Source organism: Saimiri boliviensis, chromosome 17 (assembly GCF_048565385.1).
Source record: "Saimiri boliviensis isolate mSaiBol1 chromosome 17, mSaiBol1.pri, whole genome shotgun sequence".
NCBI lineage: Eukaryota > Metazoa > Chordata > Mammalia > Primates > Cebidae > Saimiri > Saimiri boliviensis.
The window spans coordinates 41303636-41442595 of NC_133465.1; the positions used below are offsets into that span (position 1 = coordinate 41303636).

At 53.7% G+C, this 138960-nt stretch overlaps 4 protein-coding genes and 1 pseudogene across 9 annotated transcripts; 3 read left to right on the top strand and 2 right to left on the bottom strand.

Annotated features, from left to right (window-relative positions):
* The first annotated feature begins 2220 nt into the window (after positions 1 to 2220).
* On the top strand, positions 2221 to 20814 carry SAMD14 (sterile alpha motif domain containing 14). Of its 4 annotated transcripts, none has more exons than XM_010341886.3 (11): positions 2438 to 2944; positions 6782 to 6836; positions 14167 to 14333; positions 14795 to 15083; positions 16071 to 16158; positions 16257 to 16331; positions 16438 to 16597; positions 17720 to 17803; positions 17856 to 17975; positions 18079 to 18234; positions 19089 to 20814. In XM_010341886.3, exons 2-11 carry the CDS (start codon positions 6794 to 6796, stop codon positions 19242 to 19244), a joined length of 1338 nt encoding a protein of 445 aa, XP_010340188.1. In that variant the 5' UTR covers positions 2438 to 2944; positions 6782 to 6793; the 3' UTR covers positions 19245 to 20814. The 4 variants fall into 4 exon arrangements, 3 of the variants coding, with proteins under 3 accessions (XP_010340184.1, XP_010340188.1, XP_074244729.1); XR_005581387.2 differs by lacking the exon at positions 17720 to 17803 and having other exon boundaries at positions 2443 to 2944; positions 19089 to 20268; positions 20369 to 20814; XM_010341882.3 differs by lacking the exon at positions 17720 to 17803 and having other exon boundaries at positions 2221 to 2944.
* Positions 20815 to 21057: 243 nt separating this feature from the next.
* On the bottom strand, positions 21058 to 37868 carry PDK2 (pyruvate dehydrogenase kinase 2). Of its 2 annotated transcripts, none has more exons than XM_074388629.1 (11): positions 37750 to 37868; positions 35126 to 35267; positions 27245 to 27316; positions 26617 to 26801; positions 25588 to 25677; positions 25318 to 25395; positions 23827 to 23903; positions 23643 to 23741; positions 23342 to 23449; positions 22651 to 22764; positions 21058 to 22118 (listed from the first exon to the last, which is right to left on the bottom strand). In XM_074388629.1, the coding sequence occupies exons 2-11, from the start codon at positions 35191 to 35193 to the stop codon at positions 21978 to 21980; spliced, it is 1032 nt and encodes a 343-aa protein (XP_074244730.1). In that variant the 5' UTR covers positions 35194 to 35267; positions 37750 to 37868; the 3' UTR covers positions 21058 to 21977. The 2 variants fall into 2 exon arrangements, with proteins under 2 accessions (XP_074244730.1, XP_039332522.1); XM_039476588.2 differs by lacking the exon at positions 37750 to 37868 and adding an exon at positions 37078 to 37355.
* A 4210-nt stretch (positions 37869 to 42078) lies between these two features.
* ITGA3 (integrin subunit alpha 3) lies at positions 42079 to 78640 on the bottom strand. Of its 2 annotated transcripts, XM_010341881.3 has the most exons (26): positions 77549 to 78636; positions 68681 to 68808; positions 68286 to 68365; positions 64205 to 64454; positions 61321 to 61407; positions 60740 to 60947; positions 60089 to 60285; positions 58379 to 58467; positions 58099 to 58235; positions 57846 to 57932; positions 56851 to 56918; positions 56642 to 56778; positions 55915 to 56064; positions 55713 to 55810; positions 55299 to 55446; positions 54969 to 55037; positions 54313 to 54392; positions 54154 to 54231; positions 53210 to 53312; positions 52894 to 53076; positions 52582 to 52704; positions 51787 to 51900; positions 50827 to 50925; positions 45026 to 45151; positions 44530 to 44670; positions 43709 to 43797 (listed from the first exon to the last, which is right to left on the bottom strand). In XM_010341881.3, the coding sequence occupies exons 1-25, from the start codon at positions 77752 to 77754 to the stop codon at positions 44560 to 44562; spliced, it is 3156 nt and encodes a 1051-aa protein (XP_010340183.3). In that variant the 5' UTR covers positions 77755 to 78636; the 3' UTR covers positions 43709 to 43797; positions 44530 to 44559. The 2 variants fall into 2 exon arrangements, with proteins under 2 accessions (XP_074244731.1, XP_010340183.3); XM_074388630.1 differs by lacking the exon at positions 44530 to 44670 and having other exon boundaries at positions 42079 to 43797; positions 77549 to 78640.
* An 18419-nt stretch (positions 78641 to 97059) lies between these two features.
* On the top strand, positions 97060 to 98043 carry LOC101050563 (PDZ and LIM domain protein 1 pseudogene; annotated as a pseudogene).
* Positions 98044 to 127940: 29897 nt separating this feature from the next.
* On the top strand, positions 127941 to 133521 carry DLX3 (distal-less homeobox 3). The gene is made up of 3 exons (XM_003931261.2): positions 127941 to 128531; positions 129593 to 129783; positions 131660 to 133521. The coding sequence occupies exons 1-3, from the start codon at positions 128207 to 128209 to the stop codon at positions 132005 to 132007; spliced, it is 864 nt and encodes a 287-aa protein (XP_003931310.1). The 5' UTR covers positions 127941 to 128206; the 3' UTR covers positions 132008 to 133521.
* Positions 133522 to 138960: the final 5439 nt, after the last annotated feature.

Here is a 138960-nt window from a genome sequence, read left to right on the forward strand (position 1 = left end):
TTGCTCAGGAAACCTAGCCAAGAAGTGAAGTGGTGTGCCCTTCATGGGTGGGGAGGCAGGCATGAAGGTTGTGAAGGTTTCTGCTGGGCTGGTTGGGGCTAAGCATCCAGGGCGGGGACCCTCTGTCCCGTACCACCCCCTGTCTGTCTTGTGCATCAGGTGAGGAGCCTGTACATTGTATGTTCCAAACAGTGAGCCAAGTAGCCCCTCATGTTTAAGCCCAAGTATGTTGTGTGGCTGAAGGTCTTGTGCGTGGTTTTGCTGTGAGTTTCTCAGGCCTGAGCTGTGACTTGCCTGTGATAACACAGTATGTCCATGTCTGGGACTATGTCAAGTGGCTGTGAGTGGGCCTGTCACCTTAAACCCCCCATCGCCCCAGCCACTTGCCCAATTTTGGAAGCTTGCTTGAGGAAGTTTGCTAACACTTGCCAATAAGGGGTATTTTCCCAACTCCCAGAAGCTTAGGCCTCACTAGGAACAGCAGAACAGGGGCTCTTCCTTGGTCCTAGGTTCTAGCAAACACACCCATCGTCTTCCACCCCCTTGGGGTATACAGGGGCTATATAATCAATCCCCCCAACTCCAGCCCACCACCAAGATCTCACCAGATGCCTACAAAGCACATCGCCTTTAAGACCCCCAGATGCAGCCCCCACAGGTATCACCAGAGATACCACCCCTTCCCCAGATTTCCACAATCTAGCCTCATGGCTGCCAGAAGATTCCAAAGACATCCAGAGACCCCCCCCTAAACTCCCATAGATCCCCTAGGATACCCTCAGACCCTGAAGGCTATTAATTTAATCCTCACTCATAGTCACAAGATTGTCCTGGTTCAACAGGACACTTCCCGGAGGCCTCACCTGTGGGCTATCAGGAAACTCTGTCCAATAGACTGCACACCTCTCCCCTGACTCTAGAACCCTAATCCAGTTTCACCGATTGCTTTTTTTTTTTTTTTCTTTGAGATGGAGTCTCACTTTGTTGCCCAGGCTGGAGTGCAGTGGCACAATCTCAGCTTGCTACAACCTCCACCTCCCGGGTTCAAGTGATTTTTGTGCCTCAGCTTCTGGAGTAGCTGGGACTACAGGCACGCGCCACCACACCTGGCTACTTTCTTGTATTTTTAGTAGAGATGGGGTTTCACCATGTTGGCCAGGCTGGTCTCGAACTCCTGACCTCAAGTGATCCGCTCGCCTTGGCCTCCTAAAGTGCTGGGATTACAGGCCTGAGCCACCGCAGCTGGCCTTTCATCACTTGCTCTTAAGCAAAGCACTTTCCTTCTTCTAAGTCTCTTGTTTTCTCTGAGGCAGTGGGTAATGGAAACACCCACCTTGTGGGTTTATTGTGAGGGTGACAAGAGATGATCTGAGTGCCTGGCACCTGCCAAGCTGTGCTGTGCGGTAGCTGGTTGTGGATCCCCACTACACTGCCTCCCCTGGCTAGCCTGCCACTGCCTCCAGATCACTGGGTCCAAGTCTGATCTCATCCTTCCCCACCCCCACCTGCTCCAGGGCTCTCTGCCTCAAGCCAAGGTCCACAGCCATCCTAGACCCCTCTTCCCTCACCTCCTAGTCCACTAGGTCCCCAAATCCTGTCAGTTTCTTCAGGCCTGCATCTTGAAGCTTCTCAGCTTAATCTGTAACCTTTATGCCCACTGCCAGGGGTCCTCAACAGCCTACCGAGAGTCTCCCTGCCTTCAGGCTGCCTTCTGCAACCCTGTCGTCTCCAGAGGAGCCAAGGGTGCTTCTTAAATTCATACCCGAGACCCTCCCTCCTCTGTTAAGTGTGCGTGTGTGGCTGGCAGAATAAAGTGCAAGCCCCCTGCACCTCCCCAACCTCATCTCATCTTCCCCTCTTGCCCTCCCACCCCCAACACCCCCTGGCACTTCCCTACCCTGGCCAGCAGTTATAGCTGACACGTCACCTCCTCTGGGAATCCGCGCCCCCCCACCACACCACCGCCCAACCAGCCGCCGCCGCCGGGACCCAGGCCCGGCCAAGGATGCGCTCTCCCTTCCCTTTGTGAGCCGGGCCCACAGCACTCGGGCTGGTGAGGGCCTCCCCACTCATCTGCGCCCCCGAATGCCCCGCTGGCCTTGAGCGGGGCTGGGGGACGGGGGGTTCTGTTCACCGCTGTCCCCTCCAGCCTCGGCGCCCCGGCGGACGTTTGTTGAATGAATGAGCGAATCCGGAGCCCTGACAGACCCTGCAGAGCGGGCGGAAGCCCAGTGGGTCCCGCGGCAGGGCCGCCCCGCAGCTGGTCCCACCCGCGCAGACTCCGGTGCGCCGCGTCTCCCGCGGGCAGAGAAGTAGAGGCAACTCCGCTCCCCGGGCCGGGCCGTCTCCTCCCCGCCGCCCTCCCCCGCCTCCGCCCCCTCGCTCCCTCCCGCTCTTTGTCTCCTGGGCGCCCGGCTTCCCCGCCACGCGCCCCCCGCGACGCCTCTTTCCCGGGGACCCCGCGGACCCCGGCCAACGCCACGCGGCGCGAATCGGCCCTGCCAGGCGGGTCTCCGCGTCCGGCCAGGCCTGGCGGGCGGCGGGGGCGGGGAGGGAGGTGGCGCTCGCTCTTCGCTCTCCCCTCTCTCTCTCTCACACACACACATACACACACACGCGCGCGCACACGCACACGCACGCACACACATAAGGAGCATCCTCCCGTCAGGTCTCCTGGTCCAGCCCCGCCCGCGCCTCCTGCTTCCAGAGAACCTGCTGCCTCTTCCCACCTCCCCCGCCCTCCATCCCCTCCGGCTGCGGGACCCTCCCCGCCGACCCCACCCCCACCCCAACCCCCGGGATGGAGTGGCTCGAGCCAGCCCGGAGCCCCCCGCGGCCGGGGTGACGGTCCCCCCCGCCCCTCTCCTGCCCGGCCCCCGCCTCGAGCACCATGGGCCTGAGGGGTTCCCGGGGCGCCAGACGCTGAAGATGACCGATGCCGGAGGTGAGGGGCCGGGCGCCCTGGGGTGGACCGGGAGCCGGGGCTGGGGCCACTCGGGCCTGCGGTGGGACCCCGATGGGACCTCGAGCAGGGTTGGACGGGGCCAAGCGACAAGGGCCTTTCTTCCCCTATCCCTAGGGGGACCGTACGGGGCTGGGGTGCCGGGCTGTCAGGGGAGGGGGCGGAGATAGGATTTACGGCCCTAATCCCCTCCCTCCCGCCCGAGGCCCGGAGAAATTAATAAAAAGCTGGCGTGGGGGGAGGGGAAGAGGGCTTAACTCTTTCTTGCCCGGCGGGGCGTTGTGCTGAAGGATCGGAGAGAAACTAGCTCCCGGGCTCTGCCTGGGGAGAGGGCTCTGAGAGTGGAGTAGGTGTCCTGTCCCCAACCTCACCCCATCTCCAGCAGTGCTTTGAGGGGGTGTCCGACTCCTGAGGACTACCCCAAGCCTGGGGTCGGCGGACGGCAGCCATGTGGGAAGGGGACCACCTCTCCGGCTCCACAGCTGTCCCCCACCGCCCGTCTCCTTTCCCATCCACCTCTTCCCGGCCTTTCCCAGGTGGACTTCTCTCTGTCGCTTTCCCCTCCTCAGGGACCCTTTTCTCTCGCCCGCGCGCAAGGCTTCTCCCTTCTCTTCCCACCCTCGGCCGTCACTCAGGGCGGCGGGAGCCCTTGTCCCCTATGCCGCTTCTCCTGGCCCCACTCTCGGTCTGTTGTCTTTCTTCTCAGCAGCCCATGGACTCTCCGCCCGTCTGTGTGTCTGTCTCGGCTCCTACTCCCCACTTCCTTCCGCTCCCGTTCCCTCCCCGGGAATTGTGCGCCCTTTCTTTCTTTCTTTCTCCTTCCCTTGGGTCCCAAGAGGCTGTGAGCTCACCTGCCTCCCAGTCTCCCAGAGAAGGGTCAAAGGTCATTGGTGCTCCTTCTCCGGGATTGGCAGCCTTTCGGGGAAGGGTGTCCAGAGGAACTGGTTCACTTCCACCCTTGTGCAGTTACCTGGCTGAATGTGTGTGTGTGTGAGTGTGCGGTGTGTGTGGGAGTGGGAGTGGGGGCGGGGTTTGGTGTCTAATTTTTCAAGGCTTAGTTTTGGAAGGAGAGGGTTGGGTGGGAGGGGTCTGGTGACCCTCCGGAGACAGTGCAGGGAGGGTCCCGTATACACCCCAGGAAGTTGCTGAAGTGAAGAAGGAGCAGTTTGTGCTGAATCAGGATGGCCTGAGAGTGGCTGTGAGCAGGAAACTCCAGAACGGCCCAGAGGCTGCCTGGAGGAGGAGCACTGCAGCCACCGGAGGATCTCCACCCTGGACTGGGCTCTTGAATAAAGAACACAGGATCTTCATTCCCAGAGGCAGAGAAGAGGCAACACTACTGCCCTCAGAGAGCCTCCTTTCTGATGGGAGAGGCAGTTCCTGTTTTCGGAGAGTCCCTAGTTTGACAGAAGAATACATGGACCCTTTCTTCTCTGAGTTCTCATCTCATTAGGTGTGGGGAGATGAGACCTATTTAAGGAATCAGAGAAGTATGAAGAATTCCCCATTTCCCAGTGGTTGGAGAAAGATGGATTTAGAAATTATGCAGACAAATGAGAGGAGGGCGGGCTACCTAGGACAGCTTCCTGCAGGAGGTGGCAGCTGGGTCCTAGCCAGATAAGGCTTTGTGGTTGAATGAGGAAACGTGGTTTATTCTTAGGGTCAGCCTCCCTTCCCATCTGGCCTGTCAGGACAGGAAGAAACACATTTTAGATCTTTGCTGGTAGCCCCTGGAGCTCAAGAATGGCAGGAGGGTTCTTGGAGGAGCTACTTCCCTGACGGCCCTTTCCCACACCCCATTTTCTGCTTTCAGCCCCAGGCATTCATGGATTCTAGAGGTGGTTTTGCTGCTTCTCCCAGTCCTGGTCAGTGTGGAGCAGCTTCCCTCCCTCTACACTTATCCCTTCCCCCACCCCAAAACTGAAGATCATCACCTAGGAAAGTGCAGGAGCCCCGGCTCAAGGTGGAGTTCTGCCTCTTATTATTTTCTTGTCTATTTATTTATTTGGTTACTTTTATTTATTTATTTTTTTGAGATGGAGTTTCACTCTTGTCACCCAGACTACAATGCAATGGCACGATCTCAGCTCACTGCAACCTCTACCTCCCAGGTTCAAGTGATTCTCCTGCCTCAGCCTCCTCAGTAGCTGGGATTACAGGCCTGCATCACCACACCCAGCTATTTTTTTGTATTTTTAGTAGAAACTGGGTTTCACCATGTTGGCCAGGCTGGTCTCGAACTCCTGACCTCAGTTGATCTGCCCGCCTCAGCCTCCCAAAGTGCTAGGATTACAGGCGTGAGCCACCACGCCCGGGTACTTTCTTATTTCTGAGACGAGGATCTCACTATGTTGTGCAGGCTTGTCTAGAACTCCTGGGCTCAAGAGATCCTCCCAGCTCTGCCTCCCGAGTAGCTAGAATGGTAAGCATTTGCCTGGCTTTAGTTCTGCCTCTCATCTCCTGTTTCTTCGTTTTCACATCTGTAAAGTGGGGATATGAAAATTCCCAAGCCCAGCCAGAGTGAAGGTAGATGATGTCTATGTAATAACAGAAGAGAAGAGTTGGAAAAGACTCCAGCAGGCATGTGGCTCAGCCTTCCTGTATACGACACGTGTATGATCTAGCCCAGTGCCTTGCTGTTCTCCTGTGGACCTGAGTGTTAGAAGTAATTGGAGGTCATGTCTCAGCCATGCAGCCTCCCATTTCCCTAAGCCATCAATGGCCCCTGAGCTTCCTCACTCTCCCCTCATCCAGTATCCCCTGGCCAAGTGGTCTCCCCAGGGCTACTGGAATCCTAGAGCTGCTTGAAAGCCTATTCAAATGGTTTCAGCTGCATGTATCTTTCCCTGTCTGCCCTCCCTTCTTGCTTCCCACCAAAAAACCTTGAACCAAAACAAAAAAGCCCTACCCATTCACACTTCTTCCGAGAACATACTTGATGCATCATAGAGGTTTGGCGGTCCACTGTGTGCTGTGTGTACTCCTTATACCCTCCTACATCTGTGAGTCTGTCAAGAACTGTGAGAACTGTGTCTGGAACAGTGGCCCTGCTGATGGTGCCAGCTTCCTGAACAGCTCATGTTCAGAACGGCAGGTGGTGAGGGCACCAGTGATGGGGGTATGGGGATGCAGGATTGGAAAAGAGATGGAAATTGATGGAGGCAAAGATGGGTGGATGGACAGATGGCAGCAGATGTTGGGTGGATGGGGGCAGATGTTGGATAATGGATGGGTAGATAGATGGGTGAGTGAACAGATGATGAGTAGGCAGGTAGATGGATGGATGAGTGCATAGGTAGGTAGATGGATGGGAGAGCCTGGTCCTGGTCCTGATTTTGCCATTAACTTGCTATGTGATCTTGGGCCAGTCACTCCCCCTTCTGTATTTTCATTTGTAAGGTGAGAGGATTGGATTTAATAATCTCCATGACTTCTCCCAGATTTGATTGCACAGTTGATGATAATTGAAAGTGTTTAGGGGTTGTTAATGATGTAAAGCCCCAAAACAGCGAAGGGGAGAAGTTCAGTGACCCCTGCGAAGCCACACAGCCAATCAGTGGACCAGGACCACAGGGCTCAGCCTGTGTCTGCGCCTTGGATTTGTGTCTGCCCCCACCCTCCTACTGTGCCTCCTGCCCCTGCGCCCACAATCTGGGTTATGATTCCAGTGGCTTCTGGGCCAGAAGAAGTGTTCTAAGGTAAGGGGAAGGGCCAGCAAGCCTGGGGCAGGTAGCCTTCGGCATCTCCCCTGCCTCAGCTAGTTTTGATTTCTTACTCAGGCTCTCTGTTTCTCTCTCTCTACCCTCTTGTCCTCTCCAGCTGTCTTGAGTCATGGCTTCTTCAAAGCTCCGAGAACCCGCGGATGAGGTTTTTGGTAAGTTCTGTATGGTTCCATCTCTAGTCAATAGACACAGCCATAGAGTACTTCCTTCCTGGCCCACTAGGCATTGAAGGGGATAAGGGGGTTCTTGGCGGCGTGTGTGTGTGTGTTTTGTGGCCTGACCCTTTGTCACCACTGTCTTAGTGGGCGCACCAGTGATAACAATAAAGGTCCTCATTTATTAAGTGCTTATGCCAGATACTAGGTTAAGCACCCCCATCTCCCATGCACTGTATTAGTTAACCCTTACAATAATGCTTAGAAGTCAGTCCAGTTTACAGACCAGGAGTGTAGGGTACAGAGGGCTGAAGTGACTTTCTTTCTTTCTTTCTTTTTTTTTTTTAAAGATGGGTTTTCACCATGATGGCCAGGCTGCTCTTGAACTCCTGACCTCAGGTGATCCACCCACCTCAGCCTCCCAAAGTGCTAGGATTACAGGTGTGAGCCACCGCGCCCGGCGTGACTTGCTTTCAAGATCACATAGCAAGTTAGTGGCAGGGTTGGGACTAGAACCCCAGACTGCCTGACTTCCTGCTCTTAGTCACGATCCTGTACACCTACCTGTCCATTCCAGCCCAGATGACACACATGACCTCCTGTCCATTCCAGCCCAGATGACACACATTACCTCCAAGTCACATAAATCAGCGCAAGGGACCTCACCCTGCCTGGCTGTGTGCTGAAATCAAATGCCTCACACACATAGCCTCCGTACCGCCAGGCTGGCCCCCTCACGCTGGCCTGCACGCCCACGTCCTCAGTACACACTGGGGTGCATGCCCACGCCACGGTACCATCATTTACCCCCTGCAGTCTTCTGTTGTGTGGATTGGAGAAAGAGACCACCCCAGCTGGGCAGCGTTCCCAGCATGCACTGGGGCGGAAAGCCGGTTTCCCAGCGGGATTCCGGTGAAGGAGTCAGGAGCAGTCGGTGAGCAAAGGAACTTGGAGGAATGAGGGAGAGGGGGAGAGCTGCCTGCACCTTGAGGGGCTCCTATGCCAGAGGGCCCCCCGTTTCTCCTCTCCCGCCTGCCTTCTCCCCATCTCTCCCTTCTTCGGTCTCTGGCTTCGGCTTCCCGTCCCAGTCTCCTCCGCTCCCCAGCCTTGAACTGCCCCCGGGCCACAGTCTCTGAGTCTGTCTCCACACAGGCCTGACGGGGGCGAGGAGCCCTCCCTTCCCTGGGTTTTCTGCCCCTGCTCCCCCACCTCCCTACCCTGGCCTCCCCACCCGACTCCTGCCTGTTTTCCTCACTGCAGAGGTAGCTGGGTCCTCCCAGCTTCCTGTTGTGAAAGGCCATTAAATATTTATGAATTCCCACTGCCCAGGGCTGGGAGGAGGAGGAAGAGGGGAGAGACGGGGGAGGAGCTAGGGAAGGAGGGCAGGAGCAGAGAAGAAGGGAAGAGATAGAAGAGGCTGGAGGAGGAGCTTCGCAGAGCAGAGGACCCAGGACAGGCTGGCCGCACCTTGCTTGAAAACCACCAAGCCCCTTAGGCGTCTCCTTGCTCCCCAGCCCCTCCAAGGTAAGATGGCCATGGTGCCGACGTGGCCCAGAGTCCGGAGCAAGGAGCCCTTCTCCTTGTTTTGAGTTGGTTGGGCACCAGCTAGGTGCCTGAGCACTGGCCTGGGAGCCACTCTCCGTAACTCCCTCTGTACCCTCAGCCAAACGTGTCCTCCTGTCATCTGTGAGCCTGTTTTCCCATCCATACAATGAGGTTGGACTCAAAATTCCTTCCCATCTCTGCTTCAGAAAGGATGTAGCATGCTTAATGCTTACCAGTGGAGCTAGACTGCCTGTCTGTAACCCTGGCCAGCTTCTCACCAGCTTTATGCTGTGGGGCAAATGAAGGCTGCCCTGGGGATTCTTGGAGTCCCTTCCTCATAGGGCTGTGGGGAGGCTCAAATGAGCTAGTAATTGTGAAGCACTTAGAACCGTGCCTAGCACAGCAAGAGCTCAGTAAGGATTAGCTCTTACTTTTCTGTGGTTCGACCTTCAATCCTCGCTGCTTCCAGGCAGTGCCTGGAGATGCTATGCGAGGGGGCTGGGAACAGAGGGCACCCTCCCTCAACTCAGCCCCAGGGGCTGGAAACACCCGCACGTTGCCCCCTTTGTCCACCCTCCCCCTTCAACCAGTCCCTTCCTGTCCCCTCGAAGCTCGTGCTGGTCCCTTGCTGCTCCCTAGGCACTCCAAGTCCAAGGTTGTGCCAGCCCCTCTCCTTAGAAAACTTTCTTGTTCTTTCTACGGATCTCCGCTCTTTATGGCTTCCCGGACCTCAGCCTGACTGCTACATTTAAAGTAGTAGCCTCCCAGTATCCCCCATCTTTTCATCCATTTGACAAACATACATTTATTTATTTATTTATTTATTTATTTTATTTTATTTTATTTTATTTTTTTTGAGATGGAGTTTCGCTCTTGTTACCCAGGCTGGAGTGCAATGGCGCGATCTCGGCTCACCGCAACCTCCGCCTCCTGGGTTCAGGCAATTCTCCTGCCTCAGCCTCCTGAGTAGCTGGGATTACAGGCACGCGCCACCATGCCCAGCTATTTTTTGTATTTTTAGTAGAGACGGGGTTTCACCATGTTGACCAGGATGGTCTCGATCTCTTGACCTCGTGATCCACTCGCCTCGGCCTCCCAAAGTGCTAGGATTACAGGCTTGAGCCACCGCGCCCGGCTATTTATTTATTTTTGAGATGGAGTTTTGCTCTTCTTGCCCAGGCTGGAGTGCAATGGCACAATCTTGGCTCATCACAACCTCCACCTCCTGGGTTCTAACGATTCTCCTGCCTCAGCCTCCCGAATAGCTGGGATGACAGGCATGCACCACCGTACCCAGCTAGTTTTGTATTTTTAGTAGAAGCAGGGTTTCACCATGTTAGTCAGGCTGGTCTCGAACTCCTGACCTCAGCTGATTCACCTGCCTCAGCCTCCCAAAGTGCTGGGATTACAGGCATGAGTCACCATGCCCAGCCTCGACAAATATTTATAGAGCTCCTAATATGTATCAGGCTCTGTTCTTGGCCCTGGGGAGATAGCAATGAACCAGCCAGACAAAAATCACTGCCTTCATGGAGCTCGAATTCTCATGCAGAGGCAAGCAGGGGGACAGATGATCAAAGCACACATAAATAAACAGTGAACAGACTAGATGGTGGGGAGTGCTGGGCAGAGGATTGAAATGTGGGCATGATGGGATGTGACTTGTGCGTGCAGGTGACCTTCATCAGCACCCGAGTGTGTCTGGAGTCTGTCTCCGCCAAAGCATGCACTGCTCCATGGAAGGGTGACTTTGCTTCAGCACTCCCTGAGCACCTGCTCCCTGCCAGGTGCCGCACCAGGCTCTCATGATATACAGTGGATGGGGAAGGGCTTCACCCTCTGCAGCATGCAGGCCAGCAGGAAGAGACAATCATTGGTGACCATATCCGGACTGTATCGTGACCATATGGTAATGGGGTGCGGCTGCCAGAGGGTGATGTGTCAGAGTTGATTAGCCAGACAGAGAAGGGCTGGAGAGAGATGGAGCACAGGGATGGAGGTGGGAAGTGAGGTGGAGGCAGATACACATACAGGTATCAGTATAAGCAATTCATTCGATCCCACAGACACCATCACCAGTGACAGCCTGTTGAGCTCGTACTAAGTCGTAGCATTATGGTGAAGCACTGTCTTTGGATTATTTTATTTAATGCTCACAACCCCTCTATAAGGAAGATAGTGCTAGTGTATCCCATTTTACACATAGGAAAGCTGATACCAAAAAGGAAGTAACTTGCCCAGAGTCACTTAGCCAGCAAGTGATAGAACTGGCTTCAGCCTGGGCCATCGGACTCCAGGGTCAGTGCTCTTAGCCATAGTCATGTAAGAGGAGGACTCTGTGGGAAACATAGAAATGGTGGGCTGGACCCCTCAGGCCTTGAATAGAGGGCTGAGTAGCATGAACTTTATATTGTTAGCTTTAGGACTCTTTCTGCAAGAGTTTCCAAAGCAGGACAGTATGGGACATGGTCAGAAACGTGCTTCAGGCGGAGCACGGTGGCTCACATCTGTAATCCCAGCACTTTGGGAAGCTGAGGTGGGCAGATCACTTGAGGTCAGGAGTTCAAGACCAGCCTGGCCAATGTGGCAAAACCCCACCTCTACTAAAAAAAACCACAAAAATTAACCAGGTATGGTGGTGGTGCACACCTGTAGTCCCAGCTATTCAGGAGGCTGAGGGAGGAGAATCACTTGAGGCTGGGAGGTGGAGGCTGCAGTGAGCTAAGATCATGCCACTCACTCCAGCCTGGGTGACAGCATGATCTGTGAAAGAAAGAGAGAGAGAGAAAAGAAAGAGAAAAAAAAATGTGCATCAGAAAGTTTCTTCTAGCCACATGGAAGGCATGAAGCGGAGCCTCCCACGAGGCAGGGAGCAAAGGATGGATGGTTGGGTGTTTTGGGGTGGCAAGGGGTGGGAAGAGGGGACAGCTCCCCTCCACTCAGATGAAGGTCTGAGCTAAGGCAGTTTGGTCCAGAGGGAGAGGAGAGCCCAGCTTCTGTGGGTGTGAGGAGGCCAATCAACAGAACTTTGTTGTTTCATTAAAAGAGTGTGCTAAGCACCTACTGTGTGCCAGGCACTGTTGTCTGCCTGTGGTAGAGCAGTGAACAAAACAGAAACCTGTCTTCATGGAGCTGACATTCTAATGGGTGGAGAGAGACAATAAATGATATAAGCAAAATATATAGCACCCCAGAGAATGAGAAATGTTATAGGAAAAAAATAGGAGTGGGGTTTTAGGGGGAGGCTATTATAAAAAAATTGGATGGTCAGGGAAGGTCTCAGTGAGAGAAAGCATTTAAGCAAAGACTTGAAGGAAGTGAGGGAGAGAAGCATGCAGAAATCTACAGAAAGAGCCTTGCAGGAAAAGGGCAGAGGCAGAGCAAAGGCTGTGCAGTGCAGGCTGGCTTGTGTGAGGATGAGCCAGGTGGCCAGGGTGGCCGGAGTGGAGGGACAGCAGTGCCCAGGGAGACAAGGGAGCACAGGCTGACTCTGGAAGGCCACTGGGAGAACTTTGGCTCTTAATCTGCGTGAGATGGAAGTCACTGGAGGGTTCTGAGCAAGGGAGTGATACAAACTGACATGTTTGATCAGGATCACTCTGGCTGCTGTGTTGAAAATAGACCGTAGATGGGAAAGGGAGGTGGAAGGAAGACCAGCTAGGAGGCTTTTTGTAATCATCCAGGCCAAGAGATGATGGCAGCTTAGACCAGAGAGGCAGTGAGCAGTTCTCCCTGTCACTCCCCTCCTCGCCCTCCGTCCTTGCCCTCCCATCCTTTCCCCTCCTTCTCTTTCCTCTCCTCTCCCTTCCTCTGCACTTCTCCCTTTCTCTCCATATGTACGCGTGTATAGGAGTATATGTATACACTGGAACACACAATAATTTACTGTGGAAAACCTCAAACAGATTCAAAATTAGAACAGTGCAGTGTACTCTATCATGCACTCAGGAACTCATCACGCAGCCTCAGCGGTGACCCAGTCACGGCCAGTCGAGTTTTCTGCCTAGCCCCATCCATGCCCTACCTCTCTTGCCCTGGATTATATGGAACCTAGTCCACAACATCATATCCCTTCACCGTAAATATTTCAGTATGTCTAGCTAGCTTTTGAAAGTAGAGCTAACGGGATTGTGAAGGAATCTGTTTGAGGATGGTAGGGGAAGCAGTCAAGAATGACTCCAGGGGTTCAGCTGAGCAACTGGAAGGATGGAGCTGCTGTTCAGCGGGACTGGGAGGAGGAGCTCCGGGTGGGAGAAATGAGGAGGTTGCAGCGCGTGTAGGTTGAAGACCCCTGGTGGACATTCAAAGTGGAAGTGTCACTAGACAGTTGGACACATGAATTACCAGCTGGGTCTGGGGCTGAGAGAGAAGGGTGGCTTAGGGCTGTCTGACTTGGGTGGACAAGGGGGCTTTTCACGGAGTCAAGGAAGAGTGGAGAAGTTGGTTTGAAGCTACATGATAGGTTCATTTTGATGAGTTGAGCTCGAGATGCCTTGGGGCCTTTGACGTGGTAACTTCCCTGGCAGGTGCCTGAGTGCCCACGCTTGGAATTCAGGGGAGGGGGTCAGGCTGGAAATAGAAATAAGTGGTAGTTAAGCCAGGAGAGTAACTGGGGTGGCTTAGGGGTTGTCTGAAGACGGGAAAAGAGGAGCAGGCAAGGCAGGGTGGGCATGAGTGATGGAACAGGGTCCCTGAGATCATGCTGGGTGGAGTGGGGAAGAAAGGTCTTGACCCATCTCGAAGCCTGGGAAGACCCTTTCTGTTTGGAGACCCCAGTGCCAAGCTCAGAACTGGTACAGCATGAGGGCTTCATCCTGAGGTGCAGCACATGAAACGTGGTGCTATGGGCAATAAGGATTTTTGTGCTTGATGCATTGGGTTTCCCTACTCTTCCTCCGTGTCCTCATGCTAGACCTAGGCCGGGCCACAGACCCAGGACAGGAGAGAGGTTTCAGAGGTCTATGGGGCATTCCTTCCTGTCACTGCCACTGGATTCTGGGGTGGAGGGGGCCTTTGCTCCACTCCAACTGCACGCCCTCTAGATGCTCAGCAGTGCTACCTCTGAGTGAGACCCTGTGTGTGGCACAGCCAGCCAGTGTCCCCAGTATGACCAGTCTCTAGAGCCAGACTAGCCAGGCCCAAATCCCAGACCACTGCTAGCTGGTGGCTTTAGTCAAGTGACTTAACCTCTTTGAGTTTTAGTTTGCTCAGCTGTAAAGTGTGCATAGGAAGTGTCCTAACCCCACTAGGTTGCTTGGCTTGAGAGATGATGTGTGTACATTACCTGGTACGTAGTAAGTGCTTCTTGAATGGTAGTCATTATTTCCATCGTCTCTCCAGCCTCATCCCCAACTCTTCTCTCCACAAAGCTACTCTCCAAGTGTCCCGGGAGGTACCACCCTTGCTTCCCTACTTGCTAGCATTGCATATACCTGTTTTGCCCACCTCATCACTTACAAACTCCTACCCAGACCTTAAAACCCAGCTTTGGTGTTTCCTCCTCTGATGTATCCAGACAGGGCTGCCCAGTCCTCTGTGTCTGTGTGAGGGTTCATCACACAGTGCTGTATTTAAGTGCTGGCATGTCTGCTTCGCCCGCACACCCGCCCACTCCCACCTGAGACAGGGAGACACCCTGTTTTTCATCTGTCTGTACTCCCAGCACTTGGGAACACTGGTTGAATGCCTGGGGTGTGAGGGCAGGTAGCCCCTTGAGGTGGGCCTCTGGGCTTGCGGTCACCTCTCATGTGTCTGGTCTCTGCCCTCTTCCCCTGGTTCGCAGACCTGGACTTGGCTGTGCCAGAGACCGCCAGACTGGACAGCAGTTTACACAAGGCCCGGGCCCAGCTGTTGGCCAAGGGCCGGAGACACCGGCCATCCCGCTCCAGGCTTCGGGACAGTGCCAGCTCCGCGGAGGATGGTGAAGGCTCCGATGGGCCTGGAGGCAAGGTTGGGGCAAGTTAGGAAAATACACCTACACTCTCGCGCCCCTCCCTCTCCACCGGCCCCTGGATAATCTCTCCAAAGTCCTGTTCCAGGGAAACCACAGCCCCAGACTTCTGACCTAGTCATGTTAAATGTTAGCTGCAGTTCGCCTCTGGCTCATTTAATCCTTTGTAAAGAAGATTATTAGCCCCATCCTACAGCTGAGGAAACTGAGGCCCTGAGAGGTCCTGTAGTAAAGTCACAGTAAGTGGAGGAGGGGGAATTCAGCCCCAGCCGTGTGACTCAGAGTTCCTGTTTCCCACCTCTCACTGTCCAGCCACCCCGCTGCCTAAGGCTTGAGGAAACCCTCCCTCTAGGCCCCGGAAGGACCCTCCAGGGCCCTCAGTTTCTGGGGTGAAAGTCTCCCAGCTCCTCCGGGAAGGGTGAAGGAGGGTTCTCGGGTGAGCGGCTGCTGTCTCCTACAGGTGACCGACGGCTGCGGGAGCCCCCTGCACCGGCTGCGCTCGCCTTTGCACGCAGGCCCGGGGTCCCCGGCGGGGGGCTCCTTCTGCCTGGATCCTCCCGGGCTGCGGCGCAGCCTGGACGAGGACGAGCCGCCGCCCTCGCCGCTCACGCGCTACCGGCCCCTGCACAACACTGCCTCGCACGAGGGCCTGGCCGCCGCCTCCTGCTCGCCGCCGCGCTCCGCGCCCTCCTCCGACAGCTCCCCCAGCTTCGTGCGCCGCCACCCGCGCGCAGAGCCGCACAGCGAAGGTGAGTTGCGGCCGGCGCCACACCCCCTGCTGGTCGCTCCCGGGCACAGCGGCCCTCCCGGTCCCAGCGCGCAATGAAGCCAGGTAGAGCAGCTGGGCAGGGTGGCTGGGGGAGGTGGAGAGTAAACCTCGCGGCTCAGTGGTTCTTTACCCAGCGCCCACTAAGTGCCAGACCCTGTGGGCTCTGAGACATCCAGGTGAGCAAACATCTGCAGTCTTTATCATCATAGTTTAGGGGAGAAACCGTCAAATCAGGCCTGGCTCTGCAGCTCACGCCTGTAATCCCAGCACTTTGGGAGGCCGAAGTGGGAGGATCGCTTGAGCCCAGGAGTTGGAGACCAGCCTGGGCAACAGGGCAAGCACCTTGTCTCCAGAAAAAAATTAAAAATCGACCCCGCGTGGTGTGCACCTGTAGAACCAGCTACACCAGAGGCTAAGGTGGGAGGATAGCTTGAACCCGGAGTTCCGAGCTCCAGTGAGCTATGATCACTCCTTGCCTCAGAAACAAAACAAAACCCCAATCAAATCATCCTTTAATTGAATGTGTAGTTACAGACTGTAATAAGTGCTATCTGGGAAGTGTGTAGCCACATGGTGGGAGGGCATACACCAGGATGCCTGGCCTGGCTGGGAACATCCTGGAAATGACATTTGAGCCAAGATTGGAAGGCTGGCTAGAAGTTGGCTAGGATCAAATTGAGTAAATAGTAGTGGCCCCTACCTATTTGGAACATTTTATAGTTTGTAAAAGACTGTAGTAAGCATCCCATTAGGTCCAGTTAAGTAGGCAGATGTTATTATCCTGTATTTAAAATGGAGGAAGCCCAGAGAGGTAAAGTGTCCTGTCCTAGAACACCCTCTAGTGAAGGGCACCAGAGCCATGCTGCCTGATTCTAAGTCAAGAGAATTTCCACCACCCCACACCGGCAGCGGAAGGAGGCAGGCAGGCCACCAAACAGGCAATTTCCTTCCTTCTCTCCCTGGATAGATGACAGCCGTGATGCCAGTCCTCCTGAGCCTGCCAGCCCCACCATCGGCCTGGATAAGAAGACTCGGCGAAAGTTCCTGGACCTGGGGTGAGTGGAGGCGGGGCTAGATCGCAGGGCTTGCAGCTGCTGTGTTAAGGGGTGGCACAGTGGGCAGCCCTGCCCCACTCCTCACTGCCTCCCCACAGGGTCACCCTGCGCCGAGCATCCACGGGCAAGAGTCGGAAGGAGAAAGGTAGCAACCGCCTGTCCATGGGCAGCAGGTGAGAGGTGCCCATGGTGGCCCACCCACGGCTCCCACCCCTGGCTCCCCATGTACCCCAGTCCTCCCCTCTGTACCCACACCCATGCTGGACACTCTCTCTGCAGGGAATCAGTGGAGGGCTCCAGCAGGTCAGGGGGCTCCCCGTTCCTGCCTTTTTCGTGGTTCACAGACAGTGGCAAGGGGTCAGCATCCTCGGGTAGCACCACCTCCCCCGCCTGCTCCCCTAAACACGAGGGCTTCAGCCCTAAGAAGTCAGCTTCCCAGGTAAGTCCATGCCTTTCTTGTCCCCAAACTGACCCCCCGTCTCAGGTGACATGAGGGCGTACTTCACCCTGGCTCAGGCTGGGATTCAGACATTCCTGGAATCGATTTGTCCATCCATGGAGCCACGCGGTGATCCATTACTTCATGCGTTCTCTGAATTCATTCATTCACTCATCCACTCCTTCATATTCTGAGTAGTTCATTCCTTGATGCAGTCACTGCTTCACGCATTCAACAAATCACTGAACACATGAGTCCCTACTGTTCACCCAGCCGGAGACTTCCTTCATCCCTGCTAACTCTTCTGCCTGGCTCAGCTCTAAGCCCACTCCTGTGTTAGGAGCTGGGCCACCCGCTTGGTAGGGTGAGGCTTGGGGGATATAGAGATGAACAGGACCCCAGCCTAGTGCTCTGAAAGCTTACAACCCTGTGTGACGTGAGAACAAGTAAGAGAAGCAATGATGAGCATCTGTGTATGTTCAGAGAGCCCTCTGCAGTTTACAAAGCCCCAAACACATTCTGCTTTACTCTCACAGAGGCTCAGTGAAGTAGGGAGGAAAGGCACACTCATCAACATTGCACAGATGAGCAAAGGACAGCCCAGAGAAGGGGCTTGTCCACAGACTGGCACAGATTTAGGTGCCAAGCTCTATGACCTCCAGCCTAGTGCTTGTTCTATGGTTCTGTTTCTTACATGCAGCTGGGCAGAGGAGAAAATCAGAAGCTGGGAATTCGGGAAAGAAAGAATCCCTTCGGACCTGGAACTTCCTTCTTTCCTCCCTCCCTCCCTTCCCTCCCTTATGCTGGGCACTGGGGACACCATAGTGAACAAGATACACCCCAGGGCCTCCTAAAGCTCACAGTCCAATGAGGATAAAGACCTCTAATCAAGCACTTATTAGCTGGGGTGCTAGAGGCCAGGCAGGAGACACATAGCAGAGATGTCTGACCCAACCTGGGGGAATCCTGGTGGGCTACCTGTAGGAAGTGACACCTTGCCTGAGACCTCCTCCATTCTTACTAACCTGGCTGGTTCGAGCCCCATGTCCTCCAGATGGCTGCCTGCCCTCCCAGAGGCTTCAGCTTCTGATGTCTGACACAGTTACCGTGTCCTGTGTGTAGGCCCAGCTCCTGGCTCATGCACACAGGGCACTGAGCAACTCCTGGTGCCTAGTCCAGGACTTCAGCTCCACCCAGATAGGTATGGTGGGTTGGGGGTGAACTCTGTCCTCAGTGGCATGCACCTGCTTCTGTCTAGGAATCAACCCTGAGTGATGACTCCACGCCCCCCAGCAGCAGCCCCAAGATCCCGAGTGGGCCCCGGCAGGAGGCCAAATGTTCTTACCCCTACCACACGCTGTCTCAGTCTTCGGATGAGGTGAGCAAGACTGGCAGGGTGCCCATGGAGTCCTGACCTCTGACTCTGCAAAGTGCTCAGGTCACAGGCCAAGCCTTCCCCTCACTCCTTGGTCTCTGCCCAGTTCCTGGATGAGCCCCTCCCCCCCGTCCACCATTGGACCAGCCAGCAGGTGGGCCAGTGGCTGCAGAGCCTCAACCTGGAGCAGTATGCCACCGAGTTTGCCGCCCGGCAGGTAGACGGGCCGCAGCTACTGCAGCTGGACGGAAGCAAACTGAAGGTGGGTCGGAGCGGAAGGGCCATGACCCAGCCCAGTTAGTTACTTGAGGTGATGTTCAAGGATTGGAAGCCCCTCCTTCTGACCTTTGACCCTCAGCCCAGCCTCCTGGGCTGACCTTTTCACTCCATCTGTGGGCACTACCCTGACCTCTGACCTCTAGGCAAGGTCCTTGGTCTAACCTTTGTGTTGTAGTTTGACTTGAAACTCAAGCCCATGACTTGAGTGTGACCTTCAAACTCCAGCCCTGGTCTCCAGGCTGATCTTGCCCTTTGATGCACATGAGTTTCCTAGTATCACGGGAAGCCATGCGTCTCCCCCCAGTCAGCTTGGCCTGATTGTGTCTCTGAGGCTAGTGCTAGTGGTAGGCAGGGGGAGGAAGCGGGAAGGGGGTGGGTGGCCTCTGACCTCTATGCTGGTTCCTGGCCTGTCTCCTGCTCTCTGTTGAGCTGCTTGGGGCAGGGATAGTGAGAAAAGCCCCCAGGAAGTCTCTGGAAGTGAGGAAGGTCTTTGGCCACTGACTAGCTGTGTGACCTTGGGCAAGTGACTTTCCATCTCTGGGCCTCAGGAGGTTGAGCAAGGCCAGGCCAAGGCTGAAATCCTGAGTAGAGGAATGGTGGGGGGAAGGGCAAAGCACCTGATACCCTCAACCCTTCTCTCTCCCAACCACACTCATCCCAAATTCTTGCTCTGGGGGTTCCGATCCATGGGCAGGTCACGGTGTGGGAGGAGGAGGCTCCACTTCAGGGAGGATTCGGAGCTCCACAGAGTGTACCTGGGGCAAAAGGAGCCTGGGTGTGGGGCCAGGACCCGGATGGTTCCGGGACCCTCTCCCTCAACCCGGACTCCTCCCCCAGAGCCTGGGGCTCAGCAACTCCCATGACCGGGCGCTGGTGAAGCGGAAGTTGAAGGAGCTGGCAGCGGCTGCTGAGAAGGAGCGCAAGGCCCAGGAGAAGGCTGCGCGGCAGCGGGAGAAGCTCCGGCGCAGAGAGCAGGAGGCCAAAAAGAGCTAGGGGAACGCGCACAGGCGCTGGTGCCCGGCAGGGGCAGCCGCTGGCTCGGCGGGCACAGGCCTTAGCAGGGAGGCTGGGCCTGGGCGCCGCGCTTGGGCTAGCCTGGTCCCACGCTCTCTGGGGGGACACACCCTCTCTCACCCTGTCACTTGGTCTGGACCCAGAGCCCCCAGAAAGGGAGACCCCAGGGAGGGGGCTAGTAATGAATCCCATTTTGAGGACTTGTTTGGCACAGAGTTCCTGGGGGAGGAGCAGATGAAGGGGAGAGGGCAGAGAGGCCAGGGTTGAGGCAAGTCTGGGAGCCTGCATCAGGCTGTCCCACTGCCCTCAGGCCGTCGTGGGGCAGGGGTGGAGGGGAGCTAGGAGGCCAGCCTGCCTGCCTGCCAGAGGCCCTGAGACGATGGCTGGGCCCCAGGGCCCAGAGCTAGGCTGGGCGTTTCGGCAAGAGCAGGAGTGGGGCTGCTCCTCTCCACTCTCCCAGGCAGCTGTGTGGTGGGAGAGCTCTGTCCTGCTCCCCAGAGAGGCCAGTGGGCGCTGCAGCGAGTCGCACTCAGGGTAGATCCTCAGCCAAACTCCAACAGGAGAGCAGAGAAAGCGGCCTGGGATCAGTGCAGTCTTTGCCAGGACTCGAGAAGGGAGGATGCACACCCCCTTCTTCCTCTCCCCTCCTCTGTCCTGTAGGTTCCAGGGGGTGAGATGATATCGACACAGGTCTGCCTCTTGGGGGCCACTCAAGACCTGGTCTTTGACCCAGCCAGGACCCCCTTTGCTTCCTGCTGCTTCCTCAGAGGGCACCTGCGCCCTCTTTGGGAGCTGAGCAAACAGGAGCTGATGGGGACAGAGGATACCACTCCCACCAGCCAAGGCCTAGGAGCTGCCAACCTGGTCAACCCTCACCCCAGCCAGGCAGAGAGGCAAAACCTGGGTGTCCCCAGCAGCTGCCAGATCGGAAAGGTTCATCAGCCCTCCCCTATCTGCCCCCGGCATTGTCGGGGAATCAGTGGGCTCAGAACCAGCAGGCGGTGTAAGCTCTGCTTCACTGGGCCACACCGAGGGCTGGGGCCAGCTCCCTGGATGGGGGTGGAGTTTACCAGCAGCCTGGTAACAGCATGTGTCCTTTTTAGGAAATGTCCTTGGAGGAAGTGTCCATGTGTGGCACTGGTCAGCAGCTAGCCCTGCTTCCAGGACACTGGTCAGAGTTACCAATGGGGCCGGGGGGCTCCTGGTTAGAACCCCCTCCAGCTCCTCCCATCTGCCCGGAGCGGCAGATGGCACCAGTGCATGCTGGCTCCCTCATTCCTGCCAGGGGCTGAGGCTGACAGCCAGCACCCTGTACCTGGGACTCAGCCCTTATCCCCGCTCTGCAATCTGTGCTGGGAGAGGGGCTTCAGAGGGAAATAGATACGAGGACACTGGCACCATCTGGGCCTGGTGGCGGGGCCATGGGAGGTTGGGAGGCACCCACGTCCTTAAAGCCATCAGTAGCTATAGTGGGTGCCCACCTGCATGTGAAGGGGAGGCAGTTCTCAATTTATTTCAATAAATACTTATGATGTGCCAGTGACCAGAATTTCTATCTGCTCCAGTTGTTGGGTTGGCCTGACTGTGCTAGGCCCTCAGTGTGGTGAGACAACAGGTCTGTCACCACGTGCTGGACCATCCGGCGTTCTGAACGGACGGCTTGCCCAGTGTTTTACTCACAGTCCTAAGCTGGGCCAGACATCCCGAGTGCGTCGTGTGGTGGTCACAGGGCACTGCAGTGCGTGTGTGCGCGTGTGTGGGGCCCTCTCCCCCAGGGATGCAGCAAGGCCAGTCTCAGTCAGTTTCCTCTTTACTGGGAGTGTGGGTGTCACTGCCACAGCCACTGGGAGGGACACAACACACAGCTTTAACCCCCGTGTGCTAAGGGGAAGGGTGGGGGCATTCAGGGTTATAAAACTAGCTATATACACAGCGGTCCTAGGGAGAAAGCCACGCTGAGCACAGTGTCTGGGCACAGTGGAGGCTGGGGCTCAGGCAGGACGGACTGGGCTTATGGAGGGTGGGTGGGCAGGAGCATGTGAAGACATGCTGGGAGGGCTCGGGAGGTGGCACATTGCCAAGGCCGCTGCAGGGCCTCGAGCGCCTTCTGGGTGGCCACCTCTGGGTCTAACAAGGTTCCTCCACCTTAGGGGTGGACTCTGTTAGAACCACCCCTCCCCCACCAACCTTGACCTTAAAGCCCCAAGTGGAGGGAGAGGCTGCAGGACAAGCCTCATTCCCCACTCACGGGTACAACCCCTTTCCCCACTCAGTCCCCAGGTCTGGAGGGCACCCTGCCTCTTCCTAACACTTCAACAGGCCAAGGCCATGGTGCCTTTGTGGGCTGGGGGAGTAAGGCCAACAGGGCATCCCCTTGGAAGGCCTGGGCTGCAGAGGGTGTGGACCCCTGGCAGAAAAATGACAGCCCTGACCTCAGAGAGGACGACTGCCATGGGAAAATGTCTCTGGGATACCCCATCAGGGTGGAGACATCCCCAACCCTCAGCCATCACCCACAGAGATGGGAAGGCCACCGAGGGGTCTCCATGGAGATGGACTGGCACTTAGGGACCATCACAGATCTCACCACAGTGACTTCCATAGAGACAGAGCCTGGTCATCAGGGAGAACCCACCCCCTGCTACCCCAGGAAGATGGGGAGGGGCACCGCGGTGGCTGGTCCGTCCTCTCAGGTGCAGATGCACGCGGCCCTTAGCTGACGCGGTACGTGGATGTGTTCTTGGGCTCGGTGCTGGGCACACACCAGTCACCGGCTTCCTGGATGGTCTGGTAGTGGCGCCAGGCTGACTTGTTGTAGACGGGCAGGCGCTCCACTGAGTCCGTGGACAGGGCCTGGGGAGTGCCAGGGTCAGCCCCTTCCCCAGCAGACCACCCTCCCCCCACCCAACTCAGCAGCAGCCCAGTTGCCAGACCTGGGGGCCTGGAAAGATGAACGAAAGGTGGTCCCTCCTGTGTCCCACCCCCGCCCATTCCAGAAAGCAGCTCCCTCGAAGGGAGGGAGAGGGAGGGAGAAGGGGAGGAGGCTAGGCTGCGTGACCCTGAGCAAGTCACCGACTCTGGGCCTCAGTCTTCTCCTCTGAGCTGAATGACAAGACCTAGGGTGTCCCCTTCCTTCTGGGTCTAACAAGTTGAGGGTCCCCAGCACAGGGGTCTTAATCATGGACCACAGACTCCCCTAGAGCTGTGTGTGTCTGAGGGCTGAGGGTTCTTCAGGTTGAGGGACTGTAGCTTTGCTTGGATTCCCAGGGTCTGCGGCTGGGGAAGGACTGGAAGGGTGGTAAGGAAAGCTCACAGCCGGCCAAGCCCGCCCAGTTCCCATCAGCCAACCTGTTCTCCAGCTGGGCTCTGCAGGCCGGACCCTCACCTTGAGATAGATGACAGCGTCGGTCCCAAAGCCTTCCATGGAGAAGAGCTGCAGGTCTCCCTGGAAATACTTGGCGTAGAGGCGGGAAATGGGGAGCCCGTAGCCAAAGCCAGCCTGCAGCGGGGCAGGAAGGCAGAGAGGATGAGGAGGCTGGCAGGGGCCTCCTGGAGCTGCAGGGACTGATGCAGGGAGGGAAGGGTGTGGAGCTGGGGTCACACAGTGGGTGGGCGGGGGGAGTCCCAGAGCTGGAGAAGGGAGGGGACATGCAGGAGGGACACTGAGGTAAGAAATGGGTGTGGGATGAATGAGGGAATCTTGAATGTAGGAAGGAGGCTTGGGCAGGGAGAGGAGTTCTACTCCGGGACCAGGACATTGGCACAGGTCCCATGGCTGCTTCAGAGTCTCAGGTTCTCTAGCAGGGGGTGCTGGCAAGTTGGACAACACCAAGAGAAAGGTAGAAATTGGGGGTTAGGGCTACAGGGGAGAGGGAAGAGTGGGGAAAGGCGACAGAGACATCCGACAGGTAAGATGTGTGCAGACAGGAAATGCGGGAGGCGCGGGCCCCAGACTCAAGACCGGTGACTGTCACAAACGGCCACACAGGGGCTGAGTGAGCCTGGGGATAAGGAAGTGAGTGAGAAGGAGAGAGGCCTCTCAAGAGGTGGGAGGGGTTGGGGTACAGCCATCTCACCAATGGGGTCCCCCCGGTGCCAGGCTGGGGGGTGGGTGCTGTGGAGTACATATAGCTGAAGAGTCGCTCGATCTTCCTCAAGGGAACACCCCCACCTCGATCACTCATCTGGGAGAGACGGCGCATGTCAGAGATTCTCTACAGCTCAGTTTCCCCACCCCACCCAATACCTCTGACCCTCTCATGGTTTTCCCTGCCCCCAGGATCTGCCCACCATGTAGGAGAGAAGGAGAGCCTGTCTCTTGGCAGGAGGGAAGCCCCCACTACTGCTCCCTGGTCCCCAAGGTCAAGGGTCACATACCTTGATGGACAGATCTTCCTCACCCAAGGCCACCATGACCTTGATGGGTGGGAGAACGAGGCTGGACTCGTGGCTTTCCACAGTCGCCCGCATAGCATTCTGGGGAGGGGCAGAGGTCAGAGATGCATGGGAGGAGCCAGCCATACCTGCGCTCCCCGCAAAGCACGGCTCCCAGCCTCCTCACCTTGAAGAGCTCAAAGAGCATGTGGTAGAGGTGGGAGGGGACGTAGACCATGTGAATCGGCTGTTTGGAGTTGGCTGCTGCAGGGAAAGTCAAGACCGAGGTCACCACTCAACCACCTTACCCAAAGGAGGCACTCTCTTCCCCGGAGTTCTAACTGGGTACATGGCTGTCCAGCGAGACTAAATCCCCAGGCCTCCCTTGAGCTGGGGTAGCTGGTGACTCATAGAAGTGATGTGCTTAACTTTTTTTTTTTTTTGAGATGGAGTTTCACTCTTGTTGCCCAGGCTGGAGTGCAATGGTGTGATCTCAGCTCACTGCAACCTCCGCCTCCTGGGTTCAAGCTATTCTCCTGCCTCAGCCTTCGGAGTAGCTGGGATTGCAGGCACCTGCCACCATGCCCAGCTAATTTTGGGCCCTGCTTTCCATACCCTTGTTCTCTTCCTTCAGGCTAGAACTGAGACGGGGGTAGAGAGCCAGCCCTGACCGCCCCAGCCAGAGGCTGGCAAGAGGGAAACCTCCCTCTTTTTTTTTTGTTCTTTGAGATGGAGTCTCGCTCTGTCACCCAGGCTGGAGTGCAGTGGCATGATCTTGGCTCACTGTGACCTCCGCCTCCCAGGTTCAAGCGATTCTTCTGCCTCAGCCTCCCAGGTAGCTGGGATGACAGGCACGTACCACCATGCCCTGCTAATTTTCCATTTTTATTAGAGAGAGGGTTTCACCGAGTTGGCCAGGCTCGTCTTGAACTCCTGACCTCGTGATCCACCGACCTCGTGATCCACCCACCTCGGCCTCCAAAAGTGCTGGGATTACAGGCATGAGCCACCGTGCCCAGCCAGAAACCTCCCTCTTAAGTAAGCCACTGGTATTGGGGTTCTAGGAAAGCAGCCAAGCTGATCTGCCCCTCCCCATCCCTGTTGAGTTACCCCATTTTATTTCCTTCCTGTCACTGTCATGATCTGACATGGTCTTATTTATTTACTTGTTAATTGGCTAAAGGCTCCATTCCCCAATCTCCCTTAAGCTCCATGAGAACGGGGACCCTTACCGTCTTGTTTACTGTTTCATTCATTCAATCAATTTCACTCTGTCACCCAGGCTGGAGTGCAGTGGTATGATCTCATGCAGCCTCAGCTTCCTGGGTTCAAGTGATTCTCCTGTCTCAGCCTCTCAAGTAGCTGGGATTATACACACATGCCATCATACCCAGCTAATTTTTGTATTTTTAGTAGAGACAGGGTTTCAACACGTTTCCCAGGCTGGTCTCGAACTCCTGACCTCAAGTGATTGGCCTGCCTTGGCCTCCCAAAGTGCTGAAATTACAGGTGTGAGCCACTGCGCCCAGACCAAATATTTACCAAATGAATTAATAATACAATCAATACTCTGCTTCTCCTCTGTCTAGAAAATGGTCATCTCCTGACTCCCCATCTCACCTTGCCCTGCCGTGTCCCCAGTCCCCAGACAGACACACACACAGCCCAGGTCACTCACCATTGATCTCCTCGATCTCCAGGTCAGGTGAGGCCATGTAATACTTGTCACACAGGAGCTTAGCCATGTCATAGGCATCTGAGAGAAGATGCGGCCATTCAGGGCATGAGTGGCCCACCCAGCAGGCAGTCCTCTTGATAATGACACTGGGCACCACTAGCATTAAACCCATGGCACCCCTCACTGAGGAACAAGTCACCCTCTGGCCAGGTAGACTTGGAGGGGTCCCTGGGGCTCCTCTGCGGGCCAGGCACCATGGGAATGGCTCACCTTTGATTACCTCAGAGACGTTGCAGTTGGGGTCGATGCTGCCGATGTGTTTGGGGTGGGCTGGGTTGGTGCTGCCGTCAAAGATGAGGGCTGCAAGCGGGAAGGGAGGGTGTATTGGCTGGGCGGCAGCCTGCCCCAGCGCTCCCTCTTCCCTGGGGCTCTCCTCCTCTCTCTACTTCCACCTGGGATGCCTCTGTAGGCTCCAGTCCTAAAGCTGCCTCACTCCCCTGCTTCTCTCTTTCCTGGGCCCTGACCCCTCCACCCCGGCTCCGGCCGTTTTTAAACCTTTGCGCTGGACTCGTGCAAGCCTGAAACATACGTCTTTTCAGAGGCCTCTCCCCACATCACATCTCCACATGAGATTTATGCTTTTCTTTGACTATAACATTATAAGATAACTCTTACCACCTTGCTTTCAAAATTATTTGAGCATGAGGAACTTGTTTAATTTATGACTGGCTACGACTTCTCAACAATCATAGTGAATCTTCCTGGAATAAGAAACTCTAAACGACAAATTGTTTTTGAACATAATGAGAGTGTTCATGAAAACGAAATTAAACATTTTTTAAAAGATGTGACATAACTTTACATTTTGCAAACATTAAAAACAAAAATGTTTTTGAAATAGAAATGAATGGGAAAGAAACATTTTATTTTTCCATTTTGGAGCCAGCAACTCCAAAGTTACTGGAGTAACTATTCAAAGACTCCTTTTGTGGGGTTCTGAATAGCGGCCTAGGTCCCCTCAACAGCCCCGCCCTGGAGCCCAGCACTATGCACCCCCACAACCCCCTGCACCCACCACACCCCCACCGCAGCCCCCGCACCGACCTGCACCTGCTGCACCCCCCTGCAGCCCCCGTACCCCCTGCACCCCCGCACCCCCACCACAGTCCCCTGCAGCCCCCATACCCCCCGTACCCCCCCTGCAGCCCTGCACCCCCCTGCAGCCCCTGCACCCCCCGCCCCCCCTGCACCCCCCGCGCCCCCCCTGCAGCCCCTGCACCCCCTGCAACTGGCACCCACTGTGCTGGTTGATGAGCATGCGGATGGAGATGCGGCTGAGGTAGAAGCGGTCCAGGAAGTACTGGATGTTCTGGTTGGAGACGGGGTCATCGCCATAAGTGTCCTTGTACTCAAGCACACCTTGTGCCATGGTGGGTACCACGTCATTGTGCCGGTTCCGGATGGTGACCAGGGCGTCCGTGAACCTGTAAGGCAGGGCAGGTGTTCACATGGGGACACCCCCAGACTCTCCTCCGCTTCCGATGCCCCTCTTCATGGTGTCCTCACCCTCCCTACCTTTCCCAATCCCATGGACTATCGATGCCCTCCCTGCTCCTCCCAAAGCCCACTCTGTGATCTCCCAACTGCCTGCCTGGCAGGCTTCCCACTTGAAAGCCCAGAGTTCTCATCCTCCCTAGGGCAGGGCCTGGGTCTTGCCCACTGGGCTCAGGGAACAGTGAGAATAAAGCCCATGTCTCTCCCATCAAACTCGGGGCTCCCGGAAGCAGTCTGTCTCCCCCCTCAGACTGGATGTTCCTGAAGGCGGGGGTCTTGTCTTCCATCCTGCTGTACTTCTAACCCAGGGGCTGCAACCCCAGATGCCCCGGCGGACACCTGCCTTCCTGCCCCACCCACGGCCCCCACTCACTGATTCAGGGTGCGATGGTCCTCGGGGTCCTTGTCCAGGAACTCCATGATGTCCAGGAGGCTCTGGACATACCTGTGTCGGGGGCGGGAGGGACACAGCCTCAGCTCAGGCGGCCAGACCCTCCCCACCCACTTCGGCTGGGCCTCGATCTTGTCCTGCTCCTACGTGGGCCCCACACAGCTGCCGACAAGCTGCCTCACTATTTTTCTCCATCCGTTTCATTTGTATGTAAGTCTCCCTGACAACCCAGTCAGTTATGCAAGAAAAACTCAAATTGCTGGTCCCCCGTTTAGCACCTTTGCTTTGCCTAGAATAGTCCTCTTGGAAGGGGCTTGGAGATGCTGCCATCCAAGAGGCCTCACGGATCAGGAGATGGGGGCTGAAATGGGGGTGGGGAGACTGGACCTAGCGCCCGCAGTGGGAGAAGGCAGGGAGGTGTATGAACCTTTCTGAGCCCCATCGTGGAAACAGCTGATGTTTCTTCCCCAAGGGTGCTGTTGCATCCAGTAGGGCACAATTGCCAGAGGGGCCAGCACAGGGCCTCCCAGAGCGACCCCGACGGAGGGGCCAGCACAGGGCCTCCCAGAGCGACCCCGGTGGAGGGGCCAGCACAGGGCCTCCCAGAATGACCCCGACAGAGGGGACAGGGTCTCCCAGAGTGACTCCCAAGCCGGGGTGCTCTGGGCTAGGCACCTGCATAGGCAATTATATTCTAAAATGGCAGGTGGGAAGGACCCAAAGTGAGGTGGGCGTGCCTGGCTCTGTCCCCAGGTGGGGCTGGGGCCCATGGAGGGTCCATAGATGCTCACCACACTCCAAAAGGCCAGGTAGGAGTGGGTGCCGCCCCGCCGCCCTCCCATCCATAGGCCCGGTGGGGAGGCCGGTTTTCCCTGGACTACAAGAAGAGCTTGATGCTCTAATAAGAGCATCAAGAAGCCCTGAACTTGGCTGGGCATGATGGTTCATGCCTGTAATCCTAGCACTTTGGGAGGCCAAGGTGGGTGGATCACCTGAGGTCAAGAGTTCAAGACCAACATGATGGAACCCTGTCTCTAACAAAAATGCAAAAATTAGCCAGGTGTGATGGTGCACACCTGTAATCCCAGCTACTCCAGAGGCTGAGGCAGGAGAATCGCTTGAACTCCAGAGGCAAAGGTTGCAGTAAGCTGAGATCGCTCTACTGCACTCCAGCCTAGGTGACAGAGCCAGACTGTCTCAAAAAAAAAAAAAAAAAGCAACAGCAGCCCTGAACTCAGGGACAGAAGCAGGCCACCTTCTGCAAAGGAGTCAGGCCCACCTGTGGTGGCAGATGGTACCAAGCTAGAGCCACTGTGCCCTATGCCCTGGGGAGGCACGACCTGTTTCCCGGCTAACATGCCCAGTCTGTGGCTTGTTCCTCTGGGGAAGGCAGGAAAAGCCGAGCCTCTCTCTGGCAGAAACACTTATAACCAGGAAGCAGTGGGGCCTGCCGAGAGCCTGGCAGTGCTAAGGGCCCTGGGGGGCCAACAGTGTTTCTAGAAAAAGCCCCACCACACGAGGACTCATTCCCGTGTCCACGGTGCTCTGATCTTCGCTGTAACCTGTAACAGGTACGACAGGCAGGAATCAGCCCCACGCACAGCCCCCCCAGGGAGGCGGGAACAGCTCCACAGCTGGGAAGTGGGATGATGAAGCCCCCCGAGTCTCCGGCGCTCCTGCCACTCCAGGGTGTTGATTCTGCTGGACTCTCACCTCCACGCTTCACAGTGCCCTCTGCCAGGAATGCCCTTCCCCTTACACCGAGTGAAGCTGCTCTTCCCTCTTTTGCCTGATAGAGCTCTGGATCCAGATCTGGCTCTTCAAGCACTTGGAGCGGTGTGGCCCTGGGCAAGTCGCGGAACCTCTCTGTGCCCGAGTTTGCTCATTGGGAAAATGGGGATTGTTATACTTACCTATTACTGCTCTGTGGCAAGAGTCCATGTGATGATCAGCGCAGTGCCTAGCACGTAGTGAGCACTCTCTAAATGCTTGCTCTTATTATGGCCGGTGGCTCAAACATCATCAACAGCTGAGTGCATCCTCTGAGCCCTCGCCCACTGCTTGTAGGCTCTGAACCACAGCATGTTTGTGCCCCCTATGCCCCGGGGAACTGCCCCCTGACACAGGAATGGGGCTTCTGCTCAGGCCCAGAGCTCCCCACCACCCTCCCTACCCAGGGCTCTGCACAGAGCCAGAGAGGAGGGTCTGTGGTTGCCGACTGGGCTGGGGGCCCAGACAGCAGAAAAGATCAACCTTCCTCTCAGATCCCAGCACTCTCCCTGCCACCCCAGCAGACAACAGGGTGGCACTCCTGAGACCTCACCTGTCTCCCTGGAGAATAATGTATTGACCACTAACGCTCACCTGTGCCAACTCCCGCACAGCGTCTCTCATCTGCCAACAGCCTTGACGAGCATAAGTTACCTCTCTCTTTTTGCAGACAATGAGATCGGCACTGAGAGGACAGGTGATACGCCCCAGGCCGCAGAGTCAGCAGCGGGCGAGAATTCAAACCCAGCTCTCTCAGACTCCAAGTCTATAGCACGTGGAAACCCGCCGACACTGGCCCTGACGGTGATGCTGCTGCTGCTGATGGTGACAGTGGCATTTACTGGGTACCAATGGCCAGGGCTCCACCCTGTGCCTCCCTCCTGCCTCACTTTCACCTCCACAAGAACTCTAGGGGTGGGCGCTACTGCTAGACCCCTTTTACAGATGAGGATATTAATACGCAGAGCTGAGATTCTCTCTCCCAGGCCTGTGTGGCTCCGAATCCCTTGCTCCCTAAATGGACCCAGGATAGACCTTCATGCTCATCCAATTCTTAGAGGAGAGAGAGCCCGTAAGCAGGCAGGGCTAGGGGCAGGTGGGGAGAGGAAGGGAAGGAGACCCGCTGCAGAGTAGGGCCTGGGACCCCTTCCCAAGACCCAGAGGGCACGTGCGGATGGAGTGGGTGGGAGCTGGGTTGCTCAGCCACTTCCTGACTGTGCTGGGGGGTGGGGTGGGGGGTGGGCAGGGTCAAAGTCCCAGTCTCAAGTAGGGAGAGTGCCCCAGCGGCTGGCACCACCCCTTTTGCGGCTGCTCAACAACCCTAGAGGGCAGAAATGGGGCCTGGTCACGTGGCCACTGAAGTGGAGCAAAGGGTACCGGCATGGAGTGACTGCGGGCAGCGCCTGCCAGCCTTCCTCACAGGGCTAGGGTTCCTCCAGGGCAGGGGGCCCAGGGTACACTTGGAATGGAGGGGAGAGGATGAGGATTTTTCCAGAGGGCCCTGGCCTTGCCCTGAAGCCCCTCAGGGGCCTGGGGCACCAAATATCACCCTTAGGTCAGTTGTTGGTCCTAAAAAGAGAGGTTGGGGCTGAGTGGCACTGCCTCTGGGCTGCCCACCCCTTGCAGGCCAGAGAGAGAACTGGGCTTAGAAGGGAGGCTAAAAGCAGTGGAGCAACGGCAGGGGCAGGCAGGCACCGAGGGGTGGGACAGGCACTGCCCCACTCCTCCCTGTGAACTGGGGGAGGCTGGCGTCTCTGGGCGTGCTGACCTCTGCAGTAATCAAGGCCCCAGGACTCCCTTGATGAGATCTGGAGCTTCCAAGCCCAGCCCAAGGTAACGTGGAAGTCTACCCAAACCCTGCTTTCCCGGGTTGCGGAGCCAGTCCAGAGCCCAGGCTTGGGAGGGAGGAAGTGGGGAGGCAGGCAGAAGTGAGGGGGCTTGCTCAGAGTGTGGGGCTGAGAATGGGCGGAGGGGGTGGGAGGAGAGGGTGAGTGAGTGTGGGGGCCGAGCGGGGTGCCGAGCCAGTGGGGGCTGTGTGTGTAAGTGTGCATGTGGCATGTGCAGGCCTGTGGGTGTGTGTGCGCCACGCTCTGGTATCCACAGCTGCTGGGGTGCAGGGTGTGAGCAAAGCGAAGGCTGGGGAGGAGGGGTGCTTGCTACAACTCGGGGAGAGGTGACGGTGTCCTGCACCTGGAGTCTCTGAGCCAGGCAGGCTTGGGCTCTGCTGCTGATTGTACCCTAAAGGGGCCACCGAGTCCCTCAGGTCTCCATCTGCAAATGGGGTTCACAGGAGTAAGCACCTTGTGGCCTGGGTGTACAGAAAAGGAGAGGCTCCCTCGAGCACAAGGAGCGGCTGACTCATTCCGATTCCGTGAGCTCGGTTGGCCATAGCAGGTCCTGGGCACCCAAGCCACACCCTCTGTGGTTGTTATTCTTCTCAAGGGCAAGGACTGGCTCCACAGGTTGGGGGTGAGGATTCCTCACAGGCAGGGCTTGGGGTCCGCATACCTTGCTGGCAGGCAAGGGAGGTTTGTGGGAAAGTGCGGCCATTCGCCTCCCACCTGCAGCCCCCACAAAGCCCCTGTTAGTGACACTGTGACTCACTGTCATCTGATTCTACTCTGAGGCTCCTGCTTAACCCTGTGTTTTTGAGAGGAGCTGGGGTTGTCCCTTTCTGTCTACAACAACACCGGCTGTCCACAATTTTGTAAAGTGAGTTCTGCTCTCCCACAGACTTGCACCGTGAACTTAAATCGCTGACTCCACATGGCTACCCAGGGTGCAGGCTCCCTCTTTTCCCTTCAGGAATCCAGTCTCCAAAGCCAGCAGCTGGGTTGCAGTCCCAACTCCACCACCTACTTCCTGAGTGATCTCAGACAGGTTTCTTTACCTCTCTGAACCTCAATTTTTCATCTGGAAAATGGGGGTGATAGCAAGGACTACCTCATAAGGTTGTAAAGATTGAATGAGTTAATATGCATAGACATTCAGGACAGCTTCTGGGACACAGCAAGCCTTTAGGGGTGTTTGCTTTTATCACCATCATGATTTATTACTACCTTGCCTAAGAAACCACACCACAGTGACATAATCTGTGGGCTGGAGGTGCTGCTGGCCGGCAGCTTGGGAACATGGCCTGGGGACATGGCTCGTGTTGGTAGGGTTCTGCATGCCTTTCACATCTAGCACTGGCCTTTGACCCTTACAAACACAATGGGTCCCCGTTTTACAGATGAGGAAGCTGAGGTTCAGAGATGCAATGTGGCTTGCCCAGGATCAAGCTTCAAAGTCACGCATGCTGAGGCCAAACTGGAGGCTGTCCCTCCCAGGCCAATCTCCACCAAAACAGGGTCCTCAATCGCAAGTCTGCCCAGGTGAAATAATGCATCAGGTTTATTTATAACCAGGCAGTCTCAGCTTGCCCACGGTGACTCTGCCTACAACCTCTCCCCGGCTGAGTAGAAACTCCATTTCTATGACCACCTATGAACCATGGCTGCTAGTAACTGCTTCTGCCCAGGGCTCTTGTGTTTTCCACAAAGGAGGGTTTGCTCCTTACTCATCAGACTCAGGCTAAAAGCCCTCTTGCCAAGCTCCCTGGTAACATCTCTCCCTCCTCTCATGCACCTGGATCCTGCCCACCTCCACCACCTCCATCATTCCAGCTGGCAGACTATTTCTGCTGGAGAAAGAGATCTCCACTTTCTCACAGGCGGCCACCTCAACCCTGTTGGGAAGTCCTTCTTGTCCTCACACTTCAGTTTCTCTTGCTGCGGCCAATGCCCATTCCCTCTGGAAACATTTTTGGCAGGTCGTCTCTTCAGGGTGTTGGGGCGCTTTAGCAATCCCATGGCCTGCTCTCCTCTAACCTGAATGTTTCATTGAGGAAATGATCTCTCTTGTCTAACTTCATTCCCTCCCACTGGTACTTGACATTAGTTGCAAGCTTTGTGGAAGAAGAAGTCAGGCCAACCCCTTATCTGTGTCACTGATTTTCAGGAAGGGACTCTGCAGGGGCCCCTGTGGGAGTCATGGGAAGCTCAGCAGCCCTGTGCCCTCCTCCTGCATCCCTCAGCTCTCCCAGGAACACGGTGTCCAGGGAGGGGTCTGAGAAGTCCTGTCCTGGAGTCAGGGAGCAGGTGGAGAGGCAGCCGGGTCAGGCGACCGGAAAGGGCCGGAGGAGGGCCAGGGGGAACAGATGGCACCTTCTGTCCCTTCCCACCACTCCACACCACCCGCGGTGGGAAGTGTTAGTTGGCTCAGAGGTCCTGGACCTCTGAGAGGCTGGGCACAGGAAGGGGTGACCTGATTGGGCTACATGAATATCGGGCTCTGTGACTCACGCCTCACCCCTTTTCACAGCCCACACTCACAGCGCAGTCTCCAGAAAGTAAGTTCTCGGCCACCCTAGTCAGGCCCCTTCCTGTCTCCACACGTTTGGCCAAGTATTCCTTTAGCCTTGAATGCACTTCCCTTCCTTCGAGTTCTGAGCTTGCCTTGGCACCCTGTAAGGTCCAGTGACAAGTCACCTCCTCTGCATGCCCACGGCAACGGCCCGCAACTGGTCATTCCACCAGCATTCACTGTGCACCCAGCACACCCCTGGCCCTGTGTGTACAACACTGCCCCTCACCATCTCATTTAATTAGAATACGCCCCATATACACAGTTCTGTGCAAAGGAAGCAGTGTTGGAAAGGCACCAACACATCTGATGAAACCTGAACTGGATTCGGTTAGGGGGTGTGGCCAGTGGTTGGCATTTTATTCTATCTACTATTTTGCGTTTTCCAAGTGTCAAGTGAACCTATTATACTTCCACAGTGAGGGAAGGAAAATACCCAATGTTCTTTTAAAATAATGTTTGGGGCCAGGCACGGTGGCTCACGCCTGTAATCCCAGCACTTTGGGAGGCTGAGGCGGGCAGATCACCAGGTCAAGGGATTGAGACGATCCTGGCCAACATGGTGAAACCCCATCTCTACTAAAATACAAAAATTAGCTGGGCGTGGTGGCGTGCACCTGTAGTCCCAGCTACCCAGGCTGAGGCAGGAGAATCATTTTAACCCAGGAGGTGGAGGTTGCCGTGAGCCGAGATTGTGCCATTGCACTCCAGCCTGGCGACAGAATGACACTCCATCTCGAAAAAAAAAAAAAAGTTTGGATTCTTAATTTAAATAAAACAATTCTTGGGCAGCTCCCCGCTTCTAGCACTATGCTGTGCTCAGTTCACCCTGCCTAGGCGAGCCCTTCAAGATTACACGCTCCCTGAGGGCAGGTGCTGTGATTTCCCATGGCTTTGGGCCCAGAGTACATATGGGCACCTGCTTCTGAATCTACAAGGAAACCTCAGCCATATCACACTGCAAGTCCAGAAGAACTAGCAGAAGATTTCCACACAGGTGCGACCAAAGTCAGTGAGGATTAGCCATTTACATGCCCAGTGACAGGGGACACCCTTGTTTATTTTTCATGTGACTGGCCTTTGGCTAATATTATCCGGTTACTTAACTTGAGTTCTTGAGTGAACTCTGATGAGCCTTTCCCTCTGTTCCTGCTGCAATTCACAATAAACTTTTGGTCTTTGCCCCGCCAAAGCTCTTCGGGAAGGTACTGTGCCATCCTGTGTGTATCTGAGTATTTTCCAACATCCAAAACAGTCTGTCTCACAGCTTGGGTTATATAATTTATTTGAAAACTTGCTTCTTGTTTCTGTTTCCCAAAAAGTTATCCCAAATAAATGTTCCTTAGCAGCTGCTGGAGTTCCAGGACTGGGCTGGTGGCTAGTGCTGACATCAGCCTGAGTTGGGGTTTTGGCTGTGAAAAACATGCTTTTTTCCCGGGTGGATCCTGGGTTTCCAGAGACAGGAGGGTGGTAAGAAGAGGGCTAGACACAGAGGGACTTGACCTCAGTCCCTGCTGTGGCCTCGGATTCCCATGGGACCCTAGGCAACTCCAAGCCTCTTGGAGCTTCGGTGTCTCCTGCCTGTCCCCACCCCACCCTCAAGGCTGCTAGAAGCTTGGAGATTCCATCCCCGAGCCCAGGGACACTGGCGATGGAGAGGGAGGTGCAGGGACTGAGCAGGGGTCTCACCAGCTCTGCACCAGCTGCACGGAGGGTGTGCTGAGCACCCGGTCGGGAAGCAGGTTGATCTCTTTCATGATGTTAGCCAGGCGCACAGGCAACTCCTGCCTGAGGAAGGTGAAGGAGGTTTTCTCACAGGCATTGCTGGATCCTGGCAGGAGAAAGAGGGGTGAGCCACAGAGCCACAAGCCACGAAAGCCAAAGGATGTCTCGGCCAGGTCAGCTACACCCTTCATTACTAGGGGTTCAGAGAGGAAGTGACCTGCCCACAGGCACACAACAAGGCTCCCCATCCCTGCAGGGCTCAAACACCTATACCCCGTGCTTGACACTGCAAGGAACAGCATGTTCTCCTGACCCCCAGCTGAACTCTGCTTGCCTTAACCACGGTGGACAGGGCCACTCCTGGGCCCATTAGGAGCTGCCTCTGGCCTCGGTCACCTCACTTCTCTGTCTTCTTCTCCCTCACTTTGGGGGCTGATCCCAGGGGGCAAAGGAGCCTGGGAAACCTATCCCTACCTAGAGCTGGGTTCTGGCTGAGGGAGTTATGGCGAGCCCACCACGGCAGGGTCCCAACATTGTCTCTGGCCAACCCACCTTACCCAGCCTGGTCTGAATGCCCATCTGTGAGGCAAATGGGGCCTGAGAACAGGAGTCCAAATGCCTCGGCCCTTGTCTGGCATCCAGATGGAGAGGGTGGGGGACAGAATAAGGCCTTGGCCCAGGGTCAGGGGACCAGGGTTCCAGTCCATCCAGGCTCTGCTTCTGACTCTGTCACCCAGGGCACGTCATCCTTTTGAAGGTCTCCGTTTCCCCCATGGTACTACAAATTGACCAAACTCTACTGTGAGTCCCCCACAGCTGTGACGTTTCTGTCATTAGGGTGCAGTTTGTGGGGACAGCTGTTGGGGGCTAGGAGTGGGCCCAAGAGGCTTTCCTACATGGGGCAGGCTCAAGACTCAGGGCAGGGGCGCAGGCAGACAAATCCTGAGGAACAGGCGCCTTATGTCTCACCTGCACCTCCCTGCTCTCGTTGACGCAGCTGCAACCCAAGCCAGACACTATCAACTCAACTCTTTCGAGACTTCCCCCCCCCCACCCCCAGTCCCCAGCTGGCACCATGGAAATACCGCGTAGACACACTGGGCCCACACATTGCCCATTTCAGCCGCCAGGTTGGCACAGCCTCCCTCTTGCCCCAGGGCCACCCCCAGAATGCTGGTGGTGGGCGACCCTGACCTAGCAGCCCTGGGGCAGCCAAGGGAGGTACAGGTGGCTTGAATCCACGTCACGGTGCGTGGGGCCCCTGTCCGAATGGGGACACACTGCCAGGCCGGAACAGATTTGATCTTCAAGTGTCCTTGCCCACTGGGGCGGCTGGGGTCCAGCTCCTTCCGTGGGTGGATGTCTACCAATCAGGGCGCTCTCTCTCACTGGCATCTTCTTCTGAAAGAGCCCCCTTCCCCAACTGCCCCTGGCTTTCTCTCACCCTCTGCCCAGAGGTGCCTGACCCTTCATGCCCAGTTCAGGTCTCTTTACAGATGGCTGCCTCCTCACTCCCAACGGCAGACCCCCGGTTTCCTCTGGTGGGAGGAGGGGCCCCTACCCCTCCAGTCATCAAGGACAACTCCCATTAACCCTTCCGCGTCTGGATACCACCCTACTCCCTTCCTGCAGTAACATCACAGCTTTACTGCCCCTTACTCTTCAAGACCCCTCATGAAGCCCCGGAAGAAACCTCGGGATCCTCCTTGAGAGTGCCCCCCATTCCCATCAACAGCCCAGTCAAGAGGTCTCGGCCAGTCCCTGCTTCCCCGTTAACTCTTTCCCGCTTGTACCCTTCCAAACAACCCTTCTCTGTCACTCGAGGCCTCCCTTCTCCTGCGACCCCCTCGCCCCCGACTGCCCCTCCCAGCGCCCCGCGGGCCTCCGCTGCCCGCCGCCTCCCGCCCACTCCGTACCGAAGTCCAGAAACTGCTTCATGGACAGCGGGGACGGGGAGAACTTGCTGAAGTGCTCGATGTACTTGGGCGCCCCTGCCAGGGACGCATTCTTCAGCAGCGCCCAGACCCAGCGCATGGCTGCGGCGGCCGCGGCACGGGCTCGGGTTGTGGTCCCCCAGCGGGCTGCGTCTGCGTTCCGTTCGGCCCAGCCCGGCCCAGCTGCGCGGTTCGGCCACCTCCTCCCTGCCCTTGTCCTGGCGGGCTCTCCGAGGCCCAGCCAATCGGCTCGTCGCGGCGCCTCGACGTCGCCAATGGCCACTCACAAACAACTCCGGGAGAGCCAATAGCCTTCCGTCCCGACACGTGGCTTCCCTCCGGGTCCGCCCCCTTAACCCACCCTTTGCCGGGAGGGCCTGTTGTTTTGGGGAGGCCGCGCCGAGATCCCACCTCCCCTGGGTTCACTCCTCCCTTTCCTCCCCGGGGCCTAGCCCGGATCAACCCCTTCCTTCCCAGAGCCCCGACAGCCCTTTCGCTTCCTCTTCCACGCCTGCCTTTCCGTCGCTTCCCCCTCGCAGCTCCTTCATCTGCCGGTTCCTCTTAACCCTTCCTTTCCGGAATTGTGTAGGTAGCTTTCAAGCGATTCATTTCCTGCAACCCAGAGGTAGCTGTTTCACCTGTCAGGATCTTTACCTGTCCTGCCTTAACGGGTCTTGTGGATTCCCAGTCCGGATGACAGTGACCCAGACTGCGAATATTTGCAAAATTCGGAACCAAGCCTATACGAATCCGTCCCATATATGTGCAGCCCACCCGCTTCCACAAAGATCCAAGAGGCTCAGGAAAAGGCGGAGTTTGCTTTTCCAATGGAAAAACATCCAGAGTAAAACCGTCACGACTAGCGGCGGTGGAGGCAGCAGCTATACAACGTGCCTGTTAACACTTTTATTATATAGCTCATCTGACTGAACATAAAGCCTTGGATACCTAGCGCGACCACCTGAGAAAGCCACCTCCTTCGCACTGGGCTTCCTTAGAGCAAGGTCCCAGGAGGTGAAGTGTCCTGGGGGGCCCGGAGCCCGTGCTTCCCCGGCAGCCCCGCTTCTCTTGGAGAAAACGCGACGCGCCCTCTTGTGGCCAAACGTGGTATCTCCCATCGTGGGCTTGGGGCCCGACTCGCCACTTCGTTGCTTTCTTTACTCGGTGACGTTAGCCTAATATGTGTTAGGCTTTATGCTGGGAACAGGGAACACAGACAGGATCAAGACATGACCTCTTTCCTCCACGATTTCATTTCTAAGTTTCAGAGAGAGCTACATAAGGAAATAGTTAGCTAAAACTGAACGTGATTGCCAAACAGCCCTCACAGAGCAAGGCCTCGCAAATGGAAGGGCTTCTTCGCTGCTTGAGTAATAAGCTATATGCCAGGCACTGTTTGCAGACATTTTATCATTTAGTTCCCTGTTTTTACTATTCTTAGCCTCATTTTATAGATAAGAAAACCGACTCAGGGATCATTTTCAACTGCAAATCTGACCTTATTACTTCCTTGCTTACAGCCTTCTGATGGCTTTTTTTTTTTTTTTTTTTTTTTTTTTGAGATGGAGTCTCACTGCTGCCCAGGCCGGAGTGCAGTGACACAATCTTGGCTCACTGCAACCTCCTCCTCCCAGGTTCAAGCAATTCTCCTGTCTCAGCCTCCCACATAGTTGGGATTACAGGCTTGTACTACACCTGGCTAATTTTTGTATTTTTGGTAGAGATGGGTTTCACCATGTTGGCCAGGCTGGTCCTGAACTCCTGACTTCAAGTGATCCACCTGCCTCAGCCTCCCAAAGTGCTGGGATTACAGGCGTGAGCCACCGCGCCCGGCCATCAATGGTTTCTCTACTTTTTCCTGGAGCCTTTCCAGTTGTCACACAGTCTACTCTGGCTTAATTCTCCAGACTCTACATCCGCACGCAGCTCCCAGCCATACCTGTCTGCTGCCTGGAACCAGCCTCTAATCTCTAAGCTACTGCAAATGCATCTCTTCTGTCTGGATCATTCTTTCTGCCCATTCTTCAGGTCTCAGCTGCTTGTCATCCCTTCCTCCTGGAAGCCTTCCCTGATCCTACCAAGCTTGGTTCTCGGCTCCCTTCGAGGGCTCCTTAAATATCCTGATCTTAGCAAATATTCGCAGTCTGGGTCACTGTCATCCAGACTGGGAACCCACAAGACCCTTTAAGGGAGGACAGAGAAAGATCAGGACATGTGAAAACAGGTACCTTTGGGAGGAAAGGGATTGGCTGAAAGCTACCTGGACAAATCCAGGAAGGAGGGATTCAAAGGAGCTGATAGTTAGCTCTTATCGATCGAGTGATAATTGTTTGCCAACTGATCTGTTTTCCTGCTAGACTTTAAGCTCCATGAAGGCAGGGCAGGGATTGTATCTGTCTTATTCACTGCTCTATTTTCAGCATCAGGCAGTGCTCAGCACGTGGTAGGAAGGACAGGGTAAAAAAGAAGACAGGGCAAGTTGGGGAGCATGCCAGGGAGATATTACAGAGAACCTCCAAATAGCAACTGGGCTGGCAATTAGGACGTGAATGATGATGCTGGTGAGTGCAGTTTTCAAGTGCACAGAAGAATATATAGCATATTAAGTACAAAAAGCCTGATCCTCACTTTCAGAGGCTGAGGTGGGAGGATTGCTTGAGCCCAGGAGTTTGAGACCAGCCTGGGCAGCAATAGCAAGATCTTGTCTCTACAAAAAATATAAAATTAGCCAAGCATGGTAGCATGTACCTATAGTCCCAGCTACTTGGGAGGCTGAAGTAGGAGGACTGCTTGAGCCCAGGAGGTCAAGGCTCCAGTGAGCCAAAGCCATGATTGTGCCATGGCACTCCAATCTGGGTGACAGAGTAAGACCCTTTCTCGAAAAAAAAGAAATGTCTAGCTCTGTGGCTAGCAATAAATGGTAGCTATTGCTGTTATTGTCAAAATTGAAGTAACCTGGAAAAGGCCATGGCCTCTAAGGCTAGGTGTAGGGGAGGGAAAGATTTCCCACGACCTTCACCTTAGGCTGGACTTCCATAATGTGGGCTCTGTGCTTGGAGAAGAATTCCTTCTGCAGAGCCTGCGGCAGGCTGCTAACAGCAGTGATGTGATGCGGTACATCATAGTCAAGTTTGGTTAGGTGATGCTGAGATTAACCCCCCAATTCCCAAATCTCCCGCTATACGTACGATGTGGTTAGTGGGGGACTCTCCAAGGAACTCAAGAAGCTTGGCGTTGCCAAGGGTTCTTTTGCGGTGGGTATGCTCATCTCTGCCAATTGTTTCTCTCATGATATGTAGCTTACACTAATTCTGAAAATGACTTATCCTCTTGTGTGTGTGTGTGTGTGTGTGTTCAGCAGTGGCTCACGGGAGACTTGGCGGTGGCGGGGGGGGGGTGTCTATGAAACTGGCCAGAGGGATGTGTCAGCGCCCCTGCCTTAAGCAGGAAGTAGCTGAAAGGACAAGACTGGGCTGAGCTTTGACAGCTCACATGTGCAATTTCCAAAGAAGTGGATCCCAGATTCTAGAAAACAATGTGTGGTCTCCACTCACCGGGTTCTGAGAGCTTGGCAGCTCCGGGTAGGGGTTAGGGTTTTCCTGGGGAAAGCGGGCATTCTATTGTAAGTTACCCTGGGAAGGGGCAAATCCCAGCACAGAAAATGAGGAGGGGGAAAGGGGCATGCATTGGGCCCAGAACCCCGTTGTGAGCTGAGCCCCAGTGGAGGGAAGTGGGGCAGACAGCTGCTGTCACAACGAGGCTGGGAGGCACCCAGGCAGCGGGTGGGTCTCCCAGAACAGCCTGGGTCTGTGAGCTTTCAGCACACCAGACCGGCTTCCACGTCTGGGCTTCTCTGGGTAGCAATTTCCAGCTTTCAGCGAAGTCTCGCCAAAGTTCACCGCCGTGAGGAAAATCAAGAGAAGGACCCAGGCCACACTCCAGGTCACAGAGGTCACAGGGGGAACAGCCTTGCTCTCTTCCCCAGGCCTGTGTGGAGGGGATGAACCGAGGGCAGAGGAGGAAGCTGCTCTGGGAGCCCAGGACAAGGCAGGAAGCAAAGCTCGGGCTTGATCCGCGCGCTGTGGCCACGTAAGCCAGGCACTCAAACACTCCCAGGCAGCTTCCGAAAGACTGGAGCGCTCAGCTTCTTGAGGCTGGACACTGTGATATTTGAGTCTCTGCAGCCTCGGATCAGTAGTTTACCTTCTGATCTCTTTATGGCCTCTGCTGGGGGTTGTGGGGAAACCAGCAGGCTCTTATCTGAATTCAGCCCAACCGAGGGAGGGGGCTCTCCTCTCTCCACCCTTGCATCCAGCCTCCCTCCACAGCCGGCCAGGACGGCCTGTTCCTACAGCTAAGAAGCCTCTGTCTCTTCCCGACCCTGCACGCCTGCACCTCTGCCTGCCTGTCCCTCCCCAGGGTCAGTGCACTGTCCTCCAGGAAGGCATTCTGGATTTCATGCAGGCCCCCCTGGGCCCAATCCTCATCTTCTGTTCTGGACCTCTATGTCTGACTCTTAGATGGGAGGATTCCTGGGAGCAGTCACCTTCATCAATCTCTTTTTTTTTTTCTTTGAGACAGTCTCACTCTGTTGCCCAGGCTGGAGTGCAGTGGTGCAATCTCGGCTCACTGCAACCTCTGCCTCTCGGGTTCAAACAATTCTCCTGCTTCAGCCTCCCAAGTAGCTGCGATTACAGGCACGCACCACTGCACCCAGCTAATTTTTGTATTTTTAGTAGAGATGGGGTTTCTCCACATTGGCCAGGCTTGTCCTTACCTCAGGTGATCTGCCTGCCTCAGCCTCCCAAAGTACTGGGATTAAAGGTGCGAGCCCCTGCACCTGGTTGCCTCAATCAGTCTTTACCCTCAAACCTACAAGCCCTAGCCCTGGCTTCATCTACCGAGGTGCTGGCTGGATGATGTATCATTCATTGACCCGGGGTCGGTCAGGGCTGGCGGGGGGGCTGGGTGGAGGCAGAGGCATGCAAACTGGGAACTGTTTATTGGTCGCCGTGAGAAGCCAATATACAAAGAAGGCACGAGGCGGGGAGGGCATCCCCTGCTACAGTACCATGGAAGGGGCTGGGGCTGGGGAGCGGGCTGCCAACAGGCAGGGGTCAGGAGAGGTTTTCTGGAACTAGCCTCAGCTTCTGGAATGGGCGTTAGGACACGGCCCATGGGGGAGGGAGCAGAGCCAGGCTAGCTCTGAAAGCCAAGGACAGCTAAGTCCACCTCTAGGCCCCCAGCGCATGGTCAGTGGGGGCAGCATGGGGTCTGGCTGGCTGGGCACAGCAGGGCTCCCTGCCCGTTCTACATTCAAGTGTCACTCCCTCCGTGGTCTTGTAGGGTCTCTCTGGGTCCTTCTGAGGCTGGCTGATAGTGGTGAGTCAGAAGTGGCATCTCCTCTGTCGCCTTCCAACATCTGTTAGCCCAGAATCCGTCCCCTCGTCTCCGTGGAGGCTCCCACCATGCTCCCCAGGGTGTGAGGTCCAGGCTGCCTCGCAGTTTGCCTGTCTTTGTTCCTTCCGGCTGTATTCCCTGCGAGTTCAGTCTGTGGCCGAGGAGACAGGCTTCACAGAGATGCAGGAAAGAAAGCTGTTCTGGAAACCTTTTTCTAGTTCCTTGCTCTTAGGTCTGAGCATGCCAAGTCCTGCAAATGCCCCCATGGGCAACCTTAGGCAGGACCCCCAGCTCTCTGGCCTGGGTGTTTGGGGAGCCACCAACTGGGGATCCAGGGGGCTCTTCCCTGTCAGTAGTTTTGACAGCAAAGTCAATCTGGTGACTGGGTCTCAAGATGGATCCAGTGTGAAAGGGGGAGGTGTCACCATGCTGGGGGGCCTTTTCCTCCTGGCTCTGGCTGAGGCCCTGTGGCTTGGTTTTGGCTCGGTTTTGGTGCAGGCAGAGGCTGGGACACGGTGAGCCCACGCACCATCAGTGATGCACCAGCATGGTCCATGTGCAGTGGGGCCCCACGTGCGTCTAGGGCACAGGACCGCAGCGTGCTTGGCGTTGTGAGGTCCATAGTGCTGGCCCCCCTTTGGGGAGATGCTCGTGGCCAGACGGCATGTGCCTGCGCTGATGACCTGGATGTGCCTGAGCCTGCTGGTGCCAGCCTAAGGCAGCGGCGGCCCCTATGGACTGTCAGAGGCATAACTTAGGATAAATAGGAAGAAAGCAGACACTGGGGCCAGGCACAGTGGCTCACACCTGTAATCCCAGCACTTTGGGAGGCCGAGGCAGGCGGATCACAAGGTCAGGAGTTCGAGACCAGCCTGGTCTAAATGGTGAAACCTTGTCTCTACTCAAGATACAAAAAAATTAGCCGGGCGTGGTGGCGAGCACCTGTAATCCCAGCTACTTGGGAGGCTGAGGCAGGAGAATCGCTTGAACCCGGGAGGCAGAGATTGAAGTGAGCTGAGATGGTGCCATTGCACTCCCGCCTGGGTGACAGGGTGAGACTGTCTCAAAAAAAAAAAAAAAAAAAAAAAAAAAAAAAAAAAAAGATTCTGGCGTGGGAGGGGCTGGGATCTGGGATCAGGGAAGACATCAGTAGTAAAGGTCCCGAGTCTGCCAGCTGGTCACCCAGTGCTTCTTAGTGGGCGGGGTGCTCCCTGGAGGCGGGTAGCGCTCCTCCTCACGGATCCGCACCGCGTAGTACTTGGGCATGATCTGGTAATAGCGGGTCCGCTTAAAGAAGTCACACTGGAGTTGGAGGGAGAAGAGAAAGGACATCAGCATCCGGAGTTGGAGGCCGCCGGGCGGCAGTGCCTGGCCTCTCCCTCTCCCCCACAGAGATCCTCAAAGCCAGAACTCTTCACTGAAACACATCCCATCTCCCTGCACTGAGAGATGGAGGATGAGTTTCCCCACCCCAGGCCCAAGAAGAAGGAGGAGCTGAGGAAGGCAGAGAGGAGAGGAAGAGGCAGATGGAGACCGAGGGCAGCTGCAGAGACAGTGGGCAGGATAGCCAGGGCAGGGCAGTCCACCCTGACCAGCACGTTGGGAGTGGGTCCATCGCTATCCTGGAAGGGCTGCTCAGGAGGAAACGTGCTAGTTCCCAGGAGGAGGGGCTCTACTGCTCCCCTCCTTCTCTAGGGCTGGAAATGGAGTGAAGAATTCTTCTGGACATGCTTGTGGTTTACAGAGATGGGGCCTGGCCTTGCCCTTGACCTTGTTCCAATCCCCAGAAAGCAAAGTCATCATGGAGAGGGTTTTATGGCTCCCTCATGGGGTCCCAAGTCACCGAGGGGCTCGGGGAGGCTGATGAAAGCCAGACCAGAGGGCTGCATGGGAGTCAGAGTGGCTTGATCTTTGAGGTGGTGGTGTGGACAGAATGAGGCCAGAGCAGCCCCATAAAGGAAGAGGAGCAGATAGGACAGAGTCAGAGGCCTGGCCAGCTGTGGGGCTCGGGGAAGGGGGCCCGGAGGCCGTTACCCGGGTGGGCCGGGGGCAGGGGCTGCCCCCTCAGTAGTCGTCGGTCAGCCTCTCTGTCTCTGACGGTTGGCTCTTCATCTCCGCTTTCTGCCTCTTAGCTTCATACAGGGCGCGAGTGCGGGCTCGCTTGAAGAAGCCGCACTGAGGAGGGGAGGAGGTGGGGACGGGACATCAGGGGGGCGCTGGGCTGTCCTCACCAGCACGCGTGGATCAGGGCTGAGGGCTGGGGAGCCTGGGGGCTGGGGCTCAGTCCCAGCTTGGTGATGTGGTCAGATGCCAGAGCTCCTGGGTCTCCCTTTCCAGCTTGCAGCTCCCCCCACTAACCCAGGCCTCGGGGTGAGCCTGAAAGCTGGGGGAGAAGGTGGAGAGGAAAGGGAGGAGGGGCTGCGGTGCAATGGAAGGGAAGACCAGGATGGGGCGGCCTGGGCTGGAGGAAGGGCTGGTGAGTGTGCTGGTAGAGGTCCGGGAGTGGGAGTCGGGGGGCTGGGCTCCTAACCTTCCACAGCAGGAGGATAATCAGCCCCAGCAGCAGCAGCCCCGCACCCACGGCCACCAGCACCAGCCACAGCTCGATCTCAGCCGGCAGCTCCTCCACCAGCTCCGAGTCAATGTCCACAGAGAACTGGAGTGGCGAGAGGTGGACTCAGCCCTGTGTCTGCCGGCTTAGGCCCTTCCTCACCCTTCCTATCGCCAGCTGGGCCAGGGCACCTGCCGTTTGTCCTACTGCCAGTAGGGGGCAGCCTGGGGCCGGAAAAAGCCCCTGTCGGCCCCACCGAGAGCAGGTCCAGGGGTCCTTCCTGCTTCTCCCAGGCAAAGACCTGGCTCCAGAGGAGCAGCCTCAGATCGGGGAGGTGGCCTGGAATCTGGGTCTGTGACCGACACATCTGGGGCTGGGTACCAGCTCCATCCCTGACGAGCTGTGTGACCATGGACAAGTAATTGCACCCCTCTGAATCTCATGCTTTCTGCTTTCTGATGGGGGGTGATCATAATGCCTACCGCACAGAATAGCAGAACGGCCAAAAGCAGGGGTTCTGGAGCCAGACTACCTGGGTTCCAACCCAGCTTTGCTATTCACTAGCTGTGTGGCCTTGGCAAGTTACTTAACCTCTCTGTTGTTCATCTGTAAAATGGGAATAATACCTATCTCATAGGTTGCTGGGGAGAATTAAGTGTGTTTAATATAAGAAAACTGCTTAGAGCAACACCTACCACACAGCAAGCACTCCATAAATATTCACAAAAAAACCACAAGGAATTCATAGCATATAGTCCCTCCCCGCCCCCCTCCCCCCTTTTTTTTTTGAGATGGAGTCTCGGTCTGTCACCCAGGTTGGAGTGCAATAGCATGATCTCAGTTCACTACAACCTCCGCCTCCTGGGCTCAAGTGATTATCCTGCCTCAGCCTCCCGAGTAGCTAGGATTACGGGCATGTACCACCATGCCCAGCTAATTTTCTATTTTTTAGTAGACTGGGTTCTCCATGCTGGCCAGGCTGGTCTCGAACTCCCAACCTCAGCCTCCTGAAGTGCTAGGATTACAGGCTTGAGCCACCGTGCCTGGCCAATAATCTCATTCTTTTTCTTCCCCTACAATGGAGATAAATATGGATGTGTGTGTGTGTATATGAGTTTTGTTTTTTGGGTTCTTTTTTTGAAACAGAGTTTTGCTCTGTCACTTAGGCTGGAGCGCAGTGGCGAGATCTCAGCTTACCGCAACCACTGCCTCCTAGGTTCAAGCAATTCTCCTGCTGCAGCCTTCTAAGTAGCTAGAATTACAGGGATGCACCACTATGCCCGGCTAATTTTTGTATTTTTAGTAGAGATGGGGTTTCACCATATTGGCCAGGCTGGTCTTGAACTGCTGACCTCATGATCCATCTGTCTTGGTCTTCCAAAGTGCTGGGATTACAGGTGTGAGCCACTGTGCCCAGCCATGTTTTTTCTGACCATACATGATTTTCACTTCTTTTAAAATTATTTTGATGATTTTTTAAAAAATACAGATGACATAAAGAAAACTAAACATTCCAAGTAATATATTATATATATCTGTGTGTGTGTGTATATATATATATATATATATATATATGTATACATACATACATACACATACGTATATTTTCGAGATGGAGTTCCATTCTGTTGCCCAGGCTGGAGTGCAGTGGCACAATTTCGGCTCACTGCAACCTCCACCTCCTGGGCTCAAGCAATTCTCCTGCCTCAGCCTCCTGAGTAGCTAAGATTACAGGTGCTCAGAACCACATCTGGCTAATTTTTGTATTTTTACTAGAGACAGGGGTTTCAGCATGTTGACCAGGTTGGTCTTGAACTCCCAACCTCAAGTCATCTACCCACCCTGGCCTTCCAAAGTGCTAGGATTACAGTCGTGAGCCACCGTGCCCAGCTGTTTCCTAGTAATTTTAATCTCTAGAAATTACTATCTCTGTAATCTCTGGTAAATCTCTTTCCATATTTTAAAATATGGAATATTAATATGGTCTATGTAAATGGGATCATGTCACATACACTCTTCAGCAACCCGTTTCTTTTCAAGACAGGGTCTCACTGTGTTGCTCAGCCTCGAGTGCAGTGACACAAACATGTCACTGGAGACTCCACCTCCTGGGCTCAAGCGATTCTCCTGCCTCAGCCTCCAGTATAGCTGAGACCATGTACCACCACATCCAGATAATTTCTTGATTTTTTTTTTTTTTTTTGTAAAGATGGGTCTCACTTTTTGCCCAGGATAGCCTCAAACTCCTAAGCTCAATCAATCCTCCTACCTCGGCCTCCCAAAGTATTAGGATTATAGGCACGAGCCACCATGCCCAGCCAGCAACCTTTCCATGTCAATTGTTAAAGATCAACTTAATTTCTCCTGAGGACTGCACAGTCATCGAAGGAAATGTACCATAATTTATTGACCCAATCTCCTACTGAAAGGCTTTTAGATTGTTTCTAATTTTCTGCCATTATAAATAATTCTTGAAATCCCCATACATTTATCTTTGTATACTTGTCCTATTAGCTCCTTACAATATATTCTCATGTGCTAGATCTAAGGAAATGGGCACTCTAAATTTTAATACATATTGAAAACTTCATCTCCTAAAAGAATCTACCAATTTATCATCCAAATCAATAGCATTTCCCTCCGCCTCATCAGCGTTAGACAGCATTATAAATTTTTTTTTTTTTTTTTTGAGACATAGTTTTACTCTATAGCCCAGACTGGAGTGCAGTGGCATAATCTAAGCTTACTACAATACCCATCTCCTAGGTTCAAGCAATTCTCCTGCCTCAGTCTCCTCAGTAGCTAGGATTACAGGCATTTACCACCACGTCCAGCTAATTTCTGTGTGTTTTGTTTTTTGTTTTTTTTTTTGAGACGGAGTTTTGCTCTTGTTACCCAGGCTGGAGTGCAATGGCGCGATCTCGGCTCACCGCAACCTCCGCCTCCTGGGTTCAGGCAATTCTCCTGCCTCAGCCTCCTGAGTAGCTGGGATTACAGGCACGCGCCACCATGCCCGGCTAATTTTTTGTGTTTTTAGTAGAGACGGGGTTTCACCATGTTGACCAGGATGGTCTCGATCTCTTGACCTCGTGATCCACCCGCCTCGGCCTCCCAAAGTGCTGGGATTACAGGCTTGAGCCACCGCGCCCAGCCAATTTCTGTGTTTTTATTAGAATGATGTTTTGCTATGTTGCCCAGGCTAGTCTCAGACTGACCTCAGAAGATCCGCCCGCCTTGGCCTCCCAAAGTGCTGGGATAACAGATGTGAGCCACTGCACCTGGCCAGCATTATTTTTTTTTTAATAGTGCTGGCAAGAAAAATCTTGTTGCTATGATTTCTATTTTTTTATGAGCAAGATAAACATTTGTATTTCACCCTATGTACACTGCCTATTAATATCCTTTATATATTAAAAAATACATATCAGCTGGGCGCGGTGGCTCAAGACTGTAATGCCAGCACTTCGGTAGGCCGAGGCGTGTGGATCACGAGATCAAGAGATCGAGACCATCCTGGTCAACATGGTGAAACCCTGTCTGTACTAAAAATACAAAGAATTAGCTGGGCATGGTGGCTCGTGCCTGTAATCCCAGCTACTCAGGAGGCTGAGGCAGGAGAATTGCCTGAACCCAGGAGGCGGAGGTTGCAGTGAGCCGAGATCGTGCCATTGCACTCCAGCCTGGGTAACAAGAGCGAAACTCTGTCTCAAAAATAAATAAATAAATACATAATAATACATATTGATATTTTGTCACATACGCTGTCAACATTTTTAAAAAGCAGTATATCATTTACCCTTTTAGTTTTTGTTTTTGTTTTGTAACAAAGTCTCACTCTGTCACCCAGGCTGGAGTACAGTGGCACAATCACGGCTCACTGCAGCCTCAGCCTCCTGAGCTCAAGCGATTCTTCTGCCTTAGCATGCTAAGTAGCTGGGACTACAGGTGTGCACTACCACACCCGGCTAATTTTTGTATTTATCTGTAGACATAAGGCTGGGCTCAAGCAATCTGCCTGTCTCAGTCTCCAAAGTTCTGGGATTACAAGCGGGAACCACCAGGCTCAGCTCCTTTCAGTTTCTTTACTCTTTTGCTGTGTACAGATTTAAATGTTCACAGTCTAATTTATCACATTTTTTCTTTGTGACTTCTGGCTTTATAACTCACTCTTCCCATACTTAAAGATTACTGTTAAAATCCTATATTATATTCTGGCATGTTCATTTTAATTGCTACATTTAAATATTTAATCTAGCTCTATTCTTGTTTACGGTGTGAGGCAGAGGTTTGTCTTTATTTTCCAAATGTGTTCTCCTAACACTACTTAATAATCTACCTTTCTCCACGGATTAAAAAGGTCATCTGTTTCATAAAGTTCCATTTTGTTCCACTGATCTTTCTGGCCCTTCTTCCCCCTCTTCTACACTACATTAATTTATCTTAGGAAATGTACAATAACGTATATAACCAACCCTGCATTCGGCTCCCTATACGTATCTCCCACGGATCTTCACTTACATCCTTTTCACCATGAATTATTAGCAATTTTATCATATGTATTCTTCTAGATGCAACTCAGAATCAAGTTTGGGAACTTCTTTTTCAAGCTTCCTGAATTCTACTGAGACTGGCCTAATGTGGGTGCGAAGATCTGACAACTTGATAATATTGACTTTTTTCTAACCATTACTCAAGATTTTTTGTTGCACATTTCTTGTTATATTTATTCCTAGCGGCTCTATCACTTTTCTGACGAATTTGCATGGGATCTTTGCAACTATATGATTGGTTATCGCTAGCATGTAAGAAATCGAGGGGGTTGGGTACTTTGATCTTGTTTTGACCTCTTGGACTTCCTGAATTCTCTTTTTGGGTCTAGTCAGTTTTTGGGCCAGGTGTGGTAGCTAATACCTGTAGTCTCAGTGCTTTGGGAGGCTGAGGTGGGAGGGCTACTTGAGACCAGGAGTTTAAGACCAGCCTGAGCAACACAGTGAGACGTCATCTCTACTAAAAATAAAAAATTAGCTGGGCATCGTGGCACATGGCTGTAGTCTCAGCTACTCAGGAGGCTGAGGTGGGAGGCTTTCTTGAGCCCAGGAGCTCCAGGCTGCAGTGACCTATGATCACACCACTGCATTCCAGCTGGGGCAACAGAGTGACACCCTGTCTCTGAAGCAAAATAAAATAAAAATAATAGCTTTTCCATGGCTTCTTTTTTCTGTTAAGTAGACGAGGACATCGTCTGCCAATACTGAACAGGTTCTCATAGCTGACCCTCTGTTCTGCCTTGTTATCCTGCCTTTCTCTCTATATATATATTGCCTGTGGCCAGAAGCTCATGTGTCCATGGTGGATGTGACAATGGTGAGATAATCAGGAGGCCCATGTTCCAGCCCCTGACAAGCTGTGCCACTTTGGGAGGCCACTCACATCTCTCTAGGCCTCAGTTTCTCAGCCATAAAATAGAGAGGTGATCCCAGCCCTACTCTTCATGAAGACACTGTGCAGATCACAGAAGCGAATACAGTGCTTCTCAGCCCTGGTTGCACATTAGCAGCACTTGGGGGACTTTAAACACAGCAATACCGGAATCCACTCCCAGGGACTTGGGTTTAATTGCTCTGGGTGCGGTCCCGACACCAGAACTCCTCCCGATGACTCCTATCGTGCTGCCAAGATTGAGAACCACAGGGCTGAAGTGTGTCAATGTGCTCTTAAAAGACGCCTGGCTCTCCCAAGCTCTAGCTGGAGACTGCTGTCCTCGTGAACATGTCACTCACCCACGTGGTCTTGTTCTCCATGTTGATGGTGGGGACGCTGGTTCGGAGGAACAGGGTAGCCCCGCCATTTACCCGTACTCTGTCAAAGTCTCTGTAATCCTGGATGGGGAGGGGGTGGGTCAAGACGAACATTTGACACTCCTCTGAGCCTCCCTCCGACCCTAAGCACCTCTACCCCATCACCCACCCACCATGCAGCATCCTTAAACAGCACCCCAAAGGATCTGTCAGCCAGGCCTCCCCTCCGCATACAAATGCACATCATTCATTCATTTGTTCATTCATTTGTGCGTCAGGTCCTGTGCTGGATGCTGGGGACAGCCGAGACAATGAAGGTCATGGTCTAGGTCAGGCCCGTGGGCTGAATCTGGCCCAGCACCTGCTTTTGTGAATGAAGTGTTTTTGGCACACAGCCACACCCATTCATTTGTATGGCTGTTTTTGCGCTGCAATGGCAGAACTGAGTAGTGGCAACAGAAACTCTATGGCCTGCAAAGCTGAAGATTTCTAATCCAGTCACGCGGAGAAAAAGTTTGGTCTAGACAGCATGAGAAAGTTGGCACGTGAGTCATTGCAACCCAGAGTCGAGTGTGATAAAGGCACATGTGGCTTCTGAGAAAGTTAGGTGGGTGTCCTTTGGAAGAGAGGTCGTTTTCAGCTGGAAGAGCCAGAAAAGACCTCACTGATGGAAAGCATCTGACAGAGACCTTGAAAGCCAAGTAGGAGTTTACATGCAGAGACGGCAGAGGGGACACGGGCATTCCAGGGTGAAGGAATAGCCTGGGGAAAGGCACAGAGGTGGGAAGTAATGGATGCATAATGGACACAAGAGCGGTCATTTTGGCTGGAGACCAACACGGACACATCCATGCAGCCCTGCTCTCACACACAGCCCTGCTATGACCCTGGTCCTCCCCACCGGGATGGGGGGGGGGGAGACCTTGAGACCCAGGCACTGACCTCGATGAAGGTGCTGTTCCACACTCGTGCCTTCACGGTCACGTTGGTGACAATGGGGGCATCAGGGATGGGGCACTCCAGCCACACACAGCGGGCACGGCCAGTGGCACAGGTCTGAGGAGGGCAGGGAACGCAAGGCGTGACACGGTCTGGGCCTCCAGATTCCTCATGCTGTGCTCCTTACCTGCCACCCTCCCAGGCTTTGTCTCACCCCTGGGTGACCCAAAGGGGCCTGACATCCTTTCACTCACGCACACGTCCCCCACCTCACAGTTATGATTTTCAGACACAGTCTTTGAGCAAAGTTCATATAATGCCAGGCAGATGGATAACATGGAATCTGGCCCCTGCACATGTAAACAGGACCCAACCTCCTGCACCCACTTCCCTGCCGGCTTCCTGCCCCTGGGACCCCACTCCCCACTCTCTACCCAGCTGGGCTTCAACCTCCTTGCCAGGCCAGCTCTCCTCTCCCCACCCGCAGCAGGTGCGCACACCACCCACAACACCCTGCCCCACACTGCCTCCTGCCGCCAAGGCTCTGAGCAGCTCTATCGTCCCCAGCTTTAGCCAGGGTCTCCTCCTCTGGTCCCTTGTCTTCGACGCTCCCCCGTCAGAGTGAAGCACCCTCCGAGGGCAGGAGGTGAGGCTCCCTACTGTGTGTGGAGGCTCCCAAGGGCAGAGGTCTCATCACCTCATCACACTGAGGTCTCCCTTGCTTTGTGTGCCCCTGGTGCCCAGGCACCCTGTGATGGGGTGGGTGCAGTCCCTTCCAACCCCACCCTGGCCACTCACCAGCACAGTCTCAGACTTGGCTTTTTTGGCAGCAGCCAGAGTGACAGGTGGGGGGCCCTGGCCTCCCCCTGGATCCAGCTGTCGCCGCCTGCGCTGTGGAGATGACGGCCTGTCCCCAGAGTCCTGGAGAGGAAAGAGGAGATTTGCTGGCAGGGCAGAGGAAGAATTGGGAGAAGGGTTGCCAGAGGGGAAAGGTGGGGAGAGACAGGTTGCCAGAGGGGTATGAGGGGAGGGAGGGGAAAGACACTGGCCCCTTCTGCCCTGCAGCATGCAAATGAGATGCAAATGAAATATTCCTGATGGTGTCCTTACAGAAAGGGTGAGGTTGAGAGGGTTGACAAGGTCTCCAGGTGGTTGGCAGGGCCAGGACCCATTGCCATGGATGGTGATCTCCGTGGGGTACAGCAGCCACTTGCCATTGCTGACTTCGTAGGGCCACTCCAGACCCAGGACCAGGGTCCCCAGGCCCACCAGCCCCTCCCCCATTGGGCCCACCTGTGGGCACAAGATGTGTCATGGTCATTCTCCCCTGGAAAACCACCTCCATCTTACCAACCCCCAACCCTCCCACCTTCAGACCTCGGAAAAAAAAAAAAACCACAGCCCAGGACCCCAGAGAGCCCCTTACCTGGAATTCATACTTGAGGGGGCTTCCCACATCCTCCACAGTTTTCATGCCAGACTCGCCCATCACTGTCCCCCCAAAGAAGCTTTGTAGCCGGTGATTTACCCTAAGGGTAAGAAGGATGCTGGAGTCATGGGGGACAGGAGACCAGGGCCCTGGCAGAAGGGGTGGGCATGAAAACTGGTTAACTATGGCCCCTCTGACATCAGGCACCTCAGTAGAAACCCCAGCTCTGCCATTTACCAGCTGTATGGACTCAAGCAAGCTATTTATCCTCCCTAAGCCTCGGTCTCCTCATCTGTAAAACGGACTTAATTATGGCTGTTGTGCCACAGGGCTGCTGTGAGAAGTCATTGAGACGATGTATATAAAACCCTTAACACGGCCGGGCGCGGTGGCTCAAGCTTGTAATCCCAGCACTTTGGGAGGCCGAGGCGGGTGGATCACGAGGTCGAGAGATGGAGACCATCCTGGTCAACATGGTGAAACCCCGTCTCTACTAAAAATACAAAAAATTAGCTGGGCATGGTGGCACGTGCCTGTAATCCCAGCTACTCAGGAGGCTGAGGCAGGAGAATTGCCTGAACCCAGGAGGCGGAGGTTGCGGTGAGCCGAGATCGCGCCATTGCACTCCAGCCTGGGTAACCAGAGCGAAACTCCGTCTCAAAAAAAATAACACAATGAGCTCTTATAAAATGGGAGGGAAAACACCTTGGCCCCCAGGTTGCTGATTCCTCCACTTCTGCCTGCTTAGAGGGGGAATAATCATAGTAACAATAATAATAGTGACTGGTGTTGTTAAGGAAGGGATGACCCAGGGGAGGTAGAGGCCTGAGGACACTGGGCCAAGAGAGGTGTCAGAGGAGCTTGGAAGGTACCTTGGGGATAGGGAACCCCTAGCTCAGGCACAGAGGCTGGGGTGGGGGGGTGTGGAGAGTGGTACCCACATGCTGAGCGAGGTCTGGAGTGTATAGTCCACCAGCAGAGTCAGGGTCATGGGCTGCAGGTTGTCCTGGTGACTTGACCTTGGAAGGAAATGCAGGGGGTAGGAAGGTGATCCAGGACACCTCAGCCCTGACCCAGACTGGCTTCTCGAGGTCACTCACGTGGAGAGCTGCAGCTGCACCTGAAGGTCCCTTGTGTGCAGGGTCACCCCAGTGACCTCAAAGGCGATGAGCAGCTCCATCTGCCAAAAGAGTCGGGGAGGCAGAGAGTGGCATTTGGGGCCCGGTGGGGTGACATCATGGGGAAGGAGGGCTCCTGCACACTATTCTAGTTGGCTTTCTGGCCTTCTCCTCCTCCTCCTGTTCTGGGTGAGGGGTCTCCACTTCCCTATCTCACCTCTGTCTCCCTTTTCCCTTTTCCTCCGTGGGGGTCACAGCTCTGCTACTTTTGAGCTACACAGCCTTGAGCAGGTCACTGAAACTTTCTAAGTGTGTGTTTCCTCTTCTGTAAAAGAGCATCTACCTCCACAGAAGGCTGTGAGGATGATACCACAGAAGCACCGTGCTGAGCTCGGGCTGGCGCACAGTTGATGCTTGGTAAAACTGGTTTCCTCCCGCTCATCTGCTCTAGCTTTGTGCACAGCTCCCTAGCAGCCCCATTTGTCTCAGTTTCTGGGCCTCTTCTCACCCTCTAGTGGGTCTCCCCTCCCTCACTGTGGCTCTCCACTTAGAGGGGGCCCGGCAAGCAGGCAGGTAGAAGGACAAGGAGCTCATCACAGGGGACCCAGGAGGGCTAGGAGGATGTGGCCAGTGCTCACCCTCTGGTTGCGTTTGAAGGGGTTCCCCAGCTCACAAAAGATGGTCTCATTATCTTGGCAGGCCCCAGGCTGAGGAAAGAAGGAGAATAATTCGGTCAGGGTCGGGTCAAAGTAGGGCTTGTTCTCCCTCCTCTGTGGTGCAGGGTCAGAAGCCCTAGAGCTTGAGAACCGGGTTCTCCAAGCAGCAAAGACGCTAAGGCCCCCAAGGAGGCCCAGACCAGAGGAGGGGGGCACGTGGCAGATGACAACACCTGTACAGGACATGCATACGGGGATGCAAAGCGGCGGTGGAACCCTGCTTGGGCTCTGAGCCGGCCAGCGGGCACTCACGGGGCGCACTGAGGACAGCAGCAGGGCGGGAGGCACCACCAGGGTGAGCAGCGCCTCGTGGGCATCCTCCCCGATGCGATCCGAGGTCCGGGGGTTCGTCACGTTGATGCTCAGGAGCAGTTTCCGGACGTCTCTGCTATACTGGAGCCTGAGAGCAGGAGCCCAGGACTCAGCCAAAAGCCCCGTCCCCGGGGCCCTCCAGGATCAACTAGGCCCCGCCCCTGGGGTCTCCTAGGTGAGAGAAGCCCCTTCTCAGGACAGCCAGACCCCGCCCTCTAGTCTTACCTGAAAAGAAAGCCCCTTTTCTGACCACCCGATCTGTCCCGCTAAAGCTCCCGCCCCTCGGGTTTGCCTTGGCATGAGGCTCCGCCCCCACCATGCCAGTCAAGGAAGCCCCGCCCCACCCTTGGCTACCTGCTCAGCTTCCGCAGCTGCTCCGACACGAAGGCTGCCCGCATCTGCAAGTTACTCTCACACTTGTTGTCAGGCCCACACTCCTTCTGGAACTGGATCTGGGGGTAGCCGGAGGTGTGAGGGTCACACCTCACCCAGTGCCCAATTGCTCCACCGCCCTCCTGGTCCCTGGTCTTCCAGTCCAGGCCCCGGCCCCACCCACCTCAGTGTGGTTCTCCAGAGACTGTGCCTCGTTGAGGATGGGGTAGGCGTCCAGGGACCGCAGCCCCAGTCGAGGGCGATCGGGCATCCGCAAAGGTAAAGAGTAGTTCATGGAGATGATGATGGGCCGGAGTTTGTCACGGAGGTTGTCCTGGGGAGAGAGGGCGAGCTGAGCCCAGCCCTGCACTGCTCCCTGCCCCAGCTGAATCCTCACACCACCCTGAACTCCAGAGAAGAGCTGGGGCCCCCTCCACCCTGAAAACCTGACAGGCTGAACTCCCTCTAGTCTGATCGCCATATTGCAACTTCTACCCTCCTGACCCTTCAAGAGGAAAGACAGGGCTTCTCCTCCTCAAAGGCCCCTTCACCTCCTCATCCACGGGGCCCCCTGGCTGAGCTCCTTCTACCCTGATGTCCCAGAGAGGGACTGAGCTTACCCCCACTCAGGGACCCCTTTTCCCAGAGATGGGCTGAGCCATGAGCTCCCATACCCCTCACTTTTCTTGGAGGTAATAAGCCCTTTGGCGCTATCCCCATCCCAAGGGTCTCCATCTTTCCTCATGTGTGGGCGCTGTGCACTGTACCCCTAAAGACCGATAGCCTTCCAAACCGACGTCCCCAACGTGTCTCTGGGGAGACCCCTGTCCCTCACCCTTGATCTAGGGGGACACTGGTCACCTCCTCCAGGAGCCCAGGAGCCCTCATCCTGCCCCTTGTTCCTCCCTCACCATCAGGAGCAGCTCCAGCTTCTGGCAGCGCATCTCGGGCATGGAGAAGAAGCCATGGAAGACAGCGGACTCACTGCCGGCAAAACGGAGCCGGGGTGGGCGGCGGTCCCTGTCGGCCTCCAGAGTGTAGGCCAGGGCTACAGGTAGACAGGGTGGTCAGCAAGGGGCCAGGGAAGCGTGCCCCTTTCACCCTGCACCCCAGCACTCACTGATGTTTCGCCTGTAGTTGGGGTTCCCAGCACTCTGGTTGTAGGCGAAGCATAGCTCCACTTGCACACTGTTGGAGGGATGTACAGGAGGGCCGGGTCACAGGGGGACACACACACCCAGGCCCTAGCTCTCGCCTCTGTACTGGGCAAAAGGAAACTGAGGCCCTTCTGGAGAGAGGCAGGGACAAAACTGGGGAGTCCCCAAAGTGGGTCTGTGGTGCCCCTGGCCCCCTTCCCTTCCACTCCCCTTAGAGCCAAAGAAAATAGGATTAGAGGTCACCAGTGGGGAAACTGAGGCCCAGGGCCCAGAAGGACTTGTCTGAAGTCCGCAGTCCATTGGTGGCCCAGCCCAGTCCTGAACCCAGGCAGCAATCCCCAGTCCAGATCCTGCATCACTCACCCCGTTTCCCTGCTCTGTCTGCCTTTGCCTTCTGATCCAAAATCCTCATTCACATAGACCTTGAAGTTATCACCATCAGTACTGTCACTTTCTTAGCAACTGACATGGTTTGAGCACTTAGGGTATACAGAGTGCTGTGCTAAGGACTTTTTGTATATTATCTCATTTAATTATCACAGCCCTGTGAATTGGTTATTACCAATTCTGTTTTACAAGCAAGAAATCTGAGCCTCAGAGGGATTAATAATTTGCCCGAGGAGACTCTCCTCCATATCCATCCACTTAAATGCGTCCCTTTTCCCCTTCCTCTGGGACTTCAGTCCCCAGAGCCTATCCCTGCACTGGCATAGCTGGGATTTGAACCAGGCAGTCCAGAGCTCCCACTTTCAATCACTATACTCTACTGACCCCCAATTCATCCATCACCTCTTGCAAGGAATTTTGCTTTTTAATGAGGTTGGGTAGAGAGGTCAAATGCTGGCCCCAAGAATCAAATTTCTAAAGGTGGGATGACAGGAGGCCAGGGGAGGGGTTTGGGAGCTGGGGCCCCTCCTGGCCTACTGGAATGAGGAGTAGGTGGGCAGAGCAATCTCACCAGGAGGTGGGTGTGCAAACCGCAGGGTCCAGCACAGCTGGCCTGGCCACTAAGGTCTTGTAGACGATGTTGATGACGGGCCGAGCCCTGCAGAGACAACAGAGCCAGACAGGTATCAGTGCCTCCTGCCTGCTCAGGCCAGAGCTGGGGCCCAGGCTTCCAAGGAGCTGAAGCAAACATGGACAGAGATGAGACTCTGTGCAGACAGACATGAAGAAGAGAACGACCCCTGTTCACTGGCCTCCTGGCTCACCGCAGCAGCACAATGCGGTCTGACAGGCTTCCCACTAGAAGGTCTGGGTAGAAGTTCTCGTCCACATCCATCTGCCCACTGAGGGAGTAGCCGAAGGTGGCCAAGCCAGGCAGTCCCAGCTTCTCTCCGTGGATTACCTGGGGGCAGGGGAAAGTGGTGGGGACGGGGACAGGCTCTGGGGAGCAGGGCCCAAGGGGCTACAGGGAAGGGGTAGGTGAAGGAAAGCAAGGAAGGCCCATCTCGGCTGGTGGGGGCAGCAGACCCATCTCTGTCTCTGTACCTGCTGGGGCTGTCTCAGGAGCCCCTGGGAGCTACTGTGGTAGATGTACACTTTGCCCAAGCCTTCAAACGGGGCTCCCACGGCAATATCTGCAGAAGACAGGCAGGACAAGGTCACCCAGGTACTCTGGGCCCCACATCTCCCTAACTCTGTGCTCCAGGCCATAGAGCCCAGCACAGAATTGATCTTACCCTGATGGGCAGCACTCAGAGCATCAGGGACAGGGTAGAGCTCTGCAGCTCAGGATGAAGACTGGGATGGAGCCCAGCTTCCTCCTATCAGGAGTGGGAAAGTAGCTTCAGGAGATGGAGGTGACTTGGTGTCTCTACCAGGTACTTGTCAAACATTTAGAGTGTGTGTGTGTGTGTAGACAGTGTGTCGCTCTGTCACCCGGGCTGGAGTGCAGTGGCATGGTCACAGCTCACTGCAGCCTCAACCTCCTGGATTCAAGCGATCCTCCCACCTCAGCCTCCCAAGTAGCTGGGACAGCATACACCACCATGCCCAGCTATTTATTTCATTTAATTTTCAGAGACAGCTGTGGGGTGGGTACTACTGTCCCCCACTTTATAGACGAGGAGTGTTCCAAAAACCGAGAGTTTCACAACTAATAAGTGTAGAGAAGAGAAAACAAGCCCAGGTCTGTCTCACTCCGGGGGCTGGGACTTGAACTACAGTGGACTTTACTGAAAGCGGCAAGGCTTTTAAAATCCTAATCATGATCTCCACAAATCATCTCCACAAAGAAACCCCAAGTATTTGGTTATCTTCTAAAGCTGAACTCTTTCCAGTTTGCAGCTTTTGATCGGATGAGGCCTAAGGAATTAGCAAGCCAAGCTTGTTAGTAAGGCCTGTAAAGGAAGCGGAAGCAGGTCCCAGGCAGAAACCGAATACTTCCACAGTGCACGGTTGGCCTCTGTTGACTGAACTTTCTGGCACCTATTTTGGCTCTTCGGAGGCTCCTTTGCCTTCCTCTTGGTTCTCAGCTATGTCCTGGGAAACTCAGGTTGTCAGAGAAGTGACTTTCAGATAAGCCAGGTGCCCCTATGGCACTGACTCCAGCCCTGGGTCTGCCCCTGTCCCTGATACCCCAGGTCTGATTGGTCCCCAAGTCCTGCAGAATACTTATGAGGACCCTATGTCCAGGGCTCCCACCTGATACTACATTCTTGATCTTAACTCCCCTCGCCTTGCTCCACCCTTGCACTCGCTCATCCCATACTTCTTCCAGAATCATCCTTCAAGGTACAAAGTTATTTCATCACTTCCCTGCTCTAAAACTTTCTCTGGATGCCCCCACCACCCCACCACCACCATTACCCAAATAAAAATCCCTAAGATAGTCCACCTGGCTTTCAGAGCATCCACCCCCACCCACTCCCTCTCCAGCCTCCTCTCTGGTGGAAACACTCCACACCCGCTAGATTTGGGCACACCAGGCTAGTTTCCATGCCGGTGTTGTGCCTCATCAGTGCTCTACTGCGCACTCTCAGCCCAGCCTTGGCTGCACAGCAGCATGCAAGCTCCTCCAGGAGGCCCACCGAGCTTGCCTCTGCTGCTCCCTCTGCACATCTGCACATCCTATCTCTAGTACTGCTGCGAGCTCCCCAGGTGTGGCCCCATCTTGCCTCATTTGCGGGCCCTGTCAAGCCTGGTATGCAGCTGGCACTCAGTCAGTAGGGGGACTGGGGGAGGGGTGCTGGCTCATACCCTGAAATCCATCCTGGTTGATGTCACCAATGCTGGCCACGGAGAAGCCGAAGGCAGAGCCACTGGGGCCATGAAGAAGGAGGGAGGGGTGAGCAGGGAAGGAGGTTCCTGCCTGGTTCATGAAGACATAGATGGCACCCCCTACCTCCTCTTTCCTCTCAAAGTAGTGGGGGGCGCCCACCAGAAGGTCCTGCCACCTGCACAGGAGAGAAAAAGAGGGAAATGGGAATGTGAGGTCGGCCTCCAATACGCAGCATAGTTCTTGTTTGACAGGCGTGACTGTGCCAGGGCACAGCGCTCTGCAAATGGCTCTTCTGGCCATAGGTCATGGGTGGGAAGGACATGGAAATGCCAACAAGACCCACCAAATAGGAGACATATGTCATGGAGAAGCCACGCAGGCACAGATCACACCCAAACAATCCACACCCCTGGAACCATACAAACGACAAGCAGAAACAAGCAAATGCTTGGGTCACACAAACACCATATGCAAACGCCCAGACTCCCATACAGCCTGATGGCAAACCCCTGCAAACAACATGCAAACAGACATACAAAGGCAAATCTTCCACTCCCCGGACCTGGCTTAGGTAACCCTTCCCCACCCGTCGCTCTCCCTGGCCCCAGAGGATGTCCCTGGATTCTTACCCATCATTGTTCAGGTCTGCTAGGGCAATGGCGCTGCCAAAATAGGCGCCCACCTGTGAGCCCTCCAGCACCTGCCTCCTCCGCAGGTCTCCGCCAGCTTCCCGGCTCAGCAAGAAGACTGCGCCCATATGTCGGTGCCGTGGGGCACCTGTCACAATGGTGATGTCTGTGGGGTGCAGGATGGCGCTGCCTACCTGCACCGTGTACCCTGGGATAGAGGGAAGATATTGAACCAAGGTCCCAGTCAGTTTTGTCCCTTTCTACGCTGGACCATCTCCCTATCCCTTCCACTGACCCCACCATGATGTTACATCCCACTCTTCTAAGTAGGGCAAGTAGGTAGACTCCAGGTGGCCAGTAGCCACGCCCCATCCCAGCCTGGTTCCTGCCTGGACACTGGACTGTGGGCACCCTGACGGCAAGAACTTCGAATCGAGAGCTTGGAACAGGTGCTGGTTAATCCGTGTGTGCTACTTTAACTAAATGCCATTAGTCACAACTGCACTCTGGCCTCACCTTTCCAGCAGGGACTAAGCCCCCATCCCCTTTATCACCTGATGGGCTACCACTACTGTACTCACCAATATAGAGGTTTCCTTGGTCCTCTGGGTCCTTGTAACTATACTCAGACAAGTCCCAGTCCTTACGCTGAATCATGTAGCTGTTTCCTTCATGGGGATTCAGGGAGGGAGAGTAGGGGAGTATAAGTCACCACTGCTTTCATCTGCCATGTCCAGCCCACTCCACCCCCAAATAAAGATAATAATAGCCCCTTATATTTGTGAGCACTTTGCCATTTGTAAATCACATCTTCTTTAACAATTCTTGTTTTTTCTTTTTCTTTTTTTTGAGACGGAGTTTCGCTCTTGTTACCCAGGCTGGAGTGCAATGGCATGATCTCGGCTCACCGCAACCTCCGCCTCCTGGGTCCAGGCAATTCTCCTGCCTCAGCCTCCTGAGTAGCTGGGATTACAGGCACGTGCCACCTTGCCCAGCTAATTTTTTTGTATTTTTAGTAGAGACGGGGTTTCACCATGTTGACCAGGATGGTCTTGATCTCTTGACCTCGTGATCCACCCGCCTCCGCCTCCCAAAGTGCTGGGATTACAGGCTTGAGCCACCACACCCGGCCCTTTTTTCTTTTTCTTGAAATGGAGTTTCGCTCTTGTCACCCAGGCTGGAGTGCAATCGTGCCATCTTGGCTCACTGCAACCTCCACCCACTGGATTCAAGCGACTCTTCTGCCTCAGCCTCCCAAGTAGCTGGGATTACAAGCATTTGCCACCACACCTGGCTAATTTTTGTATTTTTAGTAGAGACAGGGTTTCACCATGTGGGTCAGGCTGGTCTTGAACTCCTGGCCTCAAGTGATCCATCTGCCTCGGCCTCCCAAAGTGCTGAGATTACAGGCATGAGCCACTGCACCCAGCCTATTTTAACAATTCTTTAAGGTAGAATTATGACACTCACTTTGCAGATGAGAAAAGTGAGGCTCGGGAGGGAAGCTGACTTGCCCATAGTCCCATGAGCGGATGTAGAGCCATGGCTAGAACCTAATCACCCAGGCTCCTGGATGTTAAACGCTAGATGGCTTTCCCCACTCTCTAGACACTGAGCTCAGACTCCACATCATTATCTCCTTCTGGTCCTGACCCCAAACTCGGGCTGCCTAGCTGGCCCTTGCACCCAGGTCTGCTGCCAGAGGGTATCTGTGACCCTGCCAAGGTACCACATGACCAGGGGGTGGGAGGCAGGACCAGAAGAGGGGGTGGAGGCCTCAGCCTTCGGTGAGCCCAGAGCTGTAACTATGCCTGGGGCTACAAGTTGGTCAAGAGGAGGAGATTCAAGACTCCTCTGCCTGCTGATTCTGTAACATAAAGGTTCAGTAAGGGAAGAGGGGTCACTATTGCTACAGCCTGTGTGATGAAGGGAGGCAAAGACATGGAGGGAGTGTAAGCTGACAGACACCCCCGGTGAGACCATGTGTAGTGTGGTCTTTTACAAGAAAATACTCTGCAGCCCCTACAATGATGGTCCTATATATATCAACATGAAAAAGTGCCCATGACTTTTGACAAGTGAATGAGAGAAAGTCGCGATATTTATTTACTGTTTTGAGACAAGGTCTTGCTCTGCTGCCCAGGCTGGAGGACAGAGCACAATCACAGCTTACTGCAGCCTCAACCTCCTGGGCCCAGGCAATCCTCCCACCTTAGCCACCTGAGTAGCTGGGACCACAGGTGTGTGCCACCATGCCTGGCTAATTTTTAAATTGTTTGTAGAGACGGGGTCTCCCTACATTGCCTGGGCTGGTCTTGAACTCCTGGGCTCAAGTGATCCTCCCACTTCAGTTTCTCAAAATGTTGGGATTACAGGTGTGAGCCTCTGCACCTGGTGATACCTACATGTTCTAAAATAAATCTAGAAGGACCCATATAACACTGAGGAACAGAAAGATGGGTGGGGGAAGAACACTTTTCCATTTTATTTTACCAAGTCCTGCTGTACTATCCAGTGGTTGTACCACGAACATGTTTTATTTTTTAAATTAGTCTGTAAATGGTTAAACTGAAGTCAGGTGGACCTGTATTCTAGTCCAGGTTTCATAAGTTTATTGGCCTTGGGCAACAAACTTCTCTTAGTTTTTGTTTTTGTAAAATGGATATAATATTACTTGCCTGGTAAGAGTATTTTAAGAATGATCGAAGCCAGGCGTGGTGGCTCACGCCCATGATCCCAGCACTTTGGGAGGCCTAGGAGGGTGGATTGCTTAAGCCCAGGAGTTCGAGACTAGCCTGAGCAACTTGGTGAAACCCCATCTCTACAAAAAATATAGAAAGTAGTTGGGCATAGTGGCACACGCCTGTAGTCCTAGCTACTCAAGAAGCTGAGGTGGGAGGATCACCTGAGCCTGGGGAGGTCGAGGCTGCAGTGAGCCATGAGTACGTCACCGCACTGCAGCCTGGGTGACATAGTGAGACCCTATGTTGAAAAAAGAGAAAAAGGCCAGGTACGGTGGCTCATGCCTGTAATCCCAGCACTTTGGGAGGCCAAGGCAGGTGGATCATGAGGTCAGGAGTTCAAGACCAGCCTGGCCAATATAGTGAAACCCCATCTCTACTAAAAATACAAAATTTAGCCAGGTGTGGTGGTGAGCACCTGTAGTCCCAGATACTCGGGAGGCTGAGGTTGCAGTGAGCCGAGATAGTGCCACGGCACTCCAGCCTGGGTAACAGAGTGAGACTCTGTTTCAAAAAGGAAGAAAGAAAGATTGACTGACATAATATGTGTAAGGCCCCTGGCCCATAGTCAGTGCTTTAAAACAGTAGGAGTCATGGTGATTGTTGATACTGGCATGAGGTCCTGTCTCTAGTGTGGATGGCCGAGGCCGGCTGTCCCGGTGGCTAACTGGGGGTGAGTAGTCTTTACTCTTCCTTCCTTCCCACATAGCCCCATGGTCCCTACCTTTCCAGTTGTAGGCACCAGGGGCACCGAAGTACACGGTGTTCTGGGTGAAGCCGCCACTGGTGCCCAGCTGGCACATGCCCGTCTCCAGGTAGTCAGTGTTGCTGTTGCACATCTCGTTGTGGTAGGTCTGCCAGTCATCACTGGGGTCCAACTGTAGGTCATTGCCTCGCACAAAGCACTTGCCCACCATGCGCCGCTGGTCTTCTGACCCCGACCACAGCACCTGCGTGTAGCGGTGGGCACAGACCTGGGGACCCCCCCAACACATGCAGCCTTAGTCAGGCCTGGGGACCCACGTCAGCTGTCTCTTTTACCCTGGAAGCCTCTGGCTTTGCCAAACGAGAGTCAAAGGAGATCTCCTGGCTCCTCCTCCTTCTCCCAGTGATACTTAAACCTGCCCTTCCTTTCCAGAATTCAGATATCTGCTCTGAGGGTCAGGGACACTTTTTGGAAAGCTGTAAAGTGTGGATTTGAGAGTGGCTTCAAGATCTCAGCAAAGGGAAAGCAGGGCAGGATGAGAGACTGTGGGGTTCAGGCTCTTGGTCTAGAAGGAGTTAGTAATAGAGAGATTAAGAAACTTGCTTCTCTGCCATCTCCAGATGACCCATCCTCTTAATGAAAGGACCATTATTAAAATGATAATTACAATGATAGTAATAATAATAGCAGCAGCTAACACTTCCTGAGTGCTTCCTACATGTCAGGCACAATTCTTTTTTTTTTTTTGAGACGGAGTTTCGCTCTTGTTACCCAGGCTGGAGTGCAATGGCGCGATCTCGGCTCACCGCAACCTCCGCCTCCTGGGCTCAGGCAATTCTCCTGCCTCAGCCTCCTGAGTAGCTGGGATTACAGGCACGTGCCACCATGCCCAGCTAATTTTTTGCACTTTTAGTAGAGACGGGGTTTCACCATGTTGACCAGGATGGTCTCGATCTCTCGACCTCGTGATCCACCCGCCTCGGCCTCCCAAAGTGCTGGGATTACAGGCTTGAGTCACCGCGCCTGGCCGTCAGGCACAATTCTAAGCTCCTCCCATGTTAAGTGTTAAGCCTGCTAGTGACCCTATGGCATAGGAATGATTATTTTTCCCACTTTAGATAAACTGAGGCACAGAGAGCTCAGTTACCTGCCTAAGATCTCATATCTAGAGAGAGGCAGAGAATATTCAAACCAAGGCTGTCTGCTTCCAAAATCTGAGCTCTTTAGCACGTGCTGGGCTGCCTCACAGTGGGGAGAATCTATGACAGCTTCTTCAGTGCCCTTTAGGTGCTCAGTATATATTTATTGCAGAAATTGATGGACCACACAGAATAGGGTGAATTTTTTTCTTTAGACGAAGTCTTGCTCTGTCACCCAGGTAGAGTGCAGTGGCACCATCTTGGCTCACTACAACTTCTGCCTCCTGAGTTCAAGCAATTCTCCTGTCTCAGCCTCCTGAGTAGCTGGGACTACTATCCAGGCACGTGCCACCAGGCCCAGCTAATTTTTGTATTTTTAGTAGAGATGGGGTTTCACCATGCTGGCCAGGCTGGTCTCGAACTCCTGACCTCGTGATCTGCCGGCCTCGGCTTTCCAAAGTGCTGGGATTATAGGCGTGAGCCACCACTTCTGGCTAGGGTGATTTAAAATAGCCTGGAGGCAGGGAAACCAGAAGTAGACCCTGGTTCTTGTTTACTTACTCTCTGTGGCCCCTTCTAGCTGTGAGCTCCAGCAGCGTGGCGCCGAGCCTGTCGTAATCACTGCTAAGCTTCTAGGAACAGCACAGTGTTTGGTACACAGGAGGGGCTCACTAAATATTTGTTGAATGGATGATGAGGAAATAACTGCTAAAGGATCCAGGGTGTAGAATCACTTTAAATGGGCTCCTAGACCACAGCCATCCGTAACAGGGGTCTCAAAAAGGCATTTCAGTGACTGAAGCCAACCTGGAGCTTAAAACAGTGTCCAAAGGTGACAGAAACCACAGCAGTGATGGCTTCTGGGCGGCAAATGATGAGGAGTTACAAGGGTGCCTTCCGGAGTGATTTTAAGATATAGCTTTAGTTACACAGGTATATACATTTGTAAAAATTCACTGAAGTTTAAAACCTGTACATTTCACTGTATATAAATAATACATCAATTTTTTTTTCTTTTTTTGAGACAGGGTCTCACTCTGTCACCCAGGTTGGAGTGCAGTGGCATGACCTTGGTTCACGGCAACCTCTCTCTCCGGGGTTCAAGCAATCCTCCCACCTCAGCCTCCCAGGTAGTTGGGATTACAGGTGCACACCACCATGCTGGGCTAATTTTTGTATTTTTTGTAGAGACAGAATTTTGCCATGTTGCCCAGGTTGGTCTCAAACTCCTGGACTCAAGTGATCCTCCTGCCTCAGTCTCCCAAAGTGTTGGGATTATAGGAGTGAGCCACTGAGCCTGGCCACGTCAATTTTTAAAATGAGAAAAAAGCTAGACATAGTGGCCCTTGCCTATAATCCCAGCTACTTGGGAGGCTGAGGCAGAAGGATCACTTGAGCCCAGGAGTTCAAGCTACTGTACTCCAGCCTAGGTGACAGAGCTAGAGACCTCATAGAAAGAACAAAAGAAAAGAGAGAGAGAGAGAGAGAGAGAGAGAGAGAGAGAGAGAGAGAGAGAGATGGGGTCAGGTATGGTGGCTCACACCTGAAACCCTAGTACTTTGGGAGGCCAAGGCAGGAGGATCACCTGAGCCCAGGAGTTTGCGACCAGCCTGAGCAACACAGTCGGACCCTGTCTCTATAAAAACTTTTAAAATTAGCTTTGGGGACTAAGGCTGGAGGCTGCTTGAGTCTGGGAAGTCAAGGCTGCTGAGATGGCACCACTACACTCCAGCCTGGTTGACAGCGGGAGTCTTCTTTTCTTTTTCTTTTTTTTTCTTTTGAGATGGAGTCTTGCTCTGTTGCCCAGGCTGGAGCATAGTGGCATGATCTCAGCTCACTGAAACCTCGAACTCCCGGGTTCAAGCGATTCTCCTGCCTCGGCCTCCTGAGTAACTGGAACAACAGGCATGTGCCACTGCTCCCAGGTAATTTTTTATGTTTTTAGTTAAAGATGGGGTTTCACCATATTGGCCAGACTGGTCTCAAACTCCTGACCTCATGATCTACCCGCCTCGGACACCCAAAATGCTGGGATTACAGGTGTGACCCTTGGTGCCTGGCTGGGAGTCTTCCATTTTGAAAGAAAAAATAAAGAAAAGAAAAAGAAAAGGAGGCTGGGCGCGGTGGCTCACGCCTGTAATCCCAGCACTCTAGGAGGCCGAGGTGGGTGGATCACGAGGTCAGGAGTTAAAGACCAGCCTGGCCAACATGGTGAAACCCTGTCTCTACTAAAAATACAAAAATTAGCTAGGCGTGGTGGTGTGTGCCTGTAGTCCCAGCTGCTCGGGAGGGAGGCTAAGGCAGGAGAATCGCTTGAATTGTGACCAGAGGCGGAGGTTGCAGTGAGCCGAGATCGCGCCACTGCACTCCAGCCTGGGCTACAGAGCAAGGCTCCGTCTTAAAGAAACAAACAAATGAAAGAAAAGAGAGAGGAAAAAAAATGGGGGGAAAATGTCTACCTAGGACTCAGAAATTGAGAACTCAGGGGCTGGCACTATAGAATGTGGACAGGAAGTGACACATTTGATTAGCCCCCAGACCAGAGCTGGGTGAGCTGGGGTCAGCAGGGGTGGGCCTCTTCCGGCAGTCGGCCTCCCAGGAAGGAGTGCCAGCCAGCGCCAAGCCGCCCGGGGCCCTCTCTGCCCTTTCTCCTCCTCGCAGTTCCCTCGGCTCCCTCGACTTGTTCCCACGAAGGCTGAGCACCCAGCATGGGTATGGGGAGGAAGCGGATGAGTCAGAGGACTCAGACCGTGCTTGGCTTTGGCAGAGCACAGGATACTCACCCCCTCCCCAGGATTGCAGGGAGCGAGGGACACACATCCGCAGGAAGGGACACACGTGCTGGCCCCAGCACACACGCACCAAGGACCCCTCTGCTGCCCTCTGCTTTCCTCCAGCTCTGGGAGATGAAGGGGAGAGCCAGGGAGGGGTGGAGGCGCCGATGCTGAGCACCCACTTACCAGGACTCTGCCTGCAGGACCCTGGCTGGCCACAGTCACTCCAAGCCACATGTCCTCAATAATGTGATGGCCGGGGTCACCTGTGGGCACAGGAGGGATCATGAACCAGAGCGCCTCACCCAGACTTCAGTGCCCAAAGCCTCCAGAGGCCAGGGATGGGTCCCTCTTGAGCCCTCCACCCACAGGGCCGCCCTCCCCACTCCCCTTCTCCGTTATTCTGAGCTCCACCGGTCCCATTCAGCCCCACTCCCCTCTAGGACACCCTCTTCCCAGCTGGACAAGCAGCGACTAGAAACTGTGTGAGCAAACCTTCTATCGCCTCCAGGCCATTCTCCCTGCACTACCCCTCTGCCAGACCTCTGACCCAGCACCCCTCCCCAGCCCCTTCACCTCACTTTTCACTGTGATGTCCATCCGCTTACAGTCGTCCTTGTGGGCAGTGAGTGGGCACAGGTACACTGCACCAGTCCGGTTGGTGTAGCCATCGGGCACAGCGAGCTCCCGGGGGGCACCAGCCAGGAGCCTGGGGATAGGGAGGGAGGTGGGTCCGGGTTCAGACTCCCCAAGCCCCACTTCAAACCATTTGCTATTTATTCGACATACAGGTTGGAGGTCAGGAGACCCCCCAGCTCCTGCCTTCCAGAAGCGCTCAGCATAGGGGACAGCAGGCAAGGACACCAGAAGGAAGCGCCCTCGGAGTGAGAAGCAGGCAGACAGCAGCCCAGGCTCAGGGCTGAGGGGCCGTCATGGAGGCCAGCAGAAGAGGTGACCTAATCTGAGTCTGAGGACGATGACCAGGGTTCCCCAGAAGGGAAGGAAGAGCACTTGGGCAAAGGCACGCATGTGCAGGGCCAGGAAGCAAGAGCCAGTGGGTGATTCAGAGACCTGTGAGACCCTCGGCATAGCTGGAGTCCAGGAGCCTCCAGGGAGGAACACAAAGGCAGGCTGGGAAGGGCCTTAGGAGAACCACATGATCAGGTCTGGGTTTTGGAAGGAATGCTTTGGCCTTTGAGATGAAGGCAGACCAGAAGAGAGCAACATGAGGAATCCGGGTGGACAGTTCCAATTCTGGGGGGTCAGCAGGGAGAACTCAGGGGGTTGGGTTGTCAGAACCCTGGGTTCTTCCTCCTGAAGCCATTTGGGGACTCAGATCTTGGATACCTGGGCCCCTAAGTGACCTGGCTGATATCCAACATTCTTCCCCGGTGACCTTAAGACAGACACACAGCAAGGGGGTGGGATGAGCACCTGGCACTATGGACAATGTGGCCCCAGAGCAGAGTTCCCGGAGGGTGGTCAGCAGGTGGGGTGGAGAAGAACTCCTGCCTTGCCCCCAGCCTGCCCAGAATCCATCTTTGGGGATACCGACAGCAAGTTCCTACAAGGATGCTTAGGACCCTGGCAGCCTGTCCCACAGCATAGGGGTGGCTGGAGCAGAGAGAGGCAGGGACTGGCCCTGAAATAGCATCTCAGAGGACAGGCCTTGGACCATCAGAAACTCTGGGGATCTTTATTCAATAGGTAGATTCCCCTGCCCACACCATACCATCTGGTGGAATCTGGGCACCCCAGTTTGAGAACGTTTTACCTGACTTTCTTCTCCCCCCATCACCTCCCTGCAGCTGCTAAATGTTCTTCCAGGAGCCCCTCCTCAATCCTGACGGCCCCAGCCTTCTCAGGTGGCAGGCACCTCCCAGGTGCCTCACCATTTTGCCCCAGCAACTCTATCGATCCACAGCTCCCAGCTGAGAACCTGGGCTCTGGGCCTCCTGCCAGCCTGGAAGTGCCAAGCAACAGCCACGCCTGTAGCTCCTGCCTGGAACCTGTGAGTGTGGGCTGCAGGGAGGGGGTAGGGCAGGGCCTGGGCATGCTGGGGCCTGGGACATCTCCACCCACTGGAAGTCAGGAATGTACTGCCTGCGGGTGCTGGGAAGTGGGGGGGGGGGAACTTGCCTGTACCTCAAGACTACAGCTCAGACCTCACCCTGGGGAGTGTTCCTGGGAGAAGGGGTGACGCTTCCTGGCCAGGGAGGCTGGCAGGGGGCCAGGCTGGCAGCCAGGCTTGGAGAGTCACTTCTGTCTGGGCTGGGAAGGCCTCGATGAGTCCGCTGCCTGACCACCCATGGACATCCGCTCTCTGGCGTGCCTGACAGATGAGAGAAGGAAGCCGCAGCCTGTGGGAAGGGAGCGTCTCAGCCTGAGAGCCCAGGGACCTGGGTCTAGGGTTTGTTCTGCCTGAAGGGACAATTTCCTTTCCTTCTCTGAGCCCTGAGTGCCTCATCTGTAGAATGGGGACAGCCCTTCTCCTGCTGACCTCCAGGATTGCTGGAGGAATAAATAGGTCTATTCTGCAAAAGGGTATTCTGATATGAAGCCATGGCTAATGAGAGCACTGTGGTGCTGATTTGTTGTGACATCAGGACTGGCCTTAGCATGATGCCAGCACTTCCTCCAGGGACCCAGGAATTTTTTTTTTTTTTTTTTTTTTTTGAGACAGGGTCTTGCTCTGTCACCCAGGCTGGAGTGCAGTGGCATGATCTCAGCTCACTGCAACCTCCGTCTCCCGGGTTCAAGTGATTCTCCTGACTCAGTCTCCCAAGTAGCTGAGATTACAGGTGTGCACCACCACATCCAGTTAATTTTTGTAATTTTAGTAGAGATGGGGTTTTGCCATGTTGGCCAGGCTAGTCTCAAACTCCTGACCTTAGGTGATCCACCTGCCTTGGCCTCCCAAAATACTGGGATTGCAAGCATGAGCCACTGTGCCCAGCTGGACCCAGGAATTTCTGCCTTGGCATGTTAGGGAACCTGGAGCAGAGAGAAAAGAAGAGACTCCTTTGGTGGTTTAGAGAGAGCAGGGGAAAGACATAGGAAGACTTCCACGGCTTGAGGATACCAGGTGATCACTGGGGTGGGGGTGGGAGTAGTGGCTGCTAGAGTCACTCTGTTGTAGGGGCTCAGATCTGGCTGGAGGTGGAGGTGGGGGATTTTCTACAGTGACATTGAAGGGGTCCGGGCCTCAGTAGGTGGCAGGCCTTGGGCATGCCTGTAACGGAAGTGTTGCCCCCTTATTGCTGCTGCTGCCCTGCCCACATTCTCATACAAGAGGTGGCTAAGCAGAAGGGTCTCCATGCCCTTCCAGCCCTTCAACTCAGCCAGGAAGGGGCAAAGGGACCCCCCTCCTCTGAAATTCCTGAGGTACTGAGCAGGCAGAGCTGGGTACACATGTCAACTAGATTGAAATACTTTCCCTTACCACCTGTACCCTCTTGCCCATTGCCTGGAACCAGCCTTATGCCTACTGATAGAGGGTGGAGGAGGGCCAGTGCCCTAATCTCAGCCCTACATCCCAGGCCCCTCCCTCCCTCCTCAGAGATTCCAGAGGGAGCCCCCCCTTAACCCCCCCAGAGTATTTTTAGCTTCCACTTGGCCCACTCAGAGGCCCTTTAAGGCCCTCTGGCTCCCAGCCCAGGATCCAATGGGTCTACAGCCAGAGGCCTGCGCATGGAGGGGGAAGGTGCGTGTGCAGAGGGTGGTTCCAGCTTCCTCCAGCCACACACAGCCAGGTATGTGCAATGGGGGTTGTAGAATCCAGAAAGTGGGAGGGACCTTACTGGTATGCAAATGAAATGTAAATTATTATGCAAAGGAGCACTTCGGCTAGCCACCTGTTTCCGGGTCTGGTCCAGATCAACAAATCTAAAAGCAGACCCCTTCCAGAGCAGTACAGAGCCCATCCTCTCAGCTGCAGCCAGGAGGGAGACTAAGTGGAGGGATGCCTAGATGGAGGTCTTAGAGCAAGGGAGACAGGAGATGGGACTGCCCCTCTCCTGCAGTCAGGCTGGACTGGGGGGAGCAGAGAGCCCCAGCCCCCCGGACGGAGTGGGATGACTACTCAAGGGCTTTCCACAGCTGCGTCCTCACCTTCCCATTGGCTCCAGGCAAACAGCCCTTTTGGCCTCTGCAGAATCCCTTGAGCTCCAAGTTCCGGAAAAGCCCTTCCTCGCCCCTGCCCTATCCCTCCCCTTGGGGTAGTGCAAAGCTAATGGAACAGCCAAGGAGAAAGCAGGAGAATCAAAGAAGGGCAGGGCACAGCACCCAGGAGAATTCAGGGTACCAGTTTGGCTCACCCCAAAGAGGAGAAGGCCCGAGGGTCACTGGGGTGGGGTCATGCTCAGAGAAGCAGCCTGGAAAATTCACCTTCCCAGATTCCCTCACCTTGGGGAGGCGCTTGGTGGCTCCATGGGAGGGTTTCAGAGGGAGCCAGAGGATCAGGCATCAGGCCAACATGGCAGGGCCTCACTCCTTGGGTACCTAGCCTCCTGTGTTCCCCTCCCACCCCAGGCCAGGGGGCAGGTGGGGAGGGCGCCCACTCTACCTCTGAGCCCCAGAGTAGGGGTGGGGGCAGCTCTGGGATGCCTGGATCCCAGTTCTGTGCCAGCCTTGCTGCCCGAATTAGCCATCTCCCCAGGGGCTACTCCTATGGCAGCTGAAACTGCAGCCCTCCCTGTCCTTCCCTATTCTTCCTTTGCTGCCCACCCAGCCCCCTCTCCCCACTGGTGACTCAGCCCTAGAACGAGGGCAACAAGCTAGAGGGAGAGAGAATGAGAAGGGACAGGAAAAAGAAGCTTGGCAAAGCCTCAGATAAAAAAGAACAAGGCTGCTTCGCTCAGTTCTTCTCCCTTTCCTTGGCTCTTCAGTATTTTTCCTATATTTGACCCCCAAGGGCATTCTCCATGTCATCTAACCTCAATCCCTCTTGCTGCAAAGGGGATCCTCTTCCTCCTTTGTTTAGTTCTGACCAAGCCCCCTCTGCTGCTTCTTTTTCTACAAATCAGGCTCCTCCAGCCCCACCGCCGCCCAGTTGAAAGCCTCTTGGCCTAGACTGGTCACTGGGGAGAGCCAGAGGAAAAAGATACTTCATGTACAGGCCTCCTGCCTCCAGCCACAGCTGCTGTGCCCATTTCTGCTGGCACGAGCCTTGGAGGCTGCCAGGCACCCGCCCTGCCCAGGGGAACATGCTGTTAGTAGAGGGCATAGCAGGTGAGCCTGGTTCCTGCCTACCTCAGGCATGACCTCATTCCTAGGAGCTACCCCGCCCTGGGCTTCCCAGATACCCTCATTTCCAAGCAAAAGTGAAAGACAGAGAAGGACTGGAGGCATCCCCCATGGCCCACAGGGTCAGGCCAGACCAGGATCCCTGGATTCCCAGGAAGGAAGGTCAGTGCAGGTACTGGGGCGGGGAGGGTGTCAGTAACACCTCCCAGAGGACAGTCCCTCTCCGTCCAAGGGACCCCTTGTGCATCTTGCCAAGAAACCCAGAGCACCTTGGCCCTCTGCCTGCTCCTTGACCCTCATTTCCACAGACTAGGAGATTGGGCCTTGGGTTGGAGTTAGCCCCCTATGTTGTGGGCCACAAACCCCAGTCCAGAGAACTTCACTTTCCAGTGAAGGTGATGGGGGAGCAAAGAGGATCCCACCTCTGGGTTTCTAACCATTACTGAGACCTTCTTGGAGAACATGAAAGCTGAGCTCTCCCCTCCTCCCACCCTCAGGTCAGTGAAGAAATAGCACAATTTTGGATACACTTTCTTTCTCTCTCTCTCTCTCTCTCTCTCTCTGTCTCTCTCTCTCTCTGTGTGTGTCTCTCTCTCTCTCCGTCTGTCTCTCTGTCTGTCTCTCTCTCTCTCTCTCTCTTTCTTTCTGACAGAGTCTTGCTCTGTCGCCCAGGCTGGAGTGCAATGGAGCACTCTCAGCCCACTGCAACCTCCGCCTCCTGGGTTCAAGCAATTCTGCTTCAGCCTCCCAAGTAGCTGGGATTACAGGCGCCTAGCACCACACCCACCTAATTTTTGTATTTTTAGTAGCGATGGGGTTTCACCCTGTTGGTCAGGCTGGTCTCGAACTCCTAACCTCGTGATCCGCCCAGCTCAGCCTTCCAAAGTGCTGGGATTACAAATGTGAGCCACCACACCCAGCAGATTTTGGGTACACTTTCAGGGAGTCCCTGCATCTCCTGAAAACCTTCTATAAACCCCAGTTTAAGAACCTGTCCAGGACCATGAACCATCCTGCTTTTCCAAAGAGACTTTCAGGCTAACAGAAAATAAGGCTGCAGCTTGTCTGACTAGTTAGTTCCTCCGAGCTGTGCACTCAGGCAGCTGTTTGCATCTGGCTACACAGCTGGCTGCAGCTAAGCCCAGCTGGCTCTCCCAAAGGGCCGAGGGGTCGAATTCAGTGAGATGAAGAAAAGGGCAAAGATACAGAACCACCCTTAGGAAAGACTGAGGATACTCAAGGGAGAGAACTCCTGCCCCTCAGAGGTTCATTAGCTTTAGAACCTTCTGGGCTCTTGGCAGGCTGAATGCCAGCTCTAGTTTCCCAGATAGAAAAGTAGAACCCCCGGCCGGGCGCGGTGGCTCAAGCCTGTAATCCCAGCACTTTGGGAGGCCGAGGCGGGTGGATCACGAGGTCAAGAGATCGAGACCATCCTGGTCAACATGGTGAAACCCCGTCTCTACTAAAAATACTAAAAATTAGCTGGGCATGGTGGCGTGTGCCTGTAATCCCAGCTACTCAAGAGGCTGAGGCAGGAGTATTGCTTGAACCTGGGAGGTGGAGGTTGTAGTGAGCCGAGATCTCACCATGGCACTCCAGCCTGGGGAACTAGAGCTTAACTCCACCTCAAAAAAAAAAAAAAAAAGAAAAGTAGAACCCCTTTGCTCAGCCACCTTGGGCAGGGCCCATGGAAAATGAGGCTACATCTAGGTTCTAGCCTCAAAACGAGAGCCTTCAGGTGCTCCTTGGAGAAAGGCACGTGTGCAGAGCATTTTACAAACTTTATCTCCTTACAGCCTCACTAACGTCCCAGAAGGAGGCATGCTGTTCCCCTCCCTCCAACATGTAAGGAAATTCAGGTCCAGGTTTTGGTAACAGATCTGAGACAGGACCCTGGCAATGGGACCTCCAGGCCGCTTCTCCCTCTACCATATCAAGTTGCCTCTCACAGACCAGCAACGGTAGGAAAGAGCATCTCAATCCTGGTCCAACCCCTTTTGGGGGAAACCTGGTCCAGGGAGGGGAAATATCTTGCTCAAGCTCACCAAGCAAAAGGGAGAGGGGCTGCAGAATCACTATTGATTCTTTCCTTCCAGTCTGATCTCTTGCCTATGTTACTTTATATTATGCAGATTTGACATTGAAAGTCTGAAAATCACTGGGCAAGGTGGCTCATGCTTGCAATCCCAACACTTTGGGAGGCCGAGGTGGGTGGATCACGAGGTCAGGAGTTCAAGACCAGCCTGGCAAAGATGGTGAAACCCTGTCTCTATTAAAAATACAAAAATTAGCCAGCGTAGTGGTGGGCACCTGTAATCCCAGCTATTTGGGAGGCTGAGGTAGAGAAGTGCTTGAACCTGGGAGGTGGAGGTTGCAGTAAACCGAGATCATGCCACTGCACTCCAGCCTGGGCAGCAGAGAAAGACTCCATCTCAAATACTCAAAAAAAAAAAAAAAAAAAAAAAAAAAAAAAAAAAGGCCAGGCATAGTGGCTCATGCCTGTAATCCCAGTACTTTTGGAGGCCGAGGCGGGTGGATCACGAGGTCAGGAGTTCAAGATCAGCCTAGCTAACACAGTGAAAACCCATCTCTACTAAAAATACCAAAAAGTAGCTGGGTGTGGTGGCAGGTGCCTGTAATCCCACCTACTCAGGAGGCTGAGGCAGGAGAACCCCTTGAATCCGAGAGGTGGAGGCTGCAGTGAACCAAGATTGCACCACCGCACTCCAGCCTGGGTGACAGAGCAAGACTCCGACTGAAAAAAAAAAAAAAGAGAGAGAGAGAAAAGAAGAGAAAGTAAGTCTGAAAATCTTTTTCTAGTTTAGGGCAGAAAGGGTACTGATATAGAAACTTGTGCTAATGGTGACTCAGGATCTCCAAAAGATAGAGGGTTGGCTAAGGCCAGGTGGCAGCTTCTGGGGCCAGCTGGGAAAGGTGTGGTAGCTCTAGCCTCTGCAAGAGCGAGACAAAGTTGAGGTCAAGTCCCGGTAGGTAGGCTGGGCCAGGAGGGCAGAACCAAGGCCAGGGCAGAGTTTGGACTTTGGACATTCTAAACTTCCTCAAGCTCTGCAGGCCCCAGCCAGAGCAGGGAGAGATTTCAGTGTACCCTGAATGTGATCATGTCTTCTTGTTCAGTGGGGTCAGAGGCCAGGTGGGATCAGAGACCAGGTGGGGGCAGATGCCTGGAAGATCGCCCAGCCCGAAGAGGTGGATGGGACCTGTCTAACCTGTCCTAACCCCCGTCCCTCCATGGGCAGCCTCACCTCCCCCAACCGTAGACCTCAGCCCACTCTGAGGCCATGGCGGAGAGACCTCTGAAGCCTGGCCATGCTCCTGGCCATGAGTGAGTCTGCTGGAGTGAGGGGGACCCAGGGGGCTGGGTGCAACCTCCTCCTCCTTCCTCCCTGTGCATAGCTCTTCCCCTCCTTGCAGCTGTTGGGGAAGGAGAACAGAAGAAAGAGAAAAACAGTTTCCCTCTTCAAACCAAAACAAACACACTCGGGGTTGAAGACCCAACATGAATCTGTGGAATGCAGGGAAGATGTCTGGGAGGAGAGTGCCCCTGCTTGGGGGTGGGCAAGAGGAGACGCAGCCAGAGTTGGGACAACTCCTCCTCTCTCTTCCACTGCCCCTATCCTCAAGGCGTAGAGCGTCTGGACAGCTCCAAAAGCCCAGACTCACCCATCACCTCACCCTCCATCCGCCAAGCCAGCGGTTGAGAAGGCCATCCAGACTAGCTCTGCAGAGGGTGTGGCTGGCGTGGCCGCAGACTACAGCGAGGTGCTTAAATGCATATGCTCATTTTTCCCCCAAGTGTAAGGGAAGGGGGGGTCTGCTGGGTGTTTATCTGGCAGTTTACCCCAGCTCCCAGCCCTGCAGAGAAGAGGCTAGTGCAGGGTACTCGGTTCACAAAGTGGGAGAGGACTCAGCCACCGGGACCCCACTTCCGCTCGCAGGAGAGATCTAAAGGGCGGAGGGGTGGCGTCTAGACAGGTTCTGGCCCCGTCAGCACTTGCCAATGATTACTGCCCGACCCCACGCCCAATCCTCCACTTCCCGCCAAGCCCCAGCAACCAGAGGGCCGCCTGGGTACTCGCCCCCTTAACCCTGGTTCTCAAGGGCCAGCAGCCCGGGGCTCCGAACCCGCACCTTGTGCACGCACACTCTCGCTCCCACCCCACCCCGCCCCTGCCAGCTTCACTTACAGGTAGCGCTGCTGCCGCTCAGTCTGCCGATGGAGGGCGACCGAGTAGCCGAAGAGGCTGCCCGGGTTCTCGGCCTCCTTCACTACCAGGAATCGGGTATCCAGGTTGAAGGCGGAGACGAGGCGGCCGCCGGCGGCCACCATCAAGGCGAGCACGCAGAGCATCAGGCGTGGGGCGCGGGGCGCGCGGCTGGGGCGGGGTCCCATGGCTGCGAGCGGGCGCGGGGTCCGGGCGAGAGCGCGTGAGGGCGCGGAGCTGGGCGAGGACCTGTTCACCTGCTCCCTGCGCCGCCGGAGGACGCTGGAACCCGCCGGCCGCTGCGCTCCGTAGTGCCGATCGGTTTCGTACCCCCAGCCGCAGCCAGTTTCACAGCTGCCCAGGGTCTGCGCTCTCGGATCCCCTCCTAAGGTCCGTGGGTCTATCTTCCCGCCTCCCCAGAGGCCAGGTCACCGCTGCCCCTGCCCCGGGCAACCGGCCCCCAGCTAGTCCCGGCCGCGCCCCCTTGGCCACAGTGTGGCCTCTGATCCCGGCTCCGCGGCGGATCTGGCAAGCTCACCGGTCGACCGCAAGGAGGACAGGAGGGAGGGGTCCCTCGGCGCGCGCCCCGCCTCCCCACGCCCAGTCCCGCACCTCCCCACCTTGCGCGCACAGCCCGGGCTGCGCTTTCCTTCCGGGGAAAGAGAAAAAGGTCCCGGCTCGGCCGCCGCCTCTTAAAGGGGCAGCACCGCCCCTCCCTCCTCATCCTGCCTATTCCAGCCCCGCCTTCTCCCCCAAACACCTGTCGGCAGCCCCCAAAGACTTGGATTTCCCCTCCCCGCCCCTCGCTTCTCCCGGAAAGCATCGCCTCGGGAGCAAGATGGATCGGACGGGCGGGGCCGGGGGTGGGATTTGTCCTGCCGCTTTGCTGCGGCTGCTGCTGGAAAGGCCAGCGAGGCTGGAGAGACCTGGCGTTGGCGCATCTGGGAACCGCCGTCCGCGCGCGGCTGGCTGGAATGCTGGACTCGCCTCCGCAGCGCTGTGAGCCCCCAAGAGGTGGCTGGCGTTCTCTGGGCGTTCTTCGTCGCACCCAGGCCCCTCGCTGTCTTTGTCGAGATTGAGTTCTCCTGCCCACTCACCCTGATCCGAGCCGAGATTGGCTCCTCAGCAAAGCCAGACCATATTTAGCAGTGGTAACAACCAAATGTCGCTAATTGTAATTAGGGACAAGCATTTTTCCCCACTAAGGGCTGCGCCTTAATCCCAGCACTTTGGGAGGCCAAGGCAGGAGTTTGAGATCAGCCAGGCCAACATGACGAAAACCTGTCTCTACTAAAAATACAAAAAGATTGTCAATGTGGAAAAGATTTCCTTCTTCCTAGAACGCACTGTGTGGCCAGGGGGCTGGGCCTAGACTGTACCCATTTCTCATCCACTCCTGCCTTCAGGGCCCAGCCCAGCAGAATCCCAAATGCTCCCTCTTCCCACCCAGGCTCGAACAGTGTTTGGAGACTGGGCTTGGGGGTCAGTCCCCACCAGCTGTTTTTGTGGCTAGCGCCAGTTGGCGGTAGGTGGGCGGGGCCTAAAGATCTCCGCCAAGGAATCAAATTGAAAGGGAACCTCAAGAGGTTACTACGGATTTTGGGGATCTAACTCACATTTCTCTTACTGCAGCTCTCAGACCTATTTCTCCTGAGCATTTTGTTCTCCATCTATTCTTAAAATCATAAGAAAAAAAACACCATGTAGGCCGGGCGCGGTGGCTCACGCCTGTAAACCCAGCACTTTGGGAGGCCGAGGTGGGTGGATCACGAGGTCAAGAGATTGAGACCATCCTGGCCAACAAAGTGAAACCCTGTCTCTACTAAAAATACAAAAAAATTATCTGGGCGTTGTGGCACGCGCCTGTGGTCCCAGCTACTCCCGAGGCTGAGGAGGAAGAATCGCTTGAACCCAGGAGGCGGAGTTTGCAGTGAGCCAAGATTTCGCCACTGCACTCCAGCCTGGCGACAGAGCAAGACTCCGTCTCAAAAAAAAAAAGAAAAGAACACCATGTATTAAGCATGTATGCAGCAGGAACTATGCTAAATGCTTCACAAATGTTAAATCCTCACAACAATCTTTGGAGTGTTATCTCTGGTTTAAAATAAGAAAAGTGAGCTCTGGGAGGTTAGGCAATTTGGCAGAGGTCACACAACTAGGATTTTCATCCTGTGTTATCTGACCCTGGAGCCCTTAACTATGTATGCTAATAATTAACATTTGTACACTACTTCTGGCACATCTAAGTTTGGTGGGGCCTGAAGCTTGTGCAATCTGGGGCTCTCTTTAAGAATAAAAATTTTTTTTGTACTCGTAAGAATTATGAGTACAGGGCCAGGCGCAGTGGCTCACCCCTGTAATTTCAGCACTTTAGGAGGCCAAGGCAGGTGGCATCTGACATCAGGAGTTTGAGATTAGCCAGGCCAACATGACGAAACCTTGTCTCTACTAAAAATACAAAAATCAGCCGGGTGTGGTGGCACATGCCTGTAGTCACAGCCACTTGGGAGGCTGAGGCAGGAGAATCACTTGAACCGGGGAGGCGGAGGTTGCAGTGAGCCAAGACTGCGCCACTGCACTCCATCCTGGGCAACAGAGAGAGACTCTGTCTCACACACAAAAAAGAATTATGAGTACAAAATTAGATTCAGAGCCTAGGAAAAGGGTCCCAGCCTAGCTTTACAGTTTACGAATGATTTTGCAGGAAAGCTCATTTTACCCTTCCAACCTCCCTGTGAGGTGAGGATTATCATCTTCATTTGATTTAGGAGAAAGCAGAGCCTCAGGAGGTTACCTGCCTGTCCAAGATCTGAAGCTTATGGGAGGCAGAGCCAGGACTGGAAGCCTCTGACCACAGCTGTGTCTTTAAGAGACAAACTTCAGGCAGATGGTGGTCAAACAGCTAGACATGCCTAAACAAAAGCAGCTGCGATAACAGCTTTCTCTGTGGGAAATACCCACCTAGAAACATAGACAGAGAAACAAGGCCATGGGAATAAATAAAGTTTGGGGAGAAGACACTTGTCTTGACAGCCCTTAGAACAGGATTTGTTCTTGACCTGTGACTTCCAGAACCACCCATCCTCTCTCGTGGTCTGCCTTGTGGCCCAGAACCTCCAGGGATTAGAAGACGTGTGGTGTCAAGGAGCAGGAAGCTGACCTGGATGGAAGTTGAACAGTGCGCTTTGCTCTCTGGCTGGCTGCTGAGTCCTCCACCATGTTCCTGGAGAAGGGGAGCCAGCCAGGGCAAGAAGGGTAGGGGCTTAGGGTGGACTCTCGGTGTGGGTGAGGATCCTGCCTGAAACTGAGTTCTGCGATGACAGATCGGCCCCATGCCAGGCCTTATCTCTTCGGACATCCCAAACAGGAATTACCAGCATGTCCGATTCTGGGACTGGGAGCCGGAAAGGGATGAGGGATGGCTTTTCCACTCCAGGGGAGTGTCCAGAGGGAATCTGGAGCAGAGCAGGGGTGACTGGCAGGGGGAGGGCCTGAGCTAAAGAATGTGGGGGAGTGTCAGACCAGTCTGGGGAGATGGAGACTAGAAGGATCTCAGCTGGAGAGATGGAGAAAGAAATCTCCAGGTCCTTTAGTTTTAGTGGCACCGCCATCTGTAGCATCATCTCATTCCGCAATTGATTTTGTCATCATGTCAACTCTTTATCTGTCAACCTTTCTCATGGAGAACAGACCCACCTAGAAACATAGAGAAACAAGGCCATGGGAATAATACGTGTAACGAGGAGTCTAAGTCCATTCTATGATGTTTGCTGACAGCTTTTAAACCTCACCCTTCCATCTTCCCTGTGCCCCATACCTGGACAAGTTGATAAGAAAGCCTGGGTGCACCCTTTTTTGGTGTTTGAGGGGGGAATAGTCACAAGCCCCTTCCCGAGGGAACCCTTACTCCTTAACCACAATAAAAACTCAGGCCAGCTGGGGGCTCACGCCCTGTAATCCCAGCACTTTGGGAGGCCAAGGTGGGTGGATCACCTGAGGTCGGGAGTTTGAGACCAGCCTGACCAACATGGAGAAACCTCATCTCTACTAAAAAAAAAAAAAAAAAAAAAAAAAAAGTAGCTGGGCGTGGTGGCGCATGCTTATGATTCCAGCTACTTGGGAGGCTGAGGCTGAGGCAGGAGAATCACTTGAACCCGGGAGTCAGAGGTTGCGGTGAGCCGGGATGGCACCATCGCACTTCAGCCTAGGCAATAAGAGCTAAACTGTGTCTCAAAAAACAAACAAACAAAAACCCCAGCCAGTCTCCTTCCTGGCTTTCCCAAGGCATTTGGGACCTCCTTAAAAGGCCAGCCCTGCTCCTCCTGGAGACCTCAATTATGTAAATAATAAACCTTTTCATACTCTCTTGGTGTTTGGGTGGTGTCTTCAGTCTTTACGTTCAAACCAAGCCTTGGAGAGGGTCCGTCTGCCTCTGCAGGCGATCATAACATGCAAACGGTGGGTTCTGCTGGAGGGTCAAGGAAGCTTCCTGGAGGAGGAGTATCTGGACAACAGGGAAAGAAAGGAGCGGTAGAAGAAAGGCAGAAGAATTTGGTCCTGGTTCAGGTGAGGTTTTCCCAGCCGGAACAATGACAATGTCAATATTCTCTAAAGGTGACCTGTTTATTTAGTGCTTGCTGTGTTCCCATGAGTCTTCCTCTACCTGCCCTCTCCCCAGCCCTCATCTCACCCTCCTAGAGCTTCAGAGCACAGCGGTTGACACACTCACCTCTCAGGGGCAGATCAGCGTGGAGAGTTATGCACATGGGCAGTTGCTGGAAAAGTAACGAGGAACTGCAGTGATGTGCCCCTCAGTTGAGTGCAAGCTCTCTTCTGCCTCCTCACCTTGGGCAAGTTACCTTCCTGCTCCAGGCCTCAGTTTCCCCATGTGTAAAATGAAAGGGCTGGAGAGAAATCCCTCACTTCCCATATCTGCATTCATTGTGTCCCAAGCCTTCTAATGTCTGTTCAACAAAGTGTACCAAATCTCAGCTATTGGACTGAGACTCAGCCTCTATCTCAAACTCGAATTGAAAATGCAAATTACTGAAGAGGAAGGGAGGGAGGGAGGAGTGTTGAAGCCTGAATGGGCTTATCAGATTTCCTTCTTCCGTGGCCCAGACGCAGGTCTCGTCCAGGTGATTCCTCTGGCTCAGAATCTGTCAGGCTCAAACAATCATTGACAGCCTACTGTGTACCAACCCTGGGCTGAGTCCCACCCTGCGGGTGTCTTAGAGGAGACCAGGATGTGGTCTCCGGCTCCGGACACTCTCAAATTTAAACAGGCTAGACCCACTTTGCATTATATTTTACTGGTGGTACTTAGGGGACAAAGAGAGCTGTCAGAGGCCCAGCACTTTGGGAGGCCGAGGTGGGCAGATCACCTGAGGTCAGGAATTCAAGACCAGCCTGGCCCTGCCTCTACTACACACACACACACACACACACACACACACACACACACACACACACACGCACAGAGTTAGCCTGGTGTGGTGGCAGGTGCCTGTAATCCCAGCTATTTGGTAGGCTGAGGCAGGAGAATTGCTTGAACCTGGGAGGCGGAGGTTGCAATGAGCAGAGATCATACCATTGCACTCCAGCCTGGGTGACAAGAACAAAATTCCATCTCAAAAAAGAGGAGGGGGGACTGTCAGAACATTCTGGCTGCCACATGAAGCTGACTTTGCTAGGAGAGACTGGGTTGGGGTGGAAGGCAACTACTGTAATAATTTGACCAAGGGGTGGGCGGAGCAGGGGAAGGGGCTGAGGTAGAGAGAGAGAGGGCGTGAGTAAGAAAGGCCCAGGGCACTGCTTTGACTGGAATGTCAGGGACAGGTGTGGGGCGAGAGGGCTGCTGGGAGTGGAGGAGGGAAAGCACAGAGGATTTCCGGGTGATGACCCCCATGGTCATTGGTGTGCAGGCCCCAAACATCGGGGACTTCCCTGCCTGCCAGCCCTCTCTGTTTCTCTCTTCCTCTCCTACTGCTCAAGGCCTGGCCCTGCTGCACTGTCCTGCCCCGGCCCCCCGAGTCCCCTTCTCTCCTGGCTAGGAGACTAGGGCTGCTGTGCCTGCAGCATTCTCAACCTCAAGTCAAAGTGACCCTTTGGAGGCCAGGAGGCCACATGGCTGAGTCAGGGCTGAGTCACCATCCCCCAGGGGCCTTGCCATTTCCTGCCGAGAAGGCTTTTTACTGGCAGGGTCCTGTGCTCAGGTGGGAAATCTGGGGAGGTCGGGGGCGGGGCTTTATCTACTTCACCCACTAACTCCCTAGACACCCCACTGGGGGTAGAGGGTTCCTACATGTATGTTGATCAAAACGTGTCTGTGCACATGGGCCCTTATGCATTCACAGGTGTTTGCTTACTCAATTGCAAGTCCGAATGTTTTCATGTGTATTGAATATAGAAAGGGAACAAATATTTATTGAGCACATACTATGTGCTCAGCCTTTTATGTATGTTACTTTCTAATAACCCTAGGAAGTATAGATGCCTCCCAGGGTATGGTTGAAAATCCTGACATGCCCAAGGTGCAAGAGGTATGAATACCTCCCCAGTGTGGCTGGTAACACCTCCAGGGTCCTCCCACTCCACACTGATGGGCTTCCTTCAGAGCCAGCTCCTCGGGGGCAGGAGTGAGAAGTGTGTGTGTCTGTATTTATCCTTCCACCAGTGGCTGTGATTAGAAACAAGGTCAGTAAGGCCCTTGGGAGTAGCTGGGTGAACAGACCACAGTAGCGTCCACCTTGCACATGGCACATACTTCTGGTTGGGTCAATCCATGTGGCTGGCCAATCCAGACCTGCCCTATTAGGGGTCATCATCCTTATGGCTCATCAACGTTGAGTTTTGTTGCCCTCTTCATAACGCAATACTAATGGACGTAGGAATGTATCTCCCATACACTAGATGAAGTGTGGTTATTTGCTCAGGTAGAAAGGAAGACTACTATACCAAAGTGGGAAATCCTCTTCATTGTGTCTTACTGATACTTGGGTAAAAATTATCTTGACTTTTTTTTTTTTTTTTTTTTGAGACGGAATGTTACTCTGTCACCCAGGTTGGAGTGCAGTGGCACAATCCTGACTCACTGCAAACTCTGCTGCCCGGGTTCAGGCAATTGTCCTGTGTCAGCCTGCTGAGTTGCTGGGATTACAGGCATGCGCCACCACGCCTGACTGATTTTTGTATTTTTAGTGGAGATGGGGTTTCACCATGTTGGCCAGGCTGGTCTGAAACTCCCTCCTCAGCCTTCCAAAGTTCTGGGATTACAGGCGTGAGCCACTATGCCTGGCCCATCGTACTGGCTTTTAATAACTCAGACCACATAGTAATAACTCCCAGATCAGCACCCTCCCAAGTTCTGGCCCCATGGATTCCGTTGCTGAATCCAAGTTCCTGATTGGAAGTTCCTCAAGCACCATCACTCGGGTCACCCCAAAGTGACACACAGCTGTTCAGTTCCCCCGTCTGCTCTGCTCTGGGGCTCATCCCCGCTAGAAGCTCGAATGTCTGCTCCTCCTTGTCCTCGCCCAGCTCAGCCAATCACTGTGTCCCCCGATTCTGCCTCCTTGCTGTCTTGCCAGTGTGTGGGACTTCTCTGTCCCTTCTCCCTGGATGACTGCCAGTGCTTCCTGCCGCCCTCCCTGCCTCCACTCTCCCTACCACCTGCATGGCGGCCAGAGTGAGGTCGCTACAAATCCACCCTAGTCTCTTTCCTAGTTGGTATGACTGATGGTTCCCTGCTGCCCTCAGGATAGGACACTGTCCCTGAGACGGCTCATCTTTCCATCCCCCCACCGCCCCTCGCCTCTTCTCATTGCTCACCCGGGCCACAGAGCACCTTGAAGCTCCTCGATGGAGCCGGCCTTCCTCTTGCCTCCGGCCTTTTTCTGTTCCTCTACCCCCAGTCATCTGGGCTACCCTCTATTCTTCTGGAAGGTCGCAGCCTTGAAGTCACATCCTCTGAGTGGAGTCACCTGTCTGCCCTCCCCTGCAGTAGGAATCCTGCCCTGGTGACATCAGTATAAAAGTGCCAAACCTGCCCTCTTTTAAATAAAAATTTTTAAAGGCTACTCCCAGGTAAAATCCAGGGGGAGGCTGGGCGCGGTGGCTCAAGCCTGTAATCCCAGCACTTTGGGAGGCTGAGGCGGGTGGATCACAAGGTCAAGAGATTGAGACCATCCTGGTCAACATGGTGAAACCCCGTCTCTACTAAAAATACAAAAAAAATTAGCTGGGCATGGTGGTGTGTGCCTGTAATCCCAGCTACTCAGGAGGCTGAGGCAGGAGAATTGCCTGAACCCAGGAGGCGGAGGTTGTGGTGAGCCGAGATCGTGCCATTGCACTCCAGCCTGGGTAACAAGAGCGAAACTCTGTCTCAAAAAAAAAAAAAAAATCCAGGGGGAAAAGTCATCTAAGTTTACCATGCAGTTGTTTACCAAAAATAGAGGAGGAGAGTCTTTAACTTTTGCTCTTGGATTTAAGTCAAGGTACTGTACAGAAGTTGTGTAAAATCGTTATGAAAGTTCAAGGTTGCTTTTCTTGCTCAGTGATTTTAAAGAAATTGAGTGGTTCCTATGTGATTTTTTTTTCTTTTCTAAACTGCATTCCTGTGTCCACCTATGGCATGCCTCTATGTATTGGCTACTACAGTGTTTTAAAAAGTGTTTCAGGTATTTCTTTAATTATGTACAACCTAAAATGTTGGTGTTTTGTATGGATCACAAGCGCAGCATTCCTTAATTTCTTCTGCTATTTGTCACACAATTGTTATTTAAAGAACCAAGTATGTATTGCATGAAAACATTATGACTTTTTTCTCTTAGTTTAAATAAACTCCAAGGTAACTGGACTTCTAAAGCAAAAAAAAAAAAAAAAAAAAAAAATTATCGTGACCCTTTCCCCCTCCCGCAGCTGCCTTCAGCTCCCTCCATCTCACTGGAGCCTCCTTCGCTCCTCAGGCGCCAGGCTCTTCTGATGGGCAAAGTCTATGGCGTCTTTGGCCCCTTGCCCTCTGACCTCTGTAAGGTGGCAGCAGCGACCTGCTGCCCTCTCCATCTGTACTTTATTTAAACTCATCTCTCCCCTCTCCTTCCTAGAAGTCTCTCCCCTCTGCAGGACTCCTCAGCCCACTCTCGGCCTCTGTCTGTGTCCTAATCTCTTCTGCCTCCCAGCCGACCCCTTGTGCATTACCATTCTCCTCCACAAAAGCCTGGGCACGGTGGCTCATGCCAGTAGTCCCAGCACTTTGCGAGGCCGAGGCAGGCAGATAGATCATGAGGCCAGGAGTTTGAGACCAGCCTGGCCAACATGGTGAAACCTCATCTCTACTAAAAATACAAAAAATTAGCCAGGGATGGTGGTACGCACCTGTAATCCCAGCTACTTGGGAGGCTGAGGCAGGAGAATCGCTTGAACCTGGGAGGTGGAGTCGCAGTCAGCCAAGATCGCGCCACTGCACTCCATCCGGGGTGACAAAGTGAGACTCCATCTCACAAAAAAAAAAAAAAATTCTCCTCCATGCTGATGACACCTGCCAGGCTCCAGCCTCGATGTGTAACTCTTGCCACTCCCTCCAGCCAGCCGCTACAGGCTCCTCGGACTCCGTGTATCCAGAAGGACTTAGCATCTTCCCTTCCTCCCCCACAAGGGGCTCCTCCTGTAACAGCCTCTGTCTGCGTGCTGGTCCCCACTCCTCGCAGGATTCCACAAACACACCTACCTGCATGGCAGATGCACCTGACAGCAATAACTTAGGAAGAATCTGCACTCGGAATTTGGAGCAAAGGAATCTGGGGATGGCCAACCCAGAGGCTCGTGCCTTATCTATGAGGAACATCTCTCGTGGAATTCGAGCCATGGAGGGGATGGGGAATTGAGGCCTTTTGGGTTAAAGGTAGGTTGCCATGTAGAGGTTGCTGGGGCAGGGGACTAAGTGAAAATGCTATATAAACGCCGTGCGTTTTTTAAGTGGTTGCGGTTTTCCTGTCTGGCCCACTGCCACTGGACTGTCTCAGCATGAAAGTTCCCCATAAATCCTACATCTCATTCACTGGCTCTGGGTCTCTTCTTCGGCCTCTTGAACCTGGCACCATCCGCACCAAAGTCAGTAGAGGTTCGGCACGCCAGCACCAGGCCAGTCCATGCCACCATCCTTGGCTCATGCCAGTGCCTCTGGTTGGAATGCCCTTTACCCACTTGTTCAGTTGGAAAATACCCACTTGTTCTCCAGAATCTTTCATGAACCTCTACTTTCTCAGTAAAGCCTCTGCCCACCCACGGTCACTCTTGAGTTGCCCAGGACTTGCTCTGGCTTCTTGCTCGGGCTTGTGGTATGATGACAGACCGATGGGACTGTGGCCACGGACCGGTCCCTTCACCTGCTTCCTCATCTATACACTGGACATAAAGATATACATTCACGGGTTTGTTGAAACAGAACTGGGGACCAGAAGTCAGCCGCTCGCTCCTAAGTCGTGCTGGTTAAGTTCAGTGTTGAAATCTGTATTTCCCAGGCCCCATGGCAGCTTCCCCATCACATGGAAGATCTTCAACCACGGTGTGTCCAGCTGAGATAAATCACCACATTCTCTATGGTGCTAAAACAGGAGCCCAGTGCAGGAGAATAAGAGGTCAGCCCTGTCTCTTCAACATCCATTGGCTTGGCCTGGCATGATGGCTCATTCCTGTAATCCCAGTACTTTGGGAGGCCGAGGCGGGCAGATCACCTGAGGTCAGGAGTTTGAGATCAACCTGGCCAAAATGGCGAAACCTCGTCTCTACTAAAAATACAAAAATTACCTGGGCGTGGTGGTGCATGCCAGTAATCCCAGCTACCCAGGAGGCTGAGGTGGGAGAATCGACTGAACCCAGGAGGCAGCGGCTACAGTGAGCTGAGATTATGTCACTGCACTCCAGCCTGGGTGACAGAGCAAGACTCCATCTCACCAAAAAAAAAAAAAAAAAAAAAAAAATATATATATATATATATATATATATATATATATATGTATACACACACACACACACACACACACACCCCTCCCTTGGCTCCCGTCCCCTCCCCCACCCTAGGATCCTGTTAGGACAAACATCTTGGCTCAGTGGGTTGAAAAGGAAAGTCAGAATTCTGAGGCATGAATGGCTGTGCCCACTGACTCACTTCCTCCTCCCTGCCTGCTCTGGACAGACCGAGGCCCTGAGTAAGTCAGGCCCTGAAACCCCCTCTCAGCCCCCACCCCTCATCGCAGCTCCCGCAAGCCCCTCACTGCTGACCTCACCACTGTGGGACCAGTTACTGCCGGTTTGAAACCTGCCTGCAAATGTCAGGCAATCTAAGGAGTTAGCTCTCCTAGGGCAGACTGAGGGGAGGCACGTGCCCTGTTCTTGGGACCCCAAGTCTGATGTCTGGGCAAGCCACCCTTAGGGAGTTTGATCTGGGAGGCCGCAGAAGTTCCCCATCCTCACAATGGCTCTCTCCTTTCCTGCCAGGATCACAGACATGCTCACTATTAGGCAGCCCTCCTATGGGTTTGGGCCTTGCCTCCCAAAAGCTCCTGTTTAAATGCAGGAGCCCTACCTGGCAGAGTACCCCTGGCTGCTCCCTGGCAGGGAGGGGCAGGATGTGACGGCATTGCCCACAGAGACTATGGCTCCGGGATACAAATGAGTCAGGCAACTATGAAGGTGGCCAGGGGTCAGGAGGGCCAGAGCATGAGGAAGAGCTGGGATAAGGAATGATTTAGTGGGGGCAGGTGGGGTGGGCAGGGGTTCCAGCTGGGCCCGTGGCACCTGCTTCTCTGGATAACTGTTGGCGGGGGGGGGCAATCATGAAGGGGCTTTCGTGTCCTCGGAAGACAATCCCCCAGGGCCTTGGCCTTCTCCCTGTGGGGGACCTTCCCCACCTTGTCATAGACGTCGGGGACCCCTCTGAGTGGAGGAGTCAGATGGGGCTTGGGGGATGTCAGGGCCACGCCTTCAATGGCAGAACCACCCTGGGCAGTGTCCCTGGCAGGTGTGGCCCAGAGGCAGAGTGAGAGCCCAGCTCACTGCACAGCAGAGAGAAGGGAGGGGAGCCAGATGCAACAGGAGCAGGGCAGCGGGGCAGAAACCACGGCTCAGCCATGAGAGACACAGGAAGGTGCTCAGGGGAACACTGCTGCCTGCCCGAGTTTAGGCTTCAGCTCGCTGGCCTTGGAACTGAGCGGGAGCTGATGGATTCACACGACAGAATGAGCCGGCAGCCTTTGTGGGTCCAAAGCTCCCTCTGATTGGGAGTCAAGGAGACCCATCTGGGGGCTAATGTGGGGGTGAAAATGGTAAGAGGCAAGGGGCTGTGGAGATGTAGATAGGCTTGAGGGACATTTAGGGGACGGGCTGAGCAGGAGCTGGTGGCAGCTGGCTTGTAGGGGATGTGGGAAGAGGGTAGCAGCAAGGACAGCCAGTAAGTCAACAGCCCTCTAGTGCCTGCTAGGTGGAGCTGGCAATTTGCCAAAGCCCATAGGGTAGGGTTGGAGCTAGACAAGGGACTAGAGCCCAGAAAGACCACAAGGTGGTCCACCCCGAACCCATGAACAGAGGACAATTCTTAGAGGCCTTTCCCTGGGGCCTTGGCTTTCATGTTGACTGTGCCAGCCTGGCTTTGTGTGGTCAGGCTGAGCCCATAGGAAGCTCACCCAAGATAACCCTCCTAATCCCCAATTTCTTTCTTTCTTTTTTTTTTTTTTGAGACAGGCACTCTGTCCCCTAGGCTGGAGTGCAGTGGTGCAATCTCAGCTCCCTGCAACCTCCACCTCCTGGGTTCAAGTGATTCTCCTGCTTTGGCCTCCTGAGTAGCCGGAATTATAGGTGCCAGCCACCACAACCGGCTAATTTTTGTATTTTTTTAGTAGAGACGGGGTTTTACCATATTGGCCAGGCTGGTCTCAAACTGCTGACCTCGACCTCCCGAAGTGCTGGGATAACAGGCGTAAGCCACCGCACCCGGCCCTAAGCCCATTTCTATAGGCCTCTCACCAACTGCACCCTGGGCTCTAGCTCCTCAGCTCTGCTCTCCCTTCCAGCCCTCTTTTCACTCTAGCTTCTTGGTGACCCTGGCTGCAGATCAAGGGGTCTCTACTTCATTCAATCTCTGAGAGCCTCTCCCTCCTCTCTGCACCTGCAGATGCCCTGAGAAAGCTTCAGGGCACTGCACACCCACCATCCCTGGCAGTGTGCAATTGTGGCCTGCGTCCTAGCCCCATCCCAGGCTGCGGGGTCCCCCACCGCAATGCACGTTGGGGTGACCTCTAACTGGCCTCTAGTCATCTCTGCACCTCAGTTTTTTTTTTTTGCAAAGAGGTAATAATAGCCATGCCCAACTCTCAGGGCCAAGGAAAGGGTTAACTGAGCCATCCGTGGGAAGCACCTGGCATTGGGCCCAGCACACGGTGCCCTTCCCTTCCTTTCCCTTAAAGTCAATTGTCACCTGGCTCCAGGAGGCCATCTTATTCCCTGATCTGACCCCACTCAAAACCCAACCCTGGATAGCTTGCCGAACCAAGCCCAAAGCCCAGCTCCCCAGCCCGGAGTTTGAGGTCCTTTGCAAATCACCGTGCTCACCTTTGGCCCTTGTCCTCCACTCTCCACACAGCCCCAGCCTGTGAGGCAGGTCTTCATGCCCCAAACACCTGCTTGCTGCTTTCTCCCAGCCTTTGCTTGGCTGGCCCTCTGCCTACCACACTCTAGCTTCTTCTCGCTTGTTGATAGCTCCCCTTCCTTCAAGGCCAACTGAAATTCACCATCTTCCAGGCTTCCCAAGTCTTAACAGATGCTTTCCAGTGTAGCATAGCTCTGTTTCTCCCTCTGATAGAGCATGCACCACACTGGGTCGCCTATTAGCTTGGGTGAAGTTGCTTCAGCGCTCTGTGCCTCAGTTTCTCTATCTGTAAAATGGAGTTAATAATTACACCCCAATCACAGAACCCTTGTGGAGAGTAAATGAAGACTCACATAGTGTCCATCACATAGTAAAATAAATAGAAAATAAATGTTATTTTCTATTGGGATGATGGTGGCTATGGTGGCAGGGGGTGGCAGTGGCTGTCTCCCTGTCAAGAGCTCAGACCTCCAGGAAAGCCAGCTCAGACCCTCTTTCTCCATCCTGCCAATGGCTGCTACTACAGTGTTCTGCTTGGACAGAGATTAATAATGTGGTCACATTGAACCTCCTCTGGTCCATTGAAACATTCACAATGCCCACATGGGTCCCCTCAGGTCCCATCAGTGGGAAGCATGGGTGTTTCTGTGGATACCCAGGAGCTAGCAGAGGCATCAGCACCTGAGGAAGGTGTCCTCATCACAGAGGACTCCAGAAAAGGCTCTACAGGGCTCAGACTGAGACTGTAACACAGGGATGGGGACTAGGGGGAGGGGCATCCTGGAAGACTGGGGGAAATGGGGAGAGGTAGGCAGAGAAAAAGGGATAGTTGGGTTTTTTGTTTGTTTGTTTGTTTTTTGCAATGGAGTCTCGCTCTGTTGCCCAGGCTGGAGTGCAGTGGCACAATCTTGGCTCACTGCAACCTCCACCTCCCGGGTTCAAGCAATTCTCCTGCCTCAGTCTCCCAAGTAGCTGGGACTATAGGCACCCACCACCACACCCAGCTAATTTTTGTATTTTTCTAGTAGAGATACGGTTTCTCCATGTTGGTTGGGATGGTCTCGATCTCTTGACCTCGGGATCTGCCTGCCTTGGCCTCCCAAAGCGCTAGGACTACAGGTGTGAGCCACTGCGCCTGGCTGGGATAGTTGTTTTTCTTGGGAATGTCATTGTGTCGCCTCTTCATGTATGTTATACTTGATTCTTCATTACAAGCCTGTGAGATCAGTCTTGTTTTCCCCTTTTCCAGAAGAGGAAACAAAGGCCCGGACTGGCAAAGTGACATGCCCAAGGTCACGCGCAGTGTGAGGAGCAGAACTTTCCCCGAGATCTGCTGGGTTCTGAGAGTGAGCCCAGCAAAGAGACAACGGAGGCTGAGGATGTGGGAGAATTCCAGCCCAGGTCAGCTGCCCACTCAGCCAGGGAGGGACACTGTGGGCGTGGCGGAAACAGCCACCAGAAGCCAGGGGCATGCGGCAAACAACGGTGCCAGGAAATGAACTGACCCGGGCCCTTCCGCCCGGCCCGCCCTGCGCCCCTGGCTGCCTGCCGCCTCGCATTCCCGATGCTCCCTCCAAGGGAACGGAGAAAGCTAGGCTGAGGCCCCAGGGATGGCCCTGCATGGGGAGGAACCGGGGGGTCCTGAAGCCCAGGAGCAGCTCTGCCAGGCCTAACCCCGCTTCCCTGGAGGAGGGAGACAGGCCAGGGTCCCAGGGGTCTTGTCCTGTTTGCCTTCGTCTGAGCTCAGATTGAAGCCTGAACTCGAGTGATGTGTTGCATGGGGGCGCCAGCACAGTGTCAAAACTGCCTGGCAGAAGGGGCAGAGACCTGGGTCCTGACGCGGCCTCTGTCCCTACCTTGTGATCCTGGAAGAGTTGCAAAAGCCTTCCCACCCACCACATCGGGTCATTGTGGAATGGATACCACTACTTGGGTCCTTTCCAACTCTGACAGTGTAGTTCTATTCATTTTACTCACTCACTCACTTGTTATTTCAGTGGAATACAGGGGGAAGCTCAGCAAACAGACTTTAGTACAAATACCGTGGGCAGACTTGCAGTGGTAAGCAGACTGACAGGATGGTAGTGACTTGTTAAAAGCAGGGACTCTCCAGTCACATGGCCTGGCTTCAAGTTCTTCCCCCATCACTTGCTAATTGCATAACCACAGGCAAGTTACCTGACCACCTTGAGCACTGACTTCCTATCTGTAAAATGGGTATAAAGGAGTATATTCCTCATAGGGTCACTGCAAGAATTAAATACGATAACACAAATAATATTCTTAGAAAAAAATCTCGGGTGCATGTTGAGCACTCAATAAATGTTGGCCATTATTAAATGAACTGACCCAGGGCCCTTCCACCTGGCCAACCCTGCGCCCCTGGCTGCCTGCTGCCTCTCATTCCCGATGCTCCCTCCAAGGGAACGGAGAAAGCTAGGCTGAGGCCCCAGGGATGGCCCTGCATGGGGAGGAACCCGGATGAAGGAATTTCAGCAGGCAAAGATGTGTGCGTGAGGTGGGGGTGACCGTCAGAACAGCACACACTAAGGCATGGAGACGGGAAAACCCAGAACAAGTCTAGAGGACAGTACGAGGCCAGTCCAGAGAAACTGGGAAAAGGCAAGTTGGGAGCAGATGGTGAGATGCCTTGTACCAGACTAAGAAACTTGGACCTCATCGACATTTTCCAGTTCGCGTTTCCGGGAGCACCAGAGTCCCAGAAGATACTATTGGCTGTTTTGTAAAGATACAAGGAGGCTATCAATAAGCAGGAGAATGAGGTAACCCTAACCTCAGGCCACATGCAAAAGTTAACTCAAAATGGATCAAAGCCCTAAATATAAGTGCTATATTAAATTCTTTTTTCTTTTCTTTCTTTTTTTTTTTTTTTTGAGACAGAGTCTTGCTCTGTTGCCCAGTCTGGAGTGTGGTGGCACCATCTCAGCTCACCACAACCTCCTCCCGGTTTCATGTGACTCTCTTGCCTCAGCCTCCTAAGTAGCTGGGATTACAGGTGCACACCACCGTATCCAGCTAATTTGTGTATTTTTAGTAGGGGGTTTCCCCAAGTTGGCCAGGCTGGTCTTGAACTACTGACCTCAAGTGATCCACCTACCTCAGCCTCCCAAAGTGCTGAGATTTCAGGCATGAGCCACCATGCCAGGTCCTAAACCTATACAATTCTTAGAAGAAAACACTGGAGTAAATCTGTGTGATTTTGGATTTGGCAATGGCTTCTTAGCTATAATACCGAAAGTACAAGAAACAAAAGAAAAAGATAGATAAACTGAACTCTATCAAAATAGACAACCACAGACGGAGTAAAATATTTGTAGATGAATATCTGATCAGGGATTTGTATCTAGCATATATAAAGAACTCTTAAAACTCAATGATAGAAAGATGACCCAATTTAAAAACAGGCAAAGGATCTGAATAGACCAATCTTTCTCCAGAGGAGGTACAGAAATTGCCAATAGGCACATTAGAAAATGTTCAACACCATTACTCATCAGGGAAATGCAAAACAAAACTATAATAAGACACAACCTCATACTCACAAGGATGGCTAGAACCAAAAAGTGAGATAAAAAGTGTTAGCAATGGCCAGGTGTGGTGACTCCTGCCTGTAATCCCAGCAATTAGTGAGGCTGAGGTGGGCGGATCACCTGAGACCAGGAGTTCAAGACCAGCCTGGCTAACATGGCAAAACCCCGTCTCGACTGAAAATACAAAAATTAGCCAGGTGTAGTCCCAGCTACTAGAAAGGTTGCATTCCAGCCTGGGTGATAGAGCGAGACTCCATCTCAAAAAAAAAAAAGAAAAAAACAGTGTTAGTGAAGATGTGGAGAAATTGGAACCCTCGTAGGATGGTGCAGTTCCTTCAAAACACAGTCTAGCATTTCCTTAAATAGAGTTATCGTCTGACCCAGCAATTTCACTCATAGGTATATACACAAGAAAAATGAAAACATGTCCACACTAAAACCAGTACATGCGGGCTGGGTGCGGTGGCTCATGCCTGTAATCCCAGCACTTTGGAAGGCCTAGACAGGTGGATCACCTGAGATCAGGGGGCTGACCAACACAGTCAGAGCCCTGTCTCTACTAAAAATACAAAAATTAACTGGATATGGTGGCACACACCTGTAATTCCAGTTACTCAGGAGGCTGAGGCAGGAGACCCTGGAACCTGGAACCTGGGAGGCAGTGGTTACCGTGAGCTGAGATTGTGCCACTGCACTCCAGCCTGGTGACAGAGTGAGACTGCATCTCATAAAACAGCAACAACAATTCTGTACACGAAGGAATACAGCAGCATTGTTTATAATAGCCCCCAAGGGGAAACAACTTAAGTACCTATCAACTGAAGGATGGAGAAGCAGCAGGTGGCACAGCACGTTGACACACGCTACGGTATGAATGAATCTTGAAAACACGATGCTGAGTTTGAGAAGCCAGGTCCAAAAGGCCACATATAGTACGACTTCATTCCTATAAACTCTTCAGAACAGGCCAACACAGAGACAGAAAGCGGCTTGGTAGTTGCCTAGGGTTGAGAGCAGGGAAAGGAGCATGTTGATTCTCGGGTGATAGCTAAAGTGTGTAGGGTTTCTTTTCCAGGTAATGACAATGTTCTAAAATTGACTGTCATGATAGTTGCACATATCTGTGAATATTCTAAAAGCTATCAAATTGTGCACTTTGTTTTTTTTTTGAGACAGGGTCTCACTCTGTCACCCAGGCTGGAGTGCAATGGGGTGATCTTAGCTCACTGCAGCCTCCAACTCCGAGGCTCGAGCTATCCTCCTGCCTCCTGAGTAGCTGGGACTATAGTTCTGCGCCACCAAGCTCGCTCAAGGAAATCAAAGAGGACACAAACAAATGGAAAAACATTCCAGGTTCATGGATAGAAAAAATCAATGTCATGAAAATGGCCATACTGACGAAAGTACTTTATAGGTTTAATGCTATTCCCCTCAAACTACCATTGACATTCTTCACAGAATTAGAAAAAAGGATTTAAAAATTCATATGGAACCAAAAAAGAGCTTATAGAGCCAAGACAATCCTAAGAAAAAAGAACAAAGCTGGCGGTATCATGCTACCCTACATCAAACTACACTATAAGGCTACAGTAACCAAAACAGCATGGTACTGGTACAAAAACAGACACATAGAACAATGGAACAGAAGAGAGAACTCAGAAATAAGACCACACGTTTACAACCATATGATCTTCAACAATCCTGAGAAAAACAACCAATGAGGAAGTGTTCTCTATTTAAGAAATGGTGCTGGGAGAATTGGCTAGTCACATGCAGAAAATTAAAACAGGACCCCTTCCTTTCACCTTATATAAAAATAACTCAAAAGGTTTTTCTTTTCTTTTCCTTTTTTTTTTTTTTTTTTTTTTTTTGAGATGGAGTCTTGCTCCGTCACCCAGGCTGGAGTACAGTGGAAAGATCTTGGCTCACTGTAATCTCCACCTCCTGGGTTCAAACGGTTCACCTGCCTCAGCCTCTTATGTAGCTGGGATTACAGGTGCCCGCCACCACACCCAGTTAATTTTTGTATTTTTAGTAGAGACGGGGTTTCACCACATTGGCCAGGCTGGCCTCAAACTCCTGACCTCAGGTGATTCACCCACCTCAGCTTCCCAAAGTGCTGAGATTACAGGCATGAGCCACTTCGCCCGACCACTTGGGTTAAAGATTTAAATGTAAAACCCAAAACTATAAAAACCCTAGAGGGGCTTCTTTTTCCGACAGCTGCCAGGGGAGTTCTGCACACCATGCCATGCCCTACCCATCTGTCCCCTAGGGTCATCGCCAGCCACAGCCGCGCCATGACCACCCAGCAGATTGTCCTCTAGGGCCTGGGCCCATGGGGCTTCCACCCGTGGGTGGCAAGGCCTTCGAACGGCCTCTCACCATTTCCTGTGTCACTCCTGGAAGCAAGGTGGCTCTAGCTAATTTATGTATCGGAGATGTAATCACAGCCATTGATTCGGAAAATGCAAGCAATATGATGCGCTTGGAAGCTCAGAACAGAATCAAAGGCTGCACAGACTACATGACTCTCACTTAGCCAGATCCAAACATAAAGTCTGGTCTCCTCTGGTGACGGGGGACGGGAAGTGCATCCATGCAAGATGAATGTAGCCTCTGAACCCCGGAGGTCCCGCACATAGGAAGTGCCCACAACCGAAGTGTTATGCCCTTTACTGCCTCGCCCGCCTCCAACACTACCGCCAGGGTCATCACAAACCAGTACAACAACCCAGCTGGCCTCTGTTCTTCCGAAAGTATCTCCAACTTCAACAAGGCCCTGGAGTCAGACTGTTGCTGCCAGCGAGGTGGAGGCGAACAGCAGACCCTTAGACCATGCTCAGCCTCGAAGCGGCCTTGTCATCGACAAAGAATCTGAAGTTTGCAAGATGCTTCAGGAGAAACAGCAGTTGAATGAGCCCCTGAAACAGTCCACGCCTTTCTTGGTTTTGCAGGAAATCCTGGAATCTGAATAAAAAGGGGATCCCAACAAGCCTCAGGATTCGGAAGAGTTAAAGCTCCTGTCACTAAAGTGGCTGCGTCGATTGGAAATGCTCAGAAGTTGCCTACGTGTGACAGATGTGGCGCTGGGATTGTCGTGTGTTTGTGAAGCTGCGCGGCTGTCACTGCTACCCCGAGTGTTACTTATGCACTGACTGTGGCACTGAGCTGAAACAAAAGGGCCATTTCTTGTAGAGGATCAAATCTACCCTGAGAAGCATGCCTGGGAGCGAGTCACACCACCCGAGGGCTAGGAAGTGGTCACCGTGTTCCCCAAGTGACCCAGCAGATCGGACCACTGTTCTCCAGCCAGCCTCTGCTGCAGCTTTTCCTCTCAGTGTTCTGGCCCTCTCCTCTATGGAAGGTTCTCTGCTTACTTTGGTTTTCCCCCTGCTCGTGAAACGCTGAGTCCCCTGCCTTGGTTAATTGACTTGCACCGACTGTGTGATGCCAGCTTTTAAAATGAAAAGAAAACTGTTTTCATTCAGTGTCCCCTTGCCAGCAACACCGTGTCCCCTCCTCCCCTCTGTTCTTCTCTGTTGCATTTGGACACCAGCCAAATTTGAACCCAATCAAATATAATGTGTCTGACATTGATTTTGTTTTTACTCAATAAACTTATAGACTCAAAAAAAAAAAAAAAAAAAAAAAACCCTAGGAGAAAATCTAGACAGTGCCATTTAGGACACAGACATGGGTGAAGATTTCATGACAAAAACATCAAAAGCAATTGCAACAAAAGCAAAAAACGGCAAATGAGATCTAATTGAACTTAAGAGCTTTTGCACAGCAAAAGAAACTATCTTCAGACTGAACGGACAACCTACAAAATGGGAGAAAATTTTTGCGACCTATCCATCAGAGAGAGGTCTAATATCCAGAGTCTACAAAGAACTTAAACAAATTTACAGGAAAAAAACAAACGACCTCATTAAAAAATGGACAAAGGACACGAACAGACACTTCTCAAAAGAAGTCATTTATGCGGCCAGCAAACAAAAAAGCCCGACACCACTGATCGTTAGAGAAATGCAAAACAAAACCACGGTGAGATACTATCTCATGCTAGGCAGAATGGCAATTATTAAGACGTCAGAAACAACAGATGCTGGTGAGGCCACAGAGAGATACAAACTTTTACACTGTGGGTGGGAACGTAAATTAGTTCAACCATTGTGGAAGACAGTGGGGCGATTCCTCGAAGACCTACAACCAGAAATATCATTTGGCCCACTAATCCCATTACTGGGTATATACCCAAAGGAATACTAATCATTCCATTATAAAGATACATGCACACGTATGTTCACTGCAGCACTATTCACAATAGCAAAGACATAGAATCAACCCAAATGCCCATCAATGACAGAATGGATAAAGAAAATGTGGTACATATACACTATGGAATATTATGCAGCCATGAAAAGGAATGAGATCATGTCCTTTGCAGGTACATGGATGGAGCTGGAAGCCATTATTCTCAGCAAACTAACACTGGAACAGGAAACCAAACACTGCATGTTCTCACTCATAAGTGGGAGCTGAACAATGAGAACACACGGACACAAGAAGGGAGACAACGCATACTGGGGCTTGACAGGGGAGAGGGTGAGGGGAGGGAGAGCATCAGGAAAGGTAACTAATGCATGCTGGGCTTAATACTTAGGTGATGGGTTGATGGGTGCGACAAATCACCATGGGCACGTGTTTACCTGTGGAACAAACCGGCACGTCCGGCACAGGGGCCTCAGAGCTTAAAATACAACTACATACTTTTTTTTTTTTTTTTTTTTTGTAGAGACAGCATCTCATTATTTTGCCCAGGCTAGTCTTGAACTCCCGGTCACAAGTGATTCTTCTGCCTTGGCCTCTCAAAGTGCTGGGCTTACAGGTGTGAGCCACCATGCCTGGCCAAACTGTACACTTTAAATGAATGACTTGTATAATATGTGAATTATATTTCCATAAGGCTGTAAAAAACAAACACAAGCAAGGGGTATGAATCTATCATCAAACGAGTTTGGGAAATGCTAAGAAGAGGGTTGTTGCTAGGCATGACCACATGACAGTAGCCCGTGCCTGCAGTCCCAGCCACTCAGGAGGCTGTGGCAGGAGGATCCCTTGAGCCCAGGTGTTTGAATCCAGCGTCATGTTAGCGATATAGCGAGACCCTGTCTATAAACAAGAAAACAAAGAGGGTATTGTTTGCTTTGGGATTTCTCTGAGCCTTGTATGTGCTAATGTGCATTGGCAACGTCCTGGAGCAGGTTGGGGTGGACATCAGTGTCCAAAACTTTGACCCTGGTTCAGCCGAGGAGCCTCTCCTCACCTCTCACAAAATGCTTTTCACAGAGCATGATTTAGCAAGTTTGGCTGCAAGCAGTGGGGAGCCATCGAAGGTCCAAGCAGGGAAAGGGCCTGGTAGAGCTGCAGCGGGAGGGAAGCCAGGCTGTGGTGGGGACATGAAAACAGGAGGACAGCCTAGTGGCTTTGTGCCAGTGAGGTGGTTAAAAAGGATCTGAATAGACATTTCTCCGAAGAAGTATACAGATGGCCAAAAGGCATACAAAAAGTTGCTCAGTATCATCAGTCATCAAGTCGAATGCAATTCAAACCATACTGAGATACCACTTCAACCCACCAGGTGTGGAGGCAGGGGTGGGAGGGCTTCGAACACAGTGTTCAGAGGGGATGACCCTGCCACTTCTCGCCTCAGCTCTAGGAAGGGGAGCTTCTTCTCTCCCTGCACTCCCTGACCTGAGTCTTAGGAATTCCCTGATCCATCCTGGAGCCCCTGACTGCTTCATTGCTTCCGGAGAGGATGCTGGGGGCCCTTGTCCACCCCAGCTGTGTTTATCTCCCTCTTCCTGGAAGTGGGATGGGCACCAGACTGGCCAGGCTAGTGGGTGTGGGAGGAAGGCATCGGACCTGGGGGCGTACGATAATCCTGGCGGCGGGGGCAACAGTGGGTGAAGCAGGTTGGCCCCATCAGGGCCAGTCGGGCTGGAGCAGTGTCTTGTCCTGTCCCAAGGTGCCTTCTTCTAGAACAGCTCTCTTTCTCCCAGGCCATGAGAAACATGCCTGGAGAAACATGTGGAACTGAGGGAACTTGGAGAAGGAAAATTGGTCTTTAAGTCTTTTCTTTTTTTGAGACACAGCCTCATTCTGTCATCAGGCTGGAGTGCAGTGGTACAATCTCGGCTCACTGCAATCTCTGCCTCCTGAGTTCAAGCGATTCTCCTGCTTCAGCCTCTCGAGTAGCTGGGATTACAGGTGCTCGCCACCACGCCTGGCTAAGTTTTTGTATTTTAGTAGAGGCGGAGTTTTACCATATTGGCCAGGATGGTCTCAATCTCCTGACATTATGATCTACCCACCTCGACCTCTCAAAGTGCTGGGATTACAGCTGTGAGCCACTGCGCCCAGCCTAGCCTTCAAGTCTTAAAAGTCTTAGTCATCCTGGTTACCATTTATTGAGTACTTACTACACATACTACCTTGTGCTAAGCGCTTTGCATGCATATTTCATCCTATGCTTTAAAAAATCCTCATTTCCCCATTTGACAGACGAGGAAAATGAGCCTTAGAGGATTTCAAGAGCTTGCTCAGTATTATCCAAGGAAGTGGGCCAAAGGAGTCTCATGAAACTGTATTAGAAATCGAGTTCTGGACAAGGGAGGAAGATTGCAAAAGCACATACGGCTGCCTTCTTCCAGCTCCCCTGCTCCGCAGCCCAGCCCAGCGCAGCCCCGCATCCACAGCCTCTCCCAGGGCCCTAGGAGTGGAGCCCGGGAACACCCTGAGACGACCTCAAAATTCCCAGCTGCCTGGTATGGTAAGTGTTCAGAGACTTCTTTCAAAAGACATCCCTGTCTTGATCTGAGGGCACAGGACGGGAGAACATGTCAGGAAAGGTCGAGAGGCCGGGCCCGCTCCAGGCTTCTACTAGGGCAGGGAAGGGGACCCCAAGGAGTTTAGGGATATCCACCAGGATTGAGCCCTTGGACAGGGTGACAGCAGGTAGAAGCTCTCCGGGAGGGGGTGCAACTGGGTGGGGTGAGGAGCACCGTTAACCTCCCAAAGGGCAGACCCATTCATTGCCATCCCAGAACTGTGGAAGGGCGTCCTAGAAGGGCAGAAGCTACATTTCAGAAAGAACATTCATTAACAAGGGATTCTGTGCCCGAGAGGGAAGGCTCGGGTGGGCAGGCTGGAGGAGATGCTGGCTGGGCTGGAGGCAGGGGGGTGGCTGAGAGGGTGCAGCCCCTTCGAGACGAAGACAGTTCTCCTGCCTGTGGCCAAACCCAGTCATGGACCCCGCAGTCTGGACTCCTAGGTCCTTGATGCTGTCTCAGCTCGGAGGCAGAGGGCTGGACACTGTGGCCCCCTCCCGTAAGCCTTCTGAGTTGCAGGAGAGAGTTGGCTGGGGAGAAGGAGCATCATTAATTCCCCCAAATATTTACAGTGTTCATGGTGCTGGGCTTGCAGCCAAGGCCCTTGGTCAGGCCCTGTGCTGTGTCCATTACTCACGTCTCACTCAGGCAAGCAGGCCTTGGACACAGGGAGGTGAAGCCAGAGGAGGCAGGCGCCTGGCTCGTCCTGCCTGGGGGAGGTGGCGCAGGAGAACAGTAGCCCACTGCCTGCCTCGATCCCTCCCCCAGCCCGCCCGCCTGCCGGGAATCTGGCTGCACCCTAGATGCTCATGGCCTGATCCCCAAGGAGAGGTAGAGAAGCGAGGGCCAGGAGTAGTCTCTCTTGTTTTGCTCTTCCAGGCTCCCAAGATAGGGGTGGGAGCAGTCTCTCTCGTCTCCCTGGCTCAGATTATCCAGCCCCCAAGAATGGGGGCTCCCCCAGGGCCAGGCTGGGTCAGACAAGCCACTGCCTGCCTTACATCCTGGGCGGAAAGCGGTCCCTAGAGGCAGAGCCGACAGGAAAAAATACTCAAGGAGCTTGACAGGAGTGGGGACACTGCCCTGGGCCCGCCGGCCACTTCCCAGGGCACATGGCCACATCGCACACCCAAACTACTGGAGGGCCCGGGGAGGCTGCGGTAGGCCCCCGATAATCAGCCCTGTGCCGCCCTCCCAAGCTGCGCAGCCGGGCCCCACTCCAGGCCCTGCCCGTGTCCCTCTGGGAGTGTCCCCTGCTCCACATGCTCTGCCTCCGTGACCCACCTCCTGCTCCTATCCTGTCTCCCTCTCCCTCTCTCTGTCCCCCTCTCTCTTCATCTCTCCTGTCTGCACAGACAGACTGGGACAGCAATCCAGGTGCCACTCGCTCAAAAGAGGTTTGGTGGGAGGAGGGGAACCAGGCCAGGCCAAGCAGTGGCCGATGTCCTTGGCGTGTCAAGGGCCCAGAGCCTCAGCCTTCCCTGTCCTTTGCAGGCCCCCACCCCTGCCCTGGGAGGTTTGGGGTGGAAACATAGGAACAAACAGTCTCCCTCTCCCCCTGGATGAGGTTTAAGGAGATAGAGCTGGATTTCAACCACGCCTCTCCTGAGCTGGTAATCACCTGCTCCCTGGCCCCTTCAGCCCCTGAGGACAATGGGGGAGCTGTCTCATCTGCCCCCTGGGGAGCCCTCATTCTGTCTCCTGGTCAGTCCGGGAGGGTCTGTCAGCCTGAAAGACTCTAGGCGCCTCAGGGCGAAGGACGGGATCTACCCACCCACCACCTCTCCTCCCCGGCAGGACTTTCCAGGCCGGGACTGGACCACAGAGGAGGGTGGGAGCGGGGAGGTGGGAGGGGCCCACAATTCCTGCCCATCCAGGATGGGGCAGCTGGCTGGTCCTTCCACACCTTTTACAAGTACTAAGCCAGGGCAGCGAGGACAGGTCCACCCCGGCTTCAGGGCTTTGGGGGGGCAGTGCGGCCTTCGTGGGAGCGCTAAACACCCCTGCCCAGCCCCGGGCTTTCCTTTTCCTCCCCCAACTTCCGAAGATCCTCTGTCTCTTCCTGGATCCTGCTCTCTGCCACCCTCCCTCCCTCAGGAAGTCTAGGAGGCGGCAGGCTGGGGAGCCGAGAGTGCGGGCCAGGGAGATGAGCGGGGAGAAGTTTCCCCACAGCTCTCATTTACCTCTCACCATTTGGAGACTGCAGAGACTCTGAAACCTTGGCTTGGGCCAGACCTCACCTGTCCTGGAGCTTTCCCAAGGGGAGTTCGGGCTGGCCAGGGGTGCGTGGAGCTCCTCTCTAGTTGGCCAGGGTGCTGGTGAGCAGCTACCCTGCACAAAGTCCACGTGGGGCTCCCTGGAGGAGAGCCCGAGGAGCCCATCCACCCCTGCCACTCAGATGCCAGTCAGTGCTGGGGGGAGACAGGCAGGGCAGGGCCCCAATCAGGCTGGGAGACAGGACTCGGTATGGTCTGTGCACTGAGGGGTTGGGGATGGGGATGAGGAAGGAGACAGCCTCTTTGATGAGGACATCTGGGAAGGCTGCCTGGACGAGGTGGCATTTGGAGATAAGCCTTGATGAGAAAGGTTCCATCAAAGCAGACTCCCATCTCTCTTAGGGGCTCTGTTCACCACTGTTCACTCCCCAACCCCACACCAACCTGGAGCCTCCTCCACCACCAGGAGCAAAGCAGCTCCTAGCATTCCTGCCAGCTCCCCAGGGTGCTGGCCTCTTCTCCCCAACCCCATGACCTCCCAGCTAGGCACCTGTGGGTATGGGGTGGGGCCTCTCCAGGCCTCCTCTGTGCACTGCAGACGCTGAAGCGCCACCTCCTGTGGTCCTCCTGCTGGTGGACTGTGGTCATGCCGCGACAGCTCAGTCAGAGGTGAGCCCCAGCCTGATCAAAGGCTTCAGAATCTTTGTAGCCTCCAAATAGTGAGAGGCAGATGATATTATGGGTAAACCTCTTTCTCCCCGCTCACCTCCCTGGCCTGTGGTATCAGCTGCCCCTTGACTGGTTGCAATCAGCAGGCCACTTGTTCCTGGCTGCTCAGGGCCAGATGATTCTTTCCTTGGGGACTGGGACCTGCCTGGAATCCCTTCCATCAAAGGACAGGTCCAGGAGGGGAATGGGTGGGGTGCGGAGAGCTCTCCTTCAAGCCTCCAGATGTCAGTGAGGAGAATCACCATCACCAAGTCTGCGTTCATGTCTGGCCAGCGAGACTGACCTTCTACAGACTTAGCTAGTGTGGGCAGGAGCTTGTAGAAAAGTGGCTGGGCTGGGTTGGCCCTAAACCACATCTAAATTTCCCCTGCCGCTTTTATGTGAAAACCAAGGCTCCATCACCTGGGCACCTGAGTCCACCAGGCCTCAGGCTCTCCTTCAATTCTCACGTTTAGAAGACATACCCGGGCCGGGCGCAGGAGCTCTCACCTGTAATCTCAGCACTTTGGGAGGCAGAGGTGGGCTGATCACTTGAGGTCAGGAGTTCAAGACCAGCCTGGCCAAGATGGCGAAACCTCGTCTCTACTAAAAATACAAAAAAATTAGCCAGGTGTGGTGGCGCACACCGGTAGTCCCGGCTACTCGGGAGGCTGAGGCAGGAGAATTGCTTAAACAAGGGAGGCGGAGGTTGCAGTGAGCCAAGATCACGCCACAGCACTCCAGACTGAGTGACAGAGTGACCCCGTCTCAAACACACACACACTCTCTCTCTCTCTCTCTCTCCCTCTCTCTCATGAGCAGCTTGAGTGTTGCCCTCGCCCCGGCCTCCCTGACCTGCCCTCTGCCTCTCACCTGTGGACTGTTCGCTCTAAACAGTCAGCCCAGATGTGGAATGCAGCCCCCTTTTCCTTTAATTCCTCCCTACATATTCTTCGCCCAAGGTAGTGAGGGTGGGGGATGATTCCTGAGGGGTGGGGGGATGGGCGAGGAAGGGACCTGCTTTTCCCACCCATCACTGAATACTCAACTCCAAGGCCGTGTTTCCACCTTGCTCTGGTTGCCTACCACCTTATTTTCTTGGTTTTCAGTCTCTCTGTGTCTCTGTCCATCTCTCTGTATGTCTCTTTCTCCACAACTATCCTCAGGAATTCTCTCCTGAGTGGTCTGAAACCCAGAGTTCTCCCAGGCTATTAGCTAGATCCCCTCTCTCTCTCTTTCTTTCTCTCTCTATCTCTCTCTTTCACATCCCAAGAGAGCTCAGCATGGTATTTCCTAGTTCTGCTGCCGGCTTTTGCAATTGTGTGTGTGTGTGTGTGTGTGTGTTTCTATTCCACACAGTTAGGGAAAGTGAACCCAGAAGAGAAGGTCACTTGCCCAGGACCTTACAGAGTGAGGAATGAAGGAGGAATCAGTATCTAAGACTTTTAACTTCCTGTGTAAGAACTGCGTGACTCTGGGCAAGTTAATGCGTCTCTCTGGGCCACGATTTTGTTTGATTTGATTTTAATGGAAATGTTTTATTGAAGTGTAATGCAGATAGAAAAGTGGATGGATTTTCACCAAAGGAACACGCCTGTGTAGTCCGAACCCAGGTTGAGAAATATATTTCCAGCATCTCCCAAGCCCTCTTGTACCTCCTCCCAATTTCCTCCTTCCTAGAAGGCAGCAATCATCTTGACCTCTACCACTGTAGGTTAGTTTTGCTGGTTCGTGAACTTTTGATCAGCAGAACCACAGAATATGCGTTCTCTTGTGTCTGGAGGTTTCGGCTCAACATTAAGCCTGTGACATTCGCCCATCTTGTTTCCTGTAGTTACAGTTAGTTCCTTCACGTTGCTGGACGCCCTCATATGAACACACCGCCATTTATTTATTCATTCTGCTGATGGACATCTGGAGTTTTTCAGTTCAGGGCTGTTGACGATAGTGCTGTGGTGAACATTCTTGTGCATGTTTTTTTGGGGCACGATGAATACTTTTCTGTTGGATACATGCCCAGATATGGAATTGCTGGTCATAGAGGCTGCATATGCTCAGCTTTAGTTGATGCTGTTGTGAAGTTTTTCAGAGTCATTGTGCCAAGCCACACTCCCACTGGCTGGTACAGGAGTTTACTTGCGACACACCCTGGCCAGTCTTCAGAAGTCAGTCGTTTTCATTGTAGCTCACCATACCTTTTGCATTTCCGTGGTGACTTATAGTATTGAGCATCTTTCCATATGATTCCAGGGCATTTGGAAAGGCTTGTGGGGGGGTAGCCTGCCCATTTCCACTGAGTTATCTGTCTCTTTCCTATTGATCTCTTAGTGTTCTTTATGTGCTCAAGATACAAGCCTTTTGTGCTGCAAATTTCTTCTCCAACTCTGAAGCTTTCCTTTTCATTTTCTTTTCTTTTTTTTTTTTTTTTTTTTTTTGAGAAAGAGTTTCGCTCTTGTTGCCCAGGCTGGAGTGCAATGGTGTGATCTCTGCTCACTGAAACCTCTGCCTCCCAAGCAGCTGGGATTATAGGCATGTGCCACCACGCCCAGCTAATTTTGTATTTTTAGTAGAGACGAGGTTTCACCATGTTGATCAGTCTGGTTTCAAACTCCTGACCTCGTGATCCACCCACCTTGGCCTCCCAAAGTGTTGGGATTACAGGCGTGAGCCACCACACCCAGCCAAAGTTCTAATTTTCATGGAGAATAATTTATCAAGTTTTTTTCTTTATGGCTAGAACTTTTTGTGTCCTGTTTAGGAAATTTAGCTCCCCAGAAGGCTGAAGCAGAAGGATCATTTGAGCCCAGGAGTTTGAGGCCAGCCTGGGCAATATGGTGAAACCCAGTCTCAACAACAACAACAACAAAAAATTAGCCGGGCATGGTAGCGTGTGGCTATAGTCCCAGCTACCCAGGAGGCTGACGCAGGAGGATTGCTTGAACCCAGGAGTTTGATACCAACCTGGACAATGTGATGAAACATAGTCTCTACAAAAAAATACAAAAATTGGCCCGGGATGGTGGCACGCGGCTATATCCTCAGCTACTCAGGAGGCTGAGGTGGAGGTGAATGGCTTGCTCGAGCCCGGGATGTTGACCGTGCAGTGAGCTCGGATCACACTACTGCGCTCCAGCCTGGGTGACAGAGCGAGACCCTGTCTCAAAAAACAAACAAACGACAACAACAGTAACAAAACTTTGCCCACCCGAGGTCATGAAGACATTCTGTTTTTTTCTACTTGTTTTACCTTTTACATTTAGATCTATAATCCATCTAGAATTGTATGTTTGTGATGTGACATAGGGAACAAGATGCCTTTTTTCCACGTGAATATCCAATTGCCTAGCACCATTTATTGAAAAGAGCATTCTGGGCTGGGCGCGGTGGCTCGCACTATAATCTCAGCACTTTGGGAGGCTGAGGTGGATGGATCACCTGAAGTTGGGAGTTCGAGACCAGACTGACCAACATGGAGAAACCCCATCTCTACTAAAAATACAAAATTAGCTGGGCGTAATGGAGCACGCCTGTAATCCCAGGTACTCGGGAGGCTGAGGCAGGAGGATTGCTTGAACCCAGGAGGCAGAGGTTGTGGTGAGCCGAGATCACACCAATGCACTCCAGCCTGGGCAACAAGAGCAAAACTCCATCTCAAAAAAAAAAAAAAAGAAAGACTGTTCTTTCCCCTTGTAGCTTAGCAGTATCGCCTTTGTCAGAAATCAAATCACCTGCGTGGATTCACTTCGGGATCCTCTATTCTGTCCCACGGGCTCTCTGTTCTATCCTTGCACCAGTATCACGTTGTCTTACTATCTAGTACTGGAAATCTCACAGCTGTGCTCTTCTGGAAGAATGTCTTGGCTATTCTTGGTGCTTTCCTTTGCCATACCAATTTTAGAATCAACTTATCGATTTCTGCATGCACACGCACACACACATTGCTGCCAGGATTTTGACTGGAATTGCATTGAATCTATAGATTGATTTGGGGAGAATTTACAAGATGGAGCCTTCCAATCTATGAACATTAATTTAGATTATCTTTAAATGTATTTATTTTTTTGATGCACGGTCTTACTCTGTCACCCAGGCTGGACTATAGTAGCACAATCATGGCTCACAGCAGCCTCACCTCCTGCACTCAACTGATCCTCCCACCTCAGCTTCCTACAGGCGCACACCACCACACCAGGCTAGTTTTTGTATCTTTTGTAGAGGGGATTTTGCTATGTTGTGCAGGCTGGTCTCGAACTCGTGGGTTCAAGTGATCTGCCTGCCTTGGCCTCTCAAAGTATTAGGATTACAGGCATGAGCGACCACGCCTGGCTAGATATTGTAAAGTATTTATCAAAGATGTTTTGTAGTCTTCTGTGTAGAGAGGGAGCTTTCACTGTTTGGGTTAGATTTATTTTTCGGTATTTGATATTTTTATGATGTATAAATGATGTCCAAGTAGCTGGGATTACAAGCATGTGCCACCATGCCCGGCTAATTTTGTATTTTTAGTAGAGACAGGGTCTCACTATGTTGTCCAGGCTGGACTCAAACTCCTAGGCTCAAGGGATTCTCCTGCCTCAGCCTCTCTACTAGATGGGACCACAGATGTCTACCACGTGGGGCTTAGTAATTCTAATATCAATAGGGAAAAATTTATCAAGTTTTTTTCCTTTATGGTTAGTACTTTCTGTGCCCTGTTTAGGAAATCTTGTTATTCAGGAGGCTGAGGCAGGAGGATTGCTTGAGCCCAGGAGTCCAAGGCCAGCCTGGGCAACACAGTAAGACCTCATCTCTATTTAAGGAAAAAAAAGAAAGAAATCTTTGCCAAATCCACTCCAGCAACGTTTGATTTTTTAATACTGCTTTTGTGTCCAGTGAGCTTACTCAATTTACTTATTTATCTTAATAGCGTGTCTGTATATTGTGGGGGATTTGGTCTATGTATCATGATGTCATCTAAATATTGGCAGTTTTATTTCTCCCTTTACAAATCTCACAACGTTTTTTTGAGCCTTATTCCCCTGCCTGAGGCTCCCGGGTGGTGTCGTGCTGGATGGAGTGTAAGAGTGGACTTCACGGCTTGCCTCCTGATCCTAGTAGAAAGCTTTGAATATTTCACCACTCAACCTAATGGAGTGTGTGTATATATTTCAGATACTCCTCATAGTACTACTTTTTCAGACATACCTTGCTGATAAGAGAAGGGTCTGAGGGGCTGGGGTAGGGAGCACTACTTCGAGGTCCAGGAACCCCTGGGAGGGGCCTGTTGCCTGCTCAATTAAAAAGCAAAACAGGGTCAGGCGCGTTGGCTCATGCCTGTAATCCCAGCACTTTGTGAGGCCGAGAACGGTAAATCACTTGAGGCCAGGAGTTCAAGACCAGCCTGGCCAACGTGGCAAAACCTCGTCTCTACTAAAAATACAAAAATTAGCCAGGCACGGTGGTGTGATTTGTAGTCCTATCTACTCCAGAGGCTGAGGCAGGAGAATCACTTGAGCCTGGGGGGTGGAGGTTGCAGTGAGATCACGTGACTCCACTCCAGCAAGGGCAACAGAACGAGACTCTATCTAAAAAAAAAAAAAAAAAGCAAAGCAGGAACTGGACCCTGCCTGTAACCCCAGCACTTTGGGAGGCCGAGGTGGGAGGATCGCTTGAGCCCAGTAGTTCAGGGCTGCAGTCAGCTAGGATGGCACCACTAAATTCCAGCCTGGGTGACAGAGTGACACTCCATCTCTTAAAAATAAAAAAATAAATAAACAAAATGGAGTTGTCTCCAAAGGGGGACACCTCTCTGACGACTCCCTCTATGTCCTCTATCAAAACGTGCTCAGGACGTCCGTCTGGTCTGGGGCTGCTGGGTGCCCCCTTTGGCTCTGGAGCACAAGGCTGTGCCAATCCATTCCTGTTACTCCTCCGGGAGCTGAGGCCCTGAGCAGGTGGTGACTAGCTTGGGTCCCACAGCAAGTGAATGGTAGAGCTAGAACTGGAACTTGAGGTTCCTGGAGCCCAGCTCCACTTTAGCCACCGCACTGAGGTCAAGAGCTGGGAGGTGGCCAGAGGGCAGAGAGGCATGTGAGTATTTCAGGAACGGGATAACTTTGTCCAGGTACTGGACCCGGTGACCACAAATGTGCATAAACAAGGTAGGTGGGGCTGGGCGCGGTAGTTCATGCCTGTGATCCCAGCACTTTGGGAGGCCAAGGCAGGCAGATCACAAGGTCAGGAGATCAAGACCATCCCAACTAACATGGTGAAAACCCGTCACTACTAAAAATACAAAAAATTAGCTGGGTGTGGTGTCACATGCCTGTAGTCCCAGCTACTCGGGAGGCTGAGAGAGGAAAATCACTTTACCCCAGGAGACGGAGGTTGCAATGAGCCGAGATCACGCCACTGCACTCCAGCCTGGGTGACAGAGTGAGACTCCGTCTCAAAAAAAAAAAAAGGTAAGTGGACAGCCCCTCTTTCAGCAGCAGAGGAGCAGGCGGGAGGCAGGTGAGCAGCTGGCCCTCAAATCTAGTCCTGTGCCATTTGGAAGGAGGATTTGGGGAGAAGTCTCCCCAGGGCAGCATGGAGATCTACAGCATCGGGGTTTGCTCCGTCCCCACTAAGGCCCTTGAGAGGACTATAGAGAGCCCAGTGCTCCCAGGAGGAGCCCACAGCCAGAGACGGCAAGTCCTGGCCACATAAGGAGATGGCGTGGAGATGTGCCCACACCAAACCCAGCGTGCTTGGCTGTCCAGAAGGACAGGGACAGTGGCCTTGTGTAGAACCCAGCCTGGTCTCCCCGCTTCTCACCACGAACTCCAGGATGACAGAGAGAAAGGGCTGAGCCAGGGAGGAGGAAATGGGGAGGAAGGACAGGCCAGGAACGGGAAAACAGTCCTGGGAGGTGGGAGCTAGACAGGGGGTCTGAGGTGTGAGGGCCCAGGAGAGACATGGAGGGGGAGCTGAGCCCAGGTGGGGACGGAGCAAACCCAGATCCAGGATGTCAGAGGCAAGCGGCATTCTTCCTCCCTGGCCAACCCCTCCCCCACCCTGCCCACTGGGAATGTGCGGAATGTGATGAGCCAGTAGGATCCTGACTCCCACTCCACCTGGCACGGCGGCACACGGTGGACGTTATGCCACCCCCACGTACCACGGGGGGGTTTCTTAGGGGTGGGGTGGGGAAGATTTCAACGGATATAACCCTAATATAGAAACTGTGTGGAGGATCTGGGGGAGGGGTGCCCATCATGTGGGTCAGATGCCAGGGCTGTGTGCATGGCCAGATGCTTTCTTGCTGAGCTGCTGTGAGTCAGAAGGCACGGGCCCTGCGTCGGTAGTTGCGGGGGTGGGGGTCGTGTTCCCAGTTGCCAGGGAAGCTGGGGCAGCAGGAGAGGGGAAGAGGGAAGCAATACAGAGTGGCAGCTGGCACTCTCCTGGAGGACTGGGCACTGTGGTTGCTGGGCAAGGAAGTCCTCTGGGGGCCCCAAAGAATGACTCAGGCTCCGCTGGATTTAAAGTCCCACGGAGCAGACTGGGACTCCTACAGTCCTCACTGCAGCGGGTCCCAGGGCTCCCCTGGTTCAATGCAGGGCAGTCTCAGGGCAAATGGGGATGCTGTTATGCGTCCTTTGGCATCCACGCCTGCCCCTGCCTTCCGCAGACGCGTGTGGCCCTCCTCTTTGCACAGCTGCATTCACTCCCCTTCCTGGAGTGAGCCCCCCTTTGCTGAGGCTGCTCTGTGGCAGGCACTGTGCAGGGTCCTGGGGCTGGAACAGTCAATCAGCTGAGGTCCCTGCCTCCTGGGGCTATGTGTCAGGTGGGGACAGAGCCAACAGCCAAGACATAGGTGCTTCTGGCTGAATGCTGGCCTGGGAGCCGGAAGGCGGGGAGGGGCAGGAGCAAGGCTTGAGGAAAGCAGAAGGGGTCCAGTGACCCTAAGGCCTGGGACCCAGTCCTGTCCCAGGGATCCACTTTCTGCCCTGGAGATGTCTGTGTCTGAGAAACACTGTAGAACAGAGCATAGGGAAGGGAGGAAGGGGGGCAGAGGGGTGGACTTGTGGTTTGAGGTTGAGCCTGGTTGGAGGAAGAACAGAGATGGAGAAAACCTCAGCCCTAGGGACCACTGTGCGGCTACACCTGAGCCTCACTGCGGGCGGCCTGAGCCCAGCGCGGGAGGCCAGCCAGACCTCTCAGGGCCCACTGCCCGCTGGCTCCGCTGCAGAACGGAGGGCAAGGGGCGCCATCCCGCATGGCTGCCATGGGATCCAATCCAGGCAGCAGGCTCTGCCAGCCGCAAGCCTGACCCACAGACACCTGGTGGCCGTGACCCACTCTGGTCCCAGCACCCCCGCAGGGCTGCTGAGCGGGGAGAGCTGTGTGAGGTGCCCACAACAGCCACCTCCTCTGGGCCGATTCTGGTTCCTCCTCACACCTAGCACAATGCCCACTGGCACATATGAGTCAAAAATGCTTGGGGAATCAAAATTATGACTGAATAACGAGTGAATAAATAAATGACGGCTGGATAAACAAATCCATCAACCAACCAGGTATCCGAGCTCCCACAGCCGGTCCTTTAGAAATGGGTGTGCCTGCCACCTGGTGGTGACTGAGCTAACTGCAGCCACGGGGACCAGCATCACCGGTCCCCAAGCTGCAGAAGCCTGGGCTGCCATCAAGGGGGATCCCGGGTCACCCTGTTTCTCCTCCTGCCTCCCGGCCACGCTGCCTTATTTTCCAGCACACTGAGGCAATTTTCTGTTATGTCTGAAAACTCTCCTAGGTAAGAGATTCCTCCCTCACCTGTGCCCCTCGGAAAATCCTACCTATGCTCTGACCTTTGTTTTCCTCTGGTTCTCTCTTGTCATCCAGGCAGAAAGAGCACGAGAGGCTTCCTCCCCTCACCCGGACAGGAAGGTCAGCCAGGGTGGAGTTAGGCCTTGGACCCAACCAACAGGAATTCTGTCTGTCCCTCCCTGTCTCTTCCCCGACTTCTAAATATGTCAAGTCGGTTGGTTTGTCCCGGGGTGGCTCGTTCACTCCTGCCTCTCACTTCATGTCAAGACACTTGGCCTGCTGGCTCCAGGCAGTCCCCTTGGGCGCCCAGGGCCCAGAGCCACACTCTGCCATTCAGAGCAGGACAGCAGTGAGACCCCACCACACCGGCAGTGAAGGCAGCGGCTCCCATACAGGGAAATGCCCTGGCCTGGAGACAGGAGATGGCACTGTGTGGCTTTGAGCAGGTCGCAGGCCCCCTCTGGGCCCGTTTCCCCCTCTGTGTACTGGGGGTGACTCTGGCTCTGGCACTCCGTGGCTCTGCCTCTCCATGTCTGGCTGAGGGCCACAGCGTTTCTTCCCTCCCTTCCACAGGTCCGGGTTTCACTGCTGTCCTCACGCCTCCTTGTCCTGCTCTCTAGCCTGAGGGCCAGCTGCAGAACATATGGTGGCCTTCAGGTGTCCCTGTGCTTTCTGTCCCTGTAAGGGAGCGTCCCAGGTGTGGGGATTTCACCGGTTGCCTATCCCTGACATCCATTCCCTTCCTTGGTCTAGAACCCCACTTTCATGTGGGGCAGTGAGAGCCTCCGGATGCTCAAAGGGGAAGCCCATGAATGATCACAGACCCATCTCCACGTGACTCTCCCCTGCTCAATCCGGCGACCCTGTGGCCCAGTCTGGTTGACACATAAAATGTAAGCATCACAGCCGGGCGTGGTGGCACACACTTATAATCCCAGCACTTTGGGAGGCTAAGGCAGGTGGATCACCTGAGGTCAGGAGTTGGAGACCAGCTTGGCCAACGTGCTAAAACTCTTTTTCTACTAAAAATACAAAAATTAGCTGGGAGTGGTGGTGTGCACCTGTAATCCCAGCACTTAGGGAGGCCGAGGCAGGAGAACAGTACATATATGGTTCATCACAGCAACTAACTCCGGCAAGAACCCACCATCTTCCAGGGAACAAGGCTGTGGATAGATGCTCCATGCATTAGCCAGGGAAGGAGGCAGGAGGGCCGAGCCTCGAGGGGAAAGGCCTCAGGGATCCCAGGGAAAGGCAGGAGAGAAAGGGGCTAACAAAGGAGTGAAATAATGCAGAAAAATGTGCTTTCCAACTGTTCAGCTAAGGAAATGCTATTCACAGTAACTATCTCCTTGTGGTTGCTTTGTCCGTAGGGCTGGTCATCGTGGGAGTGTGGGAGTGATGGAGAGTCCAGGTGGCTGGGTGGGAGGAGGTCAGGGAAAAGCGGCCACATTCTTGTCCTCAAGGAGCTGTGAGTCTGAAAAAAGGACAGCACTCTGGGCATGGGGGGCGGGGCCGGAAGTAAGATTGGAGGGTGGGAGGAAGGGCCATGGGGCTGGGCTGAGAAGGGAGAAAGCAGGAGCAGGTCTCACCAGGAGAAGGGTGGGGAGTTGCTCCCAAGTGCTGCTGGAAGTTCATTCCCGTAGCTCAAAGGTCAGCAAACTACGATCCACAAGCTAAATCCAGCTTTTGTAAACAAAGTTGTATTTATGGACTGTCTATGGCTGCTTCCTTGTTGAGACAGAGATCACACGGGCTGCAAAGTCTAAAATAATTTCTTTCTGGCCTTTTACAAAGTTTGCTCATCTCTGCTGTGGCTGGTCTGTTGATTCATTCATTGAACAATTGATGGCACTTATAAGGTGCCAGGTCCAGAGTAACCCTGGCTGGAGTCACGGAGATAAGGGATGTCACCCCTGCCCTCTTGGTCCTTACACTCCAGAGGGAGAGACTGGTAGGTAGGGGCTGTTTGTCTAACCACAGGGCCTTTACCACATAAGTCAAATTGCTGTTGAGTATAACAGTGGCCACACAATCCAATGCACCACTGAAAAGATGAATGAATGAATGAATGAATGAATGCAGTGTGTTAAAGGCAGGGAAGAGAAAAGCACAGAGAGCTACAGGAGCCCTGAGGCAGGGCTCTCAGTGTGAGGGACTAGGTAATGTATTATGGGGGCTTCTTGGTAGTAAGGCTGGTCTCCCAGGATGAAAGGGAGTTAGCCACCTGAAGAAAGGGACGAGACAGGGAGGCGTGCACTCCCAGGGAAATGCAAGGCTCCTGGCAGGACTGGACCCCCAGAGCTGGGCAGAACTGTAGGGCTGGAGGCTGCAGGGCTGACGTGCTGCTGGTTTGAGCGTGAAGTTAATGGGAGGCACCAAGGGGCTTCGGGCTGGAGCCTTGTATTACTGCCCTAGGGGAGCGGATTCTGGCACAAGATGCCTGCGTGCCATCAGGGAGAGAGGCTAGAGCCTGGGGCAGGGCAGTGCAGGGCAGTGGAATGCAGAGGATGAGGATGGAGGGAAGATTTGAAAGATATATGAGAGGCAGGACCAAGGATACCTGGGCATTGACCAGCTGTGGGGGATGAGAGCGTAGTTGGTTGAATAAACAACAGGGCTGTCACTGGGAAGGGGAACAGTGGAGGAAGAGAACAGGGTGAAGACAGTAAGTGCAATTTCCCACACGTGGAGTATAAGCCACCTGTGGGATGTCAAGTTAGAGTCCTGAAGACAGCAGGACACACAGCTCGGGACTCAACGGACAAGCCCGTGCTGAGCTACAGATGTGACGGCTGTCAGAGTGGAGAGATTGCGCAAGGAACATGTGAACTGAGAGCTGAGACGGAGACAGAAGGGGAAGCCAAGGATATCTTGGGGCACCTGTTAAGTGCTTGGCTGAGGACAGGGTGCTGAGGACAGAGCGGGAGCCAGATGCTGTCACTGTCCTTCAGGGCTTACTGTCCGGTCAGCAAGCGAGGCACGTCAAGAGATCATTTCCACAGAATACAGCAGTGAGAAAGTGGAGGCATGCTTGTGTGGCTCCTGGAATTTGGCCAAAAATGATTTAGCAGAAAGCATTTTGTCTCCCTGCCAAAGGCGAAATGGACAGCCCATGATGCTGGTGCCTGCCCAGCCTGTCTTCCTCTTCTGAGAAAGGCATCTCGGTTTCCCAGCAGAGAACCACTTCTCCACTCTCTGAATGGGTATGAGGAGGCTGGCTCCTCCCAGCCTCCCTCCCATGCTGGGAGCAATGATCCCACATGGTTCAGGCTCTGCCACTCCCTTTGAAGACACCAAGTAGTTTGGGGACAGGTGTGTGACCCAAAGGTACCCAATGAGACTATCTCAAGGCTGTGCCAGGGACAGAAGCATTTTCATCGCTAGGCTTGGTGGGTGAGGATAATACAAATACAGGCTGGGAGGGGGAGTCAAGGGCCCGGAGAGACAGTGTGGACATGGTGACACTATTTGAGCTCTTCAAAGTGAGCTCTACCCTGGTCCAGGCTGGCAGAGGCAGTGAGTCCCTTCACCCTCTGGTGACCAACTTTTTGGAACGCCAATGTGGGACACAGCTATACCAAAAAAAAAAAAAAAAAAAAAAACATGAAAAGCATAATAATATCCGGGCCCGATGGTTCACACCTGTAATCCCAGCATTTTGGGAGGCCGAGGTAGGAGGTTCACCTGAGGTCAGGAGTTCAAGACCAGCCTGGCCAAGATGGCAAAACCCCATCTCTACTTAAAATACAAACAAAAACAAAAACAAAAACAAAAATGGCTAGATGTGGTGGCACATGCCTGTAATCCCAGCTACTTGGGAGGCTGAGGCAGGAGAATCACTTGAACCCAGGAGGCAGAGGTTGGAGTGAGCTGAGATCATGCCATTGCACTCCAGCCTGGGCAACAAGAGTGAAACTCCATCTCAAAAAAAAAAAAAAAAAAAAAAAAAAGAAAAAAAGAAAAAAAAGAAAAGAAAGAAAAGAAAAAAGAAGCATAATAATATTGTATGTCATATATACATATTTTATTACTTTAATGTAAAAATCTGAACATAGGTGGATTATTTGAAATTCCATGTTATTCTCTATTATTTACTTTTCTGGTCCATAAGTACTGTTATTTAAACAAAACAGCAATAGGACTAGTTAAAAGAGACAATTAGTACTAATTAGTAGTGGGACAATTAAACAAATGATTTGTGTGAATAAACACTATTTTTATAAAGTCTTTTTCTGTCCATTTAACATTTTTCTTTTCTTTTTTTTTTTTTTTTTTTTTGAGATGGAGTCTTGCTCTGTCACCCAGGCTGGAGTGCAGTGGTGTGATCTCGGCTCACTGCAACCTCTGCCTCCCGGGTTCAAGCGATTCTCCTGCCTCAGCCTCTCGAGTAGCTGAGACTACAGGTACCCCTCATTATGCCTGGCTAATTTTTGTATTTTAGTAGAAACAGGGTTTCACCATGTTGGCCAGGTTGGTCTTGAACTCCCGACCTCAGGTGATCCACCTTCCTTGGCCTCCCAAAGTGCTAGGATTACAGGCATGAGCCACCATGCCCAGCCTTATTTTAACTCTTTTTAAAATTCTTTACTAGGTATTTAAATTCTATAGGCTATACTACTGCGTTTTGTTTGTTTTTTTTCTTTTCTTCTTTTTTTTTTTAAGATGGAGTCTTGCTCTGTCACTCAGGTTGGAGTGCAGTGGCTTGATCATAGCTCACTGCAACCTCCGCCTCCTGGGTTCAAGCGATTCTCCTGCCTCAGCCTCCCGAGTAGCTGGGACTACAGGCGTGTACCACCACGCCCAGCTGATTATTTATTTATTTATTTTTTATAAAGATGAGGGTTCACCATATTGGTCAGGCTGGTCTCAAACTCCTGACTTCAGGTGATCCACCCACCTCAGCCTCCCAAAGTGCTGGGATTACAGGCATGAGCCACCACGCACGGCGACTTTTTTATTTTTTAATAGACATGGGATTTCACCATATTGGCCAGGGTAGTCTTGAACTCCTGACATCGTGATCTGCCCACCTCGGCCTCCCAAAGTGCTGGGATCACAAGTGTGAGCCACTGTGCCCAGCCACTACTGTGTATTCTTAACATACATACATGAAAGATTTTGTAAAAGGAGAACACAAATCTAATAGGACTGTTTAAATAGATATTACCTATATTTAATTTTTTTAAAAACAGCAATGACATGTTTTGTTTTGTTTTGTTTTGTTTTGAGACAGGGCCTTGCTCTGTCACCCAGGCTGGAGTGTTGTGGCATAATCACAGCTCACTGCAGCCCCTGTCTCCTAGGCTCAAGCAATCCTCCCACTTCAGCCATCTGAGTAGCTGGGACGACAGGTATGGACCAGCATGCCCAGCTAATTTTTTTTTTTATTTTTAGTAGAGACAAGGTTTCATTATATTGCCTAGGCTGTTCTCGAACTCCGGGGCTTAAGAAATCCTCCTGCCTTGGCCTCCCACAGTGCTGGGATTATAGGGAGCCACTGTGCCTGGTCAATGACATGTTTCTTTGTGTCCCATGCCATAGTAAGGTCATCTGAGTCTTCCTGGTTTCTATTCTGGTAACTCTCCTCCTCACTGCCTGTAGCCTTTGGGACACGCTTTATTTCCTTTGGATAGTGGGACAGCTGTAGACAGTCAAATGCAACATCCAGTTAGAACTGCCATCGTCAAGCCTGCATTACACTGATTATTCTTGTCATTTCAATGTGATGATAATCAAACTCAATATCCTCGCAACAAAAACATTTGAGCCTGGAATTCTTAGAATTTTATACTCACTAGCCACAGCAGGTTTTTAGGCTTGTAAAAATTAGTATATGGCTCTTCAAAAATGTCCATCTACTTTTTTTTTTTTTTTTTTTTTTTTTTAAATATCGAGTCTGGCTCTACTGCCCAGGCTGGAGTGCAGTGGCGTGATCTCGGCTCACTGCAACCTCTACCGCCCAGGTTCAAGCGATTCTCCTTCCTCAGCCTCCCCAGTAGCTGGGACTACAGGCATATGCCACCATGCCCAGTTAATTTTTGTATTTTTAGTCAAGATGGGGTGTCACCATGTTGGCCAGGCTAGTGTCGAACTCCCGACTTCAGGTGATCCAACTGCCTCAGCCTCCCAAAGTACTGGAATTCCAGGGGTGAGGCACTGCGCCTGGCCCACAGACGTCCATCCCTTTGTGTCTACAGGCTTGTTTTGGTGGACCAGCAATGTGTTTATCAATCAGGCCCTTTGCATCTTACATCCATAAGATATAAATCTATCTTACAGACTATCCATGTCTAAAACGTCTGTCATTTTAAAATGCTTGGAAGTACCTTGGATATCATCAGAAGTTGAACTCTTCTTTCTAAGGGAAAATGCTTTTAAAGCCCAGAAATAATTCAAACTTGTGAAATCAAAGTTGGATTCTGAATAACTTACAGTTTTAGTAAAGAAATTAAGAAAATCCTATTTAATTTGGCTGCTTTCTGGTGGCTTTTTATTTTATTTTATTTTTTTTTAGATCTGAAGCAGTCTTATTTCCAAAATATAAGTCACTGTATTTTACTGTATGACTTTTCCATCACAGCCTACCCATGGCCTCTGATGCAGTCAGTTCATCCTTACCGCCTTTCCACAGATCATCAGATGGGTTTGGAGAAAGAACACATTTCTCCGTTACTGTAATCCCTTTCTCCATTCTCAGTCTTAATCCTTAATGTGTTTCCAAATCAGAAAATTATTTTTATCTCGCCCTTTCAGAATGTGATTTAACAGCAGGTCAAGATTTTAACAACTTTGCCATGGATAGCAACAATGAGGAGCATTTTGGAGGCTCATGTCTAAGCTGTCTCCTTCCATTTATATAAAGTAAAAAATTTGGCCAGGCATGGTGGATTACACACACGTAATCCCAGCACTCTTGGAGGCCAAGGCGGGAAGATCTCCTGAGGTCAGGAGTTCAAGACCAGCCTGGCCAACATGGTGAAACCCCATCTTTACTAAAAATACATAAATTAGACAGGCATGGTGGCGGGAGCCTGTAATCCCAGCTCCTTGGGAAGCTGAGGCAGGAGAATTGCTTGAACCCGGGAGGCGGAGGTCGCACTGAGCCAAGATTGTGCCAATGTGCTCCAGCCTGAGACTTCATCTTGGAAAAATAAAATAAAATAAATAGATGTCATGATATCTGTGAACAAAGGCAGTATATTTCTTCCCTCCCAATCTCTCTCCCTCTTTCTCTGTCTGTCTCTGCACACACACACATTTTTTTGTTCTTTTGAGACAGGAGTTCACTGTCACCCAGGCTGGAGTGCAGTGGTATGATCATGGCTCACCGCAGCCTCAAACTCCTGGGCTCAAGCCATTCTTCCACCTCAGGCACTGCCCCTGTCTAATGTTTTTTAATTTGCTTTTTTGTAGAGATGGGGTCTCACTCTGTTGCCCAGTTTGGCCTGTAACGCCTGGGCTGAAGCAATCCTCCCACCTCAGCCTCCCAAAGTGCTGGGATTACAAATAGGAGCCACCACAACCAGCTAATTTCTGTAACTTTTTTGGAGAGATGCAGTTTTGCCACGTTCTTGGCCTCCGAAGAACAATTATTTTTACTCTGAGATGTTTCAAACATAGAGAAAAGTACAGAGGATAGTATCACAGACACCCACATGGTCAGTCCCTCGCGCCATCAAACCATCTTCTGAATGCTAAACCTTCAAGCTGACTTGTCTGCTCCAGAGAGATTAAAAGTCAGACTGCCTGGGCTCAAATCCTAAATCCACTTACTGAGCTTCCTGTGCCTGTTTCCTCTTCTGTCAAAGACAGACATGAATGTGCCCACCTCACAGGGCTGGGAGCATTGAATGAACTCATAAGCGCAGACGATTTTGAGCACTGCCCAGCACGCGGTGAGCACGCAGTGAAAGCCAGCTCTTATGGGTTCATCTTCCCGCTTGACTCAACGGAAAAGATCATAATCTGCTATAAGATCAACCCCTTTGGAGGGGCTCCAGATCCTCCCTTCCCACCTACTCAGGGATGGCGCTCGCGATTAACCCCTCTCTACTGGAGGTGATAATTGGCATCTAAACAGGTTTGCTCCCATTTCAAACACACTCACACACACACCTCCCAACACCAAATACCCTCCAGCTTCCGCCTCTGCCTCCCTCCACCTCTCACAGCCATCAGGACCAAGTGGCTGGCACGTGCTTTCTTCATTGCCTCCCATTCCCACTGGCCCCTCAGCCAGTTGTGAACCCCTTCCAGCTCCCCACTCCCCTTACCTGCCCTTCCTGATGTCATCAACCTCCTCCTTGAGACGGCACAGTGGGGATGCCTCAGTCTTAACCCTGCCCTGACCACAAGTCACGGCAAGATTTGACCTTGCTGACCCCTCTCTCCTCCTTGAACAACCCCCCAGTTCTCCCCATACCCAACTCAGGGTACACTCCCTCTTCACTGCCTCCCACCTCCCTCTGACTCCTCTCTCACTGGTACTGCTGGGACCTTTGCCCTGTGCCCTCTCCCTCCTTTCCTGGACCATCTCACCCATGCCAGTGGCTCTGCTTACCACAAGAAGCCAGATACTCACAATTTACATCTCCAACCCCAGCTTCTCTACTGATTTTTCAGATCCATGTAGCTAACTACAGCTAGGACTGCTCTTCCTAGATGTCTCAGAGACACTCAAATTCAGCATGATCACAATTAAGCTGATGGTACAACCACTTTGCCAAACTGCCTGGCAGCCTCTCCTAAAGCCAAACGTGCCCACCCGGTGGCACACAATTCCACCCATAGGTACCCAACAACAGCACAGATGCAGGCACCAACAGACATACACAAGAATGCTTAGGCCGGGCGCGGTGGCTCAAGCCTGTAATCCCAGCACTTTGGGAGGCCGAGGCGGGTGGATCACGAGGTCGAAAGATCGAGACCATCCTGGTCAACATGGTGAAACCCCGTCTCTACTAAAAATACAAAAAAACTAGCTGGGCGTGGTGGCGCATGCCTGTAATCCCAGCTACTTAGGAGGCTGAGGCAGAAGAATTGCCTGAGCCCAGGAGGCGGAGGTTGCGGTGAGCCGAGATCGCGCAATTGCACTCCAGCCTGGGTAACAAGACCGAAACTCCGTCTCAAAAAAAAAAAAAAAAAAAAGAATGCTCACAACAGCATTGCTCACGATAGCCCCAAATTGGAAAGTACCCATATGCCCATCAACAGTAGAACAGAAAAATAAATCATGATATATTCGTATGAGAAAATATCCACATTACAGCAATGAAAATGAACAATCAAAAAAAAAAAAAGCAAATGAACAATCTATAAATATAGCCAACAATACAGATAAATCTCACAACATAATGCTGAGCAAAAGATTCCAAACAGAAAAGGGCACAGCCCTCCCTTGTTCATGGGAGACTGGTTCCAAGACCTTCCTCAGACACCAAAACCTGTGGACGCTCAAGTCCCTGATATAAAACGGAGCAGTATTTGCAGATAACCTATGCAATCTTCCCAGATACTTTAAATTATCCCTAGATTATTTATAATACCAAAGAAAATATAATTGTTATATCAGTAATTGTTATATTATTTAGGGAATAATGTCGATTAAAAAAATAGTCTGTATGTGTCCAAGCACAGATGCAATTATTTTGCTGAAAAATTTTGATCCAAGGTTAGATGAATTCATGGATGCAGAGCCCATGGCTATGGAAGAGGGCCAACTGGATATAGTATATGCTTCCATTCATATAAAAGTCCAAAGTACACAAGCCCGATCTATGGTGCTAGGAGTGGAGACAGTGTTTACTCTCAGGGGGTAGGAACTGAACAGGAGGGCAAGGGGGCTTCTGAGGGTTGGTCGTTGTTTCTTAACCTGCTGCTCAGCCTGGGTGCTGGCTGCACAGCTATGTTGATTCCTGCCAAGTCTTTAATTAGGACTTGCGCACTTTTCTGCAGGTATGTTAGACTCCAGTGGGGAAAACAAACAAACGGACACATTCTTTTTCCTATCAAGCATCCCCTCTTTCTGGTGTTCTCTTTCTTTCATAGAACGGCCCCAGCTTTCCACCTAGTTGCCCAAACCAGAAGCTCAGGGGTCATTCCCCTCCACCCCGCGGTTCCCTTCTCCCTGCCATTCATGTCCAGCCTACTCCCCAGCCCTGCCCCTCTTACCTCCTCGCTGGCTCTCAAATCCACGCAAGGCTCTCCACTTCCACCCACGTCTCTTCTCTCTGGCACTGCCTCTTCCTTGACCCAGACTCGATTCCCTTTGCTTGAGCTTCTGCAGTAGCCTCAGACCTGGGCCCCTCGCCCCCAATCTTGTCACTTCTGATTCATCTCCACACAGCAGCCAGAGGGATCCCTCTAGAATGAAAACCCAATCATGACTCTGGTTAAAACCTTTCAGCGGTTCCCGGCAACCTCTAAATAAAGCCCATTCTTCTGCTTCAGGCTTCCAAGTGCTCTGAGTCCTGGATCCCTGCTTCACCTTTAGGTACCCTCCAGCCACCCCCCACAAATGCTATGCTTCACCCTTGAGAGACAAGAGTCTCAGAATTTACAATTATGAGCATCAGAGGCTATCTAAGAATCCACTTTTTGATTTACATGTGAGAAGCCCAAGGGAAAGCGCCATTGGCTGGACAAAGGTGGGTGGGGGAAGGGGGAGGTGGCAGTCCCACGAGCCCTCACAGGAACTTTTCCAGGGGCTGGGAACCCTCTCCTTCCCCTCATCCCTGTTTATCCAAGCCAAGTCCCACACATCCTTCACATCTCACTTCAGCTATCCTCCTGTCCCCTGAAGGGTTCAGGCTCCCTTAGGCTGACACAGTAGCAGATGCTGGCCCATCACAGCACACATCGCATGATGGAGAAGCTGTCGCTAAGTGTCCACATCCAATGCTGGCATGTGGGCTCCACTGAGAGGGGCCTGGTGTCTGTCTTGTGCATCGGTACATCCCCAGCACCTATCAGGGGATCAGATACATAGCAGCGGTTCAGCAAAGATCTGTTGAATGAATGAAGGACTCTGGAAGGAAGTTCAGGCTGCAAAGTGCAGGAAGTCTGACGTGTATCTCCAAGGGAGTCGGTGGAAAGTCGAGTTCACCCTTGAGAGACAAGAATTCTAGAATTTACAATCACAGGACATCAGAGCTTGGACGGACCGCAGAGGCCACCTAAGAATCCAGTTTTTGATTTACAAATGAGAAGCCCAGGGGTAAGAGCCACCGGCTGTTCAAAGATGGGTGGGAGGAAGGGGAGGTGGCAGCCAAGAAGCAACACAAGGTGATGATGAAAAGTGAATATTTAATGCCAATAGGGCTCCTCAGATAAGTAAACTCCTTCTGAGCACGATAGCCCTGCCCCTGCAGGTGACCCACTTCCGGGTCTCCCCAGTGGAGCTAGGCACACTCTTTCTTATAATCACCACTAGATGGCGCCACTCCCCAAGGCAAGGGAGGGAGCAGGGTCAGCCCACTAGGGCTCGGTCCTCCCTCCCGAGGCCTCTCTGTGAGCTTCTCTGCTATGCCAGTGCCCAGGTGGCATGATGCCTGGGTTCCAAGAAATAGCTTGCTTCAACCGGGTACCTTTTCTCAGTGCCAGAGACAGGGTGGGCAATGGGCTGTGACCTCGGCATTGGCTGGCACTGCCCTTTCTCCCTCCTACCAGACTCCCAGAGGCCCCTGACACAGGCTGCCCCACGTCACCCCTCCACCAGGGGCAGGACTTGGCCAGGCTGACACCTGCTTGTTTTGTTATCCCTGGCGACATGGGGTGGGTGGCACTAGTCCCACTGCATCCTCCAGCTACCTCGCCATCCTAAGCTTACAGGTATCTGCCCAGCAGTTGGTGGCTCCAGTCCTGCCGGCCTGACGAGATCCTTGGGGCCTGCCCCTACCCTGCAACCTAGCGCCTGCCCCATGCTTCCTGCTGTCCTGACTCTGCTCAGCATGCATGAGCCTCGGCCAGGGGTCCACGGGAGCTGGCGCAAGATGATCCAGCCCCTCTTCAGCATCAGGAAGCTTCATTTATTCATTCAACAAGCATCCACTGAGCATGGTCCTGGGTATCTGGAAGGTAGTGGTGAAGTGGATGGACCCACTCCCTGGCATCTTGGGGCATGTAATATAATGGGGGTAGGGGAAACGTGCTAACTTCACATTAGCAAGCAGTGGTTTAATTGCTTATCTAAGTTTCTGCTGTTGCAGTTTCTGTGAACTATGAACCATTTCCAGAACTCTTAGAATTTCAGAGCAGAGTGGAGCTTAGAAATTCTCCTAGTATAATCCTCCACCACTGCCCTTTCAAGATTCCAGGATTCCAGAATTCAGCCTAGGGCTCATTCTCTTTACTAAGGAGACAGGGCTTAGGGTAGGAGTGAGGCGTCTGTGAGGGCCTGGGGAGGGAGGGAAGTAGACTCCCAGCTCTGAGTCGCCTGCCACTTCTTGATCTCGGTTGATGAATGAATGAATGAATGAATGAACCCCTGAGAAGGGATCGCCCCACGCTGTCTGTTCTCTGCGGGGAGCTACAGTTAGCGAAAACAGAGGCCACCGTCTACAGGGCGGGGCAGGGGAGCTCCAAAGCAGGCCCTGAACGCCTCCCCCGCTCCCATCCTGGGAGGGAGCCGGCCCGCCCAGTGCCCTTCCTGCCCCCAACGCCGCAGGCTCTCTTGGCGCCCTCTTGGCAGCAGAACAGAGGGCACCCGGAGCGGGTGGCAACTCGCCTCGCCACGGGCTCGGAGCGGCAGGCGCTGGGCGCTGGGGGGACGCGGAGATAGCCAGATAGCGCTCCCCTCGCTCGCCCCCGCCCCCACCTTTCCCACGCGGCGGCCGCCGGGAGCGGCCCAGACCCAGAGGGCACCCACCCCTGCCCCTCGGCCCGTGGACCGTGCCCTCTATTTCTGCGAACCGCAGCTCTCAAAGCCCTTTGGACCCCCAGCCACCCACCCCCTCACCCCCCGGCAACCTGCTGCTCGAGTCTGACTTTGGAAAGACGCACACTGCTCGGCCGGGCAGGGTCTTGGGAGGAGACCCCACGCCGGGGCTCGGCCGGGCGCCGGGCTCGGGAGCTGCAGAGCCCGCCGGAACCACGAGGTGGCGCGCGAGCACCGGGTTTGCCCCGCGAGGCAGGGCCGGGGGACGCGGGGGAGCGAGCGGGGCGGGCGGGGAACTGAGGTTTGGTTCGTGTCCCCCAGAGAAGGGCGAAGAGCAAAATGGGGTGTGGGAGAGATGAATGAAGTAGACTTTGGGAACAGCTGGCATGACCCAGGGGGCCAGACAGGACTAGGAGCGAGGGGTCCCCACGGAGGGGAGCCATTCAGGGCTTTTCTGGTCGGGGAGGAGTTCGGTGGAGCAGCCCAGCTCCCAGCTACTGGGGATTCGGAAGGTACTGAGAGGTCTACACACGTCTGCAAACCACCACACATCCGCACGCGGATGGCCCTCCACTCACGCTGCCTACACCCCGCACCCACGGCCACGCGTCCTCACACACACTCCTGCACGCGTGTACATCCATGGATACTGTGGAACACATGAAGTCCTCACAGCACACACCCCCAAGTACACGCGTCCCAGGCACCCGATCCCTAAAAGTGTCCCCAGTCCCTGCGCTGTCGCATGATACACAGAATCTACCCTCAGACTTATCACAGAGCTAGGCTGTGTCCACCTAACCTCATGCGGACCCCAGGTCCCTTGCTCCCTTCAGCAAGACCGAGCTCTGAAACTGCACACACATAGCTTTGGAGACAGCTCTGGTATCACCAGACAGGCTGTACATACCCATCAACCCCTAAATCCACGCAGGCCTGATTCCCCTTCTCCGATCCCCTCTCCTTCTCCCAGGGCTAAATTATGTCCTTTGTAGGCTCAAGTCACTTTTGCCTGGTGGGCCCCTTCCTCCATAAAAAAAAAATTTTTTTAATTACTTTTTGTAATTATGTAATGCAATAATACAATAGCAATGACTGCATTGATATCAAGACAATATATTAATATCATACATTCAAACATTCTCTTCCACCTAAAAGGTGTTTTTCTTTTCTTCTGATTTTAAGATAAATTAAACCATTTTCAGGGGCCCTGAGTCCTAACCACTTTGGGTACGTTGGTGTGCCCTGTCATTCGCACAGTGCACGCACACGTATGCACACACACACACACACATCATACCCCACCTTAGACCACCTCCTTCCACAAACACCCAATGGGCAAATTCCCCTCCTTCCCCACCTCCTCCAAGCCCGTCTCTCACCCGCCAGCCAGAAATACAGACTGGCAGGTCCTGGGGGCTCCGCAGAACGACCCTTCCCCTCCACCTCCACTCCCTCCTTCAGAGAACTTATCTGAGCAGGAGCTACTAGAGTAGCAAGGAGTGTGTGTGTGTGTGTGTGTGTGTGTGTGTGTGTGTTAACAACAAAGACTGGGGGAAAGAGGAGAGAGAGAGGGAAGAGAGAAGGGAAAGAGAGAGAGAGACAGAGAGAGAGAGAGCACAGGAGCGAGAGAGCAAGAGCGTGTTTTGCCTGGAAGGCAAGACTTGCAGCCAATCAGCGCGTAGGAGCCTCCCTCAGCGACTCCAAAATTGAGTCTATAACCGGCTGGCCGGGCGGAGCTGGCAGCATTTGACTGTGGCTTGGGACGCGAGGAGAGGCGCGCAGCGACCGCCTGACCGCCGGCAATGGTGTAAGCGCCTCTCGGCCTCCCCCTCCCCCAGACGCGGCCGGATCCTCCCCTCGCCCTCTGGACACACACCCCTGCCTCGTCTCCTCCGCCTTTCCTGCTCTCCCGTCCGCTCCTGTCCTCCGCGGAGGTCAGCGCTGGAGAGGTGCAGCGCCCGCCAGGATGAGTGGCTCCTTCGATCGCAAGCTCAGCAGTATCCTCACCGACATCTCCAGCTCCCTTAGCTGCCATGCGGGCTCCAAGGACTCGCCCACCCTGCCCGAGTCTTCTGTCACTGACCTGGGCTACTACAGCGCTCCCCAGCACGATTACTACTCGGGCCAGCCCTATGGCCAGACGGTGAACCCCTACACCTACCACCACCAGTTCAATCTCAATGGGCTTGCAGGCACCGGCGCTTATTCGCCCAAGTCGGAATATACCTACGGAGCCTCCTACCGGCAATACGGGGCGTACAGGGAGCAGCCGCTGCCAGCCCAGGATCCAGGTGAGGACCACGGGGTCACCAGGACAGTGGGAGACATTGGAAGGTTCCCGAGGGAGGAAAAGGCATGGACTGGAACCCAAAGTCTAGGAAAACGTCTAAGAAAAGTACGGCCTGGAGTTAGAGAAGTTGGCCTAGATGACCCCCAGAGGGACCAGGCGACCTTCCAGCCCCGGGTCTGCGAGCATTTGGGGCGCGATGAGCGCGGTGCGCCGCGGTCCCAGATGAGGATCGGGGTGAGCTGAGAGAGGAAGGGGAGGGCTGTGGGTTGTCAGGGAACCTCCGAATCGAGCTGATTTCCTGGGCATTTCAGCAGGAGATCCTCGATCAGGTCTCAGAGGGGTTGGGGGTAGGCGGCGGGGGACTGGAAGCTCTAGGGTCCTCCTTTGAATAAGGGATGGGGAGACCGGGAGTCGTGAGGGGGCAATGAGAGGGACCCACGGAAGTTGCGGGAAAGCGGAGGGAAGCAGCGACTGAGAGGCAGAGAAGCTGAAAAAGGGAAAAGTGAAGGCAGCAAGAGAGAAGTGTGGAAAGACAGTGAAACAGGAAAGAAGGCGGGCGGGGAGGAAGGGGGACAGGGAAAGAAAGAAAGAAAGTCTGCACTATCCTTGCAACCTTTCGGAAAATCTAAAGCGATTCTAAACCGAAACGTTCTTTAAAGGGCGGGGGTGGACGGGAAGGAGCCAGAGAAACAACCGACGGCGAGATGGGGCTGGGCAGGGGGCGGCCAGCAGCCGGGCGGCGAGGAGCCCTGAGGCCGGGAAGCGAGCCGGGAAGGCGTCGTGAGCGAAGCCGTGGCGGTCCTCGCCCAGGAGGCGAGTGACGCCGGGGACAGTGCTCCGGGGGCCGGGCGCGGAGCTGGGAGAGCCGCGTCGTGGGCGGCGGCCGGGTCCGGCTCTGCGGCCGCGGCTTCCTCCTGGGCCGCGGGCGGCGGAGCGCGCGGCGGGGAATCCCACGACGAGTCGGTGGGCGGAAGAGAGGGGCGTCCCGCGGGGCCCTGGAGCGCGGTGGGAGTCGCAGGCCGAGGCTGAGCCGCCCCTCTCCCGCCCGTGCGTTCCCCGCAGTGTCGGTGAAGGAGGAGCCGGAAGCCGAGGTGCGCATGGTGAATGGGAAGCCCAAGAAGGTCCGAAAGCCGCGCACGATCTACTCCAGCTACCAGCTGGCCGCCCTGCAGCGCCGCTTCCAGAAGGCCCAGTACCTGGCGCTGCCCGAGCGCGCCGAGCTGGCCGCGCAGCTGGGCCTCACGCAGACACAGGTTGGTGTTTGGCCGTCCAGGGCCGTGTGGGCGCGCGGGACCCCGTAGTTCCCCAGGCGCCGCCGAGCTTGGCTGGCCATTTAGGACCCTGCAGGCTCCTGGGACTCTTGCCTGTGGGACGGGGGCCTTCGAGGTTCAACTTCGGTCGGAAAGTTCTGCGTTAGCACGTGTACAAGTGAGCGTAGTTGCGAAACCGTGCAGCTGTGTGTATCCGTCCCGCGGAGAGGTGCCCTCCTTCCTCTACTCCAGAATTCCCAGCTCCCAAGTCTGCCAGCAGTGCTGGTCACTTAGTAGGAGTCCGCATCGTGTTTTCCCTCCACACTGGGCAGGTGTGCAGGGTGTCTGTGTGCACGTAGGCGAGTGTGTTTGCACACGTACTGTCTGGATCTGCACCACGCAGGGGAGAATGCCCACATAAGGAGTGCGATCCTGCCAGGGTCATTGTGCGTCAGGATGGGCCACGTGTGTGTGGCTGTGTGCCTGGGTGAATGCAGGTACAGAAATACATGCTTGCATCAAAATACCACATTCCTGCTCAGCACCTCAACACTCGACCCCTACCTCTGCCAAGAGCAGAGAGACCAAATTCCCTACGAGGAGGAGATGGGGACTCAAAATGAGTGCCCCACCCCCACCCCTAGCCAGTCCCTGAAGCCCCCAGCAGCCTGTCACGGCTCAGAGGAGGAGCAGTGGAAGCCTGGCTCGCTCCAGGTGTTGACAGGCGGGCCTAGGTTGCGGCTGTGGCTGCGTGGGGCCCCGTCCGCTGGGAATCTGGGTCACCTGGTGAGGAGCTGATTCATTGTTTGTACCAGTCATGGGGTGGGGAGTGGCAGGGGGAGGGGGAGATACCCCAGGGGAAATTTGGGGAATCATGGCTCACCTGCTCCTGAGTCCCCAGGTCACCTCCAATACCCAGCCTGAGCCCAGGAGGAGTTCCCCATGCCTGAGTGTATGAATGTGGGTGCTCATGTTGTGGGGTGCTTATCTGGGTGTATCTGTGTCTGTGTGTATTTTTACAGAATGGTGTCTGTGTGTTCGGCTGTGAGTGGGAATATGGCTGGGTATGGAGACGTGTATGTGGGTGTGTTTGTCTCTGTATCTGTGCACTTCTGCTTATGGGTGTCTAATGTGAACAAATGCCACCAACTAACCATCTCCCAACTCAGCTGCCTTTTTTTTTTTTTTTTTTTTTTTTTTCCAAAATGAAGTCTTGCTTTGTCAAGCAGGCTGGAGTGCAGTGGTCTATCTCGGCTCGCTGCAACCTATGCCTCCCGGGTTCAAGCGATTCTCCTGTCTTAGCCTCCGGAGTATTTGGGATTACAGGCGTCCACCACTGCACCCAGCTAATTTTTGTATTTTTAGTAGAGACAGTTTCACCATCTTGGCCAGGCTGGTCTCGAACTCCTGACCTCATGATCCACCCACCTCAGCCTCCCAAAGTGCTGGGATTACAGGCATGAGCCACCGCGCCAGGCTCGACTGCCTTTTATTGAGTGCTTACTACGTACCAGGCTCCCCCATGTTTTTTATACGTCGTACTTTATTTGACCCTATGAGGCAGGTAATAGTGCTGTCCTTGTCCCCATTTTGCACACAAGAGGAAGACAAGAACCAGAGAGGTTAAGTAACTTGCCCAAGGTCACCATTAGTAAGGGGCAGAGCAGAATTTGGGCCCAGGCAGCTGAATGTTCCTAGCCACAATTCTACCCCAGGTCGAAGAAAGGATTGATGTCCTGGGAGTCAGGGGGCCGGTTTTGCCTGATTCTTACGTGAAATTGGGTGCTGGCTTTGCTTGCTCTTCTCTGGGTTCCTCCCAGGGTTTTTTGTTTTAGCATTTTGAGAGGCTAACTAGCTACCCCTTTTTTCTCTTGCCCAGGTGAAAATCTGGTTCCAGAACCGCCGTTCCAAGTTCAAGAAACTCTACAAGAACGGGGAGGTGCCACTGGAGCACAGTCCCAATAACAGTGATTCCATGGCCTGCAACTCACCACCATCGCCTGCCCTCTGGGACACCTCCTCCCACTCCACTCCGGCCCCTGCCCGCACTCAGCTGCCCCCGCCGCTCCCGTACAGCGCCTCCCCCAGCTACCTGGACGACCCCACCAACTCCTGGTACCACGCACAGAACCTGAGTGGACCCCACTTACAGCAGCAGCCGCCTCAGCCAGCCACCCTGCACCATGCCTCCCCCGGGCCCCCGCCCAACCCTGGGGCTGTGTACTGAGCACCCACCTGGCCTGCACAAAGGACCCCAGGACCAGGCAGAAGGCGCCTCCGTCCTAGCGACTCAGGAATCATAGGAATCATCGAGGAGCACAGGGGAAAGGAGCTCCCTTTCCCCCTCCCTTGCCTTTTCCTCCAGGGACCCAAGCGCTTCCAGATGACATTTGCATGGACTAAGGATGCCCCCTGAAGCTCCCTCCCCGTGCCTAGACACTGGGGTGCCCCTCCAGATGTGGGGGCATCGACCCCAGTGGGGACAGCTGTTCCCCTACCTGCTCCAGGAGCCTGGATTGGCTTTAAATGGCTCATCACCTTCCAGCTTCTTAAACTTAGTGCCTGTTCCAAGACCGGAGACCTTGGGATGTGGGAGACTGGAGGGTTTGCGGGTCCCGCCTGTGCTGGGGCACCTGGCACCATGGATCCTAAAACTCGCCAGGCCTAGTTCTTCCTGAGCCGCCGGTGGTCTCCCCCCTGCTCCAGCGGCCCCTCTGCCGAAAAGACAGCGGACACATGACTAGGACTCCCAGTGGGGACCTGAAGTGCTCCCCGCCCTGCACTTCTAGCCCTCATTTAAGATTTGAGGGTGAAACCAAAGAAAACCCCCAAAGTGAGGGAATCTTTTTAAGATTGGTGGCTTTAGAGGAAAGGACGAAAGGGGCCATCCCTCTCCCGTCTCCTCCGTTCCGAGAGGAGGTGTGGGTCTCAGACGTTTCTTCCCAAGGACCTCTTTCTTCTTCTGTGTACAGGACTTTGCACAACTTTGGTTTTAAAAGCTGTTGAAAAATAGGAAAACAAAGGGCATTGTTCACAGATAGGGCCAAGTCTCCCCTTGCACGGGCGCCTCCGTTCCGTCCCTGCCCCCACCTCACCTCCTCTACTCCTCCAGTAAGTTGGCAGTTTTGGTGCCAAACCCCAAATCTCCAAGGAGACATACCAGGCAAGACAAACCCCCAAACACCCGCTTTCCGGTGGCCTTGGAAACAGATTGCTCCGAGCTGGAGAATGTCGGGTGAGGCGCACGGGAGATGAGGGGAGAGTTAGAACTTGTGCCTTTAGGAGTAAAGGGTGACTGCCCGGAGGGCTGGTGGCACTGCCCCTCCCTGACCCAGACATCCTCCCCAAAGCTAACTTTCCTCCACCCTGATGCAGTAAGACATGAAAAAAAAGGAGAGGTAGAAGACTGTAGCTATATATTTAAATATATAGTATGTATTTTTTTTTTAAGAGCAACAGAAAGAAGCAGCCTCCTCCCTGCTGTGGTTTCCTATTTATGTGAGCGTGTTCCTCCTGGACGGATCTCCCTGTGTGTTTCAAGCTGAGAGATGTGGGCTCCGGCTGGATTTGGGTTTTGTGGGAGGTGCAGGGGCCGAGAGAGACACTGTAGGTCTCCAAGAGTCCCACCGGAGCGGGGCGGGGAAGAAGCAAAGCCAGCTCCCACCCCTCCCAGCCTTCTCATTTCTGCTTTCTTACTGGACCCATCTTTATATATAATGTTAATAAAAAAGAAGAAAATAACCACTGAGCTCTTTGCACTGGAGGCTGGAGGTAGCTCTTGCGGGGAAGGTCTGGGAGTCAGAGAAGGTGTCTGGTGAGGAGGGACTTCTGAGCTCTGAGGGAGACAGAGCTCCCGGGAAACCATTGCTAAGGTGCTGGGCTGGGCCTGGCCCCTGGTGGCAGGTGCTCCTGACCCCATGGCTGTCCCCAGTCTGGGCAGGTCTTGAGGGAAGGCGCCCAGCAGCGGCTTCCCTGGCTCCACGCTGCTTGGTGTCTTGGTACTCGGAATCAGACAGCTCCCTCTACACGGCCGCTGCCGGGTCACCCCAGGGCTGCTCTTTGATCTGGAGCTCACATGCAGACTTGCTTGTACATGTGTGTAACCCCCACCCCCCGCCCCACCACCACCACCTCCACACCCAGGCACTCCTGGCCCCTCACCCTCCTGTCTATCCCTTTCAGCTTGAGGTGAGGGTGGGGCCTCAGTCAGGGGATGCCACTGCTCCGGCACTGGGAGGGAGCCAGCACTGAGACCCAGGCCTGGTGCCTGGGACGGAGCTGCGTTTACCTTCTCAAGGAGGGCGCAGGCCCTGACTCAGAGCCTTCTCACTGCCACCACCCTCCTCTTCTAGGTGCCCAACTCCAAGGCTTTGGAGACAGAGAGCTGGAGGTGGTAGAATGAAGGGAGGTGTGCATGACACATCTTGGCACAAGCAGGAGACGGCGTGAATGCATGCACACGCCTGTGAAGCCACCTCTCTGTCACACACACTCATCCAGACACACGATGACATCGGAGAGACACCTCTACAACACACACCTGAGACATGTTGGCATCACCCGAAGTACAAAGCCAAAGCCATAACACTCCAAGAGACGCGGGCTGCCAACACACAGGTGCACAGACACACATCACCAGTCACCCCAGCATATACACACACACACACACACACACACACACACACACACACACACAGGCAGAGCTGCTTCCTGTAATGGAAAAAGTCAGACAGAAAATCAGCAGTATGGCCAGGCACGGTGGTTCACACCTATAATCCTAGCACTTTGAGAGGCCAAAGTGGGCAGATTGCTTGAGCCTAGGTGTTGGAGACCAGCCTTGGCAAGAAGGTGAAACCCCATCTCTGCAAAAAAACCACAAAAATTAGCCAGGTTTGGTGGCATGCACCTGTAGTTCCAGCTACTCAGGAGGTGGAGGAGGGAGGATTGCTTAAGCATGGGAGGTCGAGGCTGCAGTAAGAAGTGATCACACCACTGCACTCCAGCCTGGCCTATAGAACGAGACCCTGTCTCAGGGGGAAAAAGAAAAAAAAGGCAGAAAAGAAAAAAGGAAAAGAAAGGAAACCACCACCCAACACTACCCAACAGCCAAGGTGACCCAGCTCGGATAGGAACCTCCTTGTCTAGGACCTCACTTTCCTCATCTGTCAAATGGGGATAACGATCCCCATCTCTTTAGACTAAGGATGAGGCAGAAGGAGTGGGTCTCAAGCTCACAGAAGGAATTTGTTGGAGGCTGGCGGCCACACAGATGGGTTCTCCTGCAGGGCTCCAGAGCTGAGGAAGCCCAGCCCCTATCCAGTCCCCTCCCTCTCAGAAGGCAGGCTCTTCCCTCCCCCATGCCCGCAGGAGGCGGAAGGGAGGAGGGCCTCCAGCCCACGGACGCCAGCCGGGCTGGCAAGGGTTAAGGTGGCAGCTGCCAGGCAGGGCTGAGCTGAGCAGTTTGGTTTGAGGGCTGCGTGCAGGCGGGAGCAGCGAGGCGGCAGCCGGGCAGACTTGCTGGAGACACTGCATTTTATTAGGGCTGGGCTGCCAGCAAAGGGAGGGAGAGAGAAGGAAAGGGCAGAGAGAGAGGAAGGAAGGAGGGAGGCAGGGCAGGCAGGCGGGCGGCTCCAGGATGAAAGGATGTTGTCAGCTCCCTGATTCCGCCCTGCTCATCCCGGCTCTGTCAGGCTGGATTAACTACCCAGGTGACCTCCTGCGGGGGTCAGCCCCACCCCTGACCTCCCCTTCCTCCTCTCCTCACCCCTAGGCCAGTCAGGTTGCCCTCTTCATCAGCCCTTGTGGGGGGCCCCCACAGGCACAGGGGCTGGGGTGGGGGCCCTGGCAGGGTACCTGCGTAAGGCTGCTGAGCCCATCTTCTACCAGGTGCTTCTCAGCTACACCCATGGCATCGTGACAACCTTCATGAGGCGAGGAAGAAGCAGGGCAGGCTAGGGAACCCCAGGCTGCCCCGAGGGTCACTGTTCTCCAAAACTTAGACACAACTGGCATTCCCTAAACTCCTGCTCCGTGCCAGGCACTTTGCATGTGACCTTCACAACAGCTTGGGAGGTAGGTGATATGGTGCCCATTTACCAGATGGGAAAACAGAGGCAAGAGAAATGTAGGTTCTGCCAAGGTCACATAACTAATACTTGGCATGCTAGAATTTGAACCCAGGTCTGGAGAATGGGTGCTCTTAGTGGACTTTTCAGAATCTCTGGGCATCCCAGGGCAGAGTGTCTGAAAGCTGGAGCCACTGCAGCCACACCCACCCCAGCTGGCCAGCTGGCTTCCCTGGGAGGAGAAATGGAGAGGGGAGGGCTGGCCCTGGAAGACCTTAATGTCGAGGTCAGGAATGTGCACGCTGGAGTCAGCTGACCTGGATTTGAATCCTGCCTCCAGTACTTTATTGGTTGTGTGACCTTGAGCAAGTCACTTAACCTTTCTAAGCCTCAGTTTCCTCAGCTGTCGTATAGGGATAATACTACTTACCTGGCAGTATTGTTGAGAGGATTAAATGAGATAATGCAAGTAAAATACTTAACAAGGTCCCCAGCAGATATTGAGTGCTACTCAGTTAATGGAAGTGGCTGCTGCTCATGGTGACCGGGGAGATGGGGCCTGCCCCCTAACTTGCCTCCTGCCGCGCCCAGCACTCCACACCCCAGGTCAGACCCAGTCCACTGGCTGCGCTTGCTACATTGACTGACCCACCCATCTCTAAGTGCACTCAAAAAAGGAATAAATCAACCAATATTTGTTGAGCACCTGCTATATCCCAGGCACTGTTCCAGGAGGTGGTCTGACTGATGACAGAAGCCTGGAAAAGGAAGGCCCAGACCCTGTGCCAGGAGCTCCAGTGCCAGAAGCAGACCCACCCCGGAGAGGCCTGAAGCTAGGTACACCTGACACCGTCCAGGGAGGACAGGATGGACTTTCAGAGGAAAGGGCAGGGCAGACGGTGGTGGGTGGAAGGGAAGCCTGAGAAGACTGCATGGAGGAGGAGGCATTTGAAGGAAGCCTTGAAAGAAGATGGAAGCATGACAGGCAAAGATGAGGGTTTGGGAACATACTCCCCCTCCAGGACTCCATGGGGTCAAGAGGAATGAGGTTTGTGGAGCCCGATCACAGCTGCCCTGTGAACCCTGCTGGGGCCAGTGCTGCAGGGAGGGAAGGCGCAGACCCAGAGGGTCCTCAGTTCCTTCCCTGGATGTCAGGCTAGGAGGAGGGTAAGGGTCTTGCTGTTCCCAGAACCCTCAGCTTTCCTGGAAGATGCCCCAGCCCCTTGATTTTGGGGAAACGAAGCTCCTGTGCCTCTTTTGGGAGGAGACAGCTTCTGCCCTTCTCAATCGAGGAAGTGGTTGAGAAGAATGGTCTCTAACTCTTTCCCTGAGGATCCGTCCCTCAAGGGGGTCCCAGATATTAGGGGATCTGAGAGACCCCACCCAATTCGGCCTCCATGTGCCATGCCCCCTTGGCACCACACCACACCTTCTGCTTGTTCCCTAGTCCAGCAGAGCCACCCCACAGCCACTGGGATAATGTGAGCAAAGTGAAGATTCTAGACAGCTAGCAAAGACCCTTGACGCCCAGCCTCCCAGCCCCTGACTTCCGTGACCCTAGATGAGAGCTCTAGGTGGCTACATGGGCTGAATTGCGTTAACTAAGCCTGGAGGGGATTGGAGGGGAAGGGGAGAACAGAGCGGGGAGGACAAGGGGAAGCAGCCAGCACCCTGGCCTCTGTTTTTGCAGCTTTAATTGCAGTGTTAATCACCTTAATAAGCTGTTTACCAACTACCCAGCAGCCTGAGACTGGGAGACTTAGAAGCCAAAAAGTGCTCGGAGATGAGTTTCCGAGGCCCCAGGCGGGCAGGAGGATGATGTTGATGAGGCCCTGGTGGGGCTGGGGGCAGAGGGAGCAGGTTGGGGGATTACGGGAGGAGCTGGGGCCCGGGAGTCAGGAAGGGCGGCCTCCAGCTCTTCCGAGGAGCCCAGCGATCTCCCCACCAGAAGCCCCTGTGGTCCCTTCCTCAGGGAAACCTTCCCCAATCTCCAACGTGGGTGCCCATCCCCTGCCTTTTTGTCACTGGGCTGTGCTTGTCACCACTAACTCAGTGACTCTCTGTGGGCTCCCATCCTAGCTCTGTGGAGGCAGAGCCTGCATGGCGCCTTCCTTATTGCTCTGTCCCCAGCTCATAGCATGGGCATGAACCACGCGGAGTATTTTTGTTTCCCTTGGGGAGAGTTGCTGGGCTGGAAGGCAAGGGCCCTGGAAATGCCTTTTTATACCAAAGTCCCTAGGGGCAGAACTGGGGAAGGATCTGAATTGGGAACATCAGGAATGAAGTCAGGGACCTGGGCATTTTCTTCTGGACACCCCCCGCCGTCACCTCATGCCTAGCACAGGCTGGAATAGCAGGATGCTCAGTGAACACAGAATGCATGCATGCATGCACGAATGAACACATGAAATGATAGCTCTTGGGACCCCTCTCCGGGTCCCTCTGTGAGCATCAAAGGTGAGGGGCTGTGAGGCTGAGGGGGACATGATAACTGCCCCTTCCCCAGGCTGATGGGGTTAAATGAGATGACAAGAGGAAAGCCCAGCGCCCACTTGCTACTGCTGAGCAGCTGCAGAAGTTGACAGTGATCACGCTCTTGCTAGGCACTGTCTCATCTATTCATCAGGAAGCAGGCCCAGAGAGACTGTGCGACTTGCCCAAGATCACACAGCAGGTGAGTGCCAGGGCTTTTCTGCCTACACCAGGCTACATCTGGACAGGTACTCCTGAGTGGGTTCTCAAACACTTGCAGAACCCAGAGAGTCCTCTGGATCACAAGCAGATGGTCCCAATGATCTGACACCCTTGCATGCTTTTCTTCAATTGGTCCATTTGACTGGGGAATCTAGCCGGCTTCCTGGGAGTGGGAGAGAGTATGGACCAGGCCTGTGAAGCTCCAGGAGTGTCCTGGGAAGCCCAGAGGCCTAGGAAGCATTAAGGAACGGTCAGGAGTCTCCTAGATGCCTCTGCCCAAGATGAGGAGTCAAGGGAAGGAGGGGCTTAGGGGTCAGGCCGCCGGGATAGGCACCCTGGAAGGAGACAAACCTGGAGATGGGGACAGAGGGTGGGGCCTCGAGGCCCAAATTCCTGGGTTGTCTCCTGGGGCAAATCAGAG

What these genes read in the sequence shown, in the direction of transcription:
- PDK2 (XM_039476588.2), bottom strand. Translation starts at nt 37,195, where the DNA reads ATGCGCTGGGTCTGGGCGCTGCTGAAGAATGCGTCCCTGGCAGGGGCG. An exon ending in GAAGCAGTTTCTGGACTTCG is followed by an intron (nt 35,268 to 37,077) that starts GTACGGAGTGGG and finishes TTCTCCTGCCAG; the next exon opens with GATCCAGCAATGCCTGTGAG. An exon ending in GACCATCGCACCCTGAATCA is followed by an intron (nt 26,802 to 27,244) that starts GTGAGTGGGGGC and finishes CCTGCCTTACAG; the next exon opens with GTTCACGGACGCCCTGGTCA.
- SAMD14 (XM_010341886.3), top strand. Translation starts at nt 6,794, where the DNA reads ATGGCTTCTTCAAAGCTCCGAGAACCCGCGGATGAGGTTTTTG. An exon ending in CGCAGAGCCGCACAGCGAAG is followed by an intron (nt 15,084 to 16,070) that starts GTGAGTTGCGGC and finishes CTCCCTGGATAG; the next exon opens with ATGACAGCCGTGATGCCAGT. An exon ending in CTAAGAAGTCAGCTTCCCAG is followed by an intron (nt 16,598 to 17,719) that starts GTAAGTCCATGC and finishes TCCTGTGTGTAG; the next exon opens with GCCCAGCTCCTGGCTCATGC.
- ITGA3 (XM_074388630.1), bottom strand. Translation starts at nt 77,754, where the DNA reads ATGGGACCCCGCCCCAGCCGCGCGCCCCGCGCCCCACGCCTGATGCTC. An exon ending in CCCTCAAGTATGAATTCCAG is followed by an intron (nt 53,077 to 53,209) that starts GTAAGGGGCTCT and finishes TTGTGCCCACAG; the next exon opens with GTGGGCCCAATGGGGGAGGG. An exon ending in TTATCCTCCTGCTGTGGAAG is followed by an intron (nt 43,798 to 45,025) that starts GTTAGGAGCCCA and finishes CTCCAACTCCAG; the next exon opens with TGTGACTTCTTTAAGCGGAC.
- DLX3 (XM_003931261.2), top strand. Translation starts at nt 128,207, where the DNA reads ATGAGTGGCTCCTTCGATCGCAAGCTCAGCAGTATCCTCACCGACATC. An exon ending in GCTGCCAGCCCAGGATCCAG is followed by an intron (nt 128,532 to 129,592) that starts GTGAGGACCACG and finishes CGTTCCCCGCAG; the next exon opens with TGTCGGTGAAGGAGGAGCCG. An exon ending in TGGGCCTCACGCAGACACAG is followed by an intron (nt 129,784 to 131,659) that starts GTTGGTGTTTGG and finishes TCTCTTGCCCAG; the next exon opens with GTGAAAATCTGGTTCCAGAA.